We start from the raw sequence: 144,179 nt of genomic DNA on the forward strand, positions 1-144,179 counted from the left end.
CCTAATCCTAACCCAAACTCTAATCCTAATGCAAACCCAAAACTTTACCCTAACCCTAGCCCCTAAACCTAATTCTAACCCTAATACTAACCCTTACCCTACCGCAAACCCTAAACCTTACCCTAAACTTTATCCTAACCCTCCCCTCCTTTCTATCCTTCCACCAAATTGAAGAATATCCCCGCCCTCCCCTTCTCTTATTCACAACCACTGTTGCGGAATGCGCGTAACACTCGGAGCTTCCGGATCCAGCTATCATACTCTCACTGAGCATTCATCAAGTCCCGCATATCACATGAGGTGTTCTGCAGAAGGCTGAGTGAAGGAAGATAGCTTTTGAACTGTGGTGTTGGAGGAAAGTTCTGAGAGTGCCTTGAACAGCAAAAATATCCAAGCAGTCCATATTCCAGGAAATAAAGGCCGACTGCTCATTGGAGGGAAGGATATTAGAAGCAAAGATGAAGTACTTTGGCCACATAATGAGAAGACAGGAAAGCTTAGAGAAGACAGTGGTGCTAGGGAAAATGGAAGGAAAAAGGAAGAGGGGCCGACCAAGGGCAAGATGGATGAATGGGATCCTTGAAGTGACTGGCTTGACCTTGAAGGAGCTGGGGGTGGCCATGGTTAACAGGAGCTTTGGCATGGACTGACCCATGAGGTCACAGAGTCGGAAGCGACTGAACGAATGAACAACAACTAAAGAGCATTGGTGCACCAAAAATTACAGCTTCCAGGATTCCTTAGCATCCAGCCATGATAGTTAAAGTGGTGTCAAACTGCATTAATTCCACAGTGTAGATCTGTGGTTCCCAACCTTTTTTTGACCAACATTAGTACCAAAAGGGTTACGAATCAGTTTTTGGTCAACTTTAGAAAATTGCATTGGATAGATCACATCAGCTCTAGTTTCTGATAACAGAACATATGCCATCCAGTAGTCGCCATCTGCTCACCCACAGAAAACCATATAATAATCTAGAGCTGATGTGATAGTAATTTTTTGTGAGTAGTCAGCCTCCCCCCTCCCGACATCCTCGTTGCCTCGGCACTATAAGAGGGTTTCATGAGACCAGTCGCTCTCGTTGCCATATGGTTTCAAGGCAATGGTGTAGTAATGGTGAGGCCGCAGACCATATTTTCGTTCTTGGGGACCACAGGTTGGGAACCTCTGGTGTAAATGTGCCCCATGACCCTCCCCACTCCAGAGGCTACCGACTGCCCTTGGGAAGCTCACAAGACAGGAAAACCACAAACCCTTCTGAGTGTGTGCAACCCAGGTAATCCACACTGAAAGGCAATGCTATCAAGACAACCCTAGAGTTGGAAGAGACCATGTGGGCCATCCAGTCCAACCCCCTGCTATGCACACAATCAATGCACCATCAACAAGGCACCCTCAACAGGTAGCCACCCAGTCACCAAATATAGAAATGCCTTCATTTAAAAGATTGTAGTTAGTACTCAGTTTCCTTGTGAACACTGACAATGGGTAATAGTTTAGGGGCATACCTTAGATATTAAGATTTTGTATAGCTTTCATCATGATCTCAACTGAGATCTACACCCCATATAAATTGATCAAGGTTCTTATTTTTTGGGATGAAACATATTAGCTGTACCAACAGAAGAGATGGGCAAAAACAAGTTTATAGATTCCATAAATGCTAGCCAAATAAAGTAACATTTTGAAATGAGGAGACTCGTGACCATAAAGGAAATATTTATTAAAATATATTCAAGAAATTGTCATACTTCTAACAAAAGCCAGGAGAGAGTTGGAAGGGAGAAACATCTGTACAGGAAACAATGTTGGAAATGCTTTTACATGCTTTGTTGTTTAAGTTTCACAGTTTAGTTATTGTCTACAAAAATATATTTCTGAAACTCTGAGTCCTCTATTAAAAAAAGCTGGTCAGCAACAGCAAACCTGACAAGCAGAATATACCTTAGGACAGAGTGAGCTCCTCCTGCAGATAATCTTGGCATGACCCAGGACACTCCTGCCTCAAATATTGGGAAAGTTGTTCTTTGGGATTAAGCTCCACATAACTTCTGAAGGAAGGCAATTGAAACATATCTTTTTATTTCTCTCTCTCTCTTCTCCCAAAATCCATAAAATTTGGAACGAGGAGTTGCACATTTATGTAATGTGAGAAAAGGATTACTGAATTACTATCTGGTGTCAGAAGAGAAATATGTTTGCATTTATGCTCAAGATTTTCTGCTTCCTAACTAGCAATACACCATGACGTGCATCCAGAGCACTTTTATCAACACTTGGCTACACCTGCTCTCCAGTGTAGAAGCCAGATTAACTAAAGAGTCTCAAATCTGATCAAGACCCTCAAGTAAAGCCACTCTGGTAATTTCAAAATGATGTTAATCCCAAATGTAGGTCAGTAATACTGGTTATTTTTGAGGTCTTAAGGCTTAAACTATGCTTCTTCAGCATTCAGAGACTGACACAACTCTACCATTGTTAAATATATTTATATACTGTATATGTTTTTATATGCCAACCAGTCTGGTTTCTAAAGGAGAGGCTCAGTGCTAGCCAGCTGGGACCTTTTCCAATTTCTCTCCAGATGGAGGTTATACCTGAAAAGTTTTTAGAGGTATTCATGTGTAAAAATTAACTTGCTTACTAATATACGGCTGCCACTTTTAATTAAGCATATTTTACTCCCTGAACAGGCAATGTAACAGAGTGTGGTCATTCTGACAATTGGGGACCTGGATCAGAAATCTTATAAACTGAAAATAGGAACTGCCAAAGGCAAGTTCAGAAAAAGAAATTGCTGATGTACTCTGCTTACCATACAATATGACGCTGCAGAAATCACTGTATAAATTCTCTTCAGAACAAATACTCAACCCATGGTTGCCAAACTGAGGAGCCAGTTTTAACACATTGAATAAGTAAATTAGTTTGCAAGATGCCAGTGGAACACGTCAATATCTTCTAGTATAGCAGGGTCCCATGTTTAGTAGAGAAGCATACTTCCTCATACGAAGGTCAGTATGTAACCAGTATCACAATATAAAATCCATTTTAGCCATGTATAAAAAAATTAAAAGGAAGACCTCTACACTCATCTGCTCTTCAGGGCTGTTGCTTCCTAAGTTCTGTGTCATTAAACCCAGTTTTCATACCCTCTCATTGTGGATTTCCTTGCCATCTCAGTCACAGCTAAACAAACCACAGATTATGAAAAAAGGATTAGAAGCATAAATGTATATGTAAACATTGATATTACTCATTATGAATGAAGACTGTTGTGGCATCATAAAGTCAAAAACATACATTTCTGTGGAGTAGCAACATCTTTATCAAGTACAGGAATCCTAAAGTGTTTATACACACTTATCATTTTAGGATTATACTTCATATATCTGATGAAATGGGCCCTCTTATATGAAAGCTACTGCCATAACAAATACATCATTCTTTGAAGATGTCACAATCTTTTGTTGTATTTGTCACAACAGACTAATATAGTTATCCAATGGGATAAGAAACTGGTGGTTTCAGTGTCAGTGGGAAGATTAATCTGTTCTGGGATTGAGACCATAGAGCTACCCATGGTGTTTAAACTATTTTGGGAATCAAGCTCAACACTTTGGATAGTTTATTTAAATTATCAGACTAAAACTTGATGTGGATTCATTGGCCAATGGCACAAAAGGTACCAGTTACCTTTACTTTAGATAGTTTCTGTTATGTATCAGAATTTGAGTGCAATGAGATGAGAACTGGCAAAGAAATACGCGAAGACTTGAATGGCCCTCTGAAGAAGCACTTAATGTTACAGCCATCTGGAGTGCATGAAAAATGTGTTAAATGTTCTGTAGATTAAGTGTTTCCCTCAATACATGGCTTACAAAGGTAATAAATGTAGCCCACGTACAGCTGGCTAGCTTACCTACTACACAGCATCACTTTTTGAGGTCTGGTGCAGACATAATATAATGCAGAAACTTGAGTAGGGCTAACAGAGGAGTAGGAGGATATGGGATGAAATGCTGTATTTTCTCTCACAGACTCATCCTGATTGCCTCTTTGCTCTGATTTAGACTTCAATCTGACCAATATTAATCCTTATCAAAGCAGGTATGAACTAAATTTTGAAATCAGGGAATATGGGAAATTCACATCCAAAGAGAGAGGCTAGAGCTGGAAGCCCATGATTCTCCACAGACCATTCCTAATCCTTTAACTTTTTGAGGATCTAGCATTATTATGTGCCTGCACCAACAGAAATGACAGATTTAGAACAGTTAGAGTACATTAAGTCCACAGACTAAATTAGAAACAAACAAAACTCAAGTTGTTACTTCCCCCCCTAATTCAAGCTCTTTAGAGTTGGAGGCTTCACTCAAAGGCTTCCCACATATTTACCGCCATACTTGGCACTAACGTCTGTTAGTGTGCCCCTCATGCACATATTATTAAAAACCCTGAGCAACCCAAGAGGTATGTAAATTTTAAATACATAGTCATAATCATCCAAGAGATTATAAAGCTGTTGTGCCTCCCATACTACCAGAGCCTACACCACACCAAACACTTCCAACTCACATTCTAACAAAAAAACACACTATCAGGGAACCATGTATCATCTTAAGGAAAGAATCAAACCTGCATAATTTTAAAGAGTTCTTCCTCAACACTTGACTCACTTTAAAGAAGGAATGGGAATCATTCCACTTTCAGATATTGGTGGACTGCAACTTTAGCCAGTTTAGCCAATGCTGACAAATGCCAGAGGATGCAGTCCAACAATATTTGGAGGGTTGTATGACTCCTTTTCTAGGTTTAAAGGGTGCATATATCTGTCAGTGCTTTGCATTGGACCAAATCCTGAAAACGGTTGTAAGACTGTTTGGAGAATAACAGGAAGCTTGGAAACGCGCCAACCTATTATTAACTTTAGCAGCAAACACATAATATAAGTGCTTACCACCCATTTTCTAAGATACTTGGCTGATATCTTCATTTGGAAAAAGAAAAGAAAAAGTGGATTCTACTCAGAAAAAAGAATTCCCATTCTTCATGCCAAAATTCTTCTCTTGCCTGTATTCTTACATATATTGGTTAAAAACCATATTGGTTTCATGGTCAAAAATTACTGTGAAGTCCAAGCAACACGACAAGGCGACTTTCCAACAGGAATAAATATTTCATTTCATGATGAAATATATGCTGTTAGGATTATGTTCCAGGGAAGAATCAATTTGCCCCTCAGTGGAAAAAAAAATCACCATCCTACTTCTGTCTCTAAAAAAAAAATTAAATGCCTGGTTTAAAACACATCCAAATTAGAAAAAAACTTTAGAAACTACCACAAAATAGGCAATCTATTTTCTTTTTTGAAAAAGAACCTATGTGACTATCTGCAGGATTAAACAAGGAGTTTTGCCGAGTTAACAAGGACTCAATTCATAGAAAAGGGCAGAGGTAAGGAACATGACAATTCAGCACACACACCTGGGATATTTCACACTAGACAATGTCATAGGGAACAATCCTAACCTTGGCCTTTTACGAGATCGGTCAAAGAGATTATGTTAAATCCTAGGATTTCAGCTTGATCTGAATTGTAGCAAATTCGCACTATTTGTGTGCAAAGGATATACTGAAGTGCAGAGTTCTGATATTTGTTCTACCTCTCCAGAATGAGCTGAGCTCTCAATCCCTGAGCTGGGCCCAAATCTCAGTTGAACTTTCCTACAATTTTGTAAGCATCTTGTATGCTGAGACAATTCACCTGATTCTCAGTACATGCTCTGAACACAAATCACAATTCCTGGCAGAATTTCTAATTCATTCTTGCTTTTATAAAAAAAATTTATGCTTACTTTCCTTGCAAAAAATAACCCGGCAGCCATATCAATTAATAGCACATAGGCAGGAACAAAGCAGTAGGTGCCCATACCTGAGCAAGGACTGCCTTTCTTCTTTCCAAACAACCCACGTGTGGCTCACCACCCTCAGCACAGCTACAGCATTCTTTGTCACCTATACCTGAGACTTAGCTGACCGTCCACCTTAGAAGTCATTTTAAAATAATCCATGCCATCTTTGGACTTACTGGAGTTCTCAGTATTCAGCCAGGTACTGTTCTACTGCATATACCACCCATGGAGACATGTGCATGGGGACTGGACTTGTTTGTTAAAATAAATGTTACCAAGAGGATGAACATTCATTGCCCCAGACAGGGAAAGAGATTCACCAAGAGATTCAAACCCAATCTGTTATAAAATACCTGCTTAAAGGCAAGAGCTAGAAATTTGCCAACAATGAAATGCATTCTCCTGTCCAGAGTGAACAGGAAACAGTCCAAGGGGTCACAATATGTCCTAAAACAGGAGGCCACTCCTGTTTTTGTATAATGGATGAAAAAGAGATGCTACTGGTCAGCGGAGACTTCTCTGTCTGGCTCCAATTTGCTTGACTCTCCTGGAGAAGGAGTATGTGGTGCAGAATGAGACACGGAGGGAATGCCATGAGGTACCATCCCCTCTACTGGTGGCTCTGGCAGCCCAGGGTTTGCTACTCCCACTACTCCTGGAGCAAACCTGTAACAAAAACAAAACACATGGTGATTACAGATACCTTGGGTAAGTACTGCCTTAAAGGTTCCATTGTATATGCTTCCTAGCATGGTATTAAGACCCCCAGAAATTAAGCAGTGATGATTGGTGTAAATGACATGAGCAAAGCTTCATGCTAAAATTGCTGTAAGTGCAACTGTCTTAATGTGATTTTAACTGAATCATTTTAATAATTGTATGTTTCATTCTATTTTAATATGTATATTTTATAGCAGTTTCTCAACCTGGGGGTCGGGACCCCTGGGGGGGGGGTCACGAGGGGGTGGCAGAGGGGTCACCAAAGACCATCACAAAACACAGTATATTTCGTTGGTCATGGGGATTTTGTGTGGGAAGTCTGACCCAACTCTATCGGTGGGGTTCAGAATGCTCTTTGAGTGTAGGTGAACTATAAATCCCAGCAACTACAACTCCCAAATATCAAAGTCTATTTTTCTCAAACTCCAACAGTCTTCACATTTGGGCATATTGAGTATCCATGCTAAGTTTGGTCCGGATCTATCATTGCTTGAGTCCACAGTGCTCTCTGGAGGTAGGTGAACAATAACTCCCAAACTTGAGGTCATTGTTCACCAAACCCTTCCAATATTTTCTGTTGGTCATGGGAGGTCTGTGTGCCAAGCTTAGTTCAATTCCATTGTTGATGGAGTTCAGAACGCTCTTTGATTGTAGGTTGACAATAAATGCCAGCAACTAGAACGCCCAAATGACAAAATTCTTCCCCCACCAGTACTCAAATTTGGGCCTATTGAGTATTTGTGCCAAATTTGGTCAAGTGAATGAAAATACATCCTGCATATCAGATATTTACATTACAATTCATAACAGTAGCAAAATTAGTTGTGAAGTAGCAATGAAAATAATTTTATGGTTGGGGGGTCACCACAACATTAGGAATTGTATCAAGGGGTTGTGGCATTAGGAAGGTTGAGAACCACCATTTTATAGGTTTTAATTTCTATTGCTTTTAAGATTGTGAGTCTTTAGATCTCAATCCAGAGAGAATAGCAAAATGATGATGATGTGTTGTCAAATGCAGACTATTTTAAGGACTTTTCAAATAATATTTTAATGTGTTTTAAACGTTCTTATCTTTGTTTTGTTTTAATTGGGGTTTCTGCTCATTGTCTCAGGAGCCTTTGCAGGTTGGGAAGCAATTCCGAAACATGGTAAATAAATAAATAATGCAGGTAGGGGAGGGAATACAGACAGACTACAGTGCTACAGTGCCAGAGAAAAGGACTATGTTCAGAAAAGTAGGGTTTGGATACATAAACCACAAAAATTGTTGGCAAGAACGCACAACTTCTTACCTGTAAGCTGCAGCTCCATTAAGTTCTGGATGAACGGCTGCAGGATCAATACTGGACCACTGAGCTGCCAAAAGTAAGTACTCCTTATTAACACAGTTCCTCAAAGAGTCGGGTATGGTACCTATGGCAAAGAAAAGAAACACAGAAGTAGATTAACACCAGAGGCAAGCCAGAAAGGGAGATATTTTCTAATGCCTGTTATCACAGGACTGAAGGGTGCTTAAAAATTACACACAAAATTACACAATAACCCGTAATAATAAGAAATGATTATTTGCTTCATGGCAGAAGATTTATGTGGAGGGGTCTCTTTAACAGGAGATACTAAGTACCCAACTATGATATACACAAATCCAATTGAGAAAAATTCTCAAAAGTACAAATCTATACAGAGATATCATCAAAAAACACTAAATGGTAAGTGTAAAGTGCAAATCAGTACTGAACAACCTCCAACCAATGGACTGGATATTGAATGATGGGCCTCCTCAACTGAGCCTATGACATTCTATTAGCACAAAAAGAAGCTCTGGTTAAAGATCTAAAAGGGGGATGGGAGAGAGAAAGTATTATGACTCTTTCTGAAAACCCCATCTCCACGCAGAAAGTGCACATGAAAAAAAACCAGTTTCCTCATGGCTTTTTTCATGATCAGGGGAAGGTGGGATGAGGGAAGGAAGGAGGGAGGGAGGAGGGAGACATATAAACACACTAAGGGGAACATTCTCATTGTATCAACATGTCCCAGGGAAGCAATTTGAGAAGCAACTGTAGATCTGTCTTCTCAGTTACCTGTGATGGCTCTTCGAATCTCCTTAGCCGCTTCCTCTCTAGACTCAATGGAAGCCTGTTCACTATACCAGGCTGTGTGGGGGGTACAGATCACATTGGGAGCATCTTTTAGGGGCCCATTTGCAAAGCTGTGATGTAGAGATACAAGTATGCTCATGTTAGAATATCCAACCGACTTAAGAAATATCCTATTTGGAAACTGAGACAGGATGGTAGCATAACATGATGATAACCTAGTTGTTACCTGAAGGGCTCTGATTCATGCACATCTAGAGCCGCCCCTCTGATCCTCCCCTCTTTTAGAGCTTGAGCCAGGGCTTTTTCTTCAACCAGTCCTCCACGAGCTGTATTCACCAAAAAACAGCCTTGACGCATCTGAAGCAAAAAGTACAGAAAGGGGGTATTGAAATGAAACACTTTTCTTGAATCCAAATGGCTGTGTGGGAATGCTGGGAAAAATAAAACAGTACATAGTTTAAAGTGTGTGGGGTTGTCAGAATGGAGAGAATAACCGTGAAGACTTCTTGTGGTTTTTCTCAGAAATAATAGTAGGAAGAGCACATTTCCCAGTTAGAAGGCACACCTGACATTCAGACAACTTCACCCAAAAATTAAAATAATAGATGGAAAATGTTCAGAAATTTTGAAACAATGCAGGAAAAAAACATTTTTTTGGTCTTGGTGGTGCTGGAGGAGGCTGAAACTTTCAGAAATAGGGGAACTGCAATAATGTGTTGTATATTAATTACTTTATGAATATACAACACTACGTAAAATTGGGCTTGGCATAAAAGTATCTTGTTTGTTTTTTTCCAGAAAATTACAAATTGAATCTCCTTTTTTAAATTTTATTTTTGTTAACAAAGGAATTACAAGGTCCTCAGGTGTAAGGAACACCTGAACTATAATAAACACATTTGCTTTTGTCTATTTATGAGGAAAAGTAGGGGGGGGGGATATTTTGTCTTCTCTTGTCTTTCATTATTCCAAGCAGATGTAAAGCACTCATTCTCTTAAGATAAAAACAAACAAAAAACAGGATACCATAACCAGAAATTGCAATTATTACAGATACTTTACATGTGTAGGACATATTTATACTGACCACTTAAGGTGGAATGAAATCTGTAGAGGAGGAAGCAATTTGAACATGGAACTGGGTCGAGGCTTGGGTGGAGCTTATATGCACCAGAGAGTTCGGCTCCGACCCAGTTCCCAGATCCGCAGTATGTGCGGCTTCACAGTCATGGAGGATTTGGTAGGGTTGATTCAACAATTCTCCTCCGCAATAGGAACAAGAGCACCTGTCTCTCAGTCACCTTGGTCATGTGATGTGCTTTTACACTTAGGCATGCTGATAAGAATTAGAGGCTCTATTTTGGAGTATTCCTCAAATTTTGCTTATCCCAGTTTAAAGCCTTTAATTCATTTTGCTGTGTGCATTTGTGCCATGCATAACTTAAACACTGATTTTTGAGTTACCCTCAATCCACATTAAGTACAGATGTGCCCATAGTCTTTAAAAATACTGTTTGGGATGGGGGACTTGTATTCAATATTTAATTCATCATTCTAAAAGATAGTAATTGATAATCCATTCCCTTTCCTCAATTGGGGAAAAAAACACAATGGAAGGTCAGCAAGAAGGCAGCGTTTCTCCCAATGTGTGCATCTCCTACTTTTGTTTCAGAGCAAACTCACAGCTATCCTTTCTGCTTTTCCTTGCTATCTTGGGGGGGGGGGGGGGGGGGAGGAGCTGACAGGCAATGAGTAAGCTGATCCTCGAGTGCTCATGAGCCTTGGATGAGAATCAAGATGAGGCTAACAAAGCCCAGCATTGCAAATGACTCACACCTAGACTGATCTAAACTGACAAAAAGCAGACTGTGGGGCCTTCCACACAGCCATATAACTCAGAATATCAAGGCAGAAAATCCCACAATATCTGCTTTGGACTAGATTATCTGAGTGCACACCTCCATATATTCCAATTCAAAGCAGAAAATGTGGGATTTTATTCAGCTGTGTGGAAGGGGCCTCACTCCAGCTGCAGACCATGACTTTTTCCTCAAGAACATAGCCTTTAGTGGATATAAGAATACTTAATAACTGGACAGATAGAAAGCAACAATTTAGAAGAAGCATGGAAGGAAGCCCATACATTACTGAAAAAAGAAAAGCCTCACAATAGACTATAGAACTGAATATATCTGAAAAGGTAGAGAGTTTTGAAATAATGCTGTGTGGGAAAACTAACAAAAGCATGAAAATGAAAAAATCTAGACTTTTAGGAATCAAACATTATCTTGCTTTCGTTGCTTTTGATATTACTGGCACATATAGGCTGGAATCTAAAATTAAATTACACATGATTTCCAACAACAGAATCCATCTGCTCCTATATCCCACAAAAAGTCATGCTCAACAGAAATGCAAGAACCAGATCCACATCGATCCAACTTTCATGAAACTTTCACAGCACCAACTTCTGTTCCCAGCAAAATGCAAGGCTGCACCTGTTTAATGGTAAAGTCGTTGATGAGGTGGTGATTGTGCTCATTCAGGCTGCAGTGCAATGTGATGCAGTCACTGTGCATCAGCAGATCTTGCAAAGTAGCCATTCGCTGCAAGCCCAGGGAACGCTCCACTCCATCAGGTAGATACGGATCATAGAAAACCACATTGAAGCCAAAGGGTTTGGCACGCAGAGCAACCGCCTGTCCAACTCGACCTTAAAGAAAGAAAATACGTTGTCTTAATTGAAGCACAAGAACTCAACCAACTTCTAATTTCTGGGAGAAGACCTGGAACTATTCAAGAAATAAGAGTTCAGAAAAAATAACTAAAAATCTATTTTAGGAATAGAAAATAGGTAGGAAGACATATAATGCATACATATAATCTTCTAGGAATTCTCTCCAAGACCTCTGTCTCACACGTATACTACAGGAAGTATCAGCATTGACTGAAATGGCGCTGGTTCTCTAAAGATAATGCAGGGAAAATTTAAAAAGGCCCTGCAGAAAGCCACTAGAAGTTTCAATTGTGGAGTATGCTTCAATATAAAAAGTATTAACAAGAGGGCCAGATTTTTCATTACATGAAGCACACAAATATGATACAGGGCTCCTATATGACTGGGGACCCTTGGGCTACACTGGTAACACTGGTCTGGCAGATTGTTTTCTGTTCCTAGGTGCCAGGATAGTCAGATATATATTTTGACAACTAGGATGAGAAATTAATTTTCCTAATTTAGGAAGGCTAATAGCTGCACTGAAAAAAACCCCCATAGATATAGGGCAACTGGTGCTAAATGCCTGTTCTCATAGCTTCACTTTTGTTCCTGGCCCTGCTTGTTGAATCAGAATGCTTCAATTGGCTTGCCTCATATCAAGAAAGGAGGGAGAAAATTATAGTCTCCCTACTCCCCCCCAGATGGGAGTAGGTAGATGGCAAGGCACATTGTTCAACACAGGGTCAGATCATTAAATCTGAAATACACTAGTGTTTCTAGAGCAGCAATTTCTTACCAAGTCCAATGATGCCCAAGGTCTCACCACGGATACGCACAGCACCTCCAGCCACTTCTCTGATTTGTTCCATACTTGAGGCTCTGCTTCCTTCTCGCATAGCCTGGTGGAGCCAAGTAACACGGCGATAAAGGTTCAGAATGTGGCAGAAGGTAGAATCAGCCGTCTCTTCCACAGAAGAAGAAGGTATGTTACACACGGCAATACCTAAGGAAAAGGGGCAAAGAGATCAGTATAATTCCCACGCTATGCCTGACAGTGAAATAATATTCATTCAAGCATTAAATTAGTTTAATTTCAAAACTTAAAGGAGGCCACTAATTTTGAATAGAAGAAACTTCTCTGAAGTTAATTAAATACAGTACTAGTGTACTGACTACAACCAAAAAACTGAAAGAAATCAGAAAAATATGTTATTTAGAAAGGCAAGTGAAATCCCTGCCATTTTAAAATCATATAAACAAAGAGTTTTTATTATTTTTTCCAGTGAATTGTATAGCCTTTGTTCAACAACCTGCACTGAGGTCTGCATATAAAGATAATGTACATCTTAAGCCCAAACACATTTAACTGAAAATTTGTTCCACTTCAATCAATAAAGAGAGAAAGATATCACTAGAGAAATGGGTTACTATTTTCTAAGCCAATATAGTAAAGATTATCAGTGCCCTGCAGAAGCTGATCACATGGACTCATCTGTTGTCTTCATTGTTACATGTGCATGAGTTGTAGCACCTATTGTGTGGCTGCATGCAAATAAATAATACTCAACTTCAATTCTTTTATTTCTCAAATATTTCATTATATTTCATTGTCTAACTTAGGAACAGAAAACCAAATCCATAAGGGTTCTTTTGAGAGCAGTGTAATACATTTTAAAACATATTTTGAAATGTTATCACAATAACAGGATGCATAAAAATATTCAATCCTCAAAAATAAATACATCATATCACATTATTTATTTTTATTGAATGTATATTCCATCTTTCTCCCAGGAAAGACTGATACTTGATTACAATAACATCACTGTTCAAAGATAGAATCAGAATACAGAAGCTGATTTGTTACTAGAAGAGATCACTTCATTGGAGTGCATCATCCCACAATGTCAATGTCCTCCTAGGGCCCTTCTCTGCTCCCTTTATCTTTATTAGTAAAGTTATGATCTTTTTTTTTCAAAAAAGGCTTTGCAAATATATTTTATTAATAGCATGCATTTTACCTGCTTCTTGGAAATGTAAATATCTGACTGACCTCCAATTTAGACCTAGGAAACATAGAGATAATGGGGGTTTCCCCCACTCTGTGTATTCACTTTTTGAAAAACACACACACACACACTGGGATCACCATACCTAATTCTGCAGCTGACTTGATATCCACATTGTCATAGCCACTGCCAATTCGCACAATGACCCGGAGAGCTTTGAATTTCTCCAGGTCTTGGCGCGACAAGGTAATGGTGTGGTACATCAGAGCCCCAACAGCTTCATTTAGCACCTATGAAAGACAGAACAATAGGATAATGCTTGCTCCACAAGGGTAGGACCTAGTCAGATCAGGATTTGCAAACCCATTTGCTTGTTTCCCAACAGCAAATACTCCACCCCGTTCAGCTAAGTGGTCCTGCTTTATCCCATAAGCCCACCACAAAGGTCCTTCTCATAAGTCCTTTGGCTTCCATGCAACTCAGAGAAGGTAAGGTATGACTTTCCCCCTTCTGAAATGATTCTGATATGGCACAAATAAAATTTAATTGCTTCTAAAGAATGACCCCCTTTCTTCCAAATTCTCTGTTCACAGTAAAAGCAAGAGAGGAGAGTTGTTTACTTTCTTCTCACTGGCCTTCTGCAACACAGGAACAATACAGCAGAGGCTGTACCTTCTGCTAGATCTCAAACAATAAGAGGAAAGTCAAATTTCCCCAAATTATCTCCAGTACATTGTCCCCCCCCCCCCCCCAAAGGATTGGAGGACAGAGGATATGGCCAGGTATGAAAATGAAAGCAAAACTTGTAGACTCCTGATTCAGATTACTCCTTCTTTCTTGGAATGGGAAATCTCCATGTGTCCCAGCAAACTTACCTTTTCATGAATTTCCTGAGTTGACTGTGCATCACAGAAAGCCACTGTGGCAACATCTTTCAGGATAGGCATCTCTATAGTGCAATCCCTGCCATCAAGAAGGGCAACCAATGGACGGGCTGGCATTGGACCATTACCAATGGGAGGCCTTATACCTACAGAAGAAAAATAATCTTAAGTAGTTATGAAAACAAGGGGGAAAGTACTTGCCTCAATTCTAGCCCAACAGCATTAAGAACTATCAGTAAGAGCAAATGGCACTGGAATTTAAAAAGTTGGGAGGAATTCACTGAAGTGGTAGATTATGTGTTTGCATGATAGATATCTCATGTTCTTGATATTGCCAAGTAACATTGGGGAAAACTCCCATCTGCTTTTTTTATAAAGCAGTATAAGAACACAGTATTTCACATACAACAGGAACTACTGTATTCAGATAATCTCATCTGCAAAGTTTTGGAGAGCTGCCTTAAATCAGACTGTAAAATGCCCACCTTCTGGAAGCCCAGCTGGCAGCGACAGTCTCACGTCATTTGAGCACCAAGTTAAAATTTGGTTGTTTATCAAAGTCTTATTAATTCAATCCAAATGCAGGTGTATATAGTTTACTAAACCTCTAAACCTGTTTTTAATTTAATATTGTTATTTAATATGCCATTCACTTATTTAATTATTCTATGTTTTTGAACTTCACAATTTAATGCTTTTTGAAAGCCAGCCTGAGATCTTTGATATAGAGGAAGGTATAAATGTTTTAACACAGTAACAACAACAATAGATAAAGCAATCCAAAAGAAATATTTAGAAAAATTACACTATAAGGATTTAATTTTCAAAAGTTTCCTTAAAATGCAGGGAATGCATATAAGAGCAATTTGGGAAGAGAGTCGAAACTCAACAGAAATGGTGTCATAATTCTAGATAAGTATGAAGTAAAGAATGAGAGGGGTATTAGAGTTACAGTCCATTTCTTCTATATTGGGCTCATTTAGTATTTTTTGCAGTTATTAACTATGATGATCAGGAAATAGTCAGATACAAAATTTAAAATAGCAGTTATGATATATCACTGGAACACAACAGAAGAACAGATGACCCTAAATCAAGGATAATGATGAAACAAAACACAATAGCAAAGTGCAACTGAGCTAGCAAAAAAAAAAACCCATTTTCTTTACCATTCTATTTGCTCCCAGGCATTTAAGGCATTCTTCTCTTTTCCATAGTTTTTTTAAGGCAGTGTTTCTCAACCTGGGGTCCCCAGATGTTTTTGGCCTACAACTCCCAGAAATCCCAGTCCTAAGTCTGAAACAACTTGAGGACACACACAACAATAATTCTAATTAACTTGATTATCTGATGAGCCAAAAGCAGCCCCTCACTTCCCAATGAAATGTTGGTAAGTTTATGTTAGTCAAAAATGTTTTTCATTCTAGTGATCAGTACTCGCTCCTCCAAATATTTTTCTACACTTCCTGATTCTGCCAAGATACAAATGGCCAACTTCTCCTCCTTGCAGTACTGGACAGCTCCATTCATTCAGGAAAGTGTTTCACAGAATTGACCCCGGAAGGAATTGTTTTGAGAATTCAACATGTATGGTGGGATCTGCAGGTATTCTTCCCTCCAAAAATCTTTAGAACTACTTCATTCCATGAACAGGAGGATGGGGAAAAGAATTATGGCAATGGGTCAGTTGGGGTCCTAACAAAGCTGCCCCCTCTCCTCTTACAACAAGCATCCCGAGCTCTGAGGATTACCTGGGAAGGAATCCCACTGGAGCATTGCAACACACCCAAATACCTGGGAGTCACTCTGGACCGTGCCCTGACCTACAAGAAGCACTGCCTGAATATCAAGCAAAAAGTGGGTGCTAGAAACAATATCATACGAAAGCTGACTGGGGATCACAACCAGATACAGTGAAGTCATCTGCCCTTGCGCTATGCTACTCTGCTGCTGAGTATGCATGCCCAGTGTGGAACACATCTCACCACACTAAAACAGTGGATGTGGCTTTTAATGAGACATGCCGCATTATCACGGGATGTCTGCTCCCTACACCACTGGAGAAATTACACTGTCTAGCAGATATTGCACCACCTGACATCCGCCGAGAAGTAGCAACCAATAGTGAAAGGACCAAGGCAGTGACATCTCCAGCTCATCCCTTGTTTGGGTATCAGCCAGCACGTCAAAGACTTAAATCAAGAAATAGTTTTCTAAGATCTACAGAGACACTCGTTGGAACACCCCAGCAAGCGAGAGTCCAAAAGTGGCAGGCTCAAACCCAGAACCTCAATCAATGGAGACTCCCCCCTGGGCACACAGAAGACTGGGCAACTTGGAAGGCGCTGAACAGATTGCGCTCTGGCACCACGAGATGTAGAGCCAATCTTAAGAAATGGGGCTACATAGTGGAATCCGCAACATACAAGTGTGGAGACGAGCAAACCACTGACCACCTGCTGCAATGCAACCTGAGCCCTGCTATATGCACAATGGAGGACCTTCTTGTGGCAACACCAGAGGCACTCCAAGTGGCCAGATACTGGTCAAAGGACATTTAATCAACTACAAAGCTTGCAAACTGTGTGTTTTGTCTGTCTGTCTGTTTTGTTAGAAATGTAATACAACTGTCTGGTTGCTCCTGACACGATAAATAAATACAAAGCTGCCACTCTCCTCCTCTTAGTTGCACTTGGCTTAGCCCTTCCCACCACCTCCAACAGTGCCTCCCTCCAGTGGGGATGGGCAAAATGGGCACAGAAAGGAGCCCTCTGACCCGCCCTAGATGCCAGCTTTTCAGAAGACAAGTGTGAGATGGTACTATATCTAGCCCATTTGGCAGACTTTTAGCGTTATTTATTATATTTCTGCTTTAACTTGCTGTTTTCCTGCTTGATTTGTTTTGCAGTACCACTCTACAGTTTGTGATTCTTTATTCCTCCTTTCCTCTGTGTGCTTTTTAGTTTGTCTCCTGCTGCATTTTATCTGGATGATTTGTTTCGCTATTGCAGTCTACCCTTTGTTGACTTGTTATTCCTCCTTCCCCTTCTTTGTGTGTGTGTATATATACACCTTTGTCAAAACCACATTTGTGTATATATGCTTAAGCAGCTGCCTGCTATATATGGTATATGTATACATACATATACACAAATTTGGTTTTGACAAAGGTGTGTGCATGCATGGAGATGCATAGAGATGCATGGAAACACACACACACACACATCCATCCATCCGGATATGTATATGTGTGTGTATATATCCATACATACACACACCTTTTTCAAAATCACACACACACACACACAAATATATATGCTGTTTGTTTTGAGTGACACTATAACTCAAAAACTACTGGACTAATTGTCACCAAATTTGGCCACAAGACACCTACTAACCCAAGGAGTGACCATCACTAAAAAAAAAATGATTTTGTCATTTCGGAGTTGTAGTTGCTGGGATTTACAGTTAACCTACAATCAATGAGCATTCAGAACTCCATCAATGATGGAATTGAACCAAACTTGGCATACAGGACTCCCATGACCAACAGAAAACACTAGAAGGGTGTGGTGGGCATTGACCTTGAGTTTGGGAGTTGTAGTATACCTACATCCACACAAAGACAGCACTGTGGAATCAAACAATGACGGATCTAGACCAAACTTGGCATGAATACTCCATATGCTCAAATATGAACACAGGTGGAGTTTGGGGAAAATAGACCTTGGCATTTGGGAGTTATAGTTGCTGGGATTTATAGTTCACCTCCAATCAAAGATCGTTCTGAACCCCACCAACGACAGAATTGGGCCAAACTTCCCACACAGAACCTCCATGACCAACAGAAAATACTGGGTTTTCTGGTGGTCTTTGGCGATCCTTCTGACACCCCCTCGTGACCCCCCCAGGTTAATTTGACCCCCAGGTTAAGAAATGCTGCCCTAAGGCCATCCAGTCCAACTCTCTTCACCAGGGCAAGAAAACATAATCAAAGCCCTCCTGACAAAGAGCCATCCAGCCATAGGTATAGAAAGATTGATATGATTCTCTCTCACACACACTCACACACACAAACACATGTATATAACAGATATAGAATCATAGATTTGAAAGGGACCCCAAAAGAAGGACAATATTTGCATGTTCCAGAGTAGGCAAACCAAATAATCTCTACATCAACACTGACAAAGAAACAACAAAAATACTGTTTACCCACAAGCATAAAGACATTGCATATATTAGAAACCAACATTTTCTCATTGCTTTATTTTCCAGATCACCAGATTGGGCCACAGGAACGCGTGGCAGGGGGTGGCTACTGTATATATCTGTATGTATATGTATGAATGACAGCCTTGAGCAGGGCTCACCGTTTTGTGTTTACTGCACCTCTGATGACTATACAAAGCAGCGACCCTAACGGCGGTAACAGTAAGAGCCTGACAGTAGGCCCCAGAAGGGACTCGTTTCCCACCCAGGCCTCTCTCTTCGGCCCGGGCACCCCGGCCCCCTCTCCCTCCCTCCCTCCCTCCCTCCCTCCCTCGGCGCCTCCTCCTCCTCTTCCTCTCCCTCCTCCTCCCCGCGGCCTTACCTTCGCAGATGCGGTCCAGCCTCTGGCGCTTCACTTTGTGCCTGTCCATGGGACGCAGCGAGGCCAGCCCTTCAGCCTCTCACTCCCGGAGGAAGGAAGGGAGGAGGAAGGAAGGAAGGAAGGCAGCGGGAGGCGGCACAGCCTCAGGGAGCGAGGCGCGCCCCCGCCCTTCCTTCTCTCCCTCCCTCCCGCGCGGGCACGCGGAGAGTCGCGGCTCCCTCAGAAGGACGCGGCGGCGGCGGCGGCGGAGAGCAGACCAGACCAGGCCGGGCCGGCTCAGCGGGCCCACGGCGGAACTGGCCTCCCTCCCTGCTCTCTCTCTTCTCCTCCTCCTCCTCTTTCGCCGCCGGCCTCCAGAAAGGAAGCGGAAGGGCTGGGCCGCGCCCGCCGAGAACCCCACGCCCGCCGTCCGCACAAGCCGGAGCGCAACAGGCCGCGATGCCATAGAGTGGCGCCCAGAGCGACACACCCACCTCCCCTCCCTCCCTCGCGAGCCCCTGCACTTCCGGTCGGCCTCCCTCGCCTTTCTCCGAGGCGGCCTCCGCGCTCTCTTGGAGCCTCTCCTTGGGAAGGGTTTGGGGCAGACACGCCCTAGGTGGAGGGCACCCTCTTGGCACGGCACCGCATTTGGGTGACTCACGTGTTAGCCTTGTTTCTGGGTATGTTTGGCCTGTTGACACTACCCCCCCCCCCGCAAAATCAGGTTCAGGTTTGTGAGATACAGAGCACATGCCATCTACCAGTCGCCATCCGCTCGCCCACAAAAAATCGTGATAACCATATCTAAGGGCCCTTCCACACAGTCCTATAACCCAGAATATCAAGGCAAAAAAATCCCACAGTATCTGCTTTGAACTGACTCCACACTGCCATCTATTTCAGTTCAAAGCAGATACTGTGGGTTTTATTTATGCTGTATGGAAGGGGCCAAAGAAACTACAAGAAAGGAGATTCCATCTGAACATTAGGAAGAACTTCCTGATTGTGAGAGCCGTTCAGCAGTGGAACTCTCTTCTTTGGAAGCTTTTAAACAGAGGCTGGATGGCCATCTGTCAGGGAAGCTTTGAATGCAATTTTCCTGCTTCTTGGCAGGGGGTTGGACTGGATGGCCCATGAGGTCTCTTCCAACTCTATGATTCCATGTTGTGGTCCATCCAATGCAATTTTCTGAATCAACCCCCCGCCCCCCAAATGCCTAAAAACCCAATATCACGAAAAATATTGAATCTTCCCTGTTCTCCTCACCACTGTTTTAATACTGTGTGATCTGTTATCTCCTTGGGAACAGAGCAATGACCAATCTTAATAAAATAGTGAAGAGTAGAGACATCACACTGGCAACCAAGATCCACATAGTTAAAGCAATGGCATTCCCCATAGGAATCTATGGATGTGAGAGCTGGACCATAAGGAAGGCTGATAAGACGCTTTTGAACTGTGGCATTGGAGGGAAATTCTGAGAGCGCCTTGGATCAGAAGATCAAACCAGTCCGTACTCCAGAAAATAATGCCTGGCTATTCACAGGAGGGAAGGATATTAGAGGCAAAGATGAAGCACTTTGGCCACATAATGAGAAGACAGGAAAGCTTGGAGAAGATAAGCATGCTGGGGAAAATGGAAGGAAAAAGGAAGAGGGACCGACCAAGGACAAGATGGATGGATGGTATCCTTAAAGTGACTGGCTTGACCTTGAAGGAGCTGGGGGTGGGAGCTCTGGCGTGGGCTGGTCCATGTGGTCACAAAGAGTTGGAAGTGACTGAACGAATAAACAACAATCTTATCATTGTCTTCATGGGTTTTATTACTGAATGTTGTTTTATTTATTTGGAATTTAGTCTGTTGTTGTATTTTATGGCATTGAATGTTTGTCTTTTATGTTGTGAACCGCCCTGAGTCCCTATGGGGAGATAGGGCAGGATAGAAATAAAGTTTTATTTACACAGCTGTGTTGTTCTGTGGAGCAACATAATTGTACTTTTAAAATCCTGTTTTCATACTTTTGCTGTACCTACATGGTTGTGTTGTTCTCCTGCAGAGCAAAATAATGGCACTTTTAAAATCCTGCAGCAAGGTATATGTTATTCAAAAGTATGAAAAGGTTGCAGCTCCCTACTGTGAGTAGCTTGTTCTGGCTGAGAAGTTCCACCTGTTAGATTTCTGCCTCCTGCACAGGCTTTTAAAGGAGTGTGGTTTCTCAATTGAAGAACCATATTATATCTTGTGTCTTTTAATTAAAATTGTCTTTTCTTGTTGCTAGCAAAATATATGGGTTGCAGCACTACTGACAAGTAACTACATCAGAACAGGAACCACAATTAGATGGGGAAATTACCTTAAGCTCTACAAGAACAGCTGGCATTGGAAGTAGTCTCGCCATGACAGAAAGCTCCTTGCCAACTCCTGTGTGTAAGCAGTTGGGACACCTTTTTCTGGCAATAGAAGTAGCTTTCCCTTTATCGCCACTAGTCCACGCTGCTCCAAAAAGTGCCTTATACCAGCACATGGTGTTTATGCGCCTTCAACTTACATAAATCTTACACTGGAACATTATGTTGTCTTAAGTTGTGAAAAGTTTTAGTCCTTAAATGGGTGGAGATCAGGGAGGCCTCCAGATATTGAACTGAAACTCCCACAAGCCCTCAGCACATGGTGAGACATGCTGAAAGCTGCAGTTTAATATCCAGAGAACACCTGATTGCCTTCTTTGCCATGGGATAAAATTAAGCTTTACATCAGGGATGTGGAAAAGAATGCTACGTGACATCTTTAAGACTGTTTTTCTAGGCTTCAAGCTCTTCAGTTTGCCTATTTTCTGCCAAAACACATACAAATTGCTTCTTTGAGAAGCTCAAGATACATTGCATGTTTTAAATAGGCTGTAATGCTCACTGCACAGTAAGACATAAGAATACAAATTCTAGCCACCTGTTTTCTCTGGCTTCTTCCACACAGCTGTATAAAATCCACATTGCACTGGATTATATGACAGCATGGACTCAGATAACCCAGTTCAAAACAGATATTGTGGATTATTTGCCTTGACATTCTGGGTTATATGGCTGTGTGGAAGGGCCCTGTGTTTTGGCACTCTAGGTAACTCCCAAAGGCTCCTAGGAGGAAACGACTGTTCTAGAGACCCACTGCGGGTACCCACCTTGGGCTTTATGTTCTGCCATTGGACATCACTTGAATTAGGAAGGAAAATACAGAAAATTACACCTATAATTTTTAGCTTTTACACTTGTCACTGTCTTTGTCCTCCATCTTGGCTACTGTTTCTTTGTAACAAATCACAAGGAAGCAGATTTATTCGGCAAGCAAAATAATCTGGTAGGTGGAAGACCATAATTATTTCAAAATATGACCACAGGATTTCTCCAACTCTACCCACTTCACTTTTTTCCATCCAGAGATGCTTATTACCTCACACTAGTCTTATCCTTATATGCAGGATTCGATCTCGAATGTGGTCCTTGCAGAATTTTACTCTTTCTGAGCTTCAGAGATTGGATCACATGAGACACTTGCCAAGATAGGTATAATGACTGCTGTCAAAGTTCTAGTTCTCTACACCTTTTGGCAGTGCTCGACCATCCCATCAAGAGACACACCACACCCAGCAATTTCTTTTCTTTTTTAATACAAAAGAAACAAGCAGACAAAACCCCATTGGTCCCACCGCCACTTTCCCCTTATCCCCACCCTAATCCCTCGGCCCTCATCCAGGAGTGCAGCCATGTCCCGCTGCCAGTCCCAAGTCCGTTTTTCAAAAAGACATCCAACCCCTAGTTCTCCTCAATCAATGTTAGATCCAGGTCACTAAAGTCTGGCTGGAAAAGTGTTCTTTTGCTTGCTAAATTCCAGTTTAGTTGCCTTGCTGCTCGTACTGCCGATTCCTCTTCCTCCTCGTCCTCTTCTTCACTTTCACTAAGCACCTGGATGCAATTGCTGAGGGGACTGCATGGAGCTGACGGTGCTTGTGGACTGCAGTCCAAGAGCCATGATGGATAGCCACTTTCTTCAGATTTGTCTAACTGACAGGCGCCTCCTGCAAATGGTTTCTATAATTTAAAAAAGTATATATTAAAGAAATGTATATACCAACACACCTTTCCTCCATGCCCCTTTAGTTGTAATAAGAGTTCATAGCCATAACCATGTTTGTGACTGTTTGTACTAGAACACCTTTAGCTGGAGTTTCTGTCATTGCCGGCTCACTTACTTTCCTTCTGGAGAGAAATCAACCATAGATTCTTAAGCTGTGGAAAGGAGAAGACCTGAATTATCAGAACACAAACCTGACTTTTCAAAACCTGCTTTAATTACAGAGTTCAGGTGCCAAGCATGGGTTGGTACTGCTGAACGACTATCCTAGGAAAGCCTTCCTAAATCACTTATAGTTTGACATAACCTGTTTCTCCAATGTCATCGAACTTTTCCCATCGTGACATTATCTGTGTTCTAAGACAACTGCAATTGAGTCCCTCTAACAGTATCATTTGTGTATGCTGTGCACAATACTTTGGTAATGATTACACTATGTTTCTAGTATTATTTCCTTTGTCCCACACAAAAGAAGAAAAGCACTGACAACAACGGATAGTATCTCTGTAATGGGTGCTCAACTGAACAATTTCCACCCCTAATTCCAGTGTGGATTAAGAAGGCTTGAAATGCCTGCTGGATATTCTAGTAGTTATTAAACACCTGCTGTTCCAACTGTGCACCCTATAGTTAATGAGGGCATATACAACAGTAGTTTCAGATATAAACTGGCAATACAAGTGCAGAAGCCCCCAAAGCAGGATCTATGTCATTTCTAAGTTATGTATGACAACTGGCCCAATGTTTCTAACAAATAATTGTTGAATTGTGTTCAAAGGATTTCATGCACAGAAATCAATGTGACTCCCAATGTTCTTCCTCAATGTATTACTGTCCCTTTGAACCATCCCATAGAAAAAAAATGCAAATACTACTTAATGGCAGCGGTTAAGAAAATAAAGCCTTTTGATACACAAATCCTTTGCTGTATTTCAGCTACTGAGTTTTTGCGTCTCAATCCTATCAAAGGTCGTAAGAAAGGAGAAATTATTGAATAATGATTTCTCCTTTCTTACGACCTTCAATGGTATAGGCTTTAGCTTCAGACACGTGAGCAAAACTGATAAATTAGATGGGGATAGCATCCATTTCCTTTCCTACCTGATTCATCTTGTAGAAATCAAGCGAGGGCCTGTGCCACCTCACATCCTCATCATGGCGCCGCTTAAGACCACACTTCCTGGTGTCCAAGTCACAAGGCTGGGAGCGGCTGCGAGGGAGGCTATGCTGGTGTCGAAGCAGCTCTGGTGTGGAGGTGGTAGAGCTTTGTGGGGAGGGCAAAAATCTGACAGGTGATAGGGAGAAACGTCGTTGCAGAGGATAGGGCTGCAAAGACTCTCCAGTCTCCCATGGTACACTTGCTGGCGATTCTCGGGAGAGGGCCAAACTGAAGAAAGGTGGACTCCTCCCACCACTAGCACCATCTTGAACGCCCTGATGAGAGGCACTGGGGGCAGGGTTGAAGCAAAGTCTGTTGGCTCCCTGGGCTACAGTCTGGGGCTGCACTGCCAAAGTGTCCCCTCCAGTATTGTCCCGACGTTTGATGTGAGTCCATACTTTGGACCCCAGGGGCCTCCAGACAGCTTGCCATCGGGAGAGGTCTTCGGGCACTGAGAGGGAACGACAGTGTCTTTTGGTGGGGGGCACAGAAGCCTTTTCTGAACCTAGTGAATTGGTGGCCAGTGTTTGAGGTGCAAGTCTGTTCTGAGGACTGTCGTCTGGGCCACAGGAGGGCAATGGAAGGCTCAAGCTGGAGTGTTGGTATAGACCCGTGTTGTCCTGAAGATGGATCTTTGGACAGGGAGTCAGATCCCTCCATGAAGCTCCCTCTGGAAGAAATATCACAAGACAGGTAATGTAAAACAAGAATTCCAATTACTACACAGATCCGCATTCCAGATACCCAATCATAGCCTTTGACATACGAATAATCAGCATTCCTATCTAGCCTTTTATTAAAATGGCACCATGTTGGAAGTATTTCCCCCCCACAGTATCAAATTATTTTTAATACGTTTTATTCTGAATTGTAGACCAACATCAACCAACAAAACAGTAAAAAATATTTTCAGACAGTGGGTCTAGCTTGTTAATTCATTCAGATGCAGTCATAACTTTTCTTTATTTTAACTCAGTGTAATTATGATCCAGTAATATCTATTTTGCACCATTCTCAAGTAATAAAGAAACCAAAGTGACAAGTTTATTCCTCACACCAGTACTTCCCATTCCCCCACTCCTTCGCCAATCCTTTATTTTATAACTATATTCTATTTCTTCTAGCATGTATAAGAGAACTCTGCATGGTTATCTTATACTAGAAAGCATTTATGGATCAGAAAAAAAGAATAAATCTAGCAGATATAGGAAATTTTTGTTTCATTGTTATATCCTAGTTACAGCAGGGGCAATCTGCCACGAGCAGGGAGAGTAAGACAAGATTTTATCTCAACTGATGAAGTAAGCTAGAGGAACAAACTAACTGAACAACTCAGAACATATATTAAATAACTAATAAAAAAGTGAATAATTGTTGGAGAATTAAACCTTCCTGCTTCTTTCAAGTATTTCCATGTTTGGTATCGCTTAAAATTTAACACTGTTTTTCATGCACCCGTATTCTTAACATGCATAACGTAGCAGTTGAAGATGCATATCTCTGTTCAACACATTGTAAGACCTCCTAGCCAGCCCCCCTCCCAATTGTAGTTTCAGAAGGGCAATTCAAGAAATAGGTCTATGCTTCAACATTGCTATTCTCCTAAGGAAACTTTTAATTTAATGAAATGGTTCTAAGATTTATTTTCCTATCTCTTTGAACTGCTACACAAACAGCCAAAGCTAATGGTGATAATCATCAAATCAGAGTGCCATCAATCCAAAATACATGTAGTTCTAGAATAAGTCCAGAGAAGATGCCCTGAATTCCCTTCAGAAGCTGTTTATATTCACTAATTGCATAATAAGGCATTCAAAAAATGGCAACATGGAAATGGATATTTCTTCGAAAATGAGATGCGTTGAAAGATTGGTGAATGGAAATAACCGGATCACTGCAGAAGCCAAAAACAAGCATGCCACATTAACAAAGAGAAAGGAAGAGAAACACAATACCATGCCTTCAGACAAGACAAAAAAAAGTTCATTTCCCTGTAAACTTGTAAGTCAAATACTCCAACAGCCAACTTGTAAAGCTCAGCCATATTACCCTGTGAACTCACAACAAGAACTTTTAAGTACTAGTGAGTTTATTGGGGCATACTTTCTTAGGCCTGAAGTTAGTAGCCTAACATGTACAATCTATTCCTTTAGCTTTTATCTCTGAGATACAGATTCTTTTTCTCAAATGCATTTCTATATACACCAAGGGTAGGCAAAGAGCAAAGCCCTTCCAGATGTAGTTGGACAGCAACTCTCATCAGCCTTAGTTAACACAGCCAATTTAGTGACAAATGCTAAGAACTACAGTTCAATAGCTTCTAATAAGTTTATTAAGCCACTCTGTGAATTTGTTTTAAGAACAGGATACAAATTCTATAATAAAAGAATAAACAAACTGTTGCTTCTTGCTATATGATTTAGATTAAACAAGCACCCGCTTTCCACATACTTCCACTACTCTGCGCATTTATTAAATGAGAAAGCATTAAAACAGAAATATTTAAAAAACATTCTAATTCTAACTCTTAGAGGAGTCATCATCAAGATGCTGGACGACATATGGCTGTAACACAAGTGACCAGAATGGTTGCAGGAATGACTCATCCAGGGAAAGAACTCCCCCCACCCCCCGCTTTTGTACAAAAATATGCCTAAAAAGAGATTGCAAATATACACTTATTGTATGTGGAATCTATTCTATTCCAAGCTTGCTATCATGAACATTAAGAGCTGCTAAGGATTCCAGCAACCCAGTTTGATAGCTTAAGGTTATATGACACATAGCTGAGATTAACTATGTTCTAATATTCTATTTAAGTCAACAAAACAAGAACCAATAGCGCTGTCGATTTTAAATTTAAGGTTATTTTTCTTATTCACTTAGCCCCTGCTTCCATGCAGAATCAATCTCATCCATAGATCAAGCGATCATATTTAATTTTTTTATCACAGTTTTAAATTCTTTATTCCATCAATATAATTCTCCTAGTATAGAACCGTTTTTATCAAGTGCTAATTTTAGCAAGAACTACTATTTATGTGAAAGAATTTATTGTAATATATCCAATCATGTATGTATCATGTTGTCATAGGGATCACTGGACAGAACTACTACAAACCAAACTGCCTTGGAAGAAAAAGTGACAGTGATAGCAGTCATTCAAGAAATTGATTTTTTAAAAATCAGAACATCAGTGAGGCTTCTTTTTAGGCTACTAAATAAAACAATGTTTCTTGTCTTCTTTTTTAAAAAAACCTTTTTTGCTCCCTTCCTCAGAACAATAAGAGTTATTTCAGTGAAAACAATGGCTCTCATTTACTGAGACACCATTCCTGCCTTTAGCTTTAATTCTGGCAAATCGTCATTAAAACAAACCAAAGACTGACAGATTTGCATCAAGTTTTCACTTAATATCAGAGATGGGATCACATAATACATGACTTCCAGAAGAACTGGGAAGCAGACTAATCTTATTAACAGTGTGCTGTACATAGAGAACATCAAGACTTAAAATGACAGACATAAGAGAAATGGATGTAGGCACAAAAAGTGGAAGTCCAGCCAGACGCTCTTACCAGGCGCTATCTGGAAGGGGCTGCCACAGCTGGCCACATCAGCATGATCAGGCAAAGGCTAGGGAGGGAAACACAAGGAGTCACCACATCACAGCAATCAGCATCTCATAAGTGCCTCTGGCTCTGTAATTCCCACCATGTAGCCTATCACGATATTCTGTCAATATTGAGATATTCTATTCAATCGGAATTCCTACAACACTCTCAACTACCCGTCCACCCCCTCACTGCAAAATAACTAAACTTTACCCATAGGACAAGTTCCTAGTTCTTTTGTTCTATTGTTAAAACCACAGCTGGGAAAAGGGAAGCTAGTCAAACAGAGACTCTTAATTTTCTCTGGCTTGCCTAGTATTCTTTGCATTGTGCTGTCCTCAGATTCATTCAGAAGCCATCATCTGTAGAGGCTCTGCACTTCTTTAAACTTTACCTTAGTGCTGTCTGTACTAGACTTAATATTAAAAGCCTAAGGCTGTTTTACTTCCATCAGAAGAGTGTGAAAAGGCAGACCAAGAAATTAGAATTCTTGTTTATGGCCACAGAACCAAGCTGACTCCCTTCACACTCATTTGATGGCAGGTAAGGACCACATTTTCCATTATCTATATACCAGCTCTCTGAATATAATGAAGGACAGCAAAACATTAGATACAATAAGCCATAACAAGACCCATCTCTATTACCCAGAGCAGTGGTTCTCAACCTGTGGGTCCCCAGATGAAGTTAGACAGGCGCCCTCCTTGTTGGCCTTTCGGAGAGGCCTGAAAACATGGCTCTTCGAGCAGGCCTTTAACTGAGAGTATCTTGAACGACACTGGAATGGACTAGGATTATGAAATTGGCTATGACCCCAGGACACGACGAAGCGGATTTTTTAGTATAAGTATATGTTATGTTGTATTGTCTGGTCTGTATTGTCTAGATTTATTGTACTCTGTCCTTTTTGTTGCTGTTCACCGCCCCGAGTCGCCCTCGGGCTGAGAGGGGCGGTCAATAAATGCAATAAATAAATAAATAAATAAATAAATGTTTTGGCCTTCAACTCCCAGAAATCCTAACAACTGATAATCTGGCTGGGATTTCTGGGAGTTGTAGGCCAAAACACCTGGGGACCCACAGGTTGAGAACCACTGACCCACAGGAATAAACGGACATTTACTCTCAACCTGATCCCGCTTGATAATAAAAGGCAAGACACACAGAACTAAAATCTCAAGGGCACTGAAAAAGTTATGGGAATAGTGCATTCTTGCCATATTCTCTCCACCACCCTTCTAATGCTTTGCTTCCAGTAATGCAGATACAGCAATATGTATGCATTTATCCAGGGTATAAAATTTACAGGGTTGAAGAGAAGTCCCTTTCCACTCCACATAACTGGCTCTCTACTACAGATCTTCATCTGCTCAAACAACATTATGCTCTTGATTGTACCTTCCCTGCAAAAGCTTCATTAGGCCACATCCCATTCTTGGAAGTCTACACCTCAGTGTTCAAACTTCTGTGTGGAAAAGATGAGTTCTGTTCCTGGCTGCACCTGCAGTGACTTTGTGCTGTTTAAACTTATTAATTCCAGGCACGTTCACCATGGACTCCAGACCTAAAAAGAATCAAGAAGCACATGCTTCATATTTTACTGCAACACTCTCCTTTTAAATTAAAATTTGATACAGGAGGACATTGTCTTTTGTTTTCCAAGTCAAGCCACCTCTCCTTAGGTTACAGAGATTGTTTATATTGGGAATCCTTTGTATTACTAACTCTTGAGTATTAAAAATATGGAGAAAGTACAGTTCCAGAAATGCTTTACATTTAATATAGCACCAGGGTGTTTAGGAAATAAGGAAAATCAGACAGAGGCACACAAGCAAAGGAGCAGGGGAGGAATTGGAAATTGCACGCCGATTCCCCTTCTGAAGATGGCATCAAAGTCTTTAAACAAGAACATGGTATTATAACACAATACAGAATCTGGGATTTGGAAGTATCAGTTGAGAACATGAAGCTTTCTACTGCAGTTTTTCAATTTTTACTGCAATACAAAGCCTGTATAATATTCTATGAAGCAAGGATACTACCAGCACCTTGATTCCTCCTCTCCCCCACACATGTTCATTCTCTTTTCATCCATTTCTGTAGAGAAAAGATACTAATTTGAACTCATTTGTTCAATAGAAAAATATGTGTTGGCCTCTAGTGTAATACACAAAGCTTAGGTATTTATGTAGTCAAATCATAGAAAGTCATTTCAAATCACATTTGTCCCAGACTGATCCATGACCAACCAAAATTTGCAAAGAGGCTTTTGAACAAAGATCAGCTTTATAAAAAGAGAGGGAAATAGATTATACCTATAGAAAAAAGGTAAAATATGTGGATACTCCTCTAATACGTATTTTGAAAAACAAACAATGGGGCTTCCCCAAATATTAGTGAGGGGGAGATGGGGTGAGTTTAGCAAAGACCTAGATCATTATGGCTTTAAATCATATTTTTAAATTATTATCTCTCATTGGTTTGCACTTCTGTCAAGTGGCTAAAGCTTAGAGAAGACAATTATGCTGGGGAAAAAGGAAGGAAAAAGGAAGAGGGGCTGACCAAAGGCAAGATGGATTGATGGCATTTTTAAAGTGACTGGATTGACACTGAAGGAACTGGGGGTGGTGACGGCCGACAGGAAGCTCTGGAGTGGGCTGGTCCATGAGGTCACGAAGAATCGGAAACGACTGAACGAATGAACAACAAGTGGCTAATATATCTGGAAAAAAATCCTCCCAATCCTGTCAGAGTGTTAGAACATAGTTGCAAACTAAGAAGGCCAGTCATATGATTTCTCATTTGCCTGCAGCAAGCTGCAACAGTTCCCAGGTGAGTGCAGTCCCCAAGATGCAAATACTACTTCCCTCTCCTTTTAGACTCTTAAACCTGTAGGGACAGAAGATCTTACTTCTGAACTTTCTAATCTGCTTTAGAAGTCATTTAGGCGACATGTGGGTTGAGAACTCTAAATAAACTACACCAATACATTGTTTCTACTGCAATTATACATCTCAATGCATGAAATCACTGAACCACAGCATGGATAGCTATCTCACTCTTACTCTTCCAGCAAGAGACAGACACTTTTTGCCAGCAGGATGCCAGATAAGCCATATATAAGCCTCAATATACAAAAAGGGCTGCACACACCACATCCTTTCTTAAATTGAAAGGACTACTGCGACCAACTCCAGAAGTGCACCACATAAGTACAACTGCCACAGCACTACTCTTGGTTAAACAGAGTGTCCTGCTATGGAAACTACACACATGGGAGTCACTTTGTTATATAAATGCAACATCATTCTTGAAGAGGAACAGGCTGCAGCAACTATCACAAGGGTGGAGTAAGAGTAGCAACAGGAGGTGTGCAACCTTCCCTTGATTAATTATTTACAATGTTGAAGTACATGTATGCATATTTTTCTATTTTTCTAATTTATTCCAATCATGAAGTCTGGATTTTCTGGTAGCAGAACAGGATAATCCAAGCTGATGCCTCAAGCTGAACACCTGCTAATATCATGGGCTCTTATGTGATCCAAATAAATCAAGAATCGATTTTCACTTATCATCTGATGCTTTTCTTCTGCAAATACCATAGTCTCAAGCACTTTGGGTCATCAGCTGTCAACACCATCAGCTTTCACTCTTGCTATCTTTTACTAAATTCAAATGGCTTTCTCCACCAGTGTAACCTAATATTACTGTGTTGAAGTAGTGAAATGACATTCAGTTCAAAACTTTTGTTTTTTAGTAGCTAGACAGAAGGCATAAAGATTCTGATAAGCAGAATATAGTGGTAATATCATTCTTCTTTACGTCCTTAGCATTTGGAAGTCATTAATACTATATAACACCTCTAAAAATCTAAGTTCTGCATGTTGTCACTGTGTGCCAACTATAAGCCTACTTGTTTACCATAACAGATATTATCATGTGAAAATTAGTCCTATATATTGAGTTAGGCGTGATCATCTTGGACACTGAACAGGGTTGCCAATGATGATCACAGCTGAGTTTTTATAGTCAGCCCTCCACATTTGCTGGGATTTAAGGTGCAGGACCTCAATAAAAGTGGAAAAAACACAAATAAAGGACAGTATTTTTTAAAAAATCATTTCTATTAATCTCTAGATTCTCTAGTGCATGCATGGGCAAACGTCAGTCCTCCAGGTGTTTTGAACTTCAACTCCCAGAAATCTCAGCCAGCTTACCAGCTGTTAAGAATTGTGGGAGTTAAAGTCCAAAACACCAGGAGGGCCAAAGTTTTCCCATGCCTACTCTAGTGTGACTGTGGCACACTAGAATGTGGCAGCTTCCATTGAAGGTTAACAAGAGTTGTGCTGGAGGACCTAGAGATTCCAACAGGAGTATCCCATCTAAGAATCTCTAGGTCTTCCAGAACAATTATATAATAAGCATCTGGCTCATAATGACCACAGAATACTAAAGAGGCCGCATTAAACAAAATTGTGATCAATCCAATCTTTAAAAGTTAAACCTGCAAATGTAGAGGGCTTTTCTTTTCAAAGTGCAAGAAGAATCTATAGAAGGTATTGGTAGCTAGGTAGAAAACAAAACACATGAAGCACAAAGAATTGTATCTACAGTACATCCACTCTGTTCCAACAGTCTACTATGCTTCAGATTATGAACAAATGTAAGAGAATCCGAAGAATTCCTCTGGCTCACACAAAGGGCGTGCACTCGCTCAGGAGGTTGCTTTAAAAAAACACAGAAGGTTTTTGAACAGAAAGCCCCATGTTATATCATAAATCTCTTTTTAAAGCTTCTCTGTTTCAAAAGCACTTTATCATACAGCATGAGGAGGAGGTTGATCAAGGGTTGGGGGGGACGGGGACACTTGCCCTTTAAAAGTTCATAGAATTAGTATCACAGTTCTTTGCATTTTGGCCATAAATAACAGCACTGTCCCAGTCATTCCATGCTTTCATTAACTAAATCAAGACATCTCAAAATAAAAGTAAACAATACTTTGATTGAAGGCTTGACTGGCAAGGCAAATCTTACCAGACTGATGCTGAAGGATGTGCATTTCAATGCATCTAGGCTCTGTTTCTGTAGCTGCTCAGTTATCAGAGTGATCATGGCTTCTTGTGGAGGCCAGGTATTAGAACCTTTGAGACTCCAGCTCCTGCCACCATTCCGCCTCCCTCAGCAACTCCAGTTGTGTTCAAGCATCATCATTACCATCAACTACTGCATCTGCTAAGTTGTAGTCTTCATCACAAACTAGCCATACTCCATGTCATACTCAAGGACCCTGCAAAAGATATTAATATTAATATTGGGTATATCATACACTTTGCCTGTTCTATCCAGATGCATTCCTCAAAAACTGGAAATATTTAGTGATTTCTTTCCTTACCCATGTCTGTAACATGCAGTGATTAGGGAAAGTCTATGTTCATTCTCTCTTGTATTGCCTAAACTCACAAGCTACATATATTTTAGTATTGGGGGAAGACAGATGCGAGTTAAAACAAACTTCAGCTGCTGGCACGAATAGCTTGGCCAGTTTCCACATCCACAACATTCATTTCTCCATGGCTATAAAAAGCAAGGACCCGTTTACAAATTGACCTGAAATACTACCAACCCAGATGGTATTTTTAAAATGCATTTATGATTACATTCTAGGAACAACCAGGTAGCATATATGGCTCCTCCTCAAATATATTCGTATAAATAAATTGTGAGGTACATTCATTGAGGTGTGAGAAGAGTTTTGGCTTCCAGATGTTGCTGACTACAATTCTCTAGTCAGCATAGCCAATGTTGAAAGACAATGGAAGTTGCGGTCCATCATGTGGCGATCCAGATGTGCTCCATTCCTAACTTAGCAGCTAATGACTGGCCCATAGCCAGGTTTGTTTCTTGGATATATGAAGATCTGAACACAGGCTTCTGGCACTGAAGCGTCCAATCTACAGTTGTCCTTACATTTGCAATTTTGACCTTTGCAGACTTGATTTCATTTGTAGATTTGATTACAAATGTTATCTATATACATCTCTAGATTTTCCAGTGCGACTTTATAATCAATTTTGCCCAGTCATTCCGGAGGTCATAGACATCTGTATAGAGACCACTTCCCTAGGAATCTCTAATGCAATTCTGTGGTCAGCTTCCCAGGGACATTAACCACAGAGTCCTGCTGGAAGTCTCATATTCCTAGAGAGGTATTCTCTCAGGTAACCTCTCCCCCACGTTTTTATTTGTGGTTTTTCAATTTCACAGGGGACCTGTGTCCCTAACCCCAGCAAATGGGGGAGGGGGGCTGACTGTATTACACTGACCCACTCTTGACTTTTTCTGCATCTTTATTTCAGCATGTCCACAAAATCCCAAGGATGCTAGTTCTTATTGTTGCAGTGAAAATGTAAGAATGAAGAATCAAATCTCAGTTTTTGCCCTTTGATTTCTTGAAATAACCTGGGACTAGTTGCTCCTTCCGGCATTCTTCATTCTCTAACTACACGAAGACCTCAGTCTATAGTTTTAAATCACAGAAAAAGGGATAATGCTCTAATATTAGGAAAAAAAGATTTGTAAGCAAAACTAGTTCCATAAGCTATTTGACTTATCAACAGTGTCTAACTCACTTTATCTAATATTACACTATCATCCCAAATCAATATAACAGAATTCATAAGACCAATTAGAAACTATATTTTTATTTGTCTAACACCTTTATTCCACCTTGACATTATGCTCTTGATGGGAATAACTAGTCCATAATGTTACACTGTGCTAAGTTCAGCACTCTGGGATGATGTATTTCCAAGATAAATGACTTACTATAAATGATTACATTGCTGTGAACATCTCTCATTTTATATAAGATAGTAGGAATATCTCCTACATTGTCTTACGAGAGGTTGTGAAACACCATCTCACTGTGTTTTTGATGCTAGTAAGGGTCATTTGAATGCTGGTTTAAAGAGTCAGCAAAATACAAACGAAAGAGATCCAATTATGTAAATCATTTTTGTTTAGGAAAAAGCAAAATGGCATGTACAATTACTTATATAGTATTTTCGTTATGTGGAGAATATAATCTTAAACCTTGCCTCTACCTGGGAGTAAACCCCAGTGAACTCAGGGGAATTCTCAGTTGAAATGCAAAGAATTGGACTGTGAGTGATTTTTAGTAAGTTATTAGATGTATCTACTCAGAAGGCACTCCCAGTATGTTCAATAGGGTTTACTGTCAATTTACTGTTGATATATACCTACACATACAGATATAAAGATACTTTGCTATCTCCAAATAGTAGAAGAAATGGCTCTAAATCTCCCAGATAAAAATAATAAGGGACACCTATGAGAAGAGTTCAACAAAGTGAAGGAGAGACAATATATAAAGATCCATATTCTCTTTGATTCAGATAAATGTAACCAGCAGTCTTGTCCATCCAAGTCTTTGAACAGGAATTAAGAAATCTGGGAAAAGTCAAGCAGCTTGTTTCATTGTCATTGTGGCTACATGCCAAATGTCCTAAGTATTATATGACTCCTTTATTACTTAAAATCAGCATTTTTCTTTACACTGCGTATTTCTTATTCTCTAAGTCTTCCTTGATGTGCAGTTATGTTGCCTTCTGTAATAAAACCCCCTTTTGAAACAATTTATTATGCACAGAAGTTCTGTGCATTGCCACCCAGGTACAGGTCAAGATATAGGTTAGATTACAATTCAAAGTAAAAGATGCCAAAATATTCCAGAAATGGACAGTAATGTAAGATTCCAATGCCAGTTATATTTTATATGAAATGAAAAAAGGCATTAATTCAGATTTAGATTATTTTCCTACATTCATTACTTTTTTTTTACTCCTTCTCTCACTCTGCTCCCTTAGTCTTAGTTTGTAAACTTATTAGGGACAGATGCTTTTATTTAAAAGTATTACAGAATACAAGTTATATCTATATGTTGTCATAAAATTAGACAGCAAATATTAGTAATCCTATTTCTTTTTAATTATATGCACTTTTTACTCTATACCTTTATGATGATAGCCACAAAGAAATACAAATGCTTTATTGAGATTCCCATTACAAACCTAAGGCAAAAGCCCTATGCACATTTATTAAGGAGCACGTCCCATTGAAATCATTGGGGCTTAATTAGAAAATGATATATATGTGGGTGTGTGGGTGTGACTGAAGAAGTTTACTTTCATCACTTTGATTTTTAGCAATTTTGTCAGCAATTAATATTTCCTTTAGCATAGACTGTTATGTCAAAGACTCCTTCAGAATTTCTCTGGACTATATGCCCTCTAAACTCTGGTTGAGGCCAATTTGCCATCAACAACTTTCCCAAAATCCTTAATCCTAGTGAAGTTATCAAATAAAACAACAACAAGTATTAGATTTGCACCTGAAAGACAAAAGTTCAAGCACTTGCTCAGACATGAAGCCTACTGGGTGGCCTTGGATAAGGCAGTATCTCTCCACAACAATGTTAGTAACAAAATACTGATATAAAAGATGTACAATAAGCCACTAAGAACCCCTAGGATAGGGTCAAAATCTGGGGGGAAAACCAACACCAAATCTTGTGTGACACTGCAAAGTATCTTGTGGCTATTCTTCACTATTTCAATTTTTACTGAAGTTATTTTTGTCCACCCATTCCTGCTCTTTAGCAACTAGTAAAAAGATACTCGGATAGTAAACAAAAGACAAAATAAGGAGATTTATTTATGGTATTCACTTTGAATTCAGGAACGGCAAAATTTGTATTTATTTATTTATCATGCTAGAAGCAAATTGAAGATACAGTTATAATGTATTTAAAAACATGAACAAAGTTAAAAACTTGGCATTATACTAGATTTCCTTTGACCGGAAGCTGGCCACTTGGAGTGCCTCTGGTGTTACTGTGAGAAGGTCCTCCACTGTGCATGTGGCAGGGCTCAGATTGCATTGTATGTAAAATGATATGTAAAAGGTAAAGGTAGTCCCCTGACATTAAGTCCAGTCATGTCTGACTGGGGTGTGGTGCTCATCTCCATTTCTAAGCCGAAGAGCCAGCGTTGTCCGTAGACACCTCCAAGGTCATGTGGCCGGCATGACTGCATGGAGCGCTGTTATGTTATGTTATGTTATGTTATGTAGGTCTACTTATACAGAACTTTTCAGTGCCTACACAATTTAATAACTTACTGCATTGTGTTTTAATCTGTGTTTGTTTGGACTTCTCCATTTGTAAGCCACCCTGAGTCTCTTTGGGGAGATGGAGGCGGGGTATAAAAATAAAGTTATTATATTATTAATCTTATTTCTGTTTTATTGAAACCACTTTCTTCCTGTACCAGAAGCAAAGGGGGGTACAAATTGAATGAACAAGCACATAAATAGTACAGATTTTGCTTCTTCTCTCCTCTTTGTCTGAACAATTTGAAGCCACAGGCCTCTAGTAAGCTCAGTGAATCAGGCCACTTTAACATGACGCCTTTGCAATCCATTGACACAAAAGTGCGAGATTCCCCCCACCCCATTTTTGTTTAGGTCACAGCTGATTTCCTGCCCTATGTGATTTCTTCTATTCTTTTCCCCCTTGGACCATAAGTTCTTTCTTTTTTAAAATCATCTATATATTTATTATTATATTTAAGCAATGTAAGTATAATTATAAAATTTGTAAAGTCAGCCAATTCCTATCCTATGTGATCCCCCCCCCCCCTCCTTGGGCCATAAGTTCTTTATTTCTTTTTTTAAATTGTCTAAATAATAATAGTAATTATTATTATTATTATTATTATTATTATTATTATTATTATTTATGTGCTTCACCAACCACCACCACCCTCTGGATCTTTTTAAAAATTGTCTATACATTTGTTATTATTTTTCAGCGATACAGAAGCATCACAATATCTATAGTAAAGCCAGTCATTTCCTGCCCTATGTGATTTCCTCCCCTCCTTGTGACAGAAGTTTATAATTTCTTTTTAAATTGTCTATATATTATTATTATTTCTATGTAATGCCCCCCTCTCTCTTTGGGACAGAAGTTCATTGTTTCTTTTAAAATTTGTCTATACTATTATTATTATTAGAAACACAACAAGGTGAGTCCACAGCAGACAAGATCACTCTGCTGGCTGTTGAATTGGATCACATGTCCGACACTTCTCAAATGTTTAGGACTGTGTGATGTATCGGCGAATAATGTGTGCAGATCCCAGTAAGGTGGCCTTCTGCAGCTGGCAGATGGTAATTTTGTTGTTGTTATTATTATTATTTCTACATAATGCTCCCCTCACTCTTTGGGACAAGAGTTCATTATTTCTTTTTTAAATGGTCTGTATATTTATTATTATTACTATTTCTATGTAATGCCCCCCTCACGCCTTGGGTCAGAAGTTCATTATTTCTTATTATGTCTATATTATTTATTATTATTTCTATGTCTCCCCCCCTTACTCCTTGAGCTAAAGTTCATTATTTCTTTTTAAAAATGTCTATATATTTTTATTATTATTATTTCTATGTAATGACTCCCTCACTCCTTGGGTCAGAAGTTCATTATTTCTTTTTAAAATTGTTTTGTATGTAATCCCCCCCCCCCCCACTCCTTGGGCTAGAAGTTCATTATTTCTTTTTTTAATTGTCTCAATATATTTATTATTATTATTATTATTATTATTATTATTATTATTATTATTATTTCTATGTCATCTCTCCCTCACTCCTTGGGCTAAAGTTCATTATTTCTTTTAAAAAAATGTCATTATTATTTTATTATGTCTATGTCATCCCCCTCTCACTCCTTGGGCTAAAGTTCATCATTTTTAAAAAACTTGTCTATATTATTATTATTATTTCTATGTCATCCCCCCCCCTCACTCCTTGGGCTAGAAGTTCATTGTTTCTTTTTTTAAAAATGTCTATATATTTTTATTATTATTATTATTTCTATGTAATGACTCCCTCACTCCTTGAGTCAGAAGTTCATTATTTCTTTTAAAAATGGTCTATTATTATTATTATTATTATTATTTCTATGGCATCCCCTCCTCACTCCTTGGGCTAAAGTTCATCATTTCTTTTAAAAATGGTCTATATTATTATTATTATTATTTCTATGTCATACCCCCCCCCCCCCACTCCTTGGGTCAGAAGTGTCAGTGTGTGTCATTATTTCTTTTAAAAATTGTTTGTTGTTATTATTATTATTATTTCTATGTAATGACTCCCTCACTCCTTGGGTCAGAAGTTCATTATTTCTTTTTAAATTTTTCTATATTATTATTATTATTATTTCTATGCTATCTCCCCACTCCTTGGGTCAGAAGTTCTTTATTCATTTTTAACACTGCCTACATCTCTACTATGATCATTCCCAGCCATACATACACAGATATCACACCAGGCCGGTGGGTGCCCTGGTTGATTTCCTCCGCCTCCTTCCTCCTTCCTAGGCCTGAAGCGACCTCCACCTTCTCCCTCCCTCCCTCCCTCTTTGCGATGGCGAAGGCCGGGCCATGCAGGGCCATTAAACTCTGCTTTTAAGAATGGGTCCCATCAACCTAGTTTTAGAAATGCGCCCACAGGGGACGCAATGCCTAACAAAGCAGAGCCATCCCACCCTCCTCCTCCTGATGCTGCTGCTGCCTCTGAGGGAGCCACATTCCCCTTCTCTTGCTCGCTAGGCCCTCCCTCCTCCTCCTCCTGCCCAAATTCCCATACACACAGAGAGAGACACACACACAGGGAGAGGGAGGGAGGGCTATGCATGCGCTTCTACGAGCAAGACGAACCCCCCTCCCTTCCTTCTCTCCCTCCCTCCCTTCCATCGACCGAGTGGATCAAAAAAACACCATTTTACAAAAAGCAAAACAAAACCTCCGCAGCCTCACAGCGTCCCTCCCCTCCTCAGGCAAGCGGATGTCTATGCAAACCAGGCGCCTCACAAAGGCCCAGGCCAGGGTGACTCCCCCCCCCCTCCCTCGCGCTTTCTCCATCCCTCCCTCCATATCCACACACCTGGAACCACTACAAGCCCCCAATGCTTCCCTCCGTTCCTCCACACGGACGACACCTTCCCGAGTACCCACCGCGCCAGCTGCTGGAGGAGGAAGAAGGAAGAAGAGGAGGAGGAGGAGGCGGCGGCGTAACCGTCCTTCTCGCGGGGCCGCGGCCACAGCCGTCGCGCGCCCCCAACCGTCTTGCGGCGCCGACCCCTCCCTCCCTGCCCGCTACTAAACAGCACCGGGGCGAACCATTCGCGAGAGAGAGGAGGGGGGAGGGCCTTTCTGCTGGACTCCCCCCGCCTCACCGCTTCTCCTCTCCCTGCCTGCGCGCGCCCCCCTCCTCTCCCCTCCTTTCCTTTCCTCCAACCGGGTTAGGAGAGGATCGACCTGCTCCCGGGGCAGTCCACCAGGCTACGCACCCGGGGGGAGCAGCGCGCGCATCGTCTCCGCTCCCTCTCCGCCCCCCTTCCGGAGGGGAAATGGTCTGCCCGCAATGGTCCAACGGGGAGGCAAGCAAATAAGGAGGGACCGACACTTGTCTCTCTTCTCCCCCTCCCTCGTGGATCGTACCATCCGGCAAAGCACGATGGGGCGTGTAGTTCTGTGGGAACCTATGAAAGAATGGTGTTATTTCTTTCCTTCCCCCCCCCCTCCGGCCCAGTGGCTTCTCCCAGGTTCAAGTGCAGGCGGCCTCTTCCAGCAAAAGCATCCTGCTGCATTATATGCAATGAGGCATGGCTTTAAGGGGTGCCTCTCTCTCTCAGCATGTTCATTCTGTCTTTGCTGGAGTGTTTATTTCAGGCCTGGGCAAACTTGGGCCTTCCAGATGTTTTGGACTGCATTTATTCCTACAGTGTAGCCTGGGCCAACTTGGGTCCTCCAGATGTTTTGGACTGCAACTCCCACCATTCCTAATGGCCTCAGGCCCCTTCCTTTCCCCCCTCAGCCGCTTAAGCGGCTGAGGGGGGAAAGGAAGGGGCCTGAGGCCATTAGGAATGGTGGGAGTTGCAGTCCAAAACATCTGGAGGACCCAAGTTGGCCCAGGCCTGGTTTATTTGGACCTACCTAGATCAGAATATAACCCAAACCTATTCAACTTGTATGCAGAAAACACCATGCAACGTGCGGGCCTTGACAAATCCAAGGCTGGAATTAAAATTGCTGGAAGAAACATTAAGCACCTTAGTTATGTAGATGATACCGCAGCCTTTGACTGTGTGGATCATAATAAATTGTGGCAAGTTCTTGGTGGTATGGGCATACCAAATCACCTTATCTCTCTCCTGAGGAATCTGTATAAGGACCAAGTAGCAACAGTCAGAACTGACCATGGAACAACAGACTGGTTCAAGATTGGGAAAGGCGTACGGCAGGATTGTATAGTCTCACTCTACCTATTCAACTTGTATGCGATGAGTGGGGCTTGACAAATCCAAGGCTGGAATTAAAATTTCTGGAAGAAACATTAACAACCTTAGATATGCAGATGACACCACTTTGATGGCCGAAAGCGAGGAGGAGCTGAGGAGCCTTCTAATCAAAGTGAAAGAAGAATGTGCAAAAGCTGGGTTGCAGTTAAACATTTTTAAAAAATCCCAAGATTCTGGCAACCAGACTGATTGATAACTGGCAAAATAGAGGGAGAAAATGTGACAGGCTTTGAATTTCTATGTGCAAAGATTACTGCAGATGCAGACTGCAGCCAGGAAATCAGAAGATGTTTACTTCTTGGGGGAGAGCCATGACCAATCTTTATAAAATAGTGAAGAGTAGAGACATCACACTGGCAATGAAGATCCGCATAGTTAAAGCATTGGCATTTTCCGTAGTAACCTATGGATGTAAGAGCTGGACCACAGGGAAGGCTGAGCAAAGGACGATAGATGCTTTTGAACTGTGGTGTTGGAAGAAAGTTCTTCCTTGGACCGCAAGATGATCCAACCAGTCCATACTTCAGCTTTAAATCATTTTTATTATTGCACACTAACAATACATATCCACAACATTGAACACATATACCAAAATTAACCACGACAATTACAAATTAAAAAAATGTAAAAAGATACGGATAGACAGATAATGCTGACTCCTTATACAGCTGAGTATACAGTCCATACTTCAGGAAATAAAGCCCGACTGCTCATTGGAGGGAAGGATATTAGAAGCAAAGAGGAAGCATTTTGGCCACATAATGAGAAAACAGGAAAGCTTAAAGAAGACAATGATGCTGGGAAAAATGGAAGGAAAAAGGAAGAGGGGCCAACCAAGGGCAAGATGGATGGGATCCTTGAAGTGACTGGCTTGACCTTGAAGGAGCTGGGGGTGGTGACGGCTGACATGACATGGGTGGTGTAGGCTGGTCCATGAGGTCACGAAGAGTTGGAAATGACTAAAGGAATAAACAACAAAGATCGAATTGTTTCCAAAAGGTACCAAATAAAAAAATAATTGAAAAAATGAGTGATCAGTGGCAGCTCATTGTTGGCTTGGAGTACAATATTACGTACAGATCAAAACTACCAAAATGTATCAAATCACTGGGTTGCCGTGAGTTTCCAGGCTGTAAGGCCATGTTCCAGAAGCATTCTCTCCTGTCATTTTGCCCACATCTATGGCAGGCATCCTCAGAGGTTATGAGTTCTGTTGGAAACTAGGCAAGTGTGGTTTATATATCTGTGGAGTGTCCAGGATGGAAGAAAGAACTCTTGTCTGCTTGAGGCAAGTGTGAATGTTGCAATTGGCCATCTTAATTAGTATTTAAGGGCAGGACTGAAGACCAACAGGTCACAGATTCCAATCCAGTGACAGCACGGATGAGGTCCCTCCGTTAGCTCCGGATCCCCATGCAGGGATACGAGAGAAGCCTCCCACAAGGATGGTGAAACATCAAAACATTCTGGTGTCCCCTGGACAATGTCCTTGCAGATGGCCAATTCCCACACCCCAAGCGACTTGCAGTTTCTCAAGTCGCTCCTGACATGAAAAATACATTTAATGGCCTTGCAACTTCAAAGCTTGGCTGGTTGCAACATTCACACTTGCCTTAAGCAGACAAGAGTTCTTTCTCCCACCCTGGACATTATTCCACACATGTATGAACCTCACTTGCCTAGTTTCCAACAGGTCTCACAAACTCTGAGGATTCTTGCCATAGATGTAGGTGAAAAGTCAGGAGAGAATGCTTCTGGAACATGTCTATACAGCCTGGAAAACTCACAGCAACCCAGTGATTTCAGCCATGACAGCCTTTGACAACACATTGTATCAGATCACTTTGATACAAGGCTTGGGAAATTGCATTTTATGGCAAAAGCATATATATCCTCAGCTCTTCTCCACCCCAAATCCTTGTTCAGATAGATTTGGTTCCTTTAGGAAACAAGCTCCACAAATATAAACCAGCAATTGTTGGCAACTGAAGCTTAATGATTTGTAACCATAGGAGAAATATAAATAAATGCTAGCTTGTTCCACACACACACAAAGTAGCATCCAGGCTAGGAATGGCCAGCCAGAGGTGTATAACAACAGCCTTAAGGCATGATTGCAAAATCTAAAATACACCTCACACTGGTGTGACTTCATTGGAACCAGTCCGCCCATACTCCATACAGGTTTTTCCCCATGCTGTAGGCAAGTAACTGTCTGGGGTGCTTACACACAGGACAGCTTTGTTTCCATGTAAGGGGAAAGTACCAGAGCCTTCACCCCATGAACCCCACAAATCGATTCTGTACCCCACATGCAAATTTTGGAGGTGAGGAAAATGTAGTTTCTGGTTGCTTCAGAGTAACTGTTAAAATAGGCCTAATTAATACTATACCTCTTGGGAGGAGAGCAATGACCAATGTATTGGGAAGAGAGCAATAACCAATCTTGATAAAATAGTGAAGAGTAGAGACATCACATTGGCAATGAAGATCCCCATAGTTAAAGCAATGGTACTCCCTGTAGTAACCTATGGACGCGAAAGCTGGACCATAAGGAAGGCTGAACGAAGGAAGATAGACGCTTTTGAACTGTGATACTGGAGGAAAATTCTGAGAGTGCCTTGGACCGCAAGAAAATCAAACCAGTCCATCCTCCAGGAAATAATGCTCGACTGCTCACTGGAGGGAAGAATATTAGAGGCAAAGATGAAGTACTATGACCACATAATGAGAAAACAGGAAAGCTTGGAGAAGATAATGATGCTGGGGAAAATGGAGGGAAAAAAGAAGAGGGGCCGACCAAGGGCAAGATGGATGGATGGTATCCTTAAAGTGACTGGCTTGAGCTTGAAGGAGCTGGGAGTGGCCAAGGCCGACAAGGAGCTTTGGCGTGGACTGGTCCATGAGGTCACAAAGAGTTGGAAACAACTGAATGAATAAATATTATACTCCATGCTATGGTTTACCATTAACTCTGTACTGATGTGATGTTACTATTGAAATACAGTAATGAAAAGGAAATAAAGACAAACCTAATATAATACTGTCTTATAAAACAGCTTGGTGAATACAGAATGCTATTTTAGTTAAGGGTGTTTTTGCCAGTTGTTTGAATGCTAGTTAACAGAGTCTATTATCTTTGTGTCAAGCAGCTCTGATTTGCTCAAGTCAATGTGGGGCCTAAGAATGAGCTAATGTAGTCTTGTCTCCCAAAGTAATTTAGACAGAAATTCCATACTATAAGTTCATTGCTCAATTCCTACTTTCCCCCAAGTGTTCTATGGGATGACACTTGGAGGCAAGCACTATGCTCTTGTAATATTCACCACTAACTTTACAGGAACTTCCACCAAAGAAAAGTGAGTCAGTGTGACAATGCTTCTTCAATTAAGTGGCAATGGCAAGTGTTTTGCCTGAAATAAGTGGGCAAAAAGCAAACAGGTCACAAATGCAGAAATGTTTTTAATCCACAGCAAAATTATGGATATCATAATCAGCTATGGGCCACAAATAGATCACAAAGGTAAAAGGTATGAAGATATCCCAGGGTTTCCCCTTTAAGACACTGTAGCTTCTATAGCGTTAGCTGTTTAGTGGTCCCAGGAGAAGAAATTGGTAGCCAGGAGCAATATGGAGAGCCTTCCATGCATTCCAGGAAATATTCCCCGTTGGAAGGAATGTTTTCAGGCAGCCAAGGAGAAAAGAAGCCAAAAGGTGACAATTCAGCAAACTAAGAGGGGAAGAAAGCACAAAGCAGTTAGTTTGAATAAGTGGTCTGGTGGCCACACACAAGAAGAAATGACTCTGTCCTCAGCCCCCTGTAAAAGTGATGCCAGGCTTCAGATTTAATGCTCTAGGACAGGGGTTGCAAACTGCCATGACACATTTGTGTGTTGGTTGTTGTGTTTTGGAGTGTTGCACAAACCTCTATGCGAAATAACCAATAAATCATATTTTAACAATATAAATGAAAGGTGATTGCAAGATATGTTGTGTGCGTCCCCAGACATTTTGTTATAATGTATGTATGCACCTTTATCTCTTATAAGGGATTGGTCTAACCTCCAATTTGCTGGCAAAACTGAACTACTGTGTCATGAAAGGCTGCATGTCTAAAAAGTACGCCATCAACATGAAATGTTTGGAAAGCTCTGCTCTAGCACTTCACAGCTCAACAAATCAACAAAAGCATATTTGAACACATTGGCCAAAATCTCCTAGTCATTTAGTGAGCTGCCCTGAGTCCCTTCTGGGAGATGGTGGCAGGGTATAAATAAATATTATTACTTAACTTATCCTAAATAAAGCTACCAATTGCATTGTTGAATTAAGCCCCAATACCTGTCCTTCCAAGGCTTCTTTACACGTGTTTTCCAGAGTCCTCTGAGCCTCAGGCCATTCATTTGAAAAATGAGATAGGTGGTTCACCTTGTTCACCAGCTCCTGCCTTGCAAACAAAGAGTAGCTTCATTCCCATTGAGCCAGGCAGCCAAGAGCACTGGACACTTCAGGTCAGGGATGTCAAATTCATCATGGCCACATCAGCCTTGTAGTTCCCTTTAAGTTGAATCCATGGACAGAGAATCCGTGGATACTGAGGGCCAACTATATATCTTTATATGGTGGCCATTGCTCTTTAGTTTCTAGCCAGTTTGAGTCCCCACCTGTTATTGATCAACAACTCCCATCCCTTTTGATTATCCGTCATGTGAACTGGGGATAATGGGAATTACAACCCAATAGCACTTGTGGCTCTGAGGTTGGGGAAAGGTTAAATGACATTTTAAAGTCGGACATCATATCCACAAGTCTTGTATCTAAATTCAAACTCCACTGTCCTGACTAAACAAAAACAGACTGCAGCCTTTTAGATGTTACTGTATCACAAATCCCATTCACTCTAGCCATTATGAGGAATGTAGGAGTTGTAGTCCAACATCCAGAGGGTCACATAAAATGACATGATGGGTTGGATTTGGCCTGTGAGCCTCAAGTTTGACACATGTGCCTTTGGCCATAGGGCAGGAGTGGGCAATCTGCAGAAACTGGTCTAAATTGAAAACCTATCCTGGCCAAAGTCAACTGCTCTTTTCCACTGGAGAGGATGCGAGTGAGAAGAAAATAAAACTGGACAGCTTGTCCACTTTTGACTTTGGTTTCAATTTCAACAAGCCTTTGAAAAATCACCTCTGAAGCAATGTAACCATTGTCAGGGGACAGGAAAGGTTTCTCCACCCTGACACAGAATGAAAGCTAGCAAGCCATTTTCCTTTCCCTATAATTTGGGAAAGAGGTGCAGAGTTTCCCTTTTTATCAGTGCCAATACCCAAATAGGGAAAACCAAACACTTCTTCCTACCCCCAAACCTCTGTGGTCTAGTTGCTGGAAAACAGGTAACAGTTTAAACGACTATTTTTTGGTCGTATCAGGAGTGACTTGAGAAACTGCAAGTCGCTTCTGGTGTGAGAGAATTGGCCGTCTGCAAGGACGTCGCCCAGGGGACGCCCGGATGTTTTGATGTTTTATCATCCTTGTGGGAGGCTTCTCTCATGTCCCCGCATGAACAACTGAAGATTATGTATATTTCCTCACTTTAATGTCCCACTTGTATTATTTCCTCCTTTCCACGTACACATGACCACCGCACCTGGGGAATTCACAGACCATGGTACAAAATACACCCAGCTCCAATGGCACAAGAACCATTTGCTCTCATTGAGGAACACGACAGCTCTGTTGACAATTAACTCTGTCTCCATGGTGATAAGAAATACCAGGGAGAGTGCATATATAGACTAGGCCTGCGGTTCCTGAATAGTGTGTGAGGATTACTTTATAAATGGGTCACCAGGCTGCCAGCAATGAATGCTGCACAATAAAAGAAGTTCTCCCTAAAATGGAACTGAGACTAAGTACAAGCCGGTCGATTAACAAATTCCATTGACAAGTCAAATGTTTGGGTGGAAACATTGGACTTGTACATAGCTGTGTGAACCCGATTTTCATGTCAAAACTATTATCCTGTAAAGCAGAAAGAAAAATGGACAAATACTTCCCTCTCAAGTCCAGGTGGGTCCCAGCTATGTAGTGCCCTTCGCCACAACTTGATCTGCATGTCCCATGAGCGGCGACTGTATTTCTTATATTTATTCGGCGTGCATGGATGAACGCCCAACTGCCGAGTAGCCCTGGAATGAAGCAGTCCACATGAGGGCTTCCTGAAGTGGCAACCCAGCAAAGTTGATAAATACCTTTCACAGCTCCCTTAAGGTAAGATACAGAAATGAGTGTGCCAAAAGCCAAGTCCTTGTGGTAGGATTCAAGGAGAAAAGGTATCAGACCCCATCACATATTGGAAAGAAGAGCTGCAAGTTTCAAACTTCTGCTATGCAAAGATAAAAATTTTGAGATAAGCTACAAGCATTGCTCACTTGGGAACCTCCTGGACAAAGCACTGGTATCCAATAGTGTTTTTCCCATAATCTATTTGCTTCTGCCTCCTTTTCAAAACAGATTCATCTGTCTCCACATTAGACCTGCAGAGGAGGACCAAGATGCACTACTAGAAATTGAAACAATGCTCTCGGTGAAATATAGCAGCAGTTTTAATAATACTCACATGGACCTTGAGCTTTGTTTCAAACCTGGGCTTGGACCCGGACCCACACCCACACTCACCATCTTTACTCCAAGAGAGAAGGGCCGAGTTGAAGGTCTGTCCCAAGAAAACACCATGGAAAAATATGTTAAAGTCAGCTTATTACAAACTCAGTCTAGTAGTCATGATTTTAAGGTGGTCCTTAATCCACCTTATTTTATTATAAAGCATATCAAGCATTTCTGAAATCTAGATTATGGTTTGGGAGAGTTACTTTTTTATTACAGCTCCCAGAATCCTCAGCCACCACAGCCTGGGGTGACGTTTGCTGAGGAATGTTAGCAGTAAGGGAAAGGAAAATACATACAAGGAATTGAACGGGGCAAACTTCATGATCGAACAAATAAAATAATACATAGAGCAGAACTACAATTGCTCCCAGAGGAAGGGGGGTGGGGAGGGAAGAAGAGGGAAAAGGAAAAATTGGATAGGTATAAGTACCGTAGTAGAAATCATCAGAATTCTTTGAGAATATATGGGATTCTTTTTTGTAAAGATGACTGTGACAATGTTACATTCTTATATGAACAAATAAAAATATAATAAACTAGCCATCCCCTGCCACGCGTTACTGTGGCCTCAGTCTGCTGATCTGGAAATAAAGTAAGGAGAAAGTATTGGTTTCTAATATACGTAATGTCTTTATGCTTGTGGGTAAACAGTATTTCTTGTTTCTTTGTCAGTGTTGATGTGGAAATTGTCTGGTTTGCCTACTCTGGAACAGGCAACATATTATTATGCTTCTTTAGGGGTCCCTTTCAAATCTATGATACTATATCTGTGTGTGTGTGTGTGTATCATATCTATCTATATGTAAACCGCATTGAGTCGCCTGGTTGGGCTGAAAAATGCGGTATAGAAATAAAGCAAATAAATAAATAAATAATATGTATGGCTGGATGGCTCTTTGTCAGGAGGCCTTCGATTACATTTTCTTGCCCTGGTGAAGGGAGTTGGACTGGATGGCCTTAAGAATTTTCTGTTGGTCATGGGGGTTCTGTGTGGGAAGTTTGGCCCAATTATGTCATTTGTGGGGTTCAGAATGCTCTTTGGTTGTAGCTGAACTATAAATCCCAGTAACTACAAATCCCAAATGTCAAGGTCTATTTTCCCCAAACTCCATTTGTGGAATATTCGTGCCAAATTTAGTCCAGATCCATCATTGTTTGAGTCCACAGTGCTCTCTGGATGTAGGTGAACTACAGCTTCCAAACTCAAGGTCAATGCCCACCAAACCCTTCTAGTGTTTTCTGTTGGTCATGGGAGTCCTGTATGCCAAGTTTGGTTCAATTCCATCATTGGTGGGGTGCAGAATGCTCTTTGATTGTAGGTCAACTATAAATCCCAGCGACTACAACTCCCAAATGACAAAATTATTATTTTTGTAGTGATGGTCACTTGTTGGCCTGATAGGTGACTTGTGTCCAAATTTGGTGTCAATTCGCCCAGTGTTTTGAGTTATGTTAATCCCACAAATGAACATTACATTTTTATTTATATACACAATAAATAACTTTTCCAAGCTATGATCCAGAGTTACAAAAAAAAACCTGCACATGGTCTACTGTTATTACAAGATTTTTGAATTTACAAACAGCACTTATTCCTCAGAAACAAAAAAGAGAGAGGACCGAGGCATTGGGAGCCCATTAATCCTTTGAGCAGCAAAAGCTCTCTCTAGGGACTAACAGATGAAACTCCACAGCAAAGGAAGCATTCTAACATTTCAGATCCATATCGAGATCAGAATGTGCTGTTTTAAACTCCATGGAAACAAACTATAAACTGTGAAATAAATTTTTATCTCTTCCCAACTGAAATCAGTACAAAGCTTCTGTGGACTTTACTTATGCAAGCATTTAATGGAATACAAAAAAGATGCGTTGTTCCATTTTCTATTACTTTCCAAATGCATCAAGCTAGTCTGCATTAATACCCTGTTTTACTCCCATGGTATGGTCATGACTCTTCAGTTGTTCTAATAAAGAGACCACCTTTATAGATCATCTGACCATTAAAAAGAATCAGAGTACTTTTTGCATCCCCACAGGTTATATTTAACAATTATCAAACCTCTGACCAATCTCTTGACTGCTTTCCTGACAGCAAATATGGATAGGCTTTAGGGCAGTGGTTCTCAACCTGTGGGTCCCCAGATATGTTGGCCTCCAACTCCCAGAAATCCTAACAACTGGTAAACTGGCTGGGATTTCTGGGAGTTGTAGGCCAAAACACCTGGGGACCCACAAGTTGAGAACCACTGCTTTAGGGTCTCGTGCATCATTGACCAAGTCATGTGTTATAAATTCTCTAGCACAACAATTATAAACCCCTGACCAATCTCTTGGCTGCTTTCCTGACAGCAAACCATTAGAGGAAGAGAAAAAATAGATTAATATGGGCTCATCTACCATACATCTTGAGATCACATTTTATCATGAAACATAGTGTTCTATTCTGCTGCAGGATGATTGTAAAGTTTTACATTCATCCTGCAATTAGAAGAACAATTAGAAAATATGTACAATGACAATCGGAACATTATAGTGAATTATTTTTGGATCATGTGATTTTAATATTTATATTAAGATGTTTTTGTTTTAATGTTTTAATGTTATTTATGTCTTATGTTTTAATGATTTGATGGCTTTAATTTATAGTTGTATGTTAGTGTTTATTACGATTTTTCTTTTTACATGCATGTTGGCATTGAATTTTTGAATTTTAGTATGTTGTAAACTGCCTTGAGTCCCCCTCAGGGAGGAGAAAGGCGATATATATAAATATAGTAAATAAATAGTAAATAAATTACATTGCTTTTTTGTATATTTAGGCCATCATGGTTTGAATTACTTGAACAATTTTCCTGAGTTCTTTGCCTTTGTATTTCACTGTATTAATTGTTAAATAACACAGAAATTTACTATGATAGACAGTATATAGTGTAACTGTTTTAACAAACCAGTGCCACGATTTAAAGAGTGAAAGGAGCTGCTAGTTCATTCAAGATTAATTCTACCACTGTATTCACTTGAATCTAATGCTCACCTTCTTTGGCTGAATTACCTTGCCAAAATTAGGGTGCTCATTAAATTCGTGTAATAGGGTAATCTTGGTGCTGAGCCAAGCAAAAGGGGGAAGCTGCTTCAGACACACCTGGAACTTCTAATTGAGATACATCTTCTCTCATTTAATTGCCATGTTTCAATTATATATAATCCTGGGATTTATAGCTTGATGAGGCATCTGCATTCTTTTTCAGAGAAGCCTCAATGCCCTGTAAAACTATAGTTCCCATGATTCCATAGCATTGAACCAAGTCAGTTAAAGTGCATTAATTCAACAGCATAGATGCACCAAGGTTTTCTTTTCCATTACTGGAAGCTTCGGTGTTTCAACACAATTGTTTTTAATGAAGGAAGTCCAAGCAGGCACCAACTGCAATGGCCATTTTACAAAGAGTGCACCTTACATTCATCAACAAATCCTTTTTTTGGTTTCACGTTTTTGAAAATTGAGGTGCGCATTAGATTCAATAGCAAATTAAGACTGGGGTAAATACAGGTACTGTATTTTTTTTTTTTTTTGGCATATAAGACTACTTTTTAACCCAGGAAAATCTTCTCAAAAGTCGGGGGCCATCTTATACACCAGGTGTCATCTTATAGGGCAGGTGCTGAAACTTCCAAGCTGGAATGGAGAATCTGCGATCGCCACATATGGTTGGGGGAGCTCAAAAACAGCTGCGTCTGCATCCCCGCCGTATGCGGCGACTATATGAAAGCAGCAAGTGCGTACGTTGGAAGAAGGGCAGTCTTATATGGCGAGTATATCCAAACTCTATATTTTAACTGGAAAAGTTGGGGATCATCATATATGCCGGAAAATACGGTACTTCTTTCTCCCAACTCAAAATTCTGAAACATCAAACATTTCCTGAACGTATTTATTAGCTAAAATCAATAACTGTAACCTTCTCTGCTTCAACATTTTCAGCAGGTATGCCAGTTTCTATTTGGCAGCCAAGGCTGTTATACATTTAAGCAAACCTACCAAATATCCTAAAGGTGCCAGATCTTTTTTGAGCTTGGAAGCTAAGCAGAGCAAGCCCTGATGAATACTTGGATGGGAGACTACCAATGCCTGGTGTTGTGGGCTCTATTTCAAAGGAAGGAACTGGCAAAACCACCTCTGAGGATTCCTTAAGAAAACCTTATGAGATTCATGGGGTGATGGTAAGTTGACAGGTGACTAGAAGGCACATAACAGAACCAAAGCCAAAGAGGGGCATTGTTGATGTTTATAGCCATGCTATATTCAGCATGGTGAAGTGGTCTATGAACCTAGAGTGGTCTGAGCATTGGAATGAAGTGCAACACTGTCTGAGCTCTGCAAGTGCTGCAGTTTTTGAATGAAACACGAGTGTTTGAAGATCAGGACATTTGTAGGGAGAACAAGATGCTTGTTTACAAAGCTATTGACCGTTTACTGTGAAACATGGACCGTCTACAAATGCCACTCTCAACTTCTGAAAGATTCCATCAGCATTGCCTCAAAAAAAATCTTGCAAATTGCTCGGAAAGACAGGCAGAAAATGTCAGTGTTCTGGCAGAAGAAAAGACTACCAGCACTGAAGTGATGGTCCTCCATCAACTTGGCTAGGCTGGCCACGTTGTTTGAATACCCAGTCACAATCTCCCAAAGTAGTTACTTTAGTCTCAGCTCAAGAATGGAAAACAGAATGTCAGTGGACAGCAAATAAAGATTTAAAGATGGGCTTAAAGCTAATCTTAAAAAAATGTGGAACAAACACAAAAAACTGGGAAGCCCTGGTCCTCAAGCATTCCTCGACTGGAGGTCAGCTTGTTACCAACAGTGCTGTGAATTCAATGAGGTTCAAACAGAAAGCGAAAAGGAGAAATGCACCAAGGAAGGTGCATCAAGCAAACCCTTGCTGTGACCGCCTTCCTGCTGGAAATCTGTGTCCTCGTTGTGAACAACCATGAGCATCCAGAACAGGTGTCTACAGTCAGTTATGGAACCACCACCAAGACTTTACCCTTGGAAGACTATCTTACTCCGCCACAACTGATCACCTATGAATTATTACTCTGAAGACCAGAGTTCAGTTCCCTTTTTGGCCACAGAAAACCCCATGATAAGATCACCATAAGTCAAAAAGAACCTGAAGGCAAACAACAAATATTCATCGTCTTTTTTCATCCTACCCCTATTTTGGTGATCTACTAGTCTATTTCAAAAACAGGTGACATACTAGCAGTGAGCTGCAGCTCTTAAGGTTAGACATTTGTTTTATGAACACCCAATGCATAAGATGATCATCCAAGCAGTTTCCTGTAAATGAGTAACAAGTCGCAGATATTGTGTTGGTCCAGACCAGGGGTCCTCAAACTAAGGCCCGGGGCCCGAATACAACCCTCCAACATCATTTACCTGGCCCTCACTAAGAGTCAACCTAAGTCTGAAACAACTTGAAAGCACACAACAACAACCACAACAACCATCCTATCTCATCAGCCAAAAGCAGGCCCAAACTTCCCACTGAAATACTAGTAAGTTTATATTAAAAATCATTCATTTTAATTATTGTATTGTTTTTAAGTGTGTGTGTGTGGGGGGGGGGGTGTTGCACTACAAATAAGATATGTGCGGTGTGCATAGGCATTCATGTTTGGGAGTTCTAGGCCAAAAAACTCTGTTTAAAAAGTTTGTGGACCCCTGGTCCAGACAATAAAAACAAAATTGAAAAGCCAATTTCCAGACTAACTTTTCACCACTTTTTATATTGTTCATAACAGGAACAAAGCCTTAAATGTAACCATCCTTATGGTGAGAAATGATGCTGTTAAGAAAAGCAAAACTAGAATTAGTCCGAAAGGAGCAGAGGAGCTTCTTACATCCATTCTTTCCACAAGTTAGTGCTTGTTTAAAATGCAGGATGTTTCAAAAAGATGCACCTGATTTGAAATCACGATCTGCTATCAGAAACTACCCATAAATGAAACACTTCCTACTTGAAAAGGTGGGGCATAGAATTTCAAATGATTACTGCTAGGTTCTTCTCCCAATACACAAATAGTCTTTAGCCAGAGTTAGAGGACATTTCTTCTCCTGCAACTAGAAAACAAACATTTACTATTTTGAGCCCCTGCTAAAACCCAATTGTCCAGTTTAGACCAGTGGTTCTCACTCTTTGGTCCTCCAGGTATTTTGGACTAGAGTTCCCAGAATCCCTGACAATAGGCCAAACTGGCTGGGACTTCAGGGAGTTGAAGTTCCAAAGGCATCACAGGTTAAGGCTATTTGGGGCACATGTGTGCATCTATACTATAGAATTAATGCAGTTTGGCTCCACTTTAACCACGATGGCTCAAGACTATGGAAACCTAGGAGTTGTAGTTTTCCAAGATCTTAGGTTTTTTCTACCAAACAGAGCTCTAGAGCCTCACTGAGCTACAGTTCCCATGATTCCATAGCATCAAGCCATGGCAGTTAAAGTGGCCTCAAACTCCACTTATTCCTACAGTGTAGATCAGGTCTGGGCCAACTTGGGCCCTCCAGGTATTTTGGACTTCAACTTCCATCATTCCTAACAGCCTCGGGCCCCTTCCTTTCCCCCCTCAGCCGCTTAAGCGGCTGAGTCACCATGAGTCACCTTCGGCTTTGAGAAAGGCGGGATAGAAATATCATAAATAAATAAATAATAGAGTTTGCCTATGCCTGGAGTAGATGCACCTCAAAACTAGGGGGAAAAGGGAAGAGGAGGGGGGCAGGGGGCAGTTCCACCTTGTCTCCTGTGCTATGCTAATAATATAATATATAATATAATATTGGGTTGTTGTAGGTTTTGTTGGGATATATGGCCATGTTCTAGAAGCATTTTCTCCTGATGTTTCGCCTGCATCTATGGCAAGCATCCTCAGAGGTAGTGAGGACCTCACTCCTCTGAGGATGCTTGCCATAGATGCAGGTGAAACGTCAGGAGAAAATGCCTCTAGAACAGGGGTCCTCAAACTTTTTAAACAGAGGACCAGGTCAGTCTGTCAAACTGTTGGAGGGCTGGATTAGAATTTGAAAAAAAAATGAATTCCTATGCACACTGCACATGTGTTATTTGTAGTGCAAAAAAACCCAAACACTTAAGACAATACAATATTTAAAATGAAGAATAATTTTAACAAATATAAACGTTTTAGTATTTCAATGGGAAGTGTGGGCCTGCTTTTGGCTCATGAGATAGGATTATTGTTGTTGTTGTTGTTGTGTGCTTTCAAGTCATTTCAGACTTAGGTTGACCCTGAGCGGGAGCCTTGGAGGGCCGCATCTAGCCCCCAGGCCTTAGTTTGAGGACCCCTGCTCTAGAACATGGCCATATAGCCCGAAAAACCTACAACAACCCAGCGATGCCAGCCATGAAAGCCTTCGAGAATACATTAATATAATATTATTCATTTATTTATTTACCATTTTTATATACTGCTCTTCTCAGCCCATGGGTGACTCAGGGCAGTATAATATAATATAATGTAGACTAACAGAATATTTATAATAATATAATGTAATGCAATATACTACTATTTATTTATTTATTATTTATTTATCGTGTCAGGGGCAACCAGATAATTGTATTACATTTCTAACAGAACAAAAGCAAACAAACAAACAGACAAATAACAAAATTGGCAGGTTTGGTAGTTGATTAAATGTCCTTTGACCAGTATCTGGTCACTTGGAGTGCCTCTGGTGTTGCTGCAAGAAGGTCCTCCATTGTGCATGTAGCAGGGCTCAGGTTGCATTGCAGCAGGTGGTCAGTGGTTTGCTCTTCTCCATAATTATAATAATATGATATTATAATTAAATATTTATATTACATGTAATTACTAATGTTGTTGTTGTTCATTTGTTCAGTCGTCTCCGACTCTTCGTGACCTCATGGACCAGTCCACGCCAGAGCTCCCTGTCGGCCGTCACCACCCCCAGCTCCTTCAAGGTCACTCCAGTCACTTCAAGGATGCCATCCATCCATCTTGCCCTTGGTCGGCCCCTCTTCCTTTTGCCTTCCACTTTCCCCAGCATAATTGTCTTCTCTAGGCTTTGCTGTCTCCTCATGATGTGGCCAAAGTATAATGGTGTAGTACAATATAGTAATATTTAATACTGAAATTGTACTATGCTAATAACATAATATAGTGTATCTGTATATGTGTGTGTGTGTGTGTATGTATGTATCTATATATATATATCTTGTAAACCACTCTGAGTCCCCTTCCGGGTGAGAAGGGCGGCATATAAATGTCGTAAATCAATAACTATCTTCCCTTAGCCCTGTTTAGGACTGCTAGGCTGCCTCTCCTTCCACAGTCTGTTACCTGCTGCTCCCGGGAGCCCAGCTCTCAGTCCCAATTCGTCCACACTGCATCATCCACCAAGAACATCACCGGCGTAGTTCTAAGGAGTCTGTCTCCACCTCCACGGTTTAAATCTCCCTCCTCGTGAAAGGCAGGGCGGAGCCTGGAACGCATCTCCAACCAATCGCATCGGGTTGGGTAAGTCCTCTGTTCAGTGATTGGCTGGACTGGATCAGGTTGGCTATCCTCCACCGCCGAAAAATAACAAAAAGGATCAGGAAGTCCCCGCCTACCGCGGCTTCTTCCAATAAGCTTTTCCACGCGCCCTCCTCCTTGACGTCACTGCGAGCATCGGACCAATGAGAAAGCTGTTGAAAGGACAGCCGGAGCTTTTCTTCTTCTGGGCTTCGCTGATTGGCTGGGAGGGCGGAGGGCGTGGCTTGTGATTGGTTGATGTTAGGGCGGCAAATTGAATAGTCTGACATTCAATTGTGTTCTTGACGGGAAGGGCGGGGTGGGTCAGTTTGTCCACAAGGAAGGGGGGACTTTTTGAAGGACTTGTTGAGACTGCGCGGAACTGGGGGCTGCCAATTCGTATTGCTGTCTTAATTGCAGAACCTGCAGCCAGCCAGCCTTGTTAGTGGACAAGATCCAACGGGTTTGACTTTTCTAAAGCACCACTGACACCCCTTAAGGTGGGTTTCGACCATATAATACCTTTTATCTCTGTAGCTGGACATAGGTTCACCTACACCTAGAATTAATTCAGTTTGAAACCACTTTAATTCTCCTGGACCACTGCTATGGAGTTCTGGGATTTGTAGTTTGTTGAGGCACCAGCTCTCTTGGTAGAGAAGGCTAAAAGTGTGCAAAACTACACCTCCCATGATCCCATAGCATCGAGGAATGGCAATTAAAGTGGTGTCAAACTGCATTAATTTTATAGTATAGATGGGTATGAGCAAACTTTGGCCCTCCAGGTGTTTTGGACTTCAACTCCCACAATTCCTGGCCTCAGGCCCCTTCCTTTCCCCCCTCAGCTGCTTAAGCTTAAGCGGCTGAGGGGGGAAAGGAAAAGGCCTAAGGCCAGGAATTGTGGGAGTTGAAGTCCAAAACACCTGGAGGGCCGAAGTTTGCCCATGCTCAGTATAGATGCATTCGTGGTTCTAGTGCTTGTGCTGTTTCTTTCTGTTTATACAGGTTGAATCATCCTTATCTGAAATACGTGGCAACAGAAGCATTTCATATTTTAGGATATTTACATATACATAATGAAATATCCATGCAGTCATGCTAGCCACATGACCTTGGAGGTGTCTATGGACAACGGCGGCTCTTCGGCTCAGAAATGGAGATGAGCACCACACCCCAGAGTCAGACATGACTGGACTTAATGTCAGGGGACAACCTTTACCTTTTAATGAAAGATCTTGGTGACGGGGCCCAAACTTAAACACAAAATTCATTTATATTTTATGTGTACTTTTACACACATAGGCAAAAAGGAACTTTATATGCAATTATTGTAAAATAAAAATAACTTTGTGCATGAAACAAAGTTTGTGTACATTGAATCAATGTCAGAAAAAGCAAAGGTGTTGCTATCTCTGCCACCCTGGTGGGCCTTTTTGGATTTTAGAGGATTATGAAATTTTAGACAAGGGATGCTCAAACTGTATTTTGCCTTAAATGGTGTCAAAGGAGCAGAACAATGTACTGTCAGGGGAATTATTTTTGCTAATTTAGTGCATGAGAAAAAGTTTGTTTCAGGAAGAACAGATGTCCCTGTCTCAGCCACCCGTGTGGACAATTTTGGAAGATTTGGGTTTTTTGAATATGGAATGCTCAATCTGTAGTAGGGGGGAAAGGAGTAATAGTAAGTTGTGTATATGTCTGTCTTCAGGTGTCTGCTCATCATGTCAGAGAGCATTCCTCCCACTGAAGCGGATGTGCTTCGTTCAGACCTTGGGTTTCGATCTGGCTGCAGGACGGTGCTTAATACTTTCCGGGAATCAGAGATCTCTCCACCTCTTTCTCCACAACTACCTCTTACTCCAGTCTTGAGTATAACCTGGGATTTTGGGAACCTCAGCACACTAGGAGGGTAAATATGTTCAGGGCAGTTATGTGGAATGGAAAATACAGTCAGCTCTTTGTATCCATGGATTCTGCATCCACAGGTTCCAAGATCTTGATTTTGCCATTTTAGATAAACCTTGATTTTACTGCGCCATTGTATATAATGCAGTGGTTCCCAACCTTTTTTGACCAGGGACCACTCTCCAACATTAATACCAAAAGGGTTACAAATCAGTTTTTGGTCAACTTTAGATTCAGTTTGGTTATTTGGGGTGCTGATTCAGAAAATTGCATTGAATAGTCCACATCAGCTCTAGTTCCTGGTACAGAACATACGCCATCCAGTAGTTGCCATCTGCTCACCCACAGAAAACCATATTTAATAAGCCTCGGTACTATAAGAGGGTTTCAAGAGACCAGTCACTCTCATTGCAACTGTGCAGACCACTGGTGGTCCACGGATCACAGGCTGGGAACCACTGATATACTGGAACTTGAGATCCACAAATTTTGGTATTCATGCAGGGTGGTTGGCAAATATGACTCCTATGGGCCAGTGGAAACTAGACACTCGATCTCCTAACCTAGGTTCTGGTCCAGCACTGCCAGAGCCAAAACACACTGGAGTTCTATACACTGTGTTTCTATCTACTTATTCCTTTCACTATATTTTTGCAGGGACACTCCAAGACGCTGCCTAGATCTTTCCAATCTCAGTAACGGGGAAGAGGAAATTGTCTTCAACTTCAGCCAGTCCTCAAAAACTTTGGAAAATGGTAATAATCACTTCCAGAAACACAGTTCTGATACTATCTGCTATTTAATCATTTCCACAATAAATATAACTGTGCAACTACACTGCAGATTTAATGTAGTTTGACATCACAATAATCATGGCTCAGTGCTATTGAAACATGGAAGCTGTAGTTCTGCAAGGTCTTTAGCCTTCTCAGCCAAAAAGTGATGGTGCCTCAGCAAACTACAAGTCCTATGATTCTTTAACATCAAGCCATGGTAGTTAAAGTGATGTCAACTATTATTTCTATAGTGTCGATGCACCTAATGGTAATATATTTTCTTATCACAAGTCTTGTCAACCAGCTCATCTTTTTCAACCCCTTCTGATAAGTTTATTTATTATTTATTTATTTACAGTATTTATGTACCGCCTTTCTCACCCCGGGAGGACTCAAAGCAGTTTGCCATAAATCAGAAATGACCTTAAGACACTCAAGGTCAACCTGAGTTATTGTCTCTTAATCTCCTGCCTAATCCTGGTAATGTGACTTTCCACAGGAATTAGAGCCTTCACTTTCCTCTTTCTATTCAAAGCATATTGTAAAAAAAAAAAAAATCCAGCTTCAGCGAAGTACTTTGTTTTGGATTACCTTTATACCATTGTCTATCAGTAAATAGTTTGCAGATGTATTTGAAACGCTTCAGGTGAGATGTGAACCACCAGTAAGCTTTCTTTGATGCTGTCCTTTTTCTTGCTTTCCCTGGTAATTCCATGAATAAATAGCTAACCTAGGAGTATCCAGATGTTTTAAATACAGTACCAGCCAATCCGGCCAGTAGTTGGAGATTATGAGACGTATAGTCCAGAACATCTGAAGGATACCAAGTTGCATTTGTAGACATAGGCACTGTTTTGACATTTATCCCATCAGCTGTATTTTACTCCTGACTCCTTCCTTTGTTGTTTTGCTGACTTCTTTCCCTCTTGTTGCAGATCAGAAGGACTCAGGAGAACTTCAGGATCTACTGTAAGATCTGCCTACACATTTTAGAGCACATCTTGATTCCATATATATTCTGCTAACCAATGTTGTTTAATTTATCAGAGTTTATGGCTAAAAATTCAGTGAAAATCTCTTTGATGGCACCTGCAATGCCAGCCTACCTGGGGGTGGGCAGCAATGACCCTCCAGATATTTTTGTGTAAATGCAGTTACCATCATTGCTGGCCAGCATAGCTATTAGTGAAGGATTATGGGAGCTAGAATCCAAAAATATCTGAAAGGACACAATTACCTGTGCTACTGAGGGCTTGTTTTTTGCTAAGTTAGTCAGCATAAGAATAAAGTGAGTATTGAATTTTATTTTATGTGCCACCTTTTGATCAACTTGAGATATCATTGTTATATTTATTATATTTATTAATATTCAGCTTTTCTCCTAAAATTGGGACTCAATGAGACTTAAAATTTTAAACACAATAAATTTTAAAACATGTCGTATCATCCCATGTCCATGAGGGATATGTTCCCAGACTTTGTGTGGATATGTGGATCCATGGATATTATTGAACAGAATCGAAATTAAGGACCAAAGGGTCAAGAATACCATAGAGTCATTCATGATGTTCTGGAAAATGACTAGAGATGACATCTTTTGTTGGATGTGGATAATGATACAGTGGATATCTGTCCCGTGGATCTGGGGGTCATAATGTACAAAAAAGTAAACATTAAATAAGGTTACATTTTTGACAATATTAAAATGATTTAAAGGTATACTTAAAAACACAATTAAAAGATTTTAAAAATCAGCTAAAATAGTTCAGGCTAAACAAACAAGCAGTAGTTGCTCTGGGTTGCAGAGAGTTTTCTGGGCTGTATGGCCATGTTCCAGAAGCATTCTCTCCTAATGTTTCACCCACATTTATCCTCAGAGATGGTGAGGTCTGTTGGAAACTATGAAAATTGGGTTTATATATCTGTGGAATGCCCAGGGTGGGAGAAAGAACTCTTGTCTGCTTGAGGCAAGTGTGAATGTTGCAATTGGCCCCCTTGATTAGCATTGAATAGCCTTGCAGCTTCAAAGCTTGGCTGCTTCCAGCCTGGGGGAATTCTTTCTTGGGAGGTGATTAGCCCTGATTTATTCTTGCCTTGAATTCCCCTAATTTTGAGTGTTTATTTACTGTCCTGATTTTAGAGTATTTTAAAATACTGGTAGCCAGATTTTGTTCATTTTCATGGTTCCCTCCTTTCTGTTAAAATTGTCAGCATGTTTGTGGATTTCAATGGCTTCTCTGTGTAGTCTGACATGGTGGTTGTGAGAGTGGTCCAGCATTTCTGTGTTCTCAAATAATATGCTGTGTCCAGGTTGGTTCATCAGGTGCTCTGCTATGGTTGACTTCTCAGGTTGAATTAGTCTGCAGTGCTTTTCATGTTCCTTGATTCGTGTTTGGGCACTGGATATTCCGCAGATTCCCCACTTGCGTCATTTCCAGCAGACCCCACAAACCTCTGAGGATGCCTGCTGTAGATGCAGGCAAAATGTTAGGAGAGAATGCTCCTGAAACATGGCCATACAGCCCGGAAAACTCACAGCAATCCAGTGATTCCAGCCATGAAAGCCTTTGACAACACATTGTAATTGTTCTGTTAATACATTTGAGAGTGGGTGGTAAATTGATTTCTAGGTCTTCTGTGGAGTCTTTCCAGAGCAGCCCTAACAGTTACTGGGAAGGCAACTCCAACCACTCTAACTGGTTATCTTTTCTTTCCCTTCCAGCAAAGGCTCCAGAAGGCAAGGTGTGCAGCTGTTCCAAGTGAGTATATTTTGAGTTTGTTTGAATTTATGTATTTCCTACTTGTATTTTTACCCTATTTTAAAACAATTGTGTTCTCCCAATAAATTAAAAGAGAAGCGCTGTCTTGATATTTACAAGCTTGACAAGACAAGGAAAAAAAGAAGTGAAGTGGGGAGTGTGGGTTATGGGGCGGAAAGGAGGCAGGTGTGTTCTTTGAAGCCAAAATAACCTGTTGAGCTAGGAACAAGTATTTAAATCCATTTCAGTTCAACTTGATATTCTTATACTTTGTGATTTTGCTGGAACACGTGCTTGTATTCCTTTGGCCAGTAGATGGCGCCAGAACTCTATTTTTATATTATTTCTTCAACGCCAGAGCTACAGGTGTTAGAATTAGATTCGTTTGGAAGAAAGAGAGAATTCCTTCTTTTCTAGGCATTGGGTAAATAGATTCTTGCACAGTGTGTAATGAAACAGAGAAATTATTTACCAAACGATATAGGAGTGGCTGCCAACTTGGAATACTTTGAAGTGGGACTGGACAAATCCATGGAGGACGAGGCTCTCAGTGACTACCAGTCATGATGGAAATGCAATTATCTCAAGTACTAGAAGCAGTATGTATAGCAGTTGCTTGAGAGCACAAACGAAAGCTATAGTGCTGTTGTACTCATATCCTTCTTGTAGGCATCCCATAGGCAAAATTAGCAATTGTGAGAAGAGAATGGATCCCACTTCTGTGAGAGAAACAGGGTGTAAATCTGAATAAATAAATCGTGGACTGGATATGCTTTCATTTTATTGGGAAACCCAATGGTTGACCTTAAGCAGTCCAAACTGAACCTTAGAGGAAGGCAAAAACTACCTCTTGCCAAAATCTTGATAGGGTCATATTAAGACTCATAACAGTAGCAACATATGCTGATTTCCAGGTTCCAGACAGGCCATGAAATCATGTTACACAGAGCCAGGTATACCAGTTGTTTCTGTTCTGGAGTTCATAATTTATATGTGCACAAAGCATTCTTACATTTCGCTTCTGGCCATTCAGCCCCAGGTACGATGCAGCACCCCAGACCTCCCGCATGGAATTCACTGTGTAACTGGGGAGGACAGCAGTCCTTCCATAATCAAAGAGAATGTGAGTACCAGTGACATTAAGTAACATTTTTCTCATATGTATGTGTAAATTGTAGGCCAAACAGCTGTGAGGACCCAAAGGCTGCAGAATCTAGGCACTTCCTCTGTGTCATGGCAGGCATGCTTGCCTCCAGCTCAGGAGAGAGTGCAAAGGGCAGCCCTTCAGATAAAGTTGGACTGTAATTCCCTTCATCCCTAGCCAACATAATTAATGGTGAGATCTGCACTGTCTAAAATACCTGGAAGACAGCAAGTTGTCCACCCCTGCCCCAGTTCCTCCCTGAATTTTCCCTGCTCTTGCCTCCAGTGTAGGAGTTCATTATCAGTGCTCTTTTTTCTTTATATCCTCTTAGGAAGGCAAACTGTATGATCATCTAGGATGGCCAAAGTCCCTGTTGTTCCGGAAAAGACTACCAAATTCACAGCTGGCCAGTTACAATGCAATGCTGGTGAGTTAATATGATTTACTAACTGTTTGAAAATAACTGCATTTGAAAATATCAAGTACAGGCAGTTCCCGAGTTACAAATACCCAACTTACAAATGGCTCATAGTTAAGAACTGGGGTGAGAAAACTGAAACTTTCTCACCAATCCTTGTTTCCATGACAAACCAATTTTTTTCAAAATCTAATTATCACAGGGGCGGAAAGTGAGATGAAATAGTCTGAACAAGAACACAAACAGCAAAACAAACACCACAGGAGTGTTAACTCTTCCCTATGCTATCCAAAGATAGAAAGATAGATAGATAGAGATGGATGGCTGGAATTACTTAGTTACACAAGTGGGGCAAGGGAGGGTTTGGCAAGTCTGAGTTATCAAGGCCATCTGTCTCTAGCAGGGTGGGTTAGGGGGTGCTCTCGGGTGGTCACCTGTGGGTTCTGTTCTTCTTGCAGGAAGCTGGGGACCTAGAGATCAAAGACCTTGGCAGTCCAATTGCTTCAGTGGAATCGGCAAGAGCTCCAGATAGCCTGGACAGCTTTCCAGAGATGTATCCCAGTAATCAGGAAGAGTCAGAGGTAAAGAGAGAATGACAGGGTTGCCCTGCAGGCATTTGTGCTACTTGGGGAATCAAAGAAGTAGGTCTTGGATAATACCAATGCTATTATATAACTTCTCCAAAGTTGTAAATATGAATGCAGAGAGCTTTAGATAGGATGGCATGCTAGAATGACAAAGGTTTCTTGGATCTTGTGAATCCAAGATGTTCCCTGTTGCTCCCCATAATGCCTCTTCCTTGTGTCTCTTTGCCAGTATAAAACCATTTGTTCTATATATCAAAAGAGTTTCATGCCAGTGTACCAAAGGCATAAGAAGCGCTTCCACAACATCCTACGGCTTATGGGAGGCAAACTAACAGGCTGTATGATGCCAATCTAAATGATATTTCTGTCAAATTTAAAGTGCAGAAGTAGTCATTCTGAACATAAGACAAATGTAAAATAAGAAAATTAAAGGGAAGCTTAAAATAGGCATGGTTTCCCAGGTTTAGTAAAGAATAGGATTGTGGTGTTGGCCTCGAATCTATTGATCTGTCTCTATCAAGAAGTCTTTTTACAATCATTTGAGCTTCCACAGTTGTAGAAGACCACATACTTCAAGCACGTAAATCTTTCTCAATTTTTTGAGCACTGAGGTTCAGAAAGCTAAAAAGAAAGTTTAGCCACCAAATCTATTTTGTATGTATTTTCACTGGTTGAAGGATTAATATTGTTATTCCACTATATATCGCAAAAATGCTCATTTTTTGTGGGGGTACATTATATTCTTGTTGGACATTTTTAATTACATCAATATATCAATACACAATACAATTCTATTATAATACAATCTTTTGTATTCAGAACTATGCACCTTTCCTTAGATTTAGGGAGGTCCAATGCAAAAAGGGGAAAGGATTATTTATGGTTCTATGGAAGAAAGGATTTCAGAGAAAATGTACTTTGTCATACCTGCTGCACTTGCCAAAATTCCTTCTTCCACACAACTGTTAAAGATGCAGAAGCTCTGTCCTTTCTTGCATTTGGCTGTCCTACATTGGTTCTGTGTTTTGATTTATTGTGTTCTGTGCTTCTTCCTTAGAGGCCTCACACTGGGCATCATCACTCCAGCATGGCTGCCTTATTGTCTGGACCTCTCCTCACCCAGGACATCAATATCAGTGAGGCAAGTACAAGCTCATACCTTCTAAATAGCAAATCGATTTGCTTAGACATGTAAAATCCCTCCAAGTTGATCCCGAGGGAAATCAATGACATAGATACTGTGGACTACTAAAACTGTGGTTTTACTTACAAGGTTGTTGAGGAAATGTGGCTGTTAAACTTCTCTGGGAGACTCAATCAAATAATTTGATTCACTTAATTCAGGAGAATGTATAATGGCACACACCTACACCATGCTGTCTATCATTGTGTTGCCCTCCTCCCCTCCTCAAAACGGCACATGGACAGGAGGCTACTTGTTTCCCATTTCTGATTTAGCTAATCATGTCCATAAACTAAACTTCTGATGCAGCTGACTTTGCCCCCAAGTATAATAACATTGTAAACTGAGTGAGAGGCTTGCTGTTGAGGCCTGTGGAGCCTCTGCCTCTGAGGATGAGGTTGAGGATTTTTTGTTTGAGCCTGTTACTTCTGTGGGGAAAGCAAAAGTGTTTTTTGAGGTGTTTTGGGTAGATCTGTTGTCAGGGAAACAGATTGTTTCTCATGAGAGTCTCCCAGGGATTGATTGTGAAAGGAACGTGGAGGAGACCTGAGAGTTACCGATAACCCAGTGTTTATTGCTCAGACGGGAGGGTGTGAAGCAGAGACAGATTTGTTGTTCTCAGAGACTGAAATATAAACAAAGGGAGCCCAGTGTGGGAAAGAATGATGTTTAGGTAAGAGAAAGACTTCTTAAGGAATCTGAGGCTTTGTTTGGTGTAGAGATCAGTGTTGGAATTTCATGTATCAAATTGCCTGTCAAAAGCGCCAAGACAGGTGTTCTGGTTCTTGGTTTTTGGATCTTGTTTTCCTGTTTAAATTGCATGTCTCCTGTTTGGATTACAAATCTTGTTTCAAGTTTTCAAGCCTTTGGAATTATAGTCATTTTGTGAGTGCCACCACCTTGGGATTACCGTTTCTTGTCTTACCTTCTGTGATTTTTGGATTCATGTTCAGAATGGGCCTTCGCCTTTCGTCAAGCTCTTGATATCTAGCTCATGAATGTACAATAACTTGGATACCACTTTTATAAGCTGGCCTTTGATTTGACTTTCTTGCATGCTTAGTTTGCTTATTTTAAACAATTTTTAGAGACTTTATTGCACTATTTTGAAACTATTACGTTTTATGTACTCCTTTCTTAATAAACTCATTATTGTTGAACTGTGTGATGTCTGGGTGAAAAGGGATCATCCAGGTGGCTGGGCTGCAACACTTGCAAAGGTTTTTGTACCTCAGACCTGTCCTTCTTTCCTTTCCTGCTTGCACCCTACTCTGAGCAGGTCTCATTGAACAAGAGCCGCCTCTTCCGATCACCATCACTGCCAGAGAAACTGAACAGACCTATGTTGAAGAGGGTAATAAAAGCCCAAGATGATCAAATGGCTTCCAAGGTTAAATGGAAGAATAGTACAATCCAAGAAGAGGCAGATGGGGTAAGACATATGAAGACTTCTACTTATCCCCACCCCTGATTCCACTGTGTTGATTTCTTCTTATCCCACTACTGCAGCCACCAAACAGGGGAACCTCCAAGATACCCTTGTGGTTTGTGTGCGGGAGCTTATTTAGTGGCAAACAGAATGGCAACTCCTCAATGCTGCATTGAAAGCTGTTGGAAACACACCTGCCAGGATAAAGTCCCCACCTTCCACTGATTTATCTTTCTTCCTCTGTCCATACAAAGTAGGTGGCGAGGAACTCTTTTGCTTTCATGTTGCTGATGACCATTTCTTTATAGACCATGTTTTTGAAGAAGACAGCCTCCCTGTCAGACATTGAAATTGTCAAAGCACTTGATCAAGACTCCAGCTTCAGACACCTGATTGGGGATTTCTCCAATGTACGTAGGTTTTTTCTGGCTCCTGTGACCTTCGGGGTTGGTGGGGGGAGAGGGTCAGAAGAGTAGCTTTGTTGATGACTTCAAACAGTGTCCAGTTGCATGCAACTGGATATAGTAGGCGTTCACTGTTCTTTTAATCTAGAGATGGGAGTCTTGGGGCCTTTAATTTGTCTTGGGCTTTAGTTCTTAAGGGAGTTTACCGTTTGTTGTGTTGGTTGGGATGGATGGGAGTTGTAGACCAAACATTAGGAGAATGAAAGGTATCCTGTTTGGTTGGAGCATGACTTAATTTGGTGTTCAGCAAAAAAGGGGGGAAAGTGGGGGGGGGGGAGAGACGAAGTAGTTCTGATGAGCATTAAATAGCAATTCAATGTAAGACACCCCTTAGATGCAGAAGGTGCAGGATTTTTTGCTCGCTTCAAGGATAGGAGGGTCATGATGCTCCATTTCTGCCTCCTTGTCCTGCACCCTATTTTATTAATTTAATAATAACATTGTTTTTAGAATGACTCCCATATGAATTGGGGTATAGATGTTTGAAAAGAATATATACTCCTCCTTTTGACTCCCTGCTATTCTGTTAATGGGATATTTGTTTTCAAACTAAAAGTATTATTCCATATTTTCTAGTATTTTGTTTTGCAAGCTTTATGCAGTGAAGCATGGATTTCAAAATACTGGGGGATATTTTTGGAGAGAAAGTCAAAAGCATATTTTCAATATTTTTGCAGAAAGAACTTGCAACTCAAACATTCAAGTTTTTTTCAGAAATATTCTCAGTGAGTCCGGGGGAAAGTATGCCTTGGCTAAACAAACATTAGAAATATTTTTGACAGTTAGAATAGCTCAGCAATGGCCTAGAGAGGTGTTGGTGTCTCTTTCTTGCATTGTCTTCAAAAAGACACTGTTAGGATGCTGTAGCTGGATCTCCTACATTGAGCAGGAAGTTGGAATCAATAGCCTATGGGTCCATTCCTACTCTGTGATTCTATGAAAGGCATCTGGGATTACTGTCTTGGCTTTAGAGTTCATCTATGTAGTGTTCGGAAGAATAAAAACAGGCCTTGGAGTTATTGCAGAGTCAACAGTTGAATGTGGTTTTCTTCTTAGGTATATTCACTGCCAACAGTATCAGGAAGGCATCAGGACCTGAGATACATCACTTCTGAGACTGTAAGCCATCACCCTTGTGTTCATTCATTCTCTCACCTCTTTTGTGTATCCTTTGTCCCACTTATTTGTTCTCTCTCCTCCATATTACCTGAACTCTCTCTCCACTTCTTTCTGTTGCTATCACTTCCTTCTATAACATTCTAGAAGTCACTCTGCCCATCACCCTGTGGCTCTCACCTCAAAAGCCTGTGTTTAATACTCAGTTGTGTATTATCTAAATTGTCCCAGCTCAATCACAGCCTACGTTTAGTCTTGCCCACAAATGTTGACTGATAGTTTCTGATAGGCAAGCATATACTGACAGGGAAAATAGCAGCCTATACTTACACCACTTCACTTTTGTCCTGAATGTCTTTTTATTGCTGAGATTCAACCCCACACTGCTCAAGTCTCAAGTCCTCAATGAGAAACAAGTTCGTTAGGTTAGAATAGGCTGAATGTTTTCTTTCCCCATGTCTCCTGTATGACAGTCGGAATTTATCTATTTCTTCTTTCCTCTCTGTGTCTGCTCTCATTTTGATTAGTTGTGTAGAACAGCAAGCCTTTACTTTTGATGTCTACTTTTACCTCTTTGAGAATGTGCTGTGTGCTTTGAGATCTTTTTCTGCGTGTGTGTCAGGAGAGATGTAGTGATTGGTGTTTTATCCCTGACTTTGAGAACTTAGAAGAGATGGGCGTTAGAATAGCTCAGACCCAGTTCTTAACTATTAAGAAATGTAGTTCGTTTTTATAATTGTAAATAAACCTTTTGTGACTTTTAAAGACAGGACTTTGCATCTTTGCCCGTCTAAGCGCTAAATTCTTTACAGCCACATCACATGGCACTTCACACTCTGCTAGTTTGGACTGAATGCTCAACTATTAGCATTCTGTTTGCGTTTTTGGGTGCTCTGCTATATTTTTGGGTAGTTTTCTCTAACATTTATGAACCCAGAGTAGCATAAATTGATCTTTCCCTCACCACCCCCAGCACCCTCCCACAGTCAGCCATTTTATTCACACAACAGATTTCTGACAAAGTCAAAGGTTGACTAGTTAAAGCTGGATACTACTCTGCTTTTCTTACAGATGGCTGCTCTGATACATGATCAGTTCCAAAGCCTCATAGAGAAGTTTTTCATCATTGACTGTCGTTACCCCTATGAGTATCATGGGGGGCACATCAAGGTAAAGGATTCATATTCTGTTCAAGGAATGCGTGAGAGCCTATATTTTAATGTTTTTTTTTAATCTTCTTTGTCTCCCACTTACAGGGGGCTTTAAATATCCACAGGCAAGATGATCTCTTTGATTTCTTTCTGAAGAAGCCTCTTCTCCCACCAGCACCACAGAAGCGCCTCATCCTTGTCTTCCACTGTGAATATTCTTCTGAGAGGGGACCCAAGATGTGAGTGTGGGCCCCAGTAAAGCACTGGAGGGGATCATGTCTAAGAGGATATGAAAGGATGATTTGGGAGGGCATTTGCTATGTGGTATAATTTCCTCATGGCTTTTTGTTTGCTCAAAGGTGCCGCTATTTGAGGGAGGAAGACCGAGGCATGAATGAATATCCTGCGCTACACTACCCTGAACTTTATCTCCTTCAAGGTGGTTACAAGGATTTCTTCCTAGCATACAAGGTAACAAGAAGACTCCTGTTTTAATGGTTTGAGTGTCTTATAATTCCATTATTTTGGGAAACAGAGAAATGATTATACTCATAGTTTGTGTTACTTGAACTTCCATTGGCAGACATTTTTATTCTGTTCTCTAGGTCAAAATATTAACAAAGTGCTTTGTAATAATAAATCCAAATAAGTGGCAAAACATCATTCTACACTGTATAGATAAAACCAGAATAAGCATTTATTTCCCAATTATTATTAGTTAAGAAACTTAGCCAATTAATTTGGAATTCCACATTTATTCAGATGGACTACAAGCAGAAGGTGAAGGCATATTCCGTCCATAGCAGGGATGTCAATACAGAATGTCACCTGTACCCAATTGTCTGAAAATGCTTCATCAGGGTGATTTCCCAAAGAGGCGACATCTCAGAACTCTATAAGCCAGAAAGCCTTTGGGAGCTATGTATAGCTAAAAATATGACTTTTATAGCTAAACATTTGGTTTGTAAGATTTTCAAGAGGTCCACAAATAGTACAAATATAGCCATTGTTATTGACCCAATTAACTAACCCTTGAAAGACATGCTCTTCTTTAAAGGGATAGTTAATTGGGTCAGTAATAATGGCTATATTTGTGGACCTCTTGAAAATTTTGAGAAGGAAGAGGCAGGGTTGTTCAGTCCTCAGATATTGTAATCCAGAGTACAGTGGGCTCCTTTGAATTGTTCCTGAAATCACATGGAAAGCCATTAACTGTTGATAAATGTTCCTGACTACATACCCTAGTTTACATTCTTTTGAACAAGATGAAATTTCCGAGTAGTCTTTAAAGCCAACTGTATGCACAATACCTCCAGCAAAGGATCGTTGCCTTGCCATGGTGCTGGAGATTGAGCGCCTCTGTACAGAAGTTATTGATAGTGTGTATATGTTTAACTGTTAGAATATGTTTGTGTTGGTAACAGTAGCTGAAAGCTAGAGTTAACTGGTTGTATCCACAGTGGCGTTGCCAAGGAGACCAGGCAAGAGAGTGAGAAGTGGGTGGAGCCTAGCAAGAGAATGTTATTTGCGTTTTGAAAAGAAGCAGTTCAGTTTAGCAGTTGGGAGTTAGCAGTCGGAGTTAGCAGTTGAGAGAGGAGAGTGGAGAGTGAAGAAGCAGTGTGTGTGAATAGCCAGAAGTTTCTTCAGTCTAGGAAGGCTGAAGGGGGAAACCTAATTAGTTTCATTAGTCAGAGAGGATTAAGGGAAGCTTGTTTAGATCACTAGTTAGAGAAGAACTAGAGATCTAGGATTTGATCATGAAAGGATCAAATAGGAAGGCTATTCACCTCAGGAAACATTGTTTAAGAAAGTGCTTCACCACAGTAAAAGTCAATCACAAGTTGTGTCATCTAGAAGTGTGAACTGTATTTGCAAACCAAGTTACATTCAAAGTTCTCTAAGTTATTCCAAGTTAATTAACAGCCTGCGACCATACGCTTTGTACAAAATAAACTTATTAAGTTTTGTTGAAGATCGTGTCATCTCCATTTATCTGCGTCTGGGGAGCCAGTTCTCATTGGCAATACCTCACGTTGGTGGCAGTTACCTTAATTACATCCATAATCATCCACACCTGTATAATCGGTGGCAGAATTTAAGAACAGTCTATACAATTGGTGACAGAGGGTGGGTTCTTTAAAGTTAAAAACCCTATACCCTGTCTGTTGTTGGAATTGCAGCACCTTTGCAATTGGCACAATTGTACAACTGGTGTGTGCAGACATCGCAAATTGGTGGCAGCCCTGTACAATTGGCGTACAACCTTTACAATTGGCTAGCATCATCGCAGCCTCGATGATGCCATGAGCGAAACAGTGAAGGGACACCCAAGACGGGAAGGTCTTGCCAGAGAGGTCAGACTAAATATGATCCCTGGGGAACGTAATGGCAACCCACCCCAGTATTCTTGCCATGAAAACTAAATGGATCAGTACAACCAGAGATATATTGATATACCATCGGAAGATGGGACTCCCAGGTCGGAAGATGGTCAAAATGCTACAGGGGAGGAACAGAAGATATGCTCAAGTAGCCCCAGATGTGATGATGCAATACATGTTATATAATTTAATTTTAATTTCTGTGTTGGTACTGCAGACACATTGCTGGGCATTTTCCATCTCTTACTAAATGTTAGCCCCCAAGTAAAATAAATAAATAAAAATGTTCCCCATTGTGATTCTGCCAGCTGTTATTGGGCGGGATCAGACCTTAGAAAAGTAACTCTAATAGCTGCATAAATTACTGTAGTAGTACTGTGTAGAAAACTTGTACATAAAGAGTTTTGGAGAACTGAAAACTTTGTGTTGTACACCTGAAGGGGATGTCCAGGAGTGCCTCTTAGCAGCTTCAGCAGCTACACTAGTTGTGCCCCTTCCTCGAACTGAAGGGGTCTAAAGAAGATGGTCCGAATACTGGTAACATCAGGGCTAGACTAGCAATACACTATACATTGGGCAACCTTTGTACCAAGTTTGGAAACTTGTGTTAGTTCAAAATATGTTAGCCAGATTGGTCACTGAAACATCAATATTAAAACCACTCTACAGAATACCAGTTTTTTTTTAGGAAAATTTACAAAGTGTTGGTTGTTGCCTTTAAAGCTATATATGGTTTGGGTCTAGGTTACCTATAGGACTGCCTCTTTCTATATATGTGTATTTGTTTTACAGATGTTATGCTTTTAATGTTATGTGTTACTATTTTAATTTGTTTTTGTTCCCCACCTTGAACCATGGGAGAGGTGGGTAAGAAATGACAATTACTACTGCTACTATTTATTATTTCGGGTTCTTATACCCCGCTCTTCTCACCCCGAAGGGGGACTCAGGGCGGCTTACAAAAGCAAAGGCACAATTTGATGCCTGCATCACAGAACAATCAAAACACAAAATTGTATCAAACTCACAGTTAACAACAATTCATACGTTATACCAATAAAATCAATAACATCAATAAAACCAATACAAACCCAATTCCTCCTCCTACACGGTCAGCGTTCGCTAACTCATAGTTCTCCTTTTCAATTCCACTTCATCAATCCTGCTGGTCATACTCGTCTGATTGTCTTATTTAATTGCCAGATTGCCCAAAGGCCTGGTCCCATAACCACGTCTTCACCCTCCTCCTGAAGGAGAGGAGGGTATGGGTGCAACTGGTGCACAAGTTTTAACTGCGCAAAAGCTCTCCCGGCCACCGCTGAGACCTGGGGTTCCAGGCTCAGCGATGAGTCCAGGATCACTCCCAAGCTGCGAACCTGTGTCTTCAGGGGAAGTGTAACCCCGTCTAACACAGGCTGTAATCCTATACCCTGTTCGGCCTTACGACTGACCAGTAGGACCTCTGTGTTGTCTGGATTCAATTTCAATTTGTTAGCTCTCATCCAGTCCGACACAGCAGCTAGGCACCGATTCAAGGTCTGGACAAGGTCTGGACATACTACTAAACATTAGGAAGAACATATTGATGGTAAGAGCTATTTGACAATAGAATGCACTGCCTTGGAGAGTGGTGGATTGGAGGGCTTTTAAACAGAGGCTGCCAGGAGTGCTTTGAGTGGGTATTCCTCCGTGGCAGAAGGGAATTGGATCAGATGGCCCTTGTGGTCCCCTCTAACCTGATGGTGATGATATTTCTTCTTCATGCTTCGTTACAGATTAAGAATGTAGGGGGTTAGATGAAGAACAGTGTTGGGTAGTTTATTACAACATGGGAACATGAGATGCAAGAAAGGACAGCATTATGGGATGCAACATTTTTTATATGTTCAGGTCCTGTTCATGTTCCTTTTACTTGTATTTTCAATGTATTTTTCACCTTTTAAAGTTGCAGAACATTTTTTCTATTGATGAGCTCACTAGATGCTAAGCACACATCAGATTGTATTTTTTGAAACACTTCCATTTCTTCCAGGAACTGTGTGAGCCCCAGAGCTACTGTCCCATGCGTCACCAAGACTTCAAAGCAGAGATGCTGAAGTTTCATGTCAAAAGCAAGACATGGGCAGGAGTAAAGAAGCGGAAGGATTATCTTGCCCGTCTCATGAAGCTGTGAGGTCAGAGACAATAGATAAGAACTTCAGGGTTGTTTGAAGAGGACTCTTCATGGTCTATGACAAAGCCCAAGGTCTTGGTAAAAATTGTGCTGCTCAGAAGTGAAGGAAGTGAGTGTGCTAAGACCAAGTGGGCACGGCAATGGAGGGAAGAAGAACTTGAGAATGTTAGAATTCTTTTGTGGACTTCGTCTTTACTTGGGTAAGGATTGGGCCCAGAAATGAAGCTTTGCACTAGATGAGAGGAACAAAGGCCTTGCTCAGAGAGTTTGGCTGACACCCATATGGTTTCTACAGTGGTCAATAACAGGCCAACCCATTCTGTAACCAAAATACTAAAACAGCTGCCAAAGAGACATTATGATTTTTAATGTTACTTTAAGAATTTGCATTTACTTGGCTCATTTTAAAAGAATAAACTGCTCTGGAACAGAATGACTGTTGCCCATTTATGAATGCGTTTGTGAGTAGCAATAGTATTACAGTTTTTGGAATATCCCTTAGATTAAAACATTGCAGTGATAGAATAAGGAAATGGCATATTCTTGGGAGGAGGTGGGAATAGAGTCACTGGGGAAATTACACAAAATGTCCACTATAGTTAATGCTGTTCCACATGAATGTTCTGACAACATACATTTGTGTGTGGTACACTATAAAACATCTTTCTAGTACACTGTGAAATTTATTCCACTACATCCTGCAGTCCAGTTACTGGTAAACAAAAAGCCATCTTGAACTCACAATGTAAATTGAGGCTGAAATAAAAGGAAAGAGTATGTTTCCTAGGGAATCACTGGAGACCAAGGGATGGAGCTGTAGTAGCAATTATAGCATTTATTTTCTTAACCCACCACCAATTTCAAAGAGATGTAAGACATATACCACCAGGGATTACCTTTCCTAAGATAGAGAGATCATAAGAGGCAATCATGGGTGATCTCCAAGGAGCTTGCCTAACTTGAGATGTCCTGGCATTAAACAGTTCCTCTTCGGAGGATCACATAGGCAGAGAGCAACTGGTAAGAACTGTGTTCTTTTCTGCCTTCTCCAGTAGGCTTACCAAGTGGAGAAAAGTATATCAGAAAAGAGAAAGGGAATATATCTTCTGGGGCTTCAGAAGGTACACAACAGAGGTAGTGCATCTCCTGCTGCGTCTTCTCCAGCAGAATTGGCAAGTGAAGAAAACAGACTCCAATTGATCCATCTCCCATTTGAGCAAGCAAAGGAAGCCCCTTTGGAAAATCCCACTTGCTTTCTCTTTGAAAACTAGTCCAGTCACTTTTTTTTATACTCAAAACTCCTGACAATGTCATTGTTTTCTCACTTCTATGTATTCTCTGTGAGTCTTTCCTCTCCTGTAAATTTGAAATGCAAATTATGTCAGTATAAATAAACTGAGAGCCTTGGCCATATGTCTCGCTGAAGCAGCCATGAAAAATCTTGTGCCTTTTCAAATGATGGGCCAAAATTAAAAACAAAAGTGTCAACAATGGTTAGACACCTCCTTAAAGTCTTAAGTAATTTAAATAAGCCATGGACTCTCCTTCATTAGAGATAGTCATTGATGTGGTGCTGTAAGATAAAACTTTCTCTACCAGAGAACAACTGTGCCGCCAGATGGCACTACAGCAACACTCAAATGAAGATATAACAAACTACTTTCTCTTCGCTCTAAGTCAAAACTTGACAGGCAAAACACACAGGCCAGATAAGGGTTCAAAGATACACTGGAGTTCATGCTTTGTTTACTGCCATTTTGTATGTTACATCAACCGGTTCCATGTTAGTTCAGTTCCCTTATTTCTTTGACAGGTCATCTCAATGGAAAGATGTAAACATTAAAAGGTTATGTGGACCAATCAGAAGATTATAGCTTTCTCTCCTAGTTGTGCTAGATATTATGGAGATGACAATTATCCATTGTCCACCTCATCTTTCTTCCTGAATATCGGAACAGGAAATTCAACCAGGAAATTAGGAGGGGATAATTGAGGAATTTTCAGTAGTGCTTCCTTATTTCTAAATAGGTATTCAGTATTTTTAACCAGTATGGTTATTGGTTGTTGTAGGTTTTTCGGGCTGTATGGCCATGTTCTAGAAGCATTCTCTCCTGACATTTCGCCTGCATCTGCGGCAGGCATCCTCAGAGGTTGTGAGTATGGTTATGCTCCACAAGTAGAATTAATTTACTGTATGTTGTAAATATGTTTTTAATCTTAGTAAACCTTTCTTAGCAATTTGATGATTTAATGTTTTTTCTGGTTCATGAAAACGCAAGAGGACTTGATTTGGTAACAGGCTACAGCAAATGCACACCGAATGAAAGAATGTAATGTCTCTATAAAATAATCACTTGTAAATCATGAGTTGGAAAAATGAACACAAACGGAGCCTAAAGATGAGAGCATGCCCAAGATTAGTGTGCATCTCACTGTGGAAAACGGGACACTAACAATGATTAGTCACGGAAATTTAAAATTGAAATGGCGCTCATAAAAAAAGACTTCTGTGCAGGTCTTGGAACCAGGGTTTCTAACAGAGTTCCCAAAACTGGGACAAAAGAAAAACAAAACAAAACCAAGGGCAACAGCTGCATTGCGAGCTCCAAATGACCAGTTGCTTCATATCAGGAATGAGAGAACAAAGGGAATGAGGAGGGGCCTTGCAGAAAATATACCAATCCACCTGTATTAATACCAAGCTGTTTTTGAAATTCAAGCTGTTTAAAATGAGGTTTAAAAAGGGGGGCAAGTCTGCGAGAACACATGAATGAAGTGCTGTAGAACTCAGGCGAATTGGTTTAAGCTCATGTGGACTCGAGACAATATTACTTGCACCTGATGAAATGGACTCTTTTACATGAACGTTTGTTCTGCTGCAAATTTTCTAAATACAGTGGAGTCTCACTTATCCAACCTTCGCTCATCCAACAATCTATATTATCCAATGCAATCTGCCTCCCGTCCTGATCCACAGCTGTTTCAATACATTGCAAGTTTTTGTTCTAAATTCATAAATACAGTTATTACTACATAATGTTACTATGCATTGAATTACTTTTTTGTTGATTTGTTGTAAAACATAATGTTTTGGTGCTTAATTTGTAAAATAATAATGTAATTTGGGGTTTAGTAGGCTTTTCCTTAATCCCTCCTTATTATCCAACATTTTTGCTTATGCACATTCTGCCGGCCCGTTTATGTTGGATAAGCGTGAATCTACTGTACTTCCTTCTTGGAATAGAAAGCAATGCTGTCTCTGCTTCTTCTTGTTTCCTCTGGCCAGAATCAACAATGTACTCAATCTGTTACCTGCTCAGAATAGTGGGAGCAAAATGAATACCAAATGCAGAATTTAAATCAACATCAGATGGCACTCTATATATCTGTTGTCGCTTTGTTGGTTTTGTCCCCTATTTCATTTGTGCTAATTTAAGGAGCATATGGATTCGTTATTCAGATGGTGCTCATATGCTCACAAATAATTACTGGTGCATTGTTATAGGGGCAAATGCTTCGTTAACATCTGGGAACTCCTCTTTGCAGGAATTCAGATAGCAAAGAAGTGCCTGGAGCTTTTTTGAACAGATAGACCAGAAAACCCTAAAGAAGCTAAATCAGCATTTGTCAAGAATGGCATGAGAGCCTGGGGAATCTTTGTAATACAGTTTATAAAAGCAATGTTGGTGACAATAATAACATTTGGCAACATATTACAACTGTGAGTGGGGTGCAAAATCTGTGCTAAGATTTGTGAGGAGAGGAAAAAAAATAATACAGCTGACATTTTTATTATATAAATATATTGCTTCAGCTTTGCCTTCCATTAGAAAGCAAGGCTGTTTCAAACAAGTCCACAAGAGAAAAGGAAAGAAGTCTGAATAATGAATATAGTGACTGCCCTTTACCCCCATGAACGCCATTTTCTGAGTTCAAAACTTGGCATTATGTTAGATTTCCTTTGACCAGAAGCTGGCCACTTGGAGTGCCTCTACTGTCACTGTGAGAAGGTCCTCCATTGTGTATGTGGCAAGGCTCAGGCTGCATTGTAGTAAATGGTCTGTGGTTTGCTGTTCTCCACACTCGCATGTTGTGGACTCTACTTTGTGGCCCCATTTCTTAAGATTGGCTCTTCACCTTGTGGAGCCAGAGCGCATCCACATCGCCCAGCCTTCTGTGTGCACAAGAGGGAGTTTCTCATCTGGTATCAGCCACTGATTGAGGTTTTGGGTTTTAACTTGCCACTTTTGGACTCTGAGGTGTTCCTGTGAGTATCTCTGTAGATCTTAGGAAGGTGTTTCTTGATTTAAGTCATTGGCGTGCTGGCTGATATCCGAACAGAGGATGGGCCGGAGATGTCAATGCTTTGGTCCTTTCATTGCTGGCTGCTACTTCCCGGCAGATAACAGGTGGTGCAATACCAGCTAAACAGTATAATTTCTCCAGCAATGTTGGGCGCAGGGGCCATACAGATGGGTTTAGTGGTGAGGAGAAGCTTTAATGTTCTCAGCCCAACGGATGTGCCTAATCTCACTGGGATGCGAAGCAAGTTAAAGCTCTTCTTCCATGTCACAGAAGAATGTGGCTTTGCTTCTGGGGTAGGGACAGTTTAAAAACCCCAGTTTTGCTCCTCTAGATCACTGAGGTGGTGAGAAGACAAAAACTAAATATGGTAGTGCAAGTGCTGGCAACCTCAAGGTTGAACTGGCAATGTAGCATATGTTAGGTTGCTCCAATTAGTTCAAAATATGGCAACCAGATTGGTTATGGGAACATCTAGGAGTGAGCACATCACACCCATAGTGAAGTCACTTCACTGGTTGTCTTTTTTTCTGGGCAAAGTACAAAGTGTTGGTTTAGATCTTTAAAATCCTACATGGTTTGAGTCCAGGTTACCTACAAGATTGCCTTCTCCTATACAATCTGCCCTGCACACTTAGGTTCTCTGGGAGGCAGTTACTCCAACCAGCCAGAACCCAGCTGTGACTGTCACCCAGAGGACCTTTTCATCAGCCACACCAAAACCGTGGAACAACCTGCCAAAAGAGCTCCGACAGCTAGATCAGCTGTCGCAATTTAAGACAGACGTGAAGACCTTTCTTCAGAGACCAGAAGAAGTTGTAGATGGGACAGCGTCTGAGCATATGTATGTGAGAAAGAGAAGATAATATAATGCTGGATATATGTGTAAAGGAGAACAGGTTTTATTTTAGATATCTTTCTTCTCCTTGTTCTTGGGACTTCATAATAACCACACAGAGATGGAGAGATTTTTCTTGGTCTGAAATCATTCTACTTACGTCACATGCATGAATACAAATTTCTCCATCAGCATAATAAAATGGATTTGATTGTAAATCTCCTTCTGCATAGTGTTATGAATGGGGGATTTTATGCAGTGGCTCACCTCTGAATGTACATTGCAATGTACTATTTCCCACAATTATCCTGCTGGATAAGGCTGAATGCTCAGTCAGTTTTGATGTTATTTCTTTTATTCCCAGAGATTCCCTGCTTCCAAAATGCTTTAAAATAACAAGGTTTCTCCCACCCCATGATGAGAGAGAAGAATGACAGCATGAAACCATCTGTTAAGCTCAATAGCAAATAGCTGTCTTTTCCCGGGTCTGGACATTTCATTACTGAAGCTGAATTACCAAAGCTCTATTTCATTTTATTTTCCCCAAAGCTGCTCAGTTTTTCTTACTGAAAGACTTCATTTCTTATACAAGGGGACCAGAAAGTTATAGATTTGACACTTGAGGGGTGTGTTTTTTATATATTGGAAAATGCAAATTACCTTGTAGATCTTGCAGGAATATTATTTACTTGTCACATATTACATTCCACCTTTGCAGGTGAGTACTCTCTTTTGCAGTTAAAGATAAAAAAACCAAGAGTATGGCAACCAGACTGATTGATAACTGGCAAATAGAAAGACTTTGTATTTCTAGGTGCAAAGATTACTGCAGATGCAGACTGCAGCCAGGAAACCAGAAGACGTTTACTTTTTGGGTGGAGAGCAATGATCAATCTCAATAAAATAGTGAAGAGTAGAGACATCACACTGGCAACCAAGATCTGCATAGTCAAAGCAATTGTATTCCCCGTAGTAACCTATGGATGTGAGAGCTGGGCTAGGAAGGCTGAGTGAAAGAAGATAGATTCTTTTGAATTGTGGTGCTGGAGGAAAATTCTGAGAGTGCCTTGGACTGCGAGAAGATCCAACCAGTCCATACTCTAGGAAGTAATGCCCAGTTGTTCACTGGAGGGAAGGATATTAGAGGCAAAGATGAAGTACTTTGGCCACATAATGAGAAGATAGGAAAACTTGGAGAAGAGAATGATGTTGAGGAAAATGGAAGGAAACAGGAAGACCAAGGGCAAGATGCATGGATGGTATCCTTGAAGTGAATGGCTTGACCTTGAAGGAGCTGGGGGTGGCCATGGCCAACAGGGAGCTCTGTCATGGGCTGGTCCATGAGGTCAAAAGAGTTGGAAGCGACTGAAGGAATAAACAACATCCAGTTGAGTATATATGCTGCAAGAACATTAATTAGTTTTGTGATTATTATCATTTTTTTAAAAACTATTTTGTCCAGTAGCATCTCTTTCCACTGGTATTCAAAATGTGAGATGAGTTTCTTTCCTCAAACCAGCTGTCTGATTTTCCATTTAAGTTTCGGGGAAAATTTGGACAACCTGTATGCAACTTGAGCTGCCAAGATGTGGTCTGCAAATGTGTTCTTTTTCCCCAAGGTTTTGCTTTGATGAGAATCCTTATAGCAACGCTTTGTTTCCCAACTTGGCAGAAAGGCTGACAACATGGACACATAAACCAGGCAAAACTTTTCTATTCGGTTATTGAAGCAGACTTGGATGTTGCAAGGAAGGAGGCGAAGTACGAAGTCGCAAAACAGATGTCTCTGCTCTGATCCACAGCAGAGTCTGCTTTCAACTCTACCCCTGATTATTCTACCTTTGCACCACCAGGTCCAGGGACATAAGCAGTTACTGATTTTGCTTGATGTGAAGATAATAAAATAAAGTTTTATCTCCCCAAATGAAAGACAGATAAAAGAGGAGCATCTCTTCTAGCAACACGTAACCGATGTATGGGATTTTTCACTAAAATATGTAGTGATAGCCAATAGTTTAAAAGAAGTTTAAAACATTAATGGAGGAAGATGCAATATCGGTTGAGCATAACAGAGACATCAGACTCGCTGGCTGAATGTTGGCAACTCAAAATACTCAGCCTGACCTCTATTTGACAGGGTTGGGAAGATAAAACAGAGAGGAAGATCACATAGGCCACTTTCAACTTAGTGGAAGAAAGGTGGGATATGAAAGCAAACAATAAACAAGAGGTGTGTAAAGTTCAGCTTAGGGCTGTTTTTCTGGCCCCCAGGATTCATCCAAGTGTACTTCAGGAGGTATTGGAGGGCATTTCTATCACAGTTGGGGGTGCCCTGAAATGCTCCAAATGTCTACCACCAGTCTGCTCTAACGGATCTCCTTTTTGTGGAAAATGCTCTAGTATCCTTAGGCTAAGGTCCTGGGCGCTGACACAGTGTAAAGGTCTGCCAATGTCTTTCCACTATGGCAGTGGCATAATCACATTTAAAACTACACAAAAGAGCAATCACAAGGTTCAACAAAACCTTGAGAAATTGCTGTTAACTGAGCAAGAGAAAAGAGTAGAAGAGTCTTGCCCTTTCCAGGAGAGACAAGCAAAAGCAAACTGCTATAGCCTCTCTTAGCTTATTTTTTTAAACTATTGCCATCTTGATAATTGTCATGGATAGCGTGGATGAGGGGTTGGCTGTGGAACTGGAGCTTAGCCAAGAACAGCAACTTCCTCATCCACACCCAGAGGCAACAACTACTGAGCCTGCTAGCCAACCACAAGATGGTTGGTGGAGTAGGCTGAGGAAGAGTTAATAGTACCTTCTTTTTTGGAACGGAGAAGAGTAAAATCTCAGCTGAGATGTTAAATCAGAATAGCTGAGAGAATGGCCAGAAAAAGAGACCAGCTGTGAAAGCAGCATTTAACGCTCTGGTGTGTGCTGCCTAATTGCTGGTGGCAACGTTTGAAACTACATCATGGATTCTGTGCTCTGGAGAGCTGTGGACACTGATTGGAGTTTTAAACAGTTTGTCTGTTGCGAGATTGGCGATTGGATTGAATCAGGGTTGGATTTGGCTAGTCTTCTGCTTATTCCTTGAAAGCTTGGTGTTCTTGAGAACTGACTGACTGAACTCAGACTGTGCGACTATGCTGTTGCAGATTCCAGGCCGAAGTATTTGACAATCATATCCTGACACCGTGGCACCCATATCCTGAACAGGGCCCCCTATCTACCACTAAGGGTTTTTTTTTCATGTCAGCAGCAGTTTGAGAAACTGCAAGTCGCTTCTGGTGTGAGAGAATTGGCCGCCTACAAGGATGTTGCACAGGGGACAGCCAGATGCTTTACCATCCTGTGGGACGCTTCTTTCAGCGTTGTCCATAGACACCTCCAAGGTCATGTGGCCAGCATAACTGCATGGAGCGCCGTTACTTTCCTGCCGGAGCAGTACCTATTGATCAACTCACATTTGCATGTTTTCCAACTGCTAGGTCGGCAGAAGCTGGGCCTAACAGTTCATGGGAGCTCATGCGACTCCGCGAATTTGAAATTGAGACCTTTTGGTCGGCAAGTTCAGCAGCTCAGTGGTTTAACCCACTCTGCCACCGGGGGCTCCAAAAATCAATCAGAAAATATACATTAAAAATAATGAAACGTGTCTAGATCTACGTATATTGAAACAGCAACTTGTGCAAAATAAATATAACATACTTTACCATTCACTAGAATTCAAGACATTTTCAAAGCAAACTATTCTTAACTAGAATTATTGGTTACTATGTTTTAGGAAAAACTGTTTCAATCTGTATAATAGCAATAGTACTACCAGCTACTCCCCCCCCCCCCCCCATATCAAATGCAAAAATCCTAATGTAATTATAAAAAACTTTATTGTACTTATATGTTTTAACAGTGCTCCATGCAGTCATGCTGGCCACATGACCTTGGAGATGTCTATGGACAACGCTGGCTCTTCGGCTTAGAAATGGAGATGAGCACCAACCCCGAGTTGGACACGACTGGACTTAATGTCAAGGGAAAACCTTTACCTTTTTATGTTTTAACTGTTTTATAATTTGAGATATTATATTTGTTTATCTGTATGTATAATGCGGTATTGAATTTTGCCATAATCTGTAAACCGCTCCAAGTCCCCTTCAGGGGTGAGAAGAGCGAGGTATAAATATAATAAATAAATAATGCCATGGTCTTTAAAGGTAACCACTGTCTTGTGTGAACATCAGTTTCTCTGCAGAGGTTCAAAGTCCTCTTACAAAGAAGGAACTCTGGCCCTCTTTTTCCAGGTAAAGTAACTGTAGCATCCAATTATATTTAGAAAGGAAATGGCAAACACGTGGCCTAGGAGTGCTGCCTTTCTAGATGTCCATGCTGCGTGTAATTGAAAGGGGTGAACAGTGAGGGGATTCCCCTGCGATTAGTTGGATTGTTGTTAACTGGTGTGTGTGTGTGTATGTTTGAGAGCGAGAAAATTAAGCATCACCTGCTCTTGCCATTAATCTCCTTCTGCGTTTGCATGGAGCTGCTACGGCTGTATTTGCTAACAGATGCCAGATTACTTCTAAATGATGCTAGGAAAGAAGTTTATGACACTCTGTCCTGTAATACTCTGAAAATGTCAATTGGCTCAGAAGGCTTGCCTTTCTATTCTGAGCTTCCTGCTCGTGATCACCAGCAGTGAGGGGCCAATCCTTTTCGGCAGCTGTTGTCCTGAGGCACGGCCCTTCCCCCTCTACCTTTACCAGAGCTTCAGTATTGCTCTAGGCAGAGAGATGCACGCTTCTTCTCCGGCACATCTGCAAATTGAAAGACAAAGGCAAAAGAGAGCACATCTTGAAGCAACTCCTTCTCTGCTTTAGAGTGTGTTCTTGTTGCTTCAACTAGTGTTTCTCAAGCTGAATGATTTGGCAGATGAACATCTAGGAGTATGGTGGAGTCTCCTTTGGAGGTTTCTAAGCAGAAACTGGATGGCCACCCCTGACTTAAACAGTGCATTGATTATGTATTCCTCTATGGTAGGAGGTTGGACTGGATGGCCCTTGTTATCTCTTCCAATTCTATAATTCTATATATAACATTTCCACCACAATGTGCCAGGGCCTGGTATCATATTTGTGTCACACTATTGTCCTATTTGCATCGTTTCCTGGAAATGTGCTGCAGTACCACCAGCAGTCGGCAGACCACCATTTTGAGCAGCACTAACTATTATCATTTATCTTCTTTGTTTAAGAGTGTATCTGATAAGGATAGGTGAGAAATTAGGTCAGTTCATATTTAACTGATTTTCCCTATCTTTAACTGCCATACGTGCGATCTTTTAATTTAAATATGCACTTCTCTAATGTGCACCTCGCAAACCAGTATGCAAATTGAAACACACTTTTCCAAATCTGGTAATGCAGTTCTCCAACTGAAAGAGTTCACACAAAATGCATACATCCAGGGAAAATATGCAGAACGCTGCGAACACTTCCTTAAAATTGTTTGCCAAAATGCACAAGGCAAAATTTCCTGCAAAACTAGGTATACTGACATACAAAAATGCATTTACATCTTGGGGTAGAGTTTTTAAAAGGTTGAAAGCCTATATGGAGAGGGACATAACAAACTCAAGACTGGAAACATGAGAAATGCAAAGAAACTAAAACAGACCAATTTATCCCTCTCTGGTGTCCCTATGTCAAAAACACATAACTACGCACATAGTAAAACACCATGTGCTTGTCATTTTAAATAGCCCATTAAATGACTAAAAATTATGCAGAGAGTTTTATTTATTACTCAGTGCTGAACTTTTATTTTTGTTTTAATGAACCAAGCAGATGAGAAATACCAGTTTAAAATTGTGCCGACTGTATTACCAAACTAATGATGTAAACAGGCAGAAAATAACACTTTAAGGTCTAGCATCTAAGCAGTCCTGAAGATAGAAAGGCTTCTACATAGGGCAAAGAAAAGGAAACACACTGCTGAAAAAAAAGACGAGGCAACATCATCTTGCATAAAGGGTTACTGCGAATTTATGTGGATAGCGCAAATTTTCCAAATAATTCATATAATTGAGATTATCAGTAGAAAAGTGTGACCAATAAGTCACACGTGTCTTGCTAGGCACCAGAGTGTGACCCCCTGAAGTCCCCCAAAGTTTTGAGACCCCCAATTTGTTTTAAATGTATGGTTTTGCTTCTGCTTGAAATGAGCGAAAACTGCTGCAAATTGTTGTGCATATTTTGCCCTAGAACCCCCCCCCCCCAAATCCACAGCACATACCCTAAAATCTTCTTAAAAGCAAAAAGTCAAGTCAAATTTGGAGAGAAATAAAATCAGAAGTAAATAGAGTCTCGCTTATCTAACCTTTGCTCATACAACATTCCGTATTATCCAACACAGTCTGCCTCCCACCTAAATCCACAGCTATTTCCATACATTGCAATGTTTTGGTGCTAAATTTGTAAATACAGTAATTACTACATAATGTTACCGTGTATTGAACTGCTTTTTCTGTCAATTTGTTGCAAAACCTGATGTTTTGGTACTTAATTTGTAAAATAACACAATTTTATGTTTAATGGGCATTTCCTTAATCCCTCCTTATTATCCAACATTTTCGCTTATCCAGCGTTCTGCCGGCCCATTTATGTTAGATAAGTGAGACTCTACAGTAATATGATTTCTCTTCCAGCCACACTGGGTGCAATGTTGCAGCCCACCATAGAGTGTGAGGGAAAAAATGGTCCTACCACTTCTGCAGTTGACCACCCCTGACTTAAACAGAAATACAGTACATGGTCTCATAGTGAGGGGAGGGGGGGGGTGGCAATGCACAATGCTTGGGTTATCTCTGTGCCTAATCTCTCTGCTGCTGATGGACAATTTCAAAGCTCCTAACATCCCTTCTTAGGGTTATCTTTTCACTTTATCTTAATGGCACCTCTGAGTTTTATTAGCCACTGATTGGTTGATTTGCCATTTAATCTTTCCATTTATACTGTCTTCCTCGGGTGCCTACACTTCATACTCATGCTAGCTAAACAGGGGGAGGTCCAGATTTGTTGTTCCGTAGTCCATTGTCTGTATTACAAGGGGTGCAGTTTTGAACAATGTGAATTTAAAGAGGGGTAGGAATTATGTGGTCCTTCAGAACTGCAACTTTCAACCCCCCTCCTCATTGGAAAATCAATCTATGGCTGATAGGAGTTGCAATCCAACAACATTTACAGGGCTACACATTCCCAACTCTTATTTAATTTTCTTTTGACAGATTTATGAAATTGTGTTGATATCTGTTTAAATGTTTCCTGGGAGCTGATGGGAACCATTTGCTATCTGAGTCAAGCCAAGCACTGTCCCTTTCCAGCACAGATTGCTTGTCCTGCCTGTTTGTTCTAGCTATATATATTCTTGATAACTTCAAATTATCTAGATGTCAATTACAGTACTAACATCCTTTGACCCCAATTGGTAATGACCATTTTGCTTCAGGTAAAAGAGAATGTTTGAACAATTATGAATGTTTATTGTTGATCCAAGGATGATGGACTTGTTGACCCTTGCCTAAGCCTACGTACCAGCTGGGAGAGTTGACACAAGTGGAGCTGGGTTATTTGCCTTCCAGCTGTGCTTACCCTCAGGAGCACTCTAGGATATTTTGCAAACAAAAGCATTATTATCGTTATTTGTATCCCACTTTTTCTCTCTAAAAAAAAGAGACTCAAAGCAGCTCACAATAAAACCAATACAATAAAATTAAAACCTGAGAATATTCAAATATTAAAATAGAATTAAGCACGAACAATATTTAAAAATAAATTGTTTAAACCCTTTAAACCAATTAAAAACCTATTCATCACTGAAATCACAGCACCACAAAAGCAATTGTGATTCGATCCTCCATTTTATTTATAGTCCCGAAACAATGTAGTCAGCCCTGGCACCAAGATGGCATTCTCTGCCACACTCAAAGGCAGCTTTCCATAGAAAGATACAGCCTGGGCTGACTCATACGCCAAATCAACATCTACAGTTTGAACGGATGGTTGCACTCTGCCTAACTGTTGGGCCAGCTCTGTTGCCTAACCTTTTCCTGAATCTTGCCCAATAAGAAATCGTGATGGCAAGGGAAAGTGAATGTCCCCATATGAAGCAAAGGTGAAGGCTTTTGTGAAACCTGAAGAAAGCAGACAGGAATAAAACAAACTCAAGTGAAATATGGTATAGAAGAGTTCTGTAGATGCCTAGATTGCTGGAAAGAGAAATAAATGGGTCCATGAGCAAATCAATCCTGAATTCTCCGTAGAAGCAAAGATGACTAAACTGAGGCTGTCGTACTGTGGACACATCAAAAGAAGACCTGACTTACTAGAAAAGACCCTAGTGAACAAGATAGAAGGCAACAGGAAAAGAGGAAGACTGTATTCTAGACTAGGGACATCTTCACATGCGGCTAAATAGCCCTGTTTTGCTGCTTTTGGCTGGACCTGGACAGGGACTGCCGAGCAACATCAGAGGATGCTTGGTAGACCCCACTCACATTCCTCCCTAAGTGGAGGGGAAGTGTCAGAAGGTGCTTCCTCCTCCACCACAGGGAGGAAATGTAAAAATGTTTAGAGGAAAGGAACAACTTACTCCTTAAATAACTTAGTTCTGTGAATTAGTTTCAAAGATACTTCACCTTTACACTGGAATATCCTGGAATAAAATAATTTCCATTTTCCACCTGAAGACAAAAGGGAAATCATTTCAAGCTGCATATGCAAACATTCTCCTTAACATCTTGTGCTAAATTGGAATCTGTGCTTTATGAAGTACATAAGGAACAGATGTGAAGAAACAACAGCACTTGTGTTTGTGTCCTTCAAATGTTGACATTTGCTTTTGCTGGGCTGTTTGCTAGCAGCTAATAATTCCACATGGCACAGGTGCTGCTAATACATGCTTTGGATCTATTGTGTATGTGTCTGTCGCTGTCTCTATAATGAGAGGACCAATTTTTTTCTAAATATTAACCCGAGCAGAGAGGTGTTTGAACAGCTTCCTGCAGCCAGGACTCTGTTCTTGTCCTGATGAACAGATCCAGCCTCTGGAGATACATTCCCGAAAAGTAGCCACTGCCTATTTCAGGATGTGGTGCCCATCAGCTTCTCATTCAAGGTGGGAAAGATGTTTATGGATGCCTCTATGATGCAGCACATACATTTAAGAAAACAAAGTGTAATGAATTGTAACTAGAGATGGACATGTTGCTTTTTTAAAAAACTACTCCCAGGTAGGCTATGTTGGCTAGGAAATTAGAGGAGGTGTCATTTTAAAAGGAACATTTCTAAACTCCAGATGTAATCACTGTTTTGTAACTTGGGCCCCTTCCACACAGCTGAGTAAAATCCCACATTTTCTGCTTTGACCAGGAATATATGGCTGTGTGGATTCCGATAACCCAATTCAAAGAAGATATTATGGGCTTTTCTGCCTTGATATTCTGGATTATATGGCTGTGTTGGAAGGACCCATGGTGAGGGGGTCAATTTGTTTTCAACAACAGTCCCAAACTTCACCTTTCAGACACTTACTAAGGTCTTGTCTGCACTGATGAAAAAATGCTGTTTGACACCATGTTCTTCCAGTTCTTCATTGATCCTGCCGTCACCCTGTTAACACCACACACATTACAAACACCATAGTGCAAAAAATTCCACAAGTCAGTGGACATTTCTACTCAAAGCAAATAAAACTTCTATCATGCCCTGCAGTTCTATTATGTCGGGAGCACTTTGATTGTGCTTCTGCTGCATAGCAGGAGGTTGGACTGGATGACCTTGTGGTTTCTATTATCCATATAAAACATAATTCACTCTGCCAGAAAGGTCAGGGAATTCCATATTTTCCTAATGATTTCATTCTAATCACTATGGCTGTTATTGCATTTCTACTCTTAGCAGTTTTTTTATTCATGCTATGAGCCACATTGTATCCTAGTTCTGGAAAATATAACATGAATAAGATACACATAAATGTTGACCCCCCCCCCCCCAAATACACTTCATTTGGGTACACTGTGAATGAATAATCACCTTTCTGGTCGCACACCTGGCTTCTAGAAAAGTTCAGGTTCCCAAAGTGAATCCTCACAAATGTTTTGTCAAATGGACAGAGTGTTGTGATTAAAGGGGATGTGAATTTTTTATAGCCTGGGAAGTTACCCAGACCTAGTTCCAGGCGTTTCTTCAGTTGTATTTTTGGACTTTTAAGGAAAAGGCTTGTGCCAAAAGCTGGATCAACTTTTCCACAAGCTTTGGGCCCAATGCCAGATAGAGAGGATGGGAATATTATTTTTTTTGCAGGCCCTGTAGACAAAGCATGTGAAACCAGTTTAGTAAATTGCATTTTTGCAGTTCTCTTCTCTACCAATGTGTTGCCTTCTCCCCTTTTTTGCCAAAATATACATATCCAAATGCATTAATAATAAAGTACAGAATAAACAGGGGGAAAGAGTAGAAATTTCCAACTTCTGAAGCAGTTCTGTCACCCCATTAAGCCTGGAAGTTGCTTAATCACGAGCAAGCACTTAGTTTCCTATGGCTGCCATATGGGTCAGCTAAAAACCTTCATCTCCACAGGTATAAAGTGACTTGCTGGCTCATTTTATACCTGTGGAGCTGAAAGCTTCATTCAGATCCACCCATGAAGTATAAATTCAGGGTGATCCCATTTGGTGAGGCATTCCAGCTTGGGCTGCCTTCCCATTCACTCATCCTATAGTCTTAATGTAGTGACTTGCTGGTTGTTTGACATCATGCTTGTTCTTTCTATGCCATCCATTGTTACAGTTTTGGGAATGAGATCCACCTTAGGGGTAAAAACCAGGCTTCAAACCCATCATTCCTGATGGAGAGAATTCCTCTGGGGACACTGAATGCGAAGTATCCAGCCTGGTGAGCATGACCTACCTCACTCCCGGTGGCAATGGAACAACACAGTGGCAGTACACCCGAGTGGCACCCTCTGTTGCCATTCCTTTGACTGATGGCTGCTGTGGGTCAGGATTCCATACTTCTGGTTGAATACTTCAGATTATTTGATACTTGGGTTCAATCTTGGATCTGTGTTTCATGCCATGCCAACTTCTACAGCTGTGATGCCAACAAAATTGTGGCCATTTTATTTCCAAGCCTGTTATTTGTGGTGGTTCACTAGATCTACAAAAAGCAGGGTCTTTAACTGGTCAATGAAGATACATTTTAATCTGATCCTAGACATGTGGGTTATAGCGCACCCATCCAAGCACAACAAACAGGTTGAAGACTGCAGTCCTATACAGTTAGTTTGCAGTAGGTCCTGAATTTGAAGAGATCTTTAAAACGTTGGGAGCTCAATTTTTAAAAGAAATGTAGATGACTGCAGTGCACTTTAGTGAGCAAATGCACTAGATTAATAGAAAAGAATTATACAATTACATTTTTGTCATGATACAGAAGAGGAACTTTTAAGACGTATCTTAGCCTGAAACATGTATTAGCTCTCTGTGCACCAGTGAAAAGAAGAAATTGGATTCCCTATTCAAATTAGTGATGTTTTACAAGGGCCGTATATACACTGCCATAGAATGCAGTTTGAAATTGCATTATATGGTCAGTGTACATTCACATAATGCAGTTTAATTGAACTGAACTGCATTATGTATGTCCACACTGACCATATAATGCAGTTTCAAACTGCATTGACAGTGTAGATGAGGCCAAGGCACAGACTTGTTAATGCTGATTGCTAGAAGTAAGAAGATCCTGACAATGGAGTCATGGCTGATTGGTGGCACATAATCAGAAACAGAAGATGAACAGTGAAATTTTAGACTTGTCAGAAATACATGCTGAGTCCAAATAAATTCAATGGGGTTTATTCTCATGGTTTTTAAAGGGACTACAGCTTTAAAAACCTCTTCTTACGGGGAAAGTAAAACAGACAAGAAGATAGCTAACAATAGAAAGTCATTGCATGAAAACCTCATCGGTCATGTCATCTTTTGGGACACTGATTTAAGTGCAAGGGTTAAGGTTTTCCTTTGCACTTTGGGTATAAGAAGATACTGTTTTGGAACAAATAGAATTGATGTTATGGAGATTAATGTTGCATAATCTTTTATATAGCAGGATATAGAGTCTGGTGTCTCTTAGTTAAGGTGGTGTTTTGACATAGAAAACTCAAGAACTTTGGCATTCAAGATTAGTCTGGGACAGTTACTATTTGAAGGGGTGAAGGAAGCAAGGTGATCATTTCCACAGGTGGATGTGTTTATTAATTGAAATGTCAGTGCTTAGAGAATCTGATGTTTAACACATTATTCTTTGAATGTCAATAAACTTACATGCTTAGTCCTGTGGATCTAGAAGGGACTTGTTGAATTTATTGGATTGATGTAAGTGTTGATGTACCGTTCAATACATCACTCTTAATAGGGCAACCAACTTGATCTAGGCTGTAGTGGCCGCACATTAATTTTAGTACCCCACATTTAAAAGATAGTCATAATGTAAGCCGCACCGTGTCCGTTTGAGGAGATGGAGGCGGGGTACAAAAATAAAGTTATTATTATATTATTATAATTTTGCACATTCAATTTTAAAGATTTTATAGACAAAATAAGGTTTTACATAAAAATCCTAAAATATATTTAATCTATATTTCTTTACATTTTATTTCTAAAAATCATATAAAAATACAAAGTTAGAGAGCAATTATAGATTCTTGGTTTAAGTGTTGGACTAGGATTCCATCTTCTACACTGTAGAATTATTGCAGTTTGATGCCACTTTAACTACTATGACCCAATGTTATGGACTCGTTGTTCAACAGGGTCTTTAGTCTTCTCTATCAAGGAGGACTGATGCTAAAGGGAAGAGAATCCTCCTGTTTGCTTTCTTCCCTAGTCTTGGGGTGTATCTAACACTGTATTAATCATATAACTTGACATACTATAATTGCCATGGCTCAATGTAATGGAATTCTGGGATGTATAGTTTGATGAGGCACCAGTACTTGTTGCCAGAGAAAGCCAAAGAGCCCACGAGCCCACGAGGACCTTAAGATCATCCGGGGAGGCCCTGCTCTCGGTCCCGCCTGCCTCACAGGCACGCTTGGCGGGGACTAGAGAGCGGGCCTTCTCGGTGGTGGCCCCCCGGCTGTGGAACTCCCTCCCTGCTGAAATTAGACAGGCGCCTTCCCTCTTGGCCTTCCGCAAGGGCCTGAAAACCTGGCTCTTCGAAAAGGCCTTCAATTAAGTGCTATGTTTTTGGAATGACCACCGGAATGGACTATGACTACGAGATTGACTATGACCCAAACAAGACGAAGCGGATTTTTAGTTTAATTAGCTGTGTGTTAGTAAGATGTGTGTTATGGCCCTGAATTTATTGTAACTGTTGTCTTTATGTTCTATGTTCTGTACACCGCCACGAGTCGCCTTCGGGCTGAGAGTGGCGGTTAACAAGTGCAAATAATAAATAATAAATAAATAAATAAAGATCTTGTAAAACTACAGCTCCCATGATTTCATAGTATTCGTGTCAAACAACACTAATTCTATAGTGTAGATGCACCCTAGTTCTTTGGGCCACCAGAGTTCAAATCTTTACTCAATTTGAGCCCAAGGATAAAGTTGCCATAGTTGGAATTGATTTAAAGGCCCACAGCAACAACAGTGGGATGTTTTGGTGTGAAACAGCAGCTTCATTCACAACTTAGCACAGACAGTGGTGTGTTCAACTACTTGTTTTGTATCTCAATTTTAGATGCATGAAATCTGACAAGCACAAATTGTTCTATTATGAAGAATGTCTTGCTAGAACTTTGCAGGAACAACAATACATAGAAAGAGATGATCATATTTACCTCATCTGTGAATGTTGAATCTGATAAAAGATAAATGGAATGATTGAGTTTTGTAAAGAGAAGATAGAAAACCAAAAGGAAAAAGTCATTCTGTGTTCTATACATTCTCAGTCAAGTGCCACCAAATATCTACCGTATGTTGTTTTTCCTACACTGGAGAAAATTACTTTAATTTGCACATTATAATTCTTAGAATGACAGGTCAGCTGTCAGGAAAAGCTCAGTTACAGGAATTGTGCAACAGAAGCAAATTTTAGAAGTTTTTTCCCCCCCCAGACAGGATACAAAACTGTTTTCAATTTATTGACAGGAAATTATTGATATGTGAACACAATAAATCTATAAATTCAGCTCCACTGTGTCAAATGAGAAGAAAAGTCTCCTAAAGTGAAGAACTTGAAAAAAACTCAACTTGATTTTGGATTAAGCCATATTAATACAATTTGAAAATTTGTTGAAGGAGGCAGGGCTTTTGAAGGAGATTCATAAACTGTATTTTAGCTAAACTCCACATGTCTAGCAAAGCACTGAGTTACACCTCAATTGTTAAACCTTGTCATGGTAACTGATTCATCCATCAGGCCAGTCCCTTCTTTTTTAGAGCAACTGAGAGCACCACTGAAGATGCCATACAAATGGAAGCCTGTCTTGGGTGTTTAAACTGGTGCCATTTATTGATTCATTTTTCAAAAATATTATAGGTTGATTTTTTGAGCCCCCGCTGGCATAGTGAGTCAAACTGTTGAACTGCAGAACTTGATCAGCAGTTCGAATACGGGGAGTGGGGTGAGCTCCCTCTGTTAGCTCCAACTTCTGCCAATCTAGCAGTTTAAAACATGCAAATGTGAGTAGATCAATAGGTACCGCTCCTGTGGAAAGCTAATAGCATTCCAGCTCTTTGGCTTAGAAATGGAGATGAGCACCACTCCCCAGAGTTGGACATGACTAGACTTAATGTCAAGGGAAAACCTTTACCTTTATGTCACTGACCCCCAGATAATTGCACTGTACTTTGCATATAAATGATTGGCACAATAGTATTTCCAAATGCATAAGCTCTCAGAGAAAGGAACTGGTGGTGATGTTTGTTTTAAAGACCAGCAATTTAAACATTTGTAAATATCACATTTATTTATTTACTTACTTGTTTGCTTATTCATTTATAGTTATTCCATGTATACCTCAACTTTCTTTCAGCTTGGGACACAAAATGGCTCATAATATCAGCTAGAACAAAATACAGTTAAAATAAAGGATATTAATCAAACAAACCATCATATTAATTCAACAATATTTATCATTTTAGTTATTTAGTTGTAGTTGTTTATTGCTATGAAGTTGGCTTTGAATTATGTCATGTTTTGATTTAATCTGTTACATGTCTCTTTGCTGACACTGAATGTTTGCCATATGTGTTGGAAACTGTCCTGAGTCCCTCTGGAGAGATAGGGCAGCCTATAAATAGAATCATAGAATCATAAAGTTGGAAGAGATCTAGTGGGTCATCCAGTCCAACCCCCTGTCAAGAAGCAGGAAAATCGCATTCAAAACATCCCTGACAGATGGTCATCCAGCATGTGTTTATAAGAAGAAGCCTCCAGCACAGTCCGAGGCAGAGAGTTCCAGTGCTGAACAGCTTTCACAGTCCTAGTCTCCAGGGCAGCAGAAACAAGCTTGCTCCCTCCTTCCTATGACTTCTTCTCACATATTTATACATGGTCGTCATGTCTCCTCCCAGCCTTCTCTTCTTCAGGCTAAACATACCCAGTTCTTTAAGCCACTCCTCATAGGTCTTGTTCTCCAGACCCTTGATCATTTTAGTCACCCTTCTCTGGACACATTCCAGCTTGTCAACATCTCCCTTCAATTGCAGTGCCCAGAATTGGATACAGTATTCCATATGTGATCTGATCAAGACATAATAGAAGGGTAGCATGACTTCCCTGGATCTAGATCAGGCATGGGCAAACTTCGGCCCTCCAGGTGTTTTGGACTTCAACTCCCACAATTCCTAACAGCCCACCAGCTGTTAGGAATTATGGAAGTTGAAGTCCAAAACACCTTTTATCATGGCTGGGTAAAAATAGTTTTTATCATGGCTGGGGCCAAAATAGCACTGTGCTAGCTGGACTAATGGTCCAAATCCCAATGTCCTGCCTCAGAGTGTGGTGACATCTTCTTCTCTGGAGGCTTTTTAAGCAGAGATTGGATGGTCATTTGTCAGGAATGCTTTGACTGTGCTTTTCCTACATGGCAGAATAGGGTTAGACCGGATGTGCCTTGGGGTCCCCTCCAACTCTAGAAGTCTATAATTCTGTGAAAAGGGAGGCTGACAGAATGCCCTTTCCTCATCTTGAAAGGTGATGTCTCTGGCCTTGGCTGTGGAGAAGGTTCCTCTCTGCTCTCCAGAGCCACCGATCCTTATCTGCTACATCCTGAAGCTGTTGTGAGCCTCCAAGGACATGAGAGAAGTCTCCCACTGATAAAATATTCAGGCTTCCCCTGAGCAACGTCCTTGCAGACAACCAATTCTCTCACACCAGAAGCAACTTGCAGTTTCTCAAGTTACTCCTGACACAAAAAAGGCTTTTCTGACTTGTGACTACTTTAAGGTGAATCTCTTTTTTTTTTTCATAGCAAGATTTATTCAGAGGGGATTTTTTCATCTGAGCCTGAAAGAGAGTGACTGGCCAGGATTTCCCAGTGGGACGCCATAGCTGAGTGGGGAAGAGGTTCTGCCTGTCAGAACTGCTCTAGAATCCCAACCACACTCCATCACGCTTATTTTTAAAAAGTACTCTCAGCCTGATCAATACTGGGTTTGCAAAACTCATAACAGACCTTCTTCTCTGTGGCCTTGTGTTTGCCTTCAAAAGAGCTGAAGAAGGAAGGCAAGGGAGACCCACAAGGGGTGCATCCATTCCCCGCTATAGAATGAATGCAGTTTGGCCATCTTGAACTACCATGGCTCAGTACTAGGCAAGGGCTAACTTGGCCCCTCCAGGTGTTTTGCACTTCAACTCCCACCATTCCTAACAGTTTCAGACCCTTTCCTTTTCCTCCTCAGCCGCTTAAGCTTAAGCGGCTGAGGGCGAAAAGGTAAGGGTCTGAGACTGTTAGGAATGGTGGGAGTTGAAGTGCAAAACACCTGGAGGGCCCAAGTTTGCCCATGCCTGCTCTATATGCAATCCCGGGAGCTGTAGTTCCTCACCAGTTTTTCTTGACAGAGACTAAAGACTGTGTAACACGACAGCTCTCTGGAGCCCATAGCCTTGAGACAGGGCAGGTGTCAAACCGCCTTCCTTGGGCAGCAGAGGTGCCCCCAGGAGCGCGCCTGAGGATGGAAGCCTCGAGGGCGCGGGCCTCGCTGTGGGTCCCATGAACCTGACCCTGAGGAGCAGGGGGCGAGAGGTGAAGCTCAAGAGAAACCCTCCGTGGCTGGTCCCCTTCACCACACCCCCTCCCTCCCATTGACAGGCAAGCCATAGCTCCGCCCCTCGCTCCCTCTTTCCCTCGCGCGGCCCCGCCCCGCCCCACCGCGAGCGAGAGAGCGAGCGCGCGCGCACCTGGCAGGTCTCGCGCCCAGGGCGGAAGAGGCGCTCGGGCTGGAAGGCTCCTCGCGCAACTCGTCGTGCCCGGGACGACCAGCATGTGAGGCACGCGCTCCGCTTGCCCCGAGAGGAGAGAGAAAGAGAGAGAGAGAGAGAGCGGGTCCCGCCGCCATGGGGCTGCCTCTGCTGCTGGGGCTGCTGCTCGCCCGAGCTGGTGGGTTTCGCTTGGATGGGCAGTGGATGGGGCGCGTGAAGAAGGGGCGGCGCGGGGCAGGGCATCTCACGTCTAGTAGGACGAGGCACTGGCTTGCTTTTGGTTACAAGAGTCCTCGGGGCATTTTCCAGTGTTAGCCTCGGAGAACGAGGGGGAAAAAAGGGCGCGCCGTCGGACTCGGGATACCCGTTGCTTGGCCGCGTTTGCTCTGTGGAATTAACGCTGTTTGGTACCACTTTGTGCTATGGAATCACGCCCGTTGCAGTTTTGCAAAATCTCCAGCCTTCTTTGCCGAAGAGTCCTGGTGCCTCACTCAGTGACAAGTATTGTGTGTGATCCCCGAGCTAAAGTGGTTCTCTCCCTCTTCCCGGTCCTATTTTCCGCGCCTCCCGCCTTTCCCCTTCTCCAGCCGGGCTTGGACCGCCCTCTCTCTGTTCCTCTTGGAAGGAAGACAAAGGGGGTGGCGGGGGGGGGGGGAGGGGAGCCCTTCCGAAGGAGGTCGGGGCCCCTCCACGTCGTAGCATCCAGGCATTTTGACCTCACTTGACCCGCCGCGGCTCAAGGCCGGGGAACCCGGGCTGAGTTGCCAGCGCGCTTCGGCAGAGAAGGCTGAATGAAGAAGACCTTGGCGAACTATACAACTCCCGTGATTCCGTGGCATTGAGCCGTGGCGTGGGCGCGACAGTGGGAGAGAGGCGCGTGGGGGTGACTTGGGACCCGTTTTGTGCGCTCTGTGCCTCGGATGGGAGTCGGAGGCGTTTGTCGGATGGGCTGGACCACCCTGAGAATATCGGGGCTACGGGCCTGGGCTGTGGACAGAGAGAGAGGAGGGAGGGGAAGAGACAGGGAGGGGGCAGCGGTGGGGCCGGGCCAGCCAGGGACACTGGTGGGCGCCTCTGCCCGCCCCGCTTGTTGCCCTCCGCCAGCCTCCCGAGTCAAGGGAGCGAGGTTGCAGGACCCCCTCAGCATCCATGGCCATCATTTCCACGCGGAGCTGGAGCCCTCAGAGGGTTCATAAGATGGGGGGCAGGACAAAGTGGAATGAGTATAGGCTGCTCTTTTCCCTGTCTATGCTTACCTATCAGAAACTAAGTCAGAAACTAAATCTTAACAGATGGGAGAGATGGGCCAAAACTAACACAATGAGGTTCAACAGGGACAAATGCAAGATACTCCACTCAGGCAGGAAAAAAATGAGATGCAAATATACACAATGGGGAATGCCTGTGAAAAATATTTTGGAGTCCTCCTGGACAACAAGTTAAACATGAGCCAACAATGTCATGTGGCAGCTAAAAATGCCAACGGGATTTTGACCTGAATAAATAGGAGCATAGTGTCTAGATCAGGGGTCCTCAAACTTTTTAAACAGAGGGCCAGGTCACAGTCCCTCAAACTGTTGGAGGGCTGGATTATAATTTGAAAAAAGCATGAATGAATTCCTATGTGCACTGCACATATCTTATTTGTAGTGCCAAAAACACTTAAAAACAATACAGTGATTAAAATGAAGAACAATTCTAACAAATACTGTATAAACTTATTAGTATTTCAATGGGAAGTGTGGGCCTGCTTTTGGCTGATGAGATAGGATTGTTGTTGTCGTGTGCTTTCAAGTTGTTTCAGACTTAGGTTGACCCTGAGCGAGGGCCAGGTAAATGACCTTGGAGGGCCTTAGTTTGAGGACTCCTGGTCTAGATCAAGGGAAGTCGTCCTACCCCTCTATTCTGCCTTGGTCAGACCACACCACAACTGTGTCCAATTCTGGCACCACAATTGAAGGGAGATATTGACAAGCTGGAATCTGCCTAGAGGAGGGTGATCAAGAGTCAGGAGAACAAGACCTATGAGGAGCAGCTTAAAGGAGCTGGGAATGTTTAGCCTGCAGAAGAGAAGGCTGAGAGGAGACATGATAGCAATGTATAAATACGTGAGGGGAAGTTATAGGGAGGAGGGAACAAGCCTTTTTTCTGCCGCCCTGGAGACTAGGACGCGGAACAATGGCTTCAAACTACAGGAAAGGAGGTTCCATCTGAACATGAGGAAGAACTTCCTAACTGTGAGAGCTGTTCAGCAGTGGAACTCTCTGCTCCAGAGTGTGGTGGCGGCTCCTTCTTTGGAGGCTTTTAAACAGAGGCTGGATGGCCATTTGTCAGGGGAGCTTTGAATGCGATTTTCCTGCTTCTTGGCAGGGGGTTGGACTGGATGGCCCGTGAGGTCTCCTCTAACTCAGTGATTCTATTATTCTATTCTAGGAAGAGCTAGCATCTCTGGATGGAGTTATGAGGGCAGCTCAGCGACAGCAAAGCAGCAAAGGGGGAGTCTCCTCTCTGGTTGGATCTGATGGTGTGGTTTCCTAAAGTGAGGTTCCTAAGGGTGCATCTACACCAAGCATTGGCAAACTTGGGTCCTCCTGGTGTTGTGGACTTTAACTCCTACAATTCCTAACAGCCAGTAGGTTGTTAGGAATTGTGGGAATTGAAGTCCAAAACACCAGGAGGGCCCAAATTAGCCCATGCCTGGATTGTATATGCACCCTAACCCACTCGTTTGTGTTTCTATAATATAGAATCTAAAGAGAGGATTTTCACCTAGGAGGAATTGGGGCTTTTGTTTAGGTTGTCTCCTAGCGATCTTTGAGCCTATGCCTGCTGGATTGTGGCTTTGCCTTAACATTGCTTCTCGTCCCCTCATTTCACTCTTGTTGGGTCAACCTTAGGAAGAGCTATCTCTGCCTTGCTCTCTTTGGGAGTTTCCCAATACAATCTGTCAAAAGGAGAAAACTGATTAGACATATCCATAGTGCGATGATTGAACACACATTATTAATACTGCTAGAAAGTAGAAAAGACCCACCTCAGGATTAAATTCATACCTCCATCTAATGTAGATTTTGAAATCACATAAACCAGGGAATTGGAAATATGTTAAAGATGCTTTTTGTGTTTTCCTGTATCTGCCATTTTAACATGAAATATACATTGATTGGCAAAGCTCTTTCTGTTGACTTTTTTTGCATTAACAATATTGACAGATGCATAGATTGTAGGGGAGAAGGTCAAATGCGGAAACACAGTTCTGTTTTCTACACTGTACAAACAGCATTAGAAAATGATTTGTTCCAGCCTGTAATAATGAAGCCATGGGGAAATATATGCCATGTGTTTCCTTAGGATATATTGAGGTAAGGCTTGGAACAAATGTAAGGCTGAAGTCCTGTGTGCATTTGACAGAACACAATGAGCTTTACTTCTGAAGAAGCACACAGAGAGATTCGTCATTAGATAAAAGTCTTTCTTGTGCATTCACTGTACAGATGTACGTAAACAAAAACAAAACATAGAATGGGATATGTTTAGGTAGACATATGATTATCAATATCCTACCACTTTTCTGGGGTTTTTTTCCACGTCAGGAGCAACTTGAGAAACTGCAAGTTGATTCTGGTGTGAGATAATTGGCCATCTGCAAGGATGTTGCCCAGGGGATGCCCAGATGTTTTACCATCCTGTGGGAGGCTTCTCTCATGTTCCCACATAAGAAGCTGGAGCTAACAGGCAGGAGCTCACCCCACTCCTGGAATCTAAACCACCAACCTTTTGGTCAGCAGTCCTGCCGGCACAAGGGTGTAACCCATTGCGGCACCAGAGGCTCCAACTTTTCTGGTGGCAGATATGTATGAGTATGACCACTTGCACTCAGATAAGTCAGAGTTATCCTCTACTGCAAGGAGAATTACTAGAATCCTGTGAATCTGTCTTTGCTTCATTACCATATTTCTCTTGTTATCCATAGAGATACAAGACGAAAGTTTGTGACAAAAGCATGAGAAAACAGAACCCCCCCTCCTATTTTTCCACAAAACTGATCATTCTGAGGTATTGAACTTCTTATCTAGAAAGACATTGTGTAGGCTAGGCATTATGAGTAGCGCTATTAGAGAGTAAAGAGTAATTAGTGGTGAAACGTGTTGTAGCATCATCTTTTTATATGCTACCATTGAGCCTATGTAGGAGTAGCAGCAGTATTAAGTAGCATTAGATTAGTCACAGGAAGAAAGGGGATGCTCGACTATAAAAGGGGCTTTGGTTTGATTCATCTAGACCAGACATGGGCAAACTTCACCCCTCCGAGTGTTTTGGACCTGGGAAGACCAAAGTTTCCCCATGCCTGGTCTAGACTCTTGTAAGTAGCATTAGACTTCCCATGCTTACATGAATTAATATCATGCATTTTCAACCCATTATACTTTCCTTCTTTTGTTTACTTCTCATAGGCAAGTAGTACATAATATACATAATATAATAGATTTTATTTATTTATTTATTTATTTATTTAGTACACTTGTATACCGCTAATATCTCAGCCTAAAACGGCGACTCATTGCGGTTTACAACATTAAAAACAACAATAATTCCGATTAAAAAATATAAAACACATACATATACAATAAACAGTATAATAATAACAGTAGATAATGCAGTGTACCATTTTATTCCTGTGTGGTGCTATGTATATTGAGACATGATGATTATTTTCATTGAGTGGTGCTCATTATTTCCAGAGAAATCTTCAATTTCCTTTAATGTCATTATATGTTAGCCTTTATGGTTACAACAAGACATGGTTCACATACGATGTCCTATACTTTAAGCATCCTTGTTAGCCACCTTGAGGCCAGAGACTACAAACTCTTCCATGGGGCTGTATTTATACCACACCATGTGATCAGTTATAAATAAATACAGCCCCATGGAAGAGTTTGTGGTCTCTGGCCTCAAAGACACTGAGATTATAGATCTGTGGGTTTTAAGCACAGAATATCAAGTGCAATGTGTGAATGAACTCTCTCTTTCATAGGTGGACAAACCCTGAGCAATTGATGTTGCTGAGAGACTGCTAAATAATTAATTCAAAATAAGTAAGAATGCTTATGTATAGTGCCTTTTCAGAATAGAGATTAAATAGAGGTTAACCAAGCAATCCAGCACACCTATCATGGCAGGGAAAGACAAGTAATACATTCAACAGTTGTCTGACAAAAACTACCATTGTTTAGCTGAGAATGCACATGAGAAAAGGTGCCACTCTGAAAATGATACAGATGGGTGAAAAATAACAGTCACAGCTTCAGTGCCCATGGTCATCAGGCTCATCTGGCATAGGCTAAAGTGCCAGCAACACTTCCATGGCACCCAGGGAGGGAGCACGTCACCATTTGCTGATGATGGGACATGCCCACTAGGTCACTTTGCTACCTCCGCAGATAGAAGATGGTGGGCAACACAGTGGCCTCAACTAATTGGTTCTTTACCCTCATTCGCAATAGCACACATACGAGTACTTGAGAGCCAGAGCTCCACACGGAAAATAACTCCCCAACTTGATACATGCAGAAAAAGAAGCAAAAGCTACACCTTGCCATGCCACCCACCCCTCCTGTTCTGTTGTTGATAGTGGTGTCTGGCTAGGCAACCGTGGCACCCCTTCCCCTTCCTCTATTCAGAATGCCCTGGAAGTGGCAACTATGGCTGCACCCAACAACCATGTTCTCAAGACAATGCCCCATTTTTCTTGTGCATAACCACTAATAAAGATGTCAGCTGTTGCACAGACTTAAGACTTGTACTTGCTGCTTTGAGGCAGAATCTACCTGTTGCTGATGTCAGGGCAAGAGTGGGGCATTTTGTGGGATAGCACAGGCAGAATCTGTGGAGCAGTGGTACCTGAGCAATAGCATCTAGGGATGTTCCTGAGGGTTGAGAACAAGCAACCCTCAAGAGAATGGCTATGGCCCCATGTCAGCTAACATGTTTTGGAGTTAATGTCATCTTAACAGGTTGCATGTGTTTAGAGATGTAGTTCTTTGGCCATACAGAGGATAGTGATATGGACACCTTACACAACAGGTCTGTTCCAGTGGCACAGCGTTAGTGTTCTAGCATCTCTGTGCAATGGCGAATGTGTCATGAAGATGGTGGTGGGTCTTGAGTTATTCCAAAACAGTGGGACTTCTGTTATATCCATTAGATATAATGTATATAACAGACACTGGCATATTTCAAGTCATAGCAAGGGCCCATCTTACTAAATCCAGGGTGCAGTGAGGAAGGCAAATGGTATGTCATAAAGATCATAAACTTTAAGGAATGGGACCAAGATTGTATGGACAATACAGTGCATCTTTGGTATCCACTTGAGCTTTTTTCCAGGACCACACATGGATACAAAAATCCAGGATGTTCAAGCCCCATTATATGTAATGGAATAGGAAAATGGTGTCCCTTATTTAAAATGGCAAAATCAAGGCTTGCTTTTTTAGATTTTTAAACAATATTTTCAAATGGTGGTGAGTTGAATCCATGGATGTAGAATCTTTCGATATAGAAAGTCAACTGTATTTCTTATCCCTCGGTAGTCATCACTTCTCAAGAATATATTAGGAACATTTGACCTTTATGAATGATTCAGATTGTCTGCTCATCAGTCTAGTTCCCATTTACATATTAAGACTACTGGCTAGTTTGGGTTTTTTGAATAACAGTTATTGTGTGCTGCCTGATATGAAACCATGAAATCCTCCGTTTTTGACATCTTAGCCAAAGTGCAAGGTCAGAGCTTTTGAGCAGAGCCTCAAAACACATCAAGTAGCTGCCCATTTTTGTCATCCAGAGTTTAATTCTGGCTGATTTCAACAGTAAATCACAGTTCAACTTGAATTAGGCTCTGCTGCTTTTAAAAAAGATACTATAATAGCAAAATGGTTTTAAAAGTCATTTTGTTCTGCTCCAAAAAGCATTTAATACTGAATAAGCATTGTGACTTCTTAGCAATTGTGACAGGAAGATACAGATAAATGTAGACATGTTGGAACTCATCTGTTAATATATATTGCAACAGCAAAATAAAATTCATATGGAAACATCAGGTTTATTATTTGGCTGTTGTACAGAAAATGGTAGGCAGAGCATACATTTGAACTAATTTACATAAAGTAATCTTGACAGTGCTTCTGAAATGAAATGAATGATGCATCTAATACATATTAGTGATTGTGATAATGATATTATTTATTTATTATTTATTTATTTGATGCACTTATTAACCGCCATTCTCAGCCCTTACGGGCGACTCATGGCGGTGTACAGTACACATAAAAAGACAGTTACAAAGGCCAGTATCAACAACATATAACTATACGACAAATACAAACTACATAAAAATCCGCTTCGTCTCTTAGTAGAATCATAGCCAGTCTCATCTTCCTTATACCATTCCAGTTCTCATTACCGTAAACACAATAAACATTCCAGACTTATTCTGAGAAGTTTTTAAAAAACCTTTAACCTGAATTGTGAAACAAGAAGGTGTCTGTGGCCCATACATGTGAAAAATGCTAACACGTTTTCTCTAATTGAACAGGAGGCCTTGTTTTGTCCCTTGAACAGCCACACAACTGCATCACTGCTGAGAACCTTTGCATGACCGACCCTTCCTGCAATGCCACCTATCTCACCTTCCAGCAGTGTTCCCAGTCCCTTGCTAAGAGCAGCTATGAAGCCAAGGACAAGTGCCTAGAGGCAAAAACCTTTATTAGGAACAGTTATTTTCAGGAATGCAAGTGTCCTCGGCGTACACGGAAAAAGGAGGAGCGCTGCCTGCGTATCTACTGGACTATTCATCCTACTTTACCACAAGGTAAAATCAAGTTTTTGTTCACTCATTTTGTACAGTTAGTGACAGGAGAATGAGAGGAATATTAATTGAGAGCCCCCTCCCCCGACTCCTGTTATAATTGGCCATGTCAAGTGTGGGAAATGTAGCTCAAAATATCTGGGAGGCTAAGATTTCCGATCTTGTTCTGCACTGGCTAGCAGCGACTCTGAACTTTTTCATTCAGAAAACATATTCAGGATTAGCTGTATTAGCCATGCAGAAAAATACAACAACCAAAGCAAAGATGTAAAAATCATTCAGGAGGGGAAAAAACCACTCTCCTTATATGTGGGTGGATACATAACTACTTAGTTGGCAAAAGTAAAAGAAAGAAAATGTATCTCCTTGTACTGATATGCAGTATTGACTCCTTTCTACCTATGGGACTGATACCCAAGGTTTGCCCTACCCGCATCCAACAAATTATGTCCCCTCTAGGAATTTTGTTGCTTTTCCAGGTCAACTTTATATTAATTTGCAGCAGAATTCATTCTCCTTCTATAATGGGTAATTATTGACCAGTGTTCAACATTCCACTTTTGTCCAAGGTACTGAAGCATGTGGTGACCTCTCAGTCCAGGAATTTCTGGATGACATTGACTATCTAGACCCCTTTCACTCTAGTTTTGGGCCTGACTATGGGCTAGAGACAGCTTTGGTCATCTTGGTGGAAGACTTGCACAGGGGACTGACTGGACAGGAGGAGTATGTCCTTGTGAGTTCTGTTAGTAGCTTTCGTTAGCATTGACTGGCCTCTTTCTGGGCTGCCTCACTGGGATGGGGCTTGGGGCTCTATATCCCAGAATATCAAGGCAGAAAATCCCACATTATCTGAGTGTGGACTCAGATAACCTGGTTCAAAGCAGATTTTCTGCCTTGATATTCTGGGATATAGGGCAGTGTGGAAGGGCCCTTAGAGGCACTGTTTTATACTGGCTACATTCCTTCTTGGAGGGGCAAACCCAGATGGTGCTGCTGGGGATTACTGTTCAACCCTCTGGTCATTGACCTGTGGGCAATTGGCGCTCTCTTTTGTCTTCCATGCTGGGAGTGATTAATGTTTTGCGAGATAGTGCTATTAATATGTGGATTATACTCAGTTCTACTGCTCCTTTTCACCCCAAGAGATACTCTTGGTCAGTTGGAAGGTAGAACAGGGAATAGGGAATCAGCCAGTGTTAGATGGATTTACATCCTATCCCTCCACCCCCCGAAGATACAGGTTCGCAGTTTCAGTGTACTCCTGGACGCAGCATTGACCCTGGAGGTTAATTAGGAAATTTTGCCAAAACTATTCTTCTACATTATTCTAACACACCAAATTAACCCATAAATAAAATGATAATTAATATTTGGTATGAGTTCTTTCAGAGTTTGCCAATGAAATTAGATCTTTTGCAGAAATACTTCATTATGCCGGTCTGAGTCCCTTTACAGAGGTTGAGAAGATCGGGATATAAAAGTTTTAAATAATTAAATTAAATTAAATATGCTTTAGCATCCAGAGTATAGAAAATTCAGCTTATAGAAATCTTTACTCTGACAGTAATGCTGCATGGGATCTTCAACAAATGTTAACAACTGTTGCAACTGTAAATATAGGTTTTATTCAACGTAAGCTTTCTTGGACTTCATCAGATATTGTTGGATAAAGAGATGCACATGCCCTGCCAGATTTCCTCACAATCTCTGAAGTATGATATTGGAACAAGGCAAAACAATGCAGTCTTTAAATATGGTAGACTTGGTCATGTTTTAGTTATGCACAAGAATGTATTTTATTTTAAACCCTGCACAGCTGACTTTCATTTGGAGGTGTCTCCCTATGAGGCTGCAGCAAGTGAAGAGTCTTCAAAGACCAAGTACAACAAGCTGGCAACCCAGGCCTCAGGTAGAACTTCCTTTCTTTTCATTAGGAAGTAGGTTCAAGAAGGAATGTATGTGAAAAGAGGGAATCAATTTACAGGTAGTTACGCCTTTAAATGTATCTTAGAAGTCTTGAGTGCTTTAATGACAACAGGTGGATTTAGGAAAACAAGAAGGATATGTAAACTAACTTGGGAGTTTGTGGAACAATCCTATGATCCCCATTGCTCATATAGGAAGGTAGCCAAGAAAAGAAGCTGGATTAAAAAAATGGATGAAAGGAGGAGGATTCAGTTTTGTCAGGGAGAATAATAGACAATCACCTTCCATGGGAGCAGAGAAGGTGCAGCCTTGGGTTACTTACATGCAGCACCTCCAAAGGATCATCTACCAATTTTTTTCCCCAAAAACAAAAAAAAATTGACAAAAGAATCTCAACATGCTACAGGGGCAAATTTTCTACATTCTCTCCCCCCCCCCCCCCACTCTCTCTCTCTCTCACACACACACACACACACACACACACACAGAGTTATTTTTGGACCAGTAAAGACCTTTTCTTAACAAGGAAGTAAGCGAGAAGTTGAGTTCCAGTTTACTTCCTTGTTAAATAATGTCCTTCATTGCACTTAAAACAGCACAGAGAGCCCACAAAAGGTAAAGGTTTCCCCTTGGCATTAAGTCTAGTCATTTCCAAATCTGGGGGGTGATGCTCATCTCCATTTTTAAGCCGAAGAGCCAGCAGTTGTCCACAGATGCCTCCTAGGTCATGTGGCCGGCATGATTGCATGGAGCATGATTAACATAGTCAAATAATAATCTCAGACTCTGTAGTATGTGTGCATGTGTTTTTAGCCTCCACAAATAATTTTGGAGAACAGAATACCAGGATAACAGGCTGGCCTTCCAGGATCCTGCTGGGAGCTGATGTGGCACCCACTGACTTGTACCAGGCCAATTTACTCTGAAGCTAATACAATTTTGTGAATAATCTTTCAACCAAATTTATTGGAATGCAGCAGATTCTCTGTATCATTGTTATATAGTCAAAAGCAGAAAAACAATAATAAATTCATGTTATTTTTGTTATATTGGGACTGTAAATTCTAATCCAGACAACTCTTGTTTAATTCATTTTCAAAGCTACTAAACTTTCTTAGACCTGCTTTCTCTCAGATAGTCTAAAATAGTGCAGGCTTGCATCAAAATTTTGATACAGGAGAAAGGTGAAGTGGAAGTAAATTGGGAAATAATGACTCCTACTTTCACAGATTCTTGCTAGAGATTACTTTATTGAGCCTTCAATCTGCCTATGGAGGAGTTTGCTGTATTCTCCTTGTGTTTCTGTGACCTAGGTTCTCGTGTATTTGGGGACAGCACAAACATTTGCCTGGAAGCTGCTAATGTTTGCCAACTGGACCACAAGTGTGTGCGCCTACGCACACACTATGCACAGATCTGTAGTGCAGAGTACCCTTGTGATCAGAGGAAATGCCACCGAGGCCTGAGACACTTCTTTGAGAGGGTTAGCATGGAAATCACCAAGCCACTGCTCTTCTGCCCATGTCAAGATGATGTTTGTGGGAAGCGACGCTGGAACACCATTGTTCCCGAGTGCTCTTTCCAGAGCAACAGCAAGCCAAACTGCCTCCTCCTGCTGGACTCCTGCCTCAAGGACCATATCTGCAAGTAAGTCTCTCACCAAGTGCATTGAGGTGGCTACCATAGCATGTTTTATGGCAGGCAGTGGGCAGTTTGTCATGGCCTACACTGAGGAACATAGGAAGCCATTTTGTACTGAGCCAGGTAAAGGTAAAGGTAAAGGTAGTCCCCTGACAGTAAGTCCAGTCATGTCTGACTCTGGGGTGTGGTGCTCATCTCCATTTCTAAGCCGAAGAGCCGGCATTGTCCGTAGACACCTCCAAGGTCATGTGGCCGTCATGACTGCATGGAGCGCCGTTACCTTCCCGCCGGAGCGGTACCTATTGATCTACTCACATTTGCATGTTTTCGAACTGCTAGGTTGGCAGAAGCTAGGGCTGACAACGGAAGCTCACGCCCCTCCCCGGAATCGAACCTGCGACCTTTCGATCAACAAGCTCAGTAACTCAGTGCTTTAACCCACTGCGCCACCGGGGGCTCCTGAGCCAGACAGTTGCTCAATTTGGCACAGCATTGTCAACTTTCTCCAGGACCTTAGGCAAGAATCTTCTAGTCCTTCATGGAGATCTCTAGTGTACTTTGCTGATCTCCTATCCAAGAACCAGGCAAAACCCCAATTACCTTCCGATATTACACAAGCCTAATAGTGTGCAAAGAAATTTCTAACAATTTATCAGAGCTTGGATAAGTTTGTTTTTGTGTATAATACGGCTTGTAGGAGTTACTACAAAACCCAGAATCCTCCAGCCAACTTGGTTTATTTATATAGTGCTGGATCACCATAAACACTCTATTCTAAAATATGGTTTTTTGAAAAAGCACATCACCAGACCCACTGTGTTCATCAGAGCCATAAATAAAACTGGACTCCATGTAGAACTAAGGATTTAACACTTTGGGATTGTGTGAGCTGATTAAAGGCACCTACATTTTACCAAATGCATCTACATTTTACAAAATACATACAGAGAAGCTGTGAAAGTATGGTAAATTGTGGGGCAAATCTTATTTTGCACAATTTGGATGCATTTCAATAGCATAAGCAGGACTGAGGAAGCATTGCTTCAGAATCCACATCCAAGCCATGGGTCACTGGTTGTTTTCTGCGATCATAAGTATTCATCTGGGGTAAGGTGCTATTACTATGGTTGTTTATGCATACAAAACGAGTTTGGTTTATTTACTTGGACTACAAGACAGATCCCTCAAAGGGTTGTTCTGGGAAGAGAAAGAGGCTCATGTGCCAATACTTGTTTTTCCCTAGATCTCGGCTGGTTGACTTCCAAGAACAATGCAAGTCTTTAGACACATCTTCAGATGGCTGTTTCCGCCGCAACAATCACGCTGCATGCCTGGAGGCTTACATGGGGATGATTGGTATGTGTTGGGCTCAGGAAGATATGATGGGTTTAAAGTAGACCTATCCAGTAGAAAATCTTATCAAACCATCATGGTATTAGATAAGGTGTGTGGTACAGCAAAAGGGAAGGATTGGTAAACTTCTCTGACCATAGCTTTAGATGATACTGAATAATAAAGCCCATCCACTGATAAAGACAGCTGGGCACTATAACATTTTGATGCTCTCTGTGAAGTTGGAGAAACAGCTGTATTTTACCCATAGTTAATACTTCTGGATCTAATCTCTTTGTGCATAGCAGCATTGCATTTGAGGAGTGTCCATAGGTGGGCTAGTCTAATCCAGGGGTGCACATCATGCAGACATCCTTGTCGAACTCCAGGTCCCAGCAGTCCAAGCCAGCAGTGCCATTGATAAGGAATGTTGAGAGTTGTAGTACAGCAAAGTTTGGAAGCCACATGATTCTCATTCCTGCTTTTAAAAACATGTATTGATGATGATCCTTTGAAAGCATAGCATTGAACTCCCTAATTCCTGCTTCTTGGCAAGGGGTTGGACTGGATGGCCCATGAGGTCTCTTCCAACTCTTTGATTCTATGATTCTATAATTATCTGCAATGTCCATAGATTGGTCCTGTTGCTTAAGAGCCAATAGAAGACTTTGCAAAGCCAATGGGTGATGAAGCATGATTGTGCGGAGTAATAAATAGTAATAAATACAGGATTATATGTAGGCTTCTGTTCATTGTGAGTAAATAACTTCTTGCAGTTAGAATAAATAGTATAAATAGATGCATTTGCTCAGATTAGGTGTATACATAGAAATTCATTCTGCTTCATGTGCAGATTTTTAAATCATTTTAGCATGGAGTAAGAAGACATTTACACTATAGAGTTTGACACACTTTTAACTTTAGCCTTTACATGTTTCAAAGCTATGTAATCATGGTAGTTATAGTTTTGCAAGATATTAGCCTTCCTCGCCAAAAAGTACTTAAGCCTTACCAAATGACAGATCCAAGGATTCTATAGCATTGTGTCTTGGCAGTTAAAGTGGTATCAGACTGCATCAATTCTACAGTGTAGATGCACTTCAGGACCAAGATCCTACATGCATGCATCACTTGACACCTGCAGTTCCATGCCTTCTCTTTACCCAGCAGCTAACAAGCCCTGGAGAGACCTCCTATTGCTATTCTGTACTGGTGAGGAGAAGAGAAAGCTACATTCATGGTAGCTTGTTTCATTTAATACTGTGCTTGGGAGAGGAACTGACGGTGCGCTCTCATATAATAGTAATGAAATAATAATAAACTTTATTTATACCCCGCCACCATCTCCCCGATGGGGACTCGGGGGGCTTACATGAGGGAAAGTCCAAACAACAAATTACGGCAAAATAAAACTGAAAACAAAAACAATAAACAACATCATAATTACATAAAACATATGAATGCATATGAAAAGCATGCACATCTTTCTTTCCCCAGGAGCTCAAAGCAGTCAGGTATCCAAGGTCTGAATCCCCTCCCTCATCAGCAACATTGAACAGCAACAGAAGTCCCTCCTGGGGATTGGTGGGAGGTTTGGGATACAGTGCAGCAAGAGCAGGGTTGTTTTGTGTGTGTGTCAGGAGCAACTTGAGAAACTGCAAGTTGCTTCTGGTGTGAGAGAATTGGCCATCTGCAAGGACATTGCCCACAGGATGCCCAGATGTTTTGATGTTTTAGCATCCTTATGGGAGGCTTTTCTCATGTCCCTGCATGGGGAGCAGGAGCTGACAGAGGGAGCTCATCTGTGCTCTCCCCAGATTCGAACCTGTATCTGTCCTGCTGGCACAAGGGTTTAACCCACTGCACCACCAGGGGCTCCAGCAAGAGCAGTTGATTAGCCTCTAGACCTAGTTCAAGATGAGGCATAATGTTGGCAAATCACTAACAGGATGCTGGTAATGAATGGAAGAAAAAATATTTTCAGCTTTCCCCTCCCCTCTCCCTAATATTGTATTGATATTTTTAAGAGGTTATGATTCTCTGAATTCTTTGCTAGATTACAGACAATATGTTTATGTCAAGTTTACATAATCTGGTGGTTCTGTCTCTGCTGATTTGGGATTGTGCATGAGCAAACTCTGGCTTTGTCTTCTTTGAACCTGAAACAGGTACACCCATGACCCCGAATTACATCAACAATTCCACTGCTGATGTCACTCTCTGGTGCTCCTGCGAGAACAGTGGCAATCAGAAGGAGGACTGTGATCAAATCCTTGAATCCTTTGCTGACAACAGATGTCTAAGTAAGTGCAAATGGACACAGAGACTGCCTTATTCTGATTAGCAGACCACAGGGTGCATCTAGCCCATTACTTCACCAATGTCATAATGCTAATTATTAATTTATTATACATTTTATTTCTTATGTTGTTATTACTAATAATACACAATTAAAGTATATTCTACCTTCATTATAATTATAATAAATCCAATTGACCATCCACAATTGTGGGGGCTAGGGGCACAGAAACCCTCATGAAAGTGGAAAAACTATAAATAACTATTGGGATGGGACAGTCATCCCCAAAATTCCTTGTACCAGTTAAGTTCATAGAGTCATAGAACTGGAATAGACCAGAAAGATCATCAAGTCCAGCTCCTTCAGGGAAGCAGTTTGCAAGGGAGACAGTGGCTGCTTTGCCTTGCTATCTCCCTGACAATCTCCCCTGTAAATCGCTTCCCAAACTCAAACCAGTGAAATTCAGGACAGCAGTAGCATCAGACTACATTGGGAAACAGCAAATTTGCAAATAATTAAATCAATGTATACCAAACCTGCAAATGTGGCAGGCTGAATAAATGAATAGTAAGTATTGTACTAATTAGAATAATAAATTATTACATTTATTGCAGAAGTCGAATATAAGAAGCTTGAAATAATAAAATACAGATAAAATACAAAATTAGAATAGAAAAAATCAGTTGAGAACACAAATTCACCAGATGTAATCAATTATCAGTTGATTCAGGAGAAAGAAAGAAAAAATAACTTATCTGTAAAACAAAGAACTTGGAAAAGTTACTTTTGGAGGGTACCATTCTCAGAAGTACTTATCCTTTGGCCACAAGACTTCACATGTGCATTAAATTTATATTCTGTTTTCCCACCAAGGAGCTCAAGATAGCATGATGTGATGGCTACTAGATTATGCCACCTTCTGTACAAGCTAAGTTAAACTTCCATGTTTAGCGGTTATATACCTGACATAAACCTCACGGGACAGCCTTGATTATATATTCCTGCATGACAGGAGGTTGAACTAGATGGCCGTTGGGATCTCTTCCAACTCTGTGGATTCTGTGTTCAGGAAAAACATAAGAGTCAGCTAGCCGACAGAGAGAGCTTCTGAATCTGGAGCTCTTCCCCTGGCCCTGCCCAGTTCATACTTCTAGAGAAGCGAGTCCTCTGTTCCTCCCCACTGGGTGAAATAAATGAGAGGGAATCCGGCACTATTTGGACATATCCAATTGCCATGGCCAGTGGTGTGTAGGGAGAGTTTGCTGTCATCTCTCATTAATAATGTGCTTTGTCTGCCACATAGCCCCTCTCCCAATGGGGAAACGCTTGGGAGCATGCAAAGCTACGCTAATCTAGGCATTCCATCAGTTACTAGATGAACCTTTACTCCAATTTAGGAATTTTTCACTTGTGCTTTTATACTATTAATTAGTCATTATGGTGCTGACAATTTCAATTGTGTTAACTAGCTGAACAGTTCAACAGCAATCCTTTGATGCTGAGAGAGAAGAAAATTAGTAAGAGCTGTGTCCAAGACCTCCTCTCCTTCTCAGTCAATGTCAGTAGATGTCTTATAATGCGAAGCCTTATGAAGATTTAAATATTTATGACAGTAAAAGCTTACTGGGGACATCAAATAAAGAACCAAACTTGTTGATTTAAATATTTAATGTTTTGCCTTTTCATTTGTTTGATTTTATTTGGGGAGAAGTTTATTGTGCTCATACAGTTAAGATGCGGTCCCTGCTCTTAAGCGCCCTTCTCTCCTTTGGAAGTGGAGCAAGGAAGGACTACAGAGAGTTTTGCAAACACTGGTTGCTCCGTTTCCCTGGTAGATTCTGGGGCAAAAAACAGGTTTGGAGCCTAGTAGTTGATTCAATTAGAGTAAGTTAAGGAATAAGTTGACGATGGAGAAATGGTCAAAGTGCTCCTGTAATGGATAGGATGGCTAGATGGAAAAGAGAATAGGTCTCCTGTATTCATATTTAGTAGTTGTGTAGAAGATGATATTTTAAAAGGTGTTGCTTATTAATGCAAGCGACATCTGCTAAAATTCTTGTTGTTGTTATTATTATTGCATAACTTTAAGGCAAACACACACATAAACAGAGCTACATGCTACTTTAATTGTGTTTTAATTTTTATGCTTCATGACCCAAAAGATGTAATTGTTTTTATTTTTTGTATTCATATTTACATACTTTTACTCTGTTTTTAAATTGGTATTGTGTCATGTGTGCTGTTAGCAGCCTTGAGTCCTATATCAGGAGAAAGCAAATAAATAAATACGTCACTGCAGTAGGCAATTCCTCCAAGAAGTCTGAACATTTGAAAATATGAGCATATAGGAAAATATTGACATCTGCCTCTCCTCCTATATTGCTGTGTGTTTTCAAGTTGTTTCTGACTTATGATAGCCAAGAAGGTGTTTTCCTTTACCTTCCTCTGAGGCTGAGGGAGTGTGACTTACCCAGAATTGTCGTGTTGATTTCCATGGCTGAATGGAAATGTTAAGCCTGTCTCCAGAATCATAGTCTATATCTCAAACTACTACGCCATACTATTAAAAATAAACGCAGTTTTAGTTTGACCATTCCTGGCAATGGAACACTTAAGAGTCTATAGTCTGCTTATTTTAGATCAGAATCCCATCGGGGATTTCAAGACAGCTGGAATATTTTATTATTTTTCCAGTACAGCACTTTTGCAGTTAAAGGTCAGTGCCTCCTTAGAACATAGAATTGGTCCTGACTGTATATATAGCCCGAGGTCATCATATACTTTACTCTGATTTCTCAATATCACAGAAAGTGCAATCCAGTCCCAGATGGGTCTAAACCAGGTGAATACAGACATTGAGGACCAATCGCAGTTCACACCCTCCCTAAACATCCAGGGAGATGGCACCAGCACAGTTTTCACCTCACAAATGTATCAGGTATGTACTATAGCACAACTGGGATCAGAAACTTGTGTGTGTGTGTGTGTGTATGGCCCCCTGGTGGTGCAGCAGGTTAAACCACTGAGGTGCTGAATTTGTTGACCAAAAGGTTGGCCGTTCGAATCTGAGAAGCAGCGTGAGCTCCTGCTGTTAGTCCCAGCTTCTGCCAACTTAGCAGTTCGAAAACATGCAAATGTGAGTAGATCAATAGGCACTGCTTCAGCAGGAAGGTAATGGCACTCCATGCAATCATGCCAGCTCTTTGACTTAGAAATTGAGATGAGCACCATCCCCCAGAGTCAGACATGACTAGATTTAATGTCAAGGGAAAAACTTTACCCCCCCCCCCCTCTCTCTCTCTCTCTATATATATAGGTGAACTACAACTCCCAGAATTACATGTGTATGTGTGCATATAGAGAGAGGGGGGGAGGGAGGGGGAATTCTGGGAGTTGTAGTTCACCAACATTCAGAGAGCACTCTGTACCAAACTGGTGATGGAACTAGTAAACTTGCTATACATACCCAACATGCCAATCTTTGAATAGTAGTGGGGTTTTGAGGGGAATGACCTCAGAGGTTGGGAGTTATAGTTCACCCACATCGACAGATGTGCACCGAATTGATGAATCTGGACCAAACTTGGCACAAATACCCAGTATGACCAACTTTGAATACTGGTGGGGTTTGGGGGGAGGGCTGATGCAACATGATGGTAATTGTAGTTCTCCCTGCATCCAGAGAACTCTGTCATCCCCACTGATTATGGATCTGAACCAAACTGGGCACACAGACCCAATGTGGCCAACTGTGAATACAGGCATGGTTTGGGGATGATTGACCTTGGCATATGGAAATTGTACTTCATCAGCATCCAAAGAGCACTGAACCCAGACAACAATGGATCTGGACCAAACTTGGCACACAGACCCAACATGGCAAAATGTTGGGGAGGACTGACCCACTATTTTGGGAGATGTAGTTGTAGGAAGAGAAGGAAAGACAGAAAGATCTTTAGCCTTCTCTGCCAAAGGGGTTCCTAAGACCATCAGAAATATGTCTGATTCTTCATATGTTTACCGAACACTGAATGCACACCCTTTTGTAAATCTTTTGTATATTTATTTTTCTCCTTTTTCTTTTTGTTAATTTGCTTTGTTTCCTATATACACTATAAAACAATAAAAATTATGAATAAAAAAGAAATATGTGTTTCTGATGGTCTTTGGTGACCCCTCTGAAACCCCTTCATGACTTGCTCAGGGGTCCCGACCTAAGGCAGGCATGGCAAACTTTGGCCCTCCAGATGTTTTGGACTTCAACTCCCACCGTTCTGAATTGTGGGAGTTGAAGTCCAAACACCTGGATGGCTGAAGTTTGCCCATACCTGGCCTAAGGCAGGCCTAAGGTGTCTGAACATGAATTCAATTTCCTCTCTCTTTTGCTTTCAAGGGATCAGAGGAAAAGAAGTTCCCAGTTCTTAAGGATAACCAATCCGATTTGACTGGTTCTTCCAGAGATTGTCGTTCTTCACTTATTTTGACCTCAACACTGCTCCTTCTATTACTTGGTCCACCTTAGTTTAACATAATATGATGCTTTTTTCATGTGTCGTCATGGCAAGGGAAACTGGGCTCTTTCATGCCAAAGAGGATGGACCCCTGACTGGAAGCCTCCTTTCAATGGGCAGCCTTCAGCCAGAACTCTGACCTTTTCACTTGCTCTTCTATTCATCCTGGGATTGAGGCTGGTTCCAGGGCCTGTGATGAGAAAGAGGAGAAGAAGTAGGCAGGTGGAAGATTTTGAAGACCTACTTTTTTCAAAACTGACTTCGAAATAATCATGCTTCAAATGTATTCCCAAGGAGTCTTGAGAAAGGAGAATCTAGCAAATTTTGCCCTATTTCTGACTCTGGGATTGCAGCAATATCTATATTGTTGCCCTTTGTTCTGGGTTTGGTGATTATGTTGAATACATGTCCGTTTTTTTAAAAAAACAACATACAAAACAAAACTGTCCTATGATGCTGAACTGTAGTCTCTGCAACTGATCCCTTTCTGCTGAAATTGTCTTCATCTTTTACTACTCACGAAAAACTTAATGCATCCAGGTGAGTTGGTTAAATAACATCAATCCTCCTTTTCCATTATTGTATGAACCGTCCAAGGCTGCTGTGGAAATTGTCATTTGGGCTTACAGCAAGATTTTAAAAACAAAATTCCTTGGCTTCCACAAACTTTGTATCAGAGGAAAGACATTTTCCAGTCTGGACTGATCTAGCATATACGTAATCCTCTGTCTTTCTGTACAGTCTGTGGTACTGGACTTCTTATCCGTGATCTACTTGTTCTGGATGTAAACATTTGTGTGGCATTAACTGCTGTTCTTCTCTGCTACAGTTAGTGGTAAATTAATTCTGAAGATATATTAAGAACTATTACATGTAACCACTACTTGGTGGCTGGTTTAGGCTTGACTACTTTTTGGAAGCAGTAGCAAGCCAGTCCAGTCACTCGTCTGTGTAGTCATTTGACAGCTGTGAAAGATAGCCATCCATGTGTTTTGTTTCTTCATGTTCCCTAGAAAATGTGGTGTTGTTGTTGTCACAAAAGCTGATTGTAATACCTGCAAGGTATCAAGGTGTCTCACAGGAGTGGGGAGCCTGTGCTCCTGCAGGCATTATTCAATGATAACTCCCATCAGCCATTACCCACATGATGAGAGCCATAGTTTCTCTGTTCTTGCTGGATCAAATAATAAGGCTTCTGTGATAATACTTTTGCAAATTAGTGTGCTTTACATTTTTCTTGTCTGAATATTGATCTCGATCTTGCTCAGTGAAGGGTCATGTAATTGTTCATCAGTATAGATACCTTATTTCTATATGCATTTACTGTAGACTCAGGGTAGGATAGTGAAGTATAATTTGCACAGACCTGCCAACTCAGTCTTCAATAGTTACTGTGTTTTTCATTATTCCACATCCTCTAAAAAGGTGGTTACGAAAGGATTGATTTCCAAACTTGTACACCTGTTATACTTGTACAACTTGGAAGCATGGCTTCTTAAAGCCTGCAAAAAGCAAGGAATATTACACATTAATAGTTTTCCCCCCCCAAACAATTGACTTTTGCCATATAAACCAACACAAGATAGGGATTGACCCAAGCATTTGAAGAACTCTGTGGGACAGGACTAAAACCCATGTGTACTGAGCGGGTTTGTTTTTTTTGGAAGTTGAAATTGTTTTCACCTTTCTAGGGCTGGTAAATCCTGAGCTGAAAAACCATGGTAAAATGTATCGTCGAAGGCTTTCATGGCTGGAATCACTAGGTTCTTGTGGGTTTTTTCGGGCTATAGGGCCATGTTCTAGAGGCATTTCTCCTGACGTTTCGCCTGCATCTATGGCAAGCATCCTCAGAGGTACCTCTGAGGATGCTTGCCATAGATGCAGGCGAAACGTCAGGAGAAATGCCTCTAGAACATGGCCCTATAGCCCAAAAACCCACAAGAACCTAACCATGGTAAAGTCTAATGTTAATCTTTGGATGAAGGGCATTGTCAAAGACCATTTCTAAAAAATGTCCCTACTAAGTTCGATTGTTGGATCAGGTTTATGACTATATCTTTTCTACAGTTATAGCACTTAATATGAATTCATGTGAACTCACAACAGATGTAGATGTAATGATATAGCAATTAAGATCAGCAATCAACATAAAAATCAAGTAGACAAGTTAAGATGAAACTCACTTCAGGATCGTCCTCTCCAGGGGAGGTGCACAGCCATGCCTCAATCGTATGTTGTTGCAACTAGCACTATTGGCAAAACAAATTGGGTGGCAATAGGAAGCAGAAACATAATTCTTTCACTCCAGTGTCTCTTGCATTGCCTCTGCACCTGTGAAGATGTGGATGGAGCCAAACCATCTTCATTTTACTTGTGGTACGTTGGATCATGTCCATCTCCCACATTCCTCTATGTCTACTACATTCTGCTAGAACTGCACTATCATGTCTGTCACTGGGGTGTTGAATCTCTGTTGACTTTTTCGTATTGTTGGATTATTGCATACTGTTTGTATGGTTATAACAATTATATTTCATCTGTACTGAGCACATCAGCAAGTCCCATGCCTCTCCTGAAAGGAGGAAACTGCAAGGCAATAGAAATCCCTAAAATGTTATCAATCATCTTCAGTCTACAATCTTTCTTGGCAAACACAGAGGACGTGGGAGCGTCTCGAGCTGTTGTAATGTAAATTTCAGTATCTTAGAAAAACGACTCTGCTCGTAATAACTGAAATAAAGTTTACTTTACAACTCTGGGAGTCTCTTTGCTTTGCATTCAGCAAAAGATGTACTGAATGTCATGTTCTGCCCTGTAATGACACTGCAATGCAGCCAGCGTTCACAAGAGGCATGAAAATAAAACTGAGCCAGACAGATCTGCCTGTTCTTTCCTGCCAGCCTACATGGTTAGAATTCAGCTGTATTTATGTAACATTCTCCCTCTGCTACAGAACAACCTCTAGCCCTGCTCTTAAATTCTCCATTGCCACCCAGACCCTTCCAACATTGACTGGCAGCAGTTGTCAGGCAGGCTTCTTGTGGATGCTGGGAATTGTACCAGGGGCTCTGCATGTGAAGCACGTGTTCTACCACTGGGCTGTGACCCCTGCCAGCTACACCACTTCTTACAATTGTCCATGTTTCATTTAACATCAAGGTTGTACTGCTGCAAAATCTTTTACTGTATGTTGTTTGGTCTCTAGAGCAGACATGGGCAAAGTTTGGCCTTCCAGGTTTGAATCTGGTTTGAATCCTGGTGTAATTTAAAGTGTGAAGTTTAACCTATGAAACCATGAACGCTTTGATCCTTGGGTAGTGGTTTCCAGACCTTTCCTCTCCAATTTTTTGGACTTTGGCTCTCACAATTCCTGACTATTAGCCACAATTCCTGACTATTAGCTGGAGCCCCTGGTGGTGCAATGGATTAAACCCTTGTGCCGGCAGGACTGAAGACTGACAGGTCGCAGGTTTGAATCTGGGGAGAATGTGGATGAGCTCCCTCTATCGGCTCCAGCTCCCCATGCGGGGACATGAGAGAAGCCTCCCACAGAGGATGGTAAAATATCAAAACATCCTGGTGTCCCCTGGGCAACGTCCTTGCAGACGGCCAATTCTCTCACACCAGAAGCAACTTGCAGTTTCTCAAGTCGCTGCTGACACACACAAAAAAGCCAAATTAGCTGGGGCATCTGGGAACTGAAATCCAAAACACCTGGAGGACCAACATTTGGGAACCACTGACAGGATATCTGAAGGCCTGCCTCTTCCTCCTGGAAGTCTGCTTATTCCCTATGACTAGTCTTGGAAACCCCACTGCAGCCCTTTGTCTGAGGCAGCTCAGTGTTTGCCCAACATCAATAATGTCACCTCTCAGGCACCAGATTAAAAGGGCTTTATTTGTCTGAGGCATTTAATAGGTGATTGCTCATGGTTCTCTTATTGCTGTCTTTTGTTGTTTGCTTTTTTCCTTTTGAAGTGTTGGTATATTTTATTCTTAAAATATAGATTTTATTACTTTGTAAGCTGACTTGGCTACTTGAAAAGCAGAATAGAAAGGCTTTAAAATGAATACAGCTAAATAAGCAACAATTTTACAAGTTTGGTTAACAACCTGGATACAATAACAGGAAAGAAAAAAAAAGCAGTTATTCTGTGACTTGCACCTTTTAATAACTGGAACTATGACGGCGGCAGCATTTGAATGCAAGGGATGTAACATGATAACAGTCAGAAATGAAGGCACATAACAACGATAGTAGGACTGGAGAGTTGCTGAAAGAGACAGGGATAGGGGGACACTAGTGTTTTCCTATTGCATACTGCTTTCCACAAGTCCTATAGAAATCAGTGGAGGAGTAACTAGAACAAATTACCTGTAGCTCCTTGGTGTATGTAGAAAACCAGATTTATGTAAAAGGATGATAGAATTATGTTTGGTCATCCAGTTATATCTCCTCAAGGGTGCCAGGCAGAAGGCAAATGTGATTGAATGCAAATTCTTCATGACTGGCATTCTTCAATAGGCACACATAGGAAAAGACACACATCTCTTTCATCAGATTACATGTGGTATCTAATCTTTTCCAGAATTCAACAGAATCCTGCAAAACCAAATTGGCCCGAAACAATGAGGCCTTCTGGTAATGAACATGTTCAGCAGAGTCCATTTACACTTTAGCTGTACCCCTATTATGTCAAAGTTTATACACATCTGAAGTTACACATCCACATCACATTTGAACAAGCATCCAACATGTTTTATATGTACATTTACATTTTTTTCTAAAACATTGGAGCCCCTGGTGGTGCAGCAGGTTAAACCACTGAGCTGCAGAACTTGCTGATCAAAAGGTTGATGGTTCGAATTTGGGGGGTGGGGTGAGCTTCCACTGTTAGCCCCAGCTTCTGCCAACCTAGCAGTTCAAAAAAATTGCAAATGTGAGTAGATCAATAGGTACCACTCAGCAGGAAGTTAATGATGCTCCATGCAGCCATGCCGGCCACATGACCTAGGAGACATAAATGGACAACACCGGCTCTTTGGTTTAGAAATAGAGATAAGACCACCCCCCAGAGTCAGACATAATTAGACTTAATTTCAAGGGGAAACCTTTACCTTTACCTTTTTTTATTTCTAAAACACCCGTTAAACATTTTGGTTGTTTAACAAGTTGGATTATTGCTGTAAGTTGCCTAGAAAAAGTTTAATCCTGAAAGATGTACATGTACAAATATAGTTAGGTGGGTTGTGTTATAATCTGATGCAAACATATTTGCAAAGACTTGTTTGATGATACTCATGTTCTCATCAGTGAAACAACTCTGTCTGCACTCCACACATGGAGCGACACATGGTGGTTTGTCAATCACATTTTGTGTATAATAGCCATCGATGTCTGCAGCTACTTTGAAGGTCAGAAAGAAAACTTTATTTTCAGACAATTTTGTCAATGAAAGATAAGTCTGTTAGTAACAACAAACATGCAAAATGTCTCTTAATTTTCCAAAATACCTTCCAGAAACTCTGAGCAAGCAGATTCCATAATTGCTTTTTATTTAATACTCCTTTAAAATTAGCCTGTATTGATGACTGTCAGGGATAATTCTCTGGACTTGGTAGATACACAGTTGATCTATAAGTAATTATATAGTGATCTGCTGACTATTGTGATATGAAGAAATATTCAGTTATTTAAACACAGAGTGTATTCATTCATAATACAGTAGTTTTCTTACAATGCAGGCCTACCTACATATGTCTACTCATTGAATTCAGTGGAGGAGGCCCTGTTCTCGGTCCCACCCCCATCTCAAGCGTGGTTGGTGGGAACGAGAGAGGAGGCCTTCTCTGTGATTGCACCCTCACTCTGGAACTCAGAACAGCCCCATCACTCCTCTCCTTTAAGAAACAATTAAAAACATGATTTTGCATATTGGCTTTTGGAGAGGAAGATTATTGGCTTCTCATTCTTTTTATCTTGACTGCCAATGCTGACACTGATTATATTACCTTAACTTATTGGAGAGCCATGTTTTATCTGTATATACAAGTATTTTTATATTTTCTTAGCCTGTTGTGTGATTTATAAGGTAGATCGACCACATGTTTTAGCCTAAGTTAATTTATTTCGTTTATTTTTTTAACTGTTTGTATTTAACTATTTGCTTGTTTTTGTTTTATTGCAATCTTTGGCATTGAATGTTTGCCTTTTTTGTTTTTGGAAGCTGCCCTGAGTCCCTTCATGGAAGAGTGGGCAGGTTAAAACTAAAGTTATTATTTATTATTTATTTTTAGAAGGAAGAAGGGAAGGTATTAAAGAAAGAAGGGAGGGAAGGGGGGATGAAAGAAAGGAAGAAGGAAGGAAGAAATAGAAAGGAAAGGAAGGGAGAAAGATAGGAGATAAAAGGGAGTAAGGGATGGAAGGGGAAAGAATGGTATGGAGGGGAAAATATGGGACATGAAGGGGAAAGATGAGGGAAAGAGAAATAAGGGAAGGGAGAAAGAAGGGAAGGAAGAGAGAAAGAAAGAAGGGAAGAGAAGGGAAGAGGGGAAAGGGAAGAAAGGGGAAAGAAAATAGGGAAAGGAGAAATAAGATGGAAAGTATGGGATGGAAGGGAAGAATGAGGAGTAGAAAAGGAGAAAGAAAAAATGGAAGAGGAAGAAAGGAAAGAAAGTGAAGGAGAAAGAAGGGAAGAAAGGTGGAAAGGGAAATGAGAAAGAAGGGGAAAAGGAGGGAAGGAAATGAGAAAGAAGAAAAGTAGGCAGAAAAAGGGAAGGGGAAAAGAAAGGAAAGCTGAAAGAAGAGAGGGAAGGGGAAAGGATGGAAATGTTGGGAATGAAAAAGAGAAGGAGGGAGGAAAGGGAAAGGAAGGGGCAAGGAAAGAAAGGGCAAGGAAAGAAAGGAGAGAGAAGAGGGAAAGAAAGGAAATGAGAAAGAAGAGAGGATAGGAGGAAAAAGGGGAAGGAAAGGAGAAATAAGAGAGTGAAAGGGGAAGGGGGAGAAGAAAAGAGAAAAGAAGGGAGGAAAGGAGGAGGAAGAAAAGGAGGAAGAAGGGAAAGACATGAGATTTCTCCAGGAGAGGAAGGCAAGGGCCCCCCTTCCTTCCACCGCCAGGCCAGCCATCCTCCTCCCCACCTGTCATCGAGCACAAGGTGAGCAAAAGGTTAGCAAAAGGTAATGGCAGAGCCTTTTCTCAAAAGGGTATTTTGACTACTATTTTATTTTAAAACGGAGAACAGGGGGAATTTTTCACATGGCAGAATTGGCAATTTTGCCCATTTCTATGCTGATAATTTACCAAAAAAAAGTCACTTGCCAACCAGCTTAGAAAGTTTTTAACACACTTTAAAAACACCAATATAATAATAATAATAATAATAATAATAATAAGCCTTTTGAAGACTTTTCTGAAGCCTACATCCATCATGTGATGAACGCAGTAGGTTGCTGTTTCTTAAGAGAGTGGCTCAGGGAGAATATAATGCATGTGTTGAAGTGGCTAGGTGCGTTCTCCTCACCTTGCCCCTCCCTATCTTTTCACAGGTATGCATCCCAATCAGGTCCTGAATATGAGGTGGTTTATATTGTAACGAGAGTATCTTTTCAGAGATAATGGAAGTGATATTGAAGAGGAAGCCGATTCTATGTTTACCATTTTTTATGCACATTTCATCAAACTCCTGTTATTGGTATGAATGCCTATTGATATAGCTATGGTCTGTGTGACCTTATAGCACCCTCAAAGAGCATAAGCAAGGGGTTCAGTCAAGGTAATATACCATTACTGCTGTCCTGCATTTATTTCTTGTGAAATGGTCTCCGTGGAAAGCCACAGCAACTAATTGCATCTGCCTCTGGGACACAGTGGTTGAACTTTTGCTCTGTTAAGAGAAAGTTGAGTCAAAGGTGGCTTGGTTTCCAGTTGAGATCTTCGTCCAAGTTCAGACTGGCCTACCCTGCTTGGGTCTTTCTTTTTTCTTTTTTCTTTTTTCTTTTTGCAGAGCTTGGGGTCAAGAGAGGTTACTCTGAGCACAAGAAAAGAGCCCCCCCATCCTTTCCATTTGCAGCTGATCACTTCCATTACCCACAGACCAGGAGGAGATGATCAGTAATTGTTAAGTGCTTGAATCAGACTAATAGCTGGCTGCTAATTTGCTCTGTAATGTGAGTCTGAATTCCTGGTAAACAAACTGGCTGCTTTTCCACACACAGGGATGGTTGCCAAGACCCTAATATTAGAGTGCCTGAGTGAAGGCTTTTAGAGCAATTCCACCCACTTAAAAGATGTTTAATGACATTAAATTGTGTACTAAATAATTAGAAGATGAAGGCTCACTTGGAGCCAATGAGTTATTGTCTAATTAAGGTAAGAAAAGGGCGCTGTCCTACTTTTAAACAATTGTACTAAAATGGTGTACCTGATAAATGATAAAGATAACTAGGCCTTTGCCTATGAGCAGAAAGGCCTGGCACACGCTGGAGCTATCCATCAAATCTATGTTGGATGACTCTGCGTTTCAGCCTTCTTCCAACAACTTTTTAAAAAAAGGATACGGCAATATAATAAAGCTGATTGGAGATCAAAATTTTGAAGTGTGTATCTGTTGTCAGGATTTGTGGCTTTGGGTGGGAAAATGCATCAGTCACACATACCTTGAGAAAAGCAGAAGCTTTGTCCAAATGGAAAAATCCCAGGTTTAGAGCTCAACCATAAGCAGAATGCAGGCAAGCCAAGGCCACACGCAGTAGAAGAGTTGTGGGATGTTCTATTGATTGTGCGACTGAATCAAAGTTAATCAATGGTAAGTTAACCTTCAGCGGAATTACATGCCAGTTACATCTCATCAATAGAAACAGATTCCAGGGGGAAAATGCAGCCTGGGTTTAGATTTTGCAGAGCAGACTACATTTTATTTGCCTGTGATTTGTTCAAATCCACCATTCTGCAACCCTAACAGATGATTTATTTGCTTTATCTCTTTAATTGTACGTCCGTTCAGAAAAGAAGGCATTGACTCATATGCTCTGTGGCTTTGGGTAGGATGGGGCATCAGTAACAGATAGCTTGAGGAAAGCAGAAGCTTTGTATTATAAGAAAGGCCATGGATTTTGAAATCGCTGCAAGACACATTCTGTCTGAGATCAGTAAACACGTTGCTAATTTCAAATCTTATAACTTTGATCTCCTTAATATAACCGCAGGATGCAATGACTGGATTATAAGGAGTCTCATATCTAGGTTTCCTTTATTTTCTCCAAAATGTCTCTACAATAAATCATAACAACTGGACATTGTATGTATTTGTGTGTAGATAGATAGATAGATAGATAGATAGTATTGTTTCAAATTCTTAATTTATCCAACTGTCTTCAGAATCCAAATGCTAATCTGTTCAGACTTAATGGGATGAGATATCATCGGCACAGCAATTTACAGCAATTTTCTTTCACTGTCATGCTTAAGCATCATCATCTAATGCCAACTATGTCCCATCTCATTTTGAAGCTCAATAGGAGATCTTGAATAAGTTACTGCCTTAGCCTCAGCTATTCACACTATTGTTCTGAAGGTACAGGCTGTCCCTAAGTTACAAAAATCTGACTTACAAACAACTCATAGTTAAGAACAGGGGCATTAGGAAGTGAGAGAAATTTACTCCTAGGAAGGGAAATTCACTCATGAACAAGTTATCGTGGGGAAAAGGTATCTCCACCAAAGCTTTAGCACCAATTTTTGTTTCCACAACAAGCCACATTTTTCAAAATCTAATTATCTCAGGGACAGAAAGTGAAGTAAAATCTTATGAACAGGGGCACAGATAGCCCCTGTTCATAAGATTTTACTGGTGGCACAATGGTTAAACACTTGTGCTGGTAGGACTGAAGACTGACACATCACAGGTTCGAATCTGGAAGAGCGCAGATGAGTTCCCTCTGTCAGCTCCGGCTTCCCATGTGGGGAAATGAGAGAAGCCTCCCATAAGGATGATAAAACATCAAAACATTTGGGCATCCCCTGAACAATGTCCTTGCAGACAGCCAGTTCTCTCACACCAAAAGCAACTTGCAGTTTCTCAAGTCACTCCTGACACACACACACACACACACACACACACACACAAATTGGAGTTAAAAATCTTGCAATGGACGGGGTTGAGAGGGCACATTTTGGAGCGTATTAAGGGGAGATGACAGGATTCAAAGCCTAATCCCATTCCCCTATGTTCCCTTCAAAAGGAAAATCAGGCCAACCCTGGGACTTGTGTACTGTATATGCTCGAATATAAGCTTAGTTTTTCAGCCCTTTTTTTAGGGTGAAAAAATCCCCCTCAGCTTATACTCAAGTCAAGGTTATTTATTATTTTACTTTGTTATTGTATATTTCTGCCGCTTCTGTGATTGTTCATTTGTATTTTGATTCTGTAGCCCACTTGTCGATGGATGTCCAGAATCAGCAGCATCTACCACAGTCCTTTCTATCCTGGGCATTGACCAAGCCAGTATAGACTTCATTTTGGTTTGTTTCTCCATAGTGCTATTATTATTATTATTATTATTATTTTGCATTTATCATTTTACTCTATTATTATAACATTGGTTATTTTACTTGATTATTGTTGTTATTGTTACATTTATTATTTTACTATATTATTGTTATTATATTTCCATTATTTTACTCTGATATTATTATTTCTATTACATTTATGATTTTCCTCTCTTTATTATTATTGGAAGGATACGTAAGCACATTTACATGGAAGGTTAGAATAATGTTTTAATAAGAGTTGGAGAGTCTTATCATAAATTACAGTTTTATGTAAATATTCAAAAACATTTAACCTATTGATGTCTCAATTAATGTAATTTTATTGGTATCTATTTTTATTTTGAAATTTACCAGTAGCTGCTGCATTTCTCATCCTCGAGTCAATCAGTTTTCCCAGTTTTTTTGTGGTAAAATTGGGTGCCTTGGCTTATATTTGGGTCGGATGATACTGGAGTATATACAGTATTCGTTTTCCCTGCCATCTGCCTTGCTTTTCCATCTTAACCATTATGAACTTGGCAGAGCTTTGGAAACAGCGGTTCCTCCTCCACAGACTCCCCTTCTAAACTTTGTAGGATTGCTCGACTTTTTATCTGTTGCTGTATAAATCATACTTCTTGACCAGCACATTCCCCTCTCTTAACATTCAAGAAATCAGTAAAATTACGCAGAATATTGAACCAGTTTGATTTCACTGTCTTTCCAAACTCATTCATAATGGGACTATTTATTAACAACTCTTGTGTAACCAACTCATCTCCTGAAAGCAACACGTTTTCTTTTGCTAATATACTGTCAGGAGGATTCACACTGTTATTGACTCTCTACAGAGCTGGAAAAGCAAGGTCAACAGTTTTTGTATAAACAAATAAAGAGAAATTATGCATTGAAGAAATTGCATTTTGCTTAAGGATAAGAGTTAAAGCTGATCCATGATTTGTCTTGTTAATATGTAAGTGCCTATAGTACATTGTGATGCTGGATTCAGTTTGGGTGAAGACATCTGTGTGACTACTTTAATGATATCCAGGCAGTGGGAGGGAAACTTTGGGTCTCTTCATGAGTCCTGCCAATAGAGGCAATGCAAAGAGTGCATGGGAGTTGTAGTCCAAAAGGTTCCCCATTCTTTACTTGCTCTAAATATACAACAGCATAAGGTACTAAATATGGACTTGACTGTTTAAAACAAGAAGTAATAGATGCCATTTTTAGTGCCCACCTCAACATATAAATGAGGAGCTGCAGAGGGGACATTTCTAGCCCAATTTGTTCCTTACTTTGCTATAGAAGGGCAGTATTCAAAAGCAGAATCCCTCACTTAAAATCTGAATGTATGCTGCCCATTCTGCCACCTCATCTGCAGTATATAGGCAGCCCCAGATTCAGGATCCCTTCATCTGTACTTATGGCTTCAAAGAGATTGAGACACAGCTGATTCTGAGGGGTCTATGTGTTTTGTCCTTCCACATTCATCTGTCCTCTCATGTCCTTCCACAAAATGATTTGAACAGGCACAAACATATTTGTTTGTTTTTTAACCTTGCATATAGTATGGGACTATCCTGTCCTGCATACAGAATTTGACAAAGACCCGTGTACTTTAAACATTAAATGTCTTGTTTATACATGAAGTATGCTTATTATTGTGTATTGTGCACGTTTATTGCTTTTCAGTCCCATTTGTCCTCTACTGATGACCGTCCCTATATTGTTTGACTGCCTTTCTCATCAGCCCTAGTCAGCATGGGCAGCGGTGAAAGATCATGGGGATTGCAATGTAATCATATTTGGAAGGCCAGAAGTTGCTCAACCCAACAACACCTGGGAATTTATGGTTAAATGGTATTTCACATACCAGTTAAAACAGTTTTATGCCAGGGTTGTTGTAGGTTTTTCAGGCTGTATGGCCATGTTCTAGAGCATTCTCTCCTGACGTTTCGCCTGCCAGGAGAGAATGCTTTTAGAACATGGCCATACAGCCCAAAAAACCTACAACAACCCAGTGATTCTGGCCATGAAAGCCTTCGACAATACATTGAGCATCTCTATGGAGAGAAACTGTTACCCATATTTAAAAACTCTAAAATCCTAGTTTCTAACAGACCTCACAACCTCTGAGGATGCCTGCCACAGATGGAGGCGAAACGTCAGGAGAGAATGCTTCTAGAACATGGCCATAAAGCCCAAAAAACCTACAACTACCCAGTGAGTCCAGCCATGAAAGCCTTCCACAATACAGTTTTATGCCAATTTATAATTAACAGATCGCATAAAACTGGGCATAAAATGTCACTGTTTGAATTTTTTAAACAACACCGAGCCAGTAATCCTACTTGTAAATTGTTTTGTAAGAGAGAACCCCCTATGAATATAAGCAGAGCCATTATGGTAGGATCAGACAAAAAGGTCTATCTAGTCCAGCTTTCTGTTTATATCGTTGTGACCATATATGTGGATCATGGGTGCAAAACCCAAGGTAAAAAGGTTTTTGAATTTAAAAGAGGAATAGGAAGAGGAGAATCACTTCAAGTATTCAGGGCCAGCTAACACCTCCCAACAAAGGATTCCCCCAGGCAGGAATCAGCCAGTCTTTGAAGCTGCAAGGCCATTCAATGCTAATCAAGGTGGCCAATTGCAACATTCACACTTGCCTCAAGCAGTCAAGAGTTCTTTTCTGCACCCTGGATATTCCACAGCTATACAAACCTCACTTACCTAGGTTCCAACAGACCTCACAACCTCTGAGGATGCCTGCCATAGATGTTTCAAAAACATCCCAAGCTCCATTTTTCCTTTGCCATTCATTTCCACTCTCTCTCCCATCCCCTCCGTTGCACCAGATTCCCTATCCCACCTGTGTCAACCCAAACCCCCTGTGGATATGGAGATCTAGAGGATCTCCCTTCTTCACCCACGGGTCCTTTCTGTGTGTTTTTTCCTTCCCAAGGAGGGGTCCATGGCTAACAGTGCTGTGAGACTTCAACATCCATGCTGAGACTGCCCTGTTGGGGGTGACTCTGGATTTCATGGCCTCCATGACAACCATGGGTCTGTCCCAGGTCATGTCTTGTCCTACCCATGCTAAATAAATAAATAAATAAATAAATAAATGGCGACAAAGCAGGGTTTTCCTGTTTTATCATGAATTATTTCGCTTTTATTGGTGGTGGTATTTGGACATCTCTGGAAAAAGCAAAACAGACCCCGCCGTATGGGGCCCTTGGGGCCACCATAAATCAGAAATGACTTGAAGGCACACAACTACCAATCGTTTATTACTCATGGTTTGAGTAATTGCGGTTGATGTTAATGTGTCATATATGTAGTTATTGGATCACTGGGGATGGGGTTGGGCGTAGGCATCCCTAGATCCCAGGTTTTTCTCTGAAACCTCAGGACTTTGGCATACTGCTGGTCTAACAAGCTTATAAGTATAGAACAGGCACACAAATTAAACCAAAAAGACCAAGTGGAACTGAGTCAAGAACCTGAGAGATCATCCGAAGCTATAAACAACATAATTCGGAGGGTGTACTGTGTGAGGCTACATGAAAGGCAAAACAATAAATGTCCAGATTACTGGGGGGAAATCAAAGAGTCAGAGGCAAGGGGAAGAGAATCGCTTCAAAGGCCAATACTGCAATCAACCAAACAATGCAAAAGCACTCCATACAGTGCAGAGAGATCAAGGTACTACAAGTGTTCAAGGAATCTTTGGTGTTATTTGATGCACACTCGCTGGATTTACACATTTCAGGAATAAATCAATAACTCAAGTATATTTGGAAGAATGTTATTAAAGTAAAGACCTGTATGGTTCTAATTGTTTTGAAATGCCTTTGGAATCTATTGCAGAGGCATCAGAATGAATATAAATGTCATCACATGCTGCTAATGCAGTGGTTCTCAACCTTCCTAATGCCATGACCCCTTAATACAGTTCCTCATGTTGTGGTGACCCCCAACCATAAAATAAGTTTCGTTGCTACTTCATAACTGTCATTTTGATGCTGTTATGAATAGTAATGTAAATATCTGATATGCAGGATGTATTTTCATTCACTGGACCAAATTTGGCACAAATATCCAATACACCCAAATCTGAATACTGGTGGGATTGGGGGAGGGTATTGACTTTGTCCTGTGGGCAGGCATGTAGCCGGGGGGGGGGGGGCTGAAGCCCCTCAAGCCCCACCAAATTCTCATGGTGGTTCGCGAAAAGGCCTTACTGGTGCATTATTTAAACTGTTATGTTTATTCATATCATGATCTGATCACCATACTCAATATATATCATATGCATGGGGGTATTGGGGTAACGATACAAAAGGTTTGCTAGCGTAGACCCTCTTTCACTCAGGCTCAGCCCTCTCCCCCGAAACAAACTCAGGCCCCTCCCCCCCGAATCGAAATCCTGGCTACGCGCCTGCTTGTGGGAGTTGTAGTTGCTGGGATTTATAGTTCACCTACAATCAAAGAGCATTCTGAACTCCACCAACAATGGAATTGAGTCAAATTTGGCACACAGAACTCCCATAACCGACAGAAAATACTGGAAGGGTTTGGTGGGCATTGACCTTGAGTTTTGGAGTTGTAGTTCACCTACATCCAGAGAGCACTGTGGACTCAAACAACGAGGGATTTCGACCAAACTTGGCATGAATACACAATATGCCCAAATGTGAATAGTGGTAGAGTTTTGGGGAAATAGACCTTGATATTTAGGAGTTGTAGTTGCTGGGATTCATAGTTCACCAACAATCAAAGAGTATTCCGAACCCTACCAACAATTGAATTGGGCCAAACTTCCCACACAGAACCTCCATGACCAACAGAAAATACTGTCGAAGGCTTTCATGGTCGGAATCACTGGGTTGTTGTAGGTTTTTCCGGGCTATATGGCCATATTCTGGAGGCAATTTTTCTCCTGACGTTTCGCCTGCATCTATGGCAAGCATCCTCACTTCCTCTGAGGATGCTTGCCATAGATGCAGGCAAAAAGTCAGGAGAAAAATTGCCTCCAGAACATGGCCATATAGCCCGGAAAAACCTACAACAACCCAGAAAATACTGTGTTTTCTGATGGTCTTTCGCAACCCCTCTAACACCCCCTCCTGACCCCTCCAGGGGTCCCGACCCCCAGGTTGAGAAACACTGTGCTAATGGGTAACAAAATAACTGGGGATGTGCCAGCTGTTTCTTAGGGCCCTTCTGGACAGGATCAAAATGTGGGACCCTCTTAGGTTTACCTGAGGTGTCCAAATGACACCTCAGGTAAACCCTAATTAATCTGGAGTAAACTGGAGTAAATTTCCCAGTTTACTCCAGATGAATTAGATACCTGGAAAGATCTGAACCTTAATGTAAGGTCTGCATCTTTCCAGGTATGAACCCTGTGGGCATTGACTCCCAGGACCGCTTCTGCAATTTGGTGAGAACACTAGGAAGAGCTTTCTCAGTGGCTGCTAGCACTCTCTGGAACTCCTTTCCTTAGGAGGCTAGGCTGACCCACTTTGGGGTCTCACTCCAGGAGAAAGGCAGCATAACACACTCTCTCCCCCCCTCTATATATATATCTGTGTGTGTGTGTGTGTGTGTGTATCTGTTTGTACCACAAAGGCAATTAATAGAGGAAGTGGCTCTCTGTGGTGTCACTGGGAAAGAAAGATTACATGTATGAGGAGAAGGAAGGAAAGAGCCACAAAGACAGTTATGTTGCCATTTTGAGGTAGACCTTCTCAGAGCTGGAGAAGGAGAAAGGGGAGGGAACGGAAGGAAGGAGAAAATGAGGGGAAAGGAAGTGAAGAAGGGGGAAGGAAAGAAAAAGAGGAAGGAAAGAAAAAAGAAAGGGGGAAAGGTATAAAAGGAGGAAAAGAGAAAAAACGGATGCAAGCAGGTAGGCAGCGGCCCCTCCAACACTCGACAATTCCGGGCAAGGCCGGGTATATTGTTAAATAAAAAAATATATATAAATAAGTAATTATGAACTATGAAAAATGAACATAGAGTGGATAGACGATGCTACTGGACATTGAGTTTAACAGGACGACATTGGTGATCATATGTTTTTAATGGTTTTATATGTTTTTATAATATTATGTTGTATGTTTTAATTGTATTTTTATGAATGCATGGCATCAAATTGCTGTCAATTCTGTAAGCCACCTTGAGTCGTCTTATGATTGAGAAAGGCGGGCTACAAATACAGTAATAACTAACTAACTAAATAAATAAGTTGGGATTCCCCATCAATTCCCTTTACTCCTTAGCACCCCCTAATATTTTTGCCTGACCCCCTAAAAACCGCATAAGACACTAAACACCCCTTCACACTCTAAACCAGGGAGCCTCAAACTTTTTAAACAGAGGGCCAGGTCACAGACCTTCAAACTGTTGGAGGGCCGGATTATTTGAAGGGAAAAAAAAGAATGAATTCCTATGCACACTGCACATATCTCATTTGTAGTGCAAAAAACACGTAAAAACATTACAATAATTAAAATGAAGAACAATTTTAACAAATATACACTTATTAGTATTTAAATGGGAAGTGTGGGCCGGCTTTTGGCTGATGAGGCAGGATTGTTGTTGTTGTTGTGTGTTTGTGTGTTTTCAAGTAGTTTCAGACTTAGGTTGACCCTGAGCAAGGGCCGGATAAATGACCTTGGAGGGCCATATCCAGCCCTCGGGCCTTAGTTTGAGGACCCCTGCTCTAAACAGTCCAAAACGTGACTAAGGTTGTACTGCAGATTTAATGCAGTTTGACATCACTTTAACTGCAATTGCTCAATGCTATGGAATCATGGGAGCTGTGACTCTTAACAAGGTCTTTAGCCTTCTCTGCCAAACCACAAATCCAAGGATTTCATAGCATTGAGACATGACAGTTGAAGTGCTGTCAAGCTTTATTAATTCAGTGTAGAGATGTACCCTATGATTGATGGCAAGGTTGCTTCTGGCCACCTAAAATGGTGACCTTGGGAGCTCGGGGAACGGTGGGGGGAGGGCAAGTTGTCTGGTGCAGCCCTACCAGTTCTGGCAACTGTCCATGTCTACCATACAATGTGTTTATTTATAGGTAGAGTACCTTTGTAGGGTTTACATGTGTCCAGTTGTGTACATACTAGGGGTGGCTGTCAAAAAGTCCGGTATCAAGGCTCCAGCTGCTCCGTATTTTCCGTTTCCATCGTTTCCCATCTGACACCCCCACAGCATTCCGTTACAAGCCAAACAGATGTGAACTTGGGGTGCAAACTTCCCCTGAATTGGAAATGGCTGAGATAACAGTTTGTTTTGCAGTCTCCCAGACTAGCAGCCAGCAAATGCCTGAGACCAGGGGATTCTGAAATAATCTTTTGATTAACTGAAGTCAATTTTGCTAAGTGCTAGAGGCTCTGAGAAACTGGTTCTGTCAGAGATCCCTAGGGATCCATTATGTATTCAAAGCAATAAAGCAAGAATTGCTTGAGGTTTTGTGTGTTTTTTTTCCTTTTCTTTTCAGAAATGGGAAATTATAGAGGCTATTTTCCCCAAACTATAGTTCTTTGGATTTAGATCTTTGCAGAAAGGTTTTTCTTTCCCCAAATGAGAGCAGTAACTGCCATCATTTCCTATCACAGGTTTTCGCATCTGGGAAGTCTGGCTCTGCCGCTCTGCCTCAAGGTCTTGCATCTTATTTTTGAGCCAGTGATACTAATATGTAGCTTTGACCTTTTTATTCCCTCGGTTACCATTTCCCAGCATTCATTCCAAGCAGATGTTAATTTACTAGATCCTCTTTGTCTTGACCTTCATCCTGGTTCCCTTTGCCCTTGCCCCACCACCTCCCTAATCATCCATCCCCAAAGCTTTGAAAATTTCCTCTTTGGATAACAACTCCCAGAATTTCCCCATGCTTCCGGGGGTGGGGGGTTTGCAGAAATTTAGCCTCCCCTCCACCCCAATTCCATGTGTCTGTGTACTGCCTCTGTTTTATTTTTCTCTCCATATGTCTTTGTTACTTAGAGGAAATATTCCAAAGCAGTAACCTTTTCCTCCTGACAAGCACAGACTTTGCTTTATCCTCACTGACAGCAGCATAAACATTGAGTAATCCAGGAAGCACTGTTGAACTTGGCATTTGGAGATCCCCTACACTTCTCAAATGCCACAACGTACAACACAACAAGGGCTAGTAGGATAGGATTACCAAGTAAGGGCTGTTTCGGGTCACAAAATTTCAGGGGCATCTGACACTTGGGGTGATCCATTACAATGCCATAGGGAGGTCCTGGCAAAGTTTTAAGGAGAAGCCCTGGTGATGACATTAAGCATGATGCATTAGACCTCAACTACATTTGCACAGAATAAGCAATTCACATAGAAACCACCAAGCATAACAAATGAGAAAATATAAAGACACATACTCATATTTCAAGACAGTGCTCTCATCTTGAGATTATTTCCCCTGCTCCAGGAGTCAAGGAGGATAGGCCAGGCCCTGAGATCTGTGCACCCTAAACTTGATTTAATAGCCATATTACCCAGATCCTTTAGCCAAGCCTCATTGTACAAGGCAGTTAAAGATTTAGGACCTTATCTCATGCCTACCCCCCATTTAAAAACAGTTCTAAGACATTGAGGTATTGAAAAGTGACAGAGTCTATTCCACAACACAGGGGGACTTCCTGTCTGTGCCCATCATGATTAATTATAAACAGTCCCAAAAAACGGAGGTGGGAGAAGACAGTCTGAGATCATCTTCTGGACTCAGAATATTTCATTTCAAAAGTACAAAAACACTGGGATACATGCTGTCAGGATCACTTGCATTAAATCAAATCTATGACGTGGCAAATGGACTGTCCTGTGGCTGGTCTCCTAACCAGCAGTAAGTCCTGGGTACTCTGCCATATGCAGCCACTCAATCCTTTTCAGTATTTTTTTTTTAAAAATTAAACTAAGAAATATCCTATTTTAGTATATTGTTATTTTTCTTTGCCTTTAATAACAAGGTTTTATGCTTTTTCTAACCTTTTTAATGGCAAATCCGGATACCACAAGAGTTTTATTATTTTTTAAAGGGAAGAGGGCAGACAATCCACTCGCTCATGGAATAAGGAGGAAAACACCTAGTAATGGAGAAACCAGAAAATTCAGATAACATGTGATATGTAATGATAAGTCCTGCGTGGCAGGGAGTTGTACTAGATGGCTCGTGTGATCCCTTTCAACTCCATGTTTCTATTATTCTATGAATAACGGAATATATTGATTTGCAATGCTACAGGACTAAACACCATGATTACATGATGCTATAACAGCCCCCCCCCCCCCAAAAACATGGGATAAGGTCCAGAGTTGGCCATTTCAAACCAGTGTGCAAATTTCCTTCTTGTTGGACTTTCCTAGTGCCTCCTCTGGTTGAACACTTGCATTTCCCATATTGGAAAAATAAGTTTGTATTTTTTATTCCTGTTCTCTTGTAACAGTGGTATTTTGGGCTTCAACTCTCAGAGATTCCAGCCAGCTTGCTCAGTGGTCAGGACACCTATCTTAAGGTCTTCTCGACAGAGTTCTTAATCTCTACCTATCCTCCCCTTTCTGCAAATATTACCAATTCTGTTACTACTCCTTTGAAAACAGATTATCTTGAACATCTATCATTTAGCTACCATTCCTCTGCAGCTCTCTTCCCACTTCCCTTCAACTGTACTATTCTTGGAGGTTGCTTCCTCTATGTTTCTCTATCTCTGGCCTCATGTCATGCCACACTCAATCTCTCCCCTGGCTTGCTATCCTGTTCCACTTGTCTCCTGTGGCCAACCTTTTCCCCGAAATGAATTTGTTAAGTGAGTTCAGCTACCACAAATAAGGGGTTTGGGAGCCTGGTATGCCTAGCTACTACAGAAGGCCAAATCAGACATGGATGGGTTAGAGGGCAAAAGCAAGGGTATTCATTCTTTCTGGCCAGAAACAATGCCAGCAGAGTCAGCGCTCCCAAAGCCTGACAAACTGCAATTGTGAATATAGAACATTTTTATTTCATTTGACAGCTATTCAAGAAACCTGTGCCAATCCCTGATTGTTCAAAAAACAGACTGGCTAGGATCTGTGCTTTGGTTGGCTGAGGACCCCATGGCATGCCTTTGTTGATTAGTTCTTCATGGTGGCCGGAAATTTTAAAAACTGTCATTGGAGCATTTGAAGTGTTTAGTAGTCCACCTTTGAGAGAGGCACTTTGGAAAGGAATGCAATGTGGCAATATGCAAAAAGAGTCTGTGATGGGCTTAATGGATTAGTTCTGGTGGGCACAATAGGGAGGGTCCATTGTATACAACAGACACTTGTGGGTGATAGCTATTTCAGTGGGTGAAGTTGGCTTGAGGCATGAGTGCCAGATCCTTTTCCAGAGATAACTCTGATCTCATCAATGGGAGCAGGAAACACTCTGAGCAATCCACTGAGCAATTTCTCCTCCATCCCCAGTCCTTTGGGAGGAGATTATGGAAATCAAGGCAGGGGTCTTGGGTGCAACTGGACAACATTACCGAGGCGATTTATAACAAAGATGAATGTAAAATAAAGATGCAGTTCGCTGTGTCTCACAGAACCGCAGTTATTATTGCATATAAATTTATATCATTCATAATTTGGTGGGTTCAATTTCTCAAAAGTCTGCAACATCAGAGCAGATCAAAAGGGAAGGGCTGATGGGAAAGCATTGCACATTCAATAGCTATCTGTCTATATTTGTTTCTTCTGATAAGTATCAGAAACTGTTGTAACATTTGTGGTTTCTCCATTTGTTTCTCCATCACAGCATAACATTTACCATAGTCCAAGTATAATGTTTTAGACAAGTTCACATCCTAAGATAATAATTCTAGTACAGTGGTTCTCAACCATTGATCCTCCGGATGTTTAGGACTTCAGCTTCTGGAAAGCCAATGATTGGGAATTCTGGGAATTTGGAGCACTAAATGCCAAAAAAAACAAACCCCTAATTTACACATTAAGTGGCACATTTTCAGAAATGCCCAAAGCCTTCGGAAAACAACTCTCATGGGTATTGTCGAAGGCTTTCATGGCCGGAATCCATGGGTTGTTGTAGGTTTTTCATCACCTCTGGTCCTCATCACCTCTGAGGATGCTTGCCATAGATGCAGGCGAAACGTCAGGAGAAAAATTGCCTCCAGAACATGGCCATATAGCCCGGAAAACCTACAACAACCCAACTCTCATGGGCTCTAAATGTCTATCACTTACTGTTAAAGGTTATCAGTTACTGGGAAATCACTGTGAAGAAATTACATCCTATTGAGTCATTCTCTTGCTTTTATTATTGTTTTATTTAGCTCCATTAAAATAATTCCTTGTTGTCTATAAGCATATGGTGCTCCAAATATGTCATAGTTTGATAAAAGATATCCTTTGTCTTCAGTCTTTTTTTCTCTCTTCTTAGCATAATCTCATGCAGATGTACATTTCCCCTCATACTTCTGAGTTATTTGGATGGAATGAAAGATTCCCACTCATGGTTTCATTTGTCTTCCTTACCTCAGATTGGCTGTCACCTCATACTGTATCTTCAAGAGTGCAGCTATACTAATGCAGTGTGGCACCACTATAACTGCCATGGCTCAATGCTATGGATCCCTGGGAGCTGTAGATTGGTGAGGCATCAGCAGAGGCGGCTTATGGAATTTTAAATCTTATTTATAAGGATTTATGCGATGTTTTATGTAAAATTGTTGTGTACATTTATATTATCATCATTTTATATGCTTATTATGTATTGTGTATTTTATATGTGCTGCACTTCAGAGTGCTTTTGTGAGCCGCCCTGAGGGGAGATGGTAGTGGGATATAAGTTGTTATTATTATTATTATTATTATTATTATTATTATTATTATTATTACAACCTTGTGACATGGCAACTTCCAGGATTCCATTGTATTGTACCATGGCAGTTAAGCTGGTGTCAAATACTACAGTAGATGTAGCCATGGTCACAAATAATAAGGTTATTTTGCTTGTCCTTAGACGTCTTTACAACCTTGATTAAATAAATCAATGTTCTACTCACCCCTCACCACCACCAGGGCTTTGCTAGACAGGTGCAAAATGATGAATCAGCTGCAACTTTGAGAAACAGGTTCTCTGTAAGGATGAAGAATATGCTTAACCATTTGCTAAACCTTTGGCCTTAGCCTTGGTATTTCAAGCTGGCGCTCCCCCTCGCTGCTTTGTGCCTGTTGGACCTGAAGTTTGGAAGGAGTCCAGCTTCTGGGAGCAGTGTGCCATGGCCTAATGGAGTATGTCATTATTGCCACTGAGGCATGCAGCTCGACTCTCGGTCACTATTAACTCAGAGTGACAGGGTTCATTATGCACATGCGTCTCTTCAAAGATGAGGGAGTGATGGATCTGAAATTAAATCAAGCCTGGTCGCTCTGCTTCAAGTGCTGTTAGTTGGTGCGCTCCAGAGAGTGTAACTAGGAAATAATGAGATGGAATTAAGCAAAGAGAAATGGAGAATGATTTTTTTAAAAAAAAAACCAAAAATTATATATTTCTTTTCAAAGCCCATTAGCCTGTAGGGTAAGAACAAGTCAAACTAAACAATTTTTATAGCATCTTAGGCACAGACTGTTGTAGATGTGACATACAACTGGAAGCATAATCTTTCTAGTGAGTTTCTGACTAGGACAATGTAGATACTCAAAATATAAAGACTTTCTGTATATAGTTGAGATTTCAATATTAATGTCAAAACTACGTAGTAGGATTTTACATAGGATTTGTGCTACATTAGAACAGTAAAGACAAATATCACTTAAGTAAAATAAACATTAAATATTAAATAACCAGAAAAATAAAATAAGGTGTAAACACTAAACTAATTTGGGAATTTTCTATTACAACAAAAATTGCAATCCCCCCAATCTGTGATTTGGATAAATGATCTAAAACAAAGACAATGGCTTGTTTCTAGGTTTACTCAATATTCAGAGTTGTGTGCTTTCAACCAATTTCTGACTTATGGCAATCCTAAAATTAACTTGTCATGGGGTTTCCTTGTCAAGATTTGTTCAGAGCGAACATGCTTTTGCCTTCCTCTGAAGCAGAGAGAATGTTATTTTCTCGAAGTCACCAAGTGGATTTTCATAGCAGAGAAAGGATTCGAACGCTGGTCTTTAGAATCATAGTCCAACACTCAAACTACTACAACTCTCTGGTCAGAGATGGAGTGAGCACTCCCTCATGTCACTGAATCCCACCCAATCTATTCATTAACTCCTCTCACATTTGGAAAGCCACAGTTTCCCCATTCCTCTCTGTTTTGCAGCCTGCATTACACAACCCTAGTTTAGTGTGTGTGTGTGTGTGTGTGCGCACGCGCGCGCGTGAGAGAGAGTGGGAGTTATAAAAAAAAGATGCAAACTTGAGAGTTATTCAGTGCCTGAGAACTCTTTAGACTGAGGACTGGAATGCAGCCATAAGCTGTGCAAGATCAAACATTGCAAGGAAGAGAATTAAAGTATGAATGTAAGTGTTGATCAGTAGTTGGCTAATGTACAATCATATTTATTTACGCTGTTAAGAAACAAAGGAAAAGGCTCTAATAATAAAGAGTGTTCTTTACTCCAACAGTTCACAAATTAAAATGCAGACACATATGGTCCCGTGATATAGCAGTTTGGTCAATGGCAAAAGTTACCAAGGTGGAAGATCAAACAGACTAGAAGAGGATGCAGCAGCTGGCTTCTGCCTGAGCCTACTGGGAAGGGCACATATCCACTCCCTCCTTTCTCCCTGTTGCCTTAAATGAGTAAAAATCATGCCTGGACTCTGGACTAAGTCTGCAGCAACTAAAGTAAGCTGAGGGCAAAGGGGGACAGTAGGAGGAGGAGAAAAAAACTGGGACATTTTAAAAGTAGCTGGAAAAAATGGGATGGCAGAGAATGACAATTAGGACAATTGGGGGACATGTAGTATCATTTCCCTGCCTCAATGGCAGATAGTAGACACTTTTGAGGATGCTGTAAAGGTAAAGTTTACCAAATCACTGCAGAAAAGCCTTACTGAAACAGAATTGACTCACTGTAGAAGGGAGGCAGGAAGTAGAAGAAAATCTACTGTCTTTATTGGTAAACCCAAGTTATTATATCTTGGTAACACTGGAGAGCAACTAGCAAACTGCACATTCGCAGTCTGTGCTGTCTTGGGGGTGGAGAAGCACTTTCTTAACCTACTTTGGATTTATATAAGGAAAGGTGAGACATAATAATTTCCAGACTGTCATTGAGCTCATGAGAGAGCTATCCTCCAAAATAATAATCAAAATAGCTTGTCGGAATATTATTCACCCAAGATAAAGCCTCATTTAAAAAACATACCACACTGCTTGTTTAAAAGAATTTTGGTGGGTCACCTTCAAAGAAGCAACGCGCCCAAAATGTCTTCCAGCAACCTTTCTGCAGAGAAACTGGCCCAGTGCCCATCTGACACCAAAGGGAGAAGAGCAACTTCTCAGCCTTAGGGGAATGTAAAGGACTACAAATTCACTCTCTTCTGAGCTGTGTGTCCTTCATTTGTCTCAATTAAACAATTTGGCAAGAACCCTGATAATCTCTCCTGAAATTAACTGCAGAGGAGAGAAGGGACAATCAACAGGGTCAAATGCACAAGAAGGCATTCAAGGGCATGTTTGCCTGCCTGCCCTCCCCATGACAAGTTACCTAGTTTTCTGATTCAATAACAGTATTGTTCATTGTGTTCAGAACATTTGTATTTGATTGCTTAATTCTTTTCCCAGTAGATGGACTTCCATTCTGTCCAGTCTTGGGTTACTCTGAAGCCGAAGAAGGACAGTGTGAATGTATTTGCAGCATTTAGTTTGTCCTCGTGGTTTTGAAAAAGAGTCTTTGTTATAGTTGAGCAGTTGTGGAAAATGTTTGCGCATCACTGGAAACTTGAGAACCATCCCTCCTTTTAAATCAACATTCTTCACAATTGTTTAATACGCTGTCTTTCCTCAGAGACAATATTCATGTCACCCAGCAATTGTAGCATGGAGAAAGGCAAGGAGCAGGAAAAGGCCACAGACCTTGCCTCTTGAATTAAAGGTCAGGAAGGCGACCTAGCCTGACTTCTGAATTAAAAGGGCTAGTAAGTTATTGCTATTTGTAGGGTGTAACATCACACTGGTCCCCTCCCTCCTGTCCTTTAGAAAGAAACTAAAGACCAAGTTGTGGGAGCGAGCATTTGAACAGTAGCAGCAGAAATTGGGATAAGACTCAATGTGATATGTATGACAATGGACTGTCCCAGACAATGATTTTTAAACTGACGTGATTTTAATCAAATGCTTTTAATGTAATGTATTTCAGTGATCTGTTTTGAATGTGTCTATGACTGTGGTTAGCACTCAAATGAGTGGAGCCCCTGGTGGTGCAGTGAGTTAAACCCCTGTGCTGGTAGGACTGAAGACGGACAGGTCGCAGGTTCGAATCCGGAGAGCGCGCGGATGAGCTCCCTCTATCAGCTCCAGCTCGTGTGGGGACATGAGAGAAGCCTCCGACAAGGATGGTAAAAAAAAAACATCAAAACGTCCAGACATCCCCTGGGCAACGTCCTTGCAGACTGCCAATTCTTTCACACCAGAAACAACTTGCAGTTTCTCAAGTCGTTCCTGACACGACCAAAAAAACCTCAAATGAGTGCTTGTTGTAAAGCTGCCCTGAGTCCGTCCCCCTGCCCCCCCCCCCCCAGGAGTGAGAAGGACGAGGTACAAATGTACAAAATAAATAAACAAAAAACTATGGGTATTTGACTCTTCCTTTTTTCTAAGTTTTTCTATCTTAAAGATTTTCTCATATGGCTACTTTTGTTCCCTGGAGAGCAAAAACTTGGAAGCCATTCGCTTGGCATCTAGCTCACTCTAGCTTCCTATGGCAGGACATAGGAACAGCTCTTTAACTTATTCAGTGTGTAATAGATAATAAGATAATATCAATAAGATAATACTGTATTATGTCAATGTCTTTGGAGGATGAGCTAAAAGGAAGTTACTGGTGTTTTAATCTTTTAATGCTTTTTACAGGGTTTTTATAATGTGTATTAACTGTTTCTTAATTTTGTTTTTATTTTGTTTATGTTCATTGTGGCATCAAATTGTGCCAGTGTAAGCCGCCTTGAGTCACCTGAGGGCGGAGAAAGGTGGCATAGAAATGCAGTAAATAAATAAATAAATTTGGGGTGCGAGCAACATTGCCACAAATGGGCAAGTCACATAATACTTCTCATCAGCTGCACAATTCAAGCTAATATTAAAATATTATGTTATGAACAAGCATTCGGTTAACCCGGTGCAATGAATTCTGATGACTAAAGGATTGGTAATCATGGACGATGAGATTGGACTGCGATTTTAGTTATGAGATGCAATTGGATTGTTATTGGTGACCCAATAATTTGTATTGTATATGTGCTTTTTATGCTTTTAACTGAATATTGTGATTTTTGTAGTGTTGTAAACCGCATTGAGTTGCCGATTCAGGCTGAGAAATAGCGGTATACAAGCGCAGTAATAAATAAATAAATAAATAAATGATACATCTTAGATGAAACATTGTTGCCCGTCATTTTTAATGTAATGGCTCATAATTTATTTTTATAGTGTACATTGTAATGTTTATTTATATTTCAGTTTTTAATGTCTTAATGGGTTATTTTTGTTTTTATTTTATTTTGATGCTTAATTCATTTGTTGTAAGTTTTCTGTTGTTACTCTTCATTGTTCTGTATTATCTGATGTGTCTGTACCTATTTAGAGGCATTGAATGTTTGCCTTTTTACATGTAAACCACCTTGAGACCTTCCGGGGAGAGAGGGCAGTCTAGAAATATATTATTATTATTATTATTATTATTATTATTATTATTTTACTGACACAAAAACACAGTATGTCACAGCAAATGAGATATATATGCTGGATTTCGTATTATTATTATTATTATTATTATTATATTATTATTACATAAAATACCAATCTACTCCCACACTGAACAAAGCAATATTTCAGGAACATTTCTCTCCTCTTTGAAAGACCAAGGTTACACAAAGATAACAGAGGAGAATGCGCCCTCTGTTCTTGGGCTGGCTCAGTGCCATTGGCTTTGTACTTGTGTCTTTGTCAATGTCTGACTTTTTCTTTAATTAAGTGATAGACACACTTTTATTTTTTCCCCAAAATCCATGTTCAGGTAGTACCTATATTATGATCAATCAAATATGCACACAATTGTAGCCATTTTCTTTCTCAGTCCCTCTTCCTTCATTGAAGTGGGAAACAACATGCAAATACAGGCAATTTGCCAATATTAAAGGGAGTCGGGATTGCAAATTACGTATATACATTGGCTTTTGAAAACCATATCTCACTGGCCATTGCCCTCTGTG

The 144,179-nt window shown here is 41.0% G+C and overlaps 5 protein-coding genes across 11 annotated transcripts; 2 read left to right on the forward strand and 3 right to left on the reverse strand.

Annotated features, from left to right (window-relative positions):
* Positions 1-1,703: 1,703 nt before the first annotated feature.
* Positions 1,704-19,392, reverse strand: LOC132769080 (C-terminal-binding protein 2-like). The gene is made up of 9 exons (XM_060765699.2): positions 18,948-19,392; positions 14,345-14,499; positions 13,615-13,759; positions 12,257-12,463; positions 11,240-11,454; positions 8,968-9,098; positions 8,724-8,851; positions 7,932-8,052; positions 1,704-6,582 (listed from the first exon to the last, which is right to left on the reverse strand). Exons 1-9 carry the CDS (start codon positions 18,994-18,996, stop codon positions 6,414-6,416), a joined length of 1,320 nt encoding a protein of 439 aa, XP_060621682.2. The 5' UTR covers positions 18,997-19,392; the 3' UTR covers positions 1,704-6,413.
* A 3,176-nt stretch (positions 19,393-22,568) lies between these two features.
* On the reverse strand, positions 22,569-40,383 carry FAM53C (family with sequence similarity 53 member C). 5 transcript variants are annotated; one of them, XM_060765698.2, is made up of 5 exons: positions 39,924-40,251; positions 32,863-33,115; positions 27,790-27,847; positions 24,154-24,881; positions 22,569-23,009 (listed from the first exon to the last, which is right to left on the reverse strand). In XM_060765698.2, exons 2-5 carry the CDS (start codon positions 32,938-32,940, stop codon positions 22,734-22,736), a joined length of 1,140 nt encoding a protein of 379 aa, XP_060621681.2. In that variant the 5' UTR covers positions 32,941-33,115; positions 39,924-40,251; the 3' UTR covers positions 22,569-22,733. The 5 variants fall into 5 exon arrangements, with proteins under 5 accessions (XP_060621681.2, XP_060621678.2, XP_060621677.2 ...); XM_060765695.2 differs by lacking the exons at positions 27,790-27,847; positions 39,924-40,251 and adding an exon at positions 40,259-40,383; XM_060765694.2 differs by lacking the exon at positions 27,790-27,847.
* Positions 40,384-44,711: 4,328 nt separating this feature from the next.
* LOC132769077 (oocyte-specific histone RNA stem-loop-binding protein 2-like) lies at positions 44,712-56,596 on the reverse strand. Its single transcript, XM_067464795.1, has 6 exons — positions 56,318-56,596; positions 47,889-47,984; positions 47,701-47,805; positions 47,293-47,457; positions 45,611-45,734; positions 44,712-44,999 (listed from the first exon to the last, which is right to left on the reverse strand). The coding sequence occupies exons 1-6, from the start codon at positions 56,368-56,370 to the stop codon at positions 44,844-44,846; spliced, it is 699 nt and encodes a 232-aa protein (XP_067320896.1). The 5' UTR covers positions 56,371-56,596; the 3' UTR covers positions 44,712-44,843.
* Positions 56,597-56,761: 165 nt separating this feature from the next.
* On the forward strand, positions 56,762-74,410 carry CDC25C (cell division cycle 25C). 2 transcript variants are annotated; one of them, XM_060765690.2, is made up of 16 exons: positions 56,762-56,991; positions 58,200-58,400; positions 59,054-59,151; positions 60,108-60,141; positions 61,895-61,931; positions 62,965-63,054; positions 63,407-63,502; positions 63,952-64,074; positions 65,138-65,221; positions 66,543-66,695; positions 67,001-67,102; positions 68,213-68,275; positions 69,344-69,442; positions 69,529-69,662; positions 69,783-69,894; positions 73,837-74,410. In XM_060765690.2, the coding sequence occupies exons 2-16, from the start codon at positions 58,213-58,215 to the stop codon at positions 73,975-73,977; spliced, it is 1,554 nt and encodes a 517-aa protein (XP_060621673.2). In that variant the 5' UTR covers positions 56,762-56,991; positions 58,200-58,212; the 3' UTR covers positions 73,978-74,410. The 2 variants fall into 2 exon arrangements, with proteins under 2 accessions (XP_060621673.2, XP_060621674.2); XM_060765691.2 differs by lacking the exon at positions 62,965-63,054.
* Positions 74,411-96,569: 22,159 nt separating this feature from the next.
* Positions 96,570-118,939, forward strand: GFRA3 (GDNF family receptor alpha 3). 2 transcript variants are annotated; one of them, XR_010909173.1, is made up of 9 exons: positions 96,570-96,776; positions 104,199-104,474; positions 106,291-106,383; positions 107,714-108,047; positions 109,285-109,397; positions 111,542-111,676; positions 114,480-114,610; positions 116,066-117,946; positions 118,126-118,939. XR_010909173.1 is itself a non-coding variant. In XM_060765689.2 (8 exons), the coding sequence occupies exons 1-8, from the start codon at positions 96,734-96,736 to the stop codon at positions 116,192-116,194; spliced, it is 1,254 nt and encodes a 417-aa protein (XP_060621672.2). In that variant the 5' UTR covers positions 96,570-96,733; the 3' UTR covers positions 116,195-118,019. The 2 variants fall into 2 exon arrangements, 1 of the variants encoding a protein (XP_060621672.2); XM_060765689.2 differs by lacking the exon at positions 118,126-118,939 and having other exon boundaries at positions 116,066-118,019.
* Positions 118,940-144,179: the final 25,240 nt, after the last annotated feature.

Source organism: Anolis sagrei, chromosome 2 (assembly GCF_037176765.1).
Source record: "Anolis sagrei isolate rAnoSag1 chromosome 2, rAnoSag1.mat, whole genome shotgun sequence".
NCBI lineage: Eukaryota > Metazoa > Chordata > Lepidosauria > Squamata > Dactyloidae > Anolis > Anolis sagrei.

Excerpts from the sequence above, each read along its gene's own strand:
- LOC132769080 (XM_060765699.2), bottom strand. The coding sequence starts at position 18,996 with ATGGACAGGCACAAAGTGAAGCGCCAGAGGCTGGACCGCATCTGCGAA. Across the intron at positions 11,455-12,256 it reads CTTGGGCATCATTGGACTTG|GTCGAGTTGGACAGGCGGTT; the intron begins GTAAGAAATTGC and ends TCTTTCTTTAAG. Across the intron at positions 6,583-7,931 it reads AATGGAGCTGCAGCTTACAG|GTTTGCTCCAGGAGTAGTGG; the intron begins GTAAGAAGTTGT and ends TTTTTGTTACAG.
- FAM53C (XM_060765698.2), bottom strand. The coding sequence starts at position 32,940 with ATGATCACTCTGATAACTGAGCAGCTACAGAAACAGAGCCTAGATGCA. Across the intron at positions 24,882-27,789 it reads CCCCTTCCAGATAGCGCCTG|AGGGAGCTTCATGGAGGGAT; the intron begins GTAAGAGCGTCT and ends TATTTCTTCCAG. Across the intron at positions 23,010-24,153 it reads ATTTCTACAAGATGAATCAG|AAACCATTTGCAGGAGGCGC; the intron begins GTAGGAAAGGAA and ends TTTAAATTATAG.
- LOC132769077 (XM_067464795.1), bottom strand. The coding sequence starts at position 56,370 with ATGATGCAGTGTGGACGAATTGGGACTGAGAGCTGGGCTCCCGGGAGC. Across the intron at positions 47,806-47,888 it reads AAACAAAGCTCAAGGTCCAT|GTCTAATGTGGAGACAGATG; the intron begins GTGAGTATTATT and ends CCTCCTCTGCAG. Across the intron at positions 45,735-47,292 it reads CATTTTTCTTTCTGCTTTAC|CTACTCTTTGTTTGCAAGGC; the intron begins AGGATAATAGTT and ends ATGGGAATGAAG.
- CDC25C (XM_060765690.2), top strand. The coding sequence starts at position 58,213 with ATGTCAGAGAGCATTCCTCCCACTGAAGCGGATGTGCTTCGTTCAGAC. Across the intron at positions 60,142-61,894 it reads GGAGAACTTCAGGATCTACT|CAAAGGCTCCAGAAGGCAAG; the intron begins GTAAGATCTGCC and ends TTTCCCTTCCAG. Across the intron at positions 61,932-62,964 it reads AAGGTGTGCAGCTGTTCCAA|CCCCAGGTACGATGCAGCAC; the intron begins GTGAGTATATTT and ends CTGGCCATTCAG.
- GFRA3 (XM_060765689.2), top strand. The coding sequence starts at position 96,734 with ATGGGGCTGCCTCTGCTGCTGGGGCTGCTGCTCGCCCGAGCTG. Across the intron at positions 104,475-106,290 it reads TCATCCTACTTTACCACAAG|CTGACTTTCATTTGGAGGTG; the intron begins GTAAAATCAAGT and ends AACCCTGCACAG. Across the intron at positions 108,048-109,284 it reads CTCAAGGACCATATCTGCAA|ATCTCGGCTGGTTGACTTCC; the intron begins GTAAGTCTCTCA and ends GTTTTTCCCTAG.